General features: G+C 41.5%; 3 protein-coding genes across 6 annotated transcripts in view; 2 read left to right on the forward strand and 1 right to left on the reverse strand.

Annotated features, from left to right (window-relative positions):
* The first annotated feature begins 2,057 nt into the window (after window positions 1–2,057).
* On the forward strand, window positions 2,058–79,466 carry PPP2R5E (protein phosphatase 2 regulatory subunit B'epsilon). Of its 4 annotated transcripts, none has more exons than XM_055715724.1 (14): window positions 2,058–2,653; window positions 5,492–5,655; window positions 46,174–46,370; window positions 58,290–58,391; window positions 60,478–60,570; window positions 65,004–65,134; window positions 65,222–65,281; window positions 65,913–66,021; window positions 66,994–67,047; window positions 67,145–67,195; window positions 68,243–68,362; window positions 69,485–69,612; window positions 72,190–72,276; window positions 74,923–79,466. In XM_055715724.1, the coding sequence occupies exons 2-14, from the start codon at window positions 5,499–5,501 to the stop codon at window positions 75,020–75,022; spliced, it is 1,389 nt and encodes a 462-aa protein (XP_055571699.1). In that variant the 5' UTR covers window positions 2,058–2,653; window positions 5,492–5,498; the 3' UTR covers window positions 75,023–79,466. The 4 variants fall into 4 exon arrangements, with proteins under 4 accessions (XP_055571699.1, XP_055571697.1, XP_055571698.1 ...); XM_055715722.1 differs by having other exon boundaries at window positions 2,061–2,653; window positions 72,190–72,291; XM_055715723.1 differs by having other exon boundaries at window positions 2,061–2,653; window positions 5,495–5,655; window positions 72,190–72,291.
* A 19,643-nt stretch (window positions 79,467–99,109) lies between these two features.
* GPHB5 (glycoprotein hormone subunit beta 5) lies at window positions 99,110–101,919 on the forward strand. The gene is made up of 2 exons (XM_005437291.2): window positions 99,110–99,313; window positions 101,726–101,919. The coding sequence occupies exons 1-2, from the start codon at window positions 99,110–99,112 to the stop codon at window positions 101,912–101,914; spliced, it is 393 nt and encodes a 130-aa protein (XP_005437348.1). The 3' UTR covers window positions 101,915–101,919.
* A 5,338-nt stretch (window positions 101,920–107,257) lies between these two features.
* The window catches only part of RHOJ (ras homolog family member J), a 62,915-nt gene continuing 26,398 nt past the window's right edge, over window positions 107,258–143,774 (reverse strand). Inside the window, exons 2-5 of the mRNA XM_005437292.3 lie at window positions 124,093–124,151; window positions 118,510–118,674; window positions 117,091–117,186; window positions 107,258–115,904 (exon numbers count right to left, since the gene is read on the reverse strand). Coding sequence (XP_005437349.1) covers window positions 115,758–115,904; window positions 117,091–117,186; window positions 118,510–118,674; window positions 124,093–124,151 — 467 coding nt within the window. The 3' untranslated portion in view covers window positions 107,258–115,757. The remainder of the gene's footprint in view (window positions 115,905–117,090; window positions 117,187–118,509; window positions 118,675–124,092; window positions 124,152–143,774) is intronic.

Here is a 143,774-nt window from a genome sequence, read left to right on the forward strand (position 1 = left end):
GTATAAAACCTCCCTGACCTACATTCTTTGTTACCAACCCTTGCTTGCATTTCAATTAGCTTAGCTGGTTTGGTTTAAGTAAAATCAAAGTTTGAAATGTTTATGAATACGAACAAATCTCTCTCCTAAATTTAGTTACACAACTATCGTGTAACTGTGGTACAGTACAATCTTAGTTAAGTTTTGGTTTTTAGATAAAATTCTTCTGACAAATGCAATCAATTTACAAAGGATGACACATTCTACAGTCTTCTGACTTAAAATCACGTGCAATTTTATTTTAAAAGATGTCTTCACTGCTTGATTGTCCACCTGTCTGGCAATAAAAATGAAAGGATAGCATTAGGGCTGTTGTAGTAAGTAATTTCTCGAATAGCATTACTGCCTACTTGAGGGCGATATAACTGGCTTGGTAGGTTGGCAGAAATGGATGCAGGGGTAAAATAGGTCAGCAAAATTGTGAATAGATCATACTGACTCAAAAGTATTTGTATTGGCATGTGTAAACAGAAATGCAGTCTCTGACAGGCACAACAGCAGATGCTGGGGTTGTTGAGGCCTTAATTGTAGTACTGCGTCCAGTCTTGGGATGCTACAGTTCAAAAAAAAGACGCACATGATTTTAAGATGACATGGGGAGAAGAAATAAGCATCTTAAGGGGTTTAATACTGTGACACTCAAGGAAAGATTGAAATAGAACTGCTTAGTCTATAGGTAAGAAAGTTTAGGGGACACATATTTCTTAAGATATGCAAGAGGCATACTGAGAGGAGAGGCAAAACTGTTCACATCAATTACAGTCACATTTCAGTAGCAGCGAGTTCCAGGTTCCTCAACGTGAACCGGACCAGGGAGCTTACCTGCCTGAAAATTAGTGATTTTGAAAGTAGTTTCACAACAGCTTAAAGCCATCTAAATTGAGTCTGCCACAGTCCTGCACCTCTTCCGTTACGCCAACATCGGTACTCACACACCTGGAGGGTAAGCCGAGTCGAGAAGTAGAGTGGGACGCAAACTAGGGACACAAACTAGGTAGCTGTTGTAGGATTAGTATGTTCAGAGGGTTCAGGCACCCAGAACCTGCACAAACAGGGGGGGTGTGACTGACCCAACAAAGCAACCAGCTCTCAAACTGCCCTTGAGCTCATCTCCTAAAAAATGACAGCACCTCAGCGAGTTTTGGTCATACCGATGCAGGAGGGCTGCTGCTCGTGAGTCAGGGTTTTTTTCTGCCAGAAACACAGGGGAAACAGTGAATGGTATTTTTAAATATCGCAGTTGTATTAATACTGTCAGTTGCATTTTGGAAAAGAAAGCCCAAACCACCAAACACCAAGCCATCAGGTAAATAAATCTAAACAAATTCGATAATATTTAACAGTACTATCTACAAGCGCTTTTTCTGTGGGCCACTCTACACATAAATACACTTAAAAAAAAAAAAAGGCGCAAAATTATTCAGACAGCAATCACAGACTGGCTAAGAAACCCAAGGGTAAGTGCTGCAGAAGCCCTGTCGCGATATGGAGGCCACTGCCTCCCGGCTCTCGTTACCGTGCAACCCAAGGCAGCGGCGGGCCCCGCCGAGCGGCTCGGGCCCCGGCACAGCCCGGCCCCGGTCCCGGTCCCGCGGTGGCCGCAGGGAGGCCGCTCCCGCCCGCGGCCCGCCCCGGGAAGGGGGTCCGTGCTGCCCGCTCCGCTGCGGCGGGACAAGGGCTCTACCTCAGCGTTCGCAGGGTCTGACCCCGGCATCGCCGAGATGTTTTACCTCAGCCGACGGGCCTCGCTCTAGCGGCGGCCGGCGCTCGTCCGCCTCGCCCCCGGCCCGCGGAGGGACGAGAAGGGCGATGGCGAGGGCGATGGCGGTGGCCATGACGAGCCGCTCACCGCCGCTGCGCACCGCGCCGCCCCCGCCCCGGCCGCGCTCCCCCTTTCCCGGCTGTCCCGGCGGCGGCGGCGGGCGCCAATGAGGCGGCGCGGCCCGGCGGCAGGCTCCAGTGGGCGGGCGCGGGGGGCGGGCCGCGGGCCGGGGGGCGGTGGCAGCACGCTCGGTTGTGAGTGAGTGAGTGAGTGTGTGTGAGTGCCATGGCCGGAGCCCGCTGAGAGTGACAATAGGAGCGAGCCGGAGCGCGACCCCGACGCCCACCGGGATCCCCCCTCTCACCTGAGCCAGCCGCCGGCGGAAGAGGCCTTCCCTCCCCGCGCAGCACCGCCGCGCCGCCCGCCCGGCCTGCCCCCCCCCGGCCGCCCGCACCGCGCCCGCCGCTCCCCCCCGGCTCGGCCCGCACTCGGCTCCCCTCGCGCCCCCCCGCCTCCTCAGGGCCCCTCCGCAGGGCTCCGCCGGGAATGTGAGTGAGGCCGCAGCCATCGCAGGCAGGGGGCCGCGCCGAGTGCATGGGACTGAGCGGAGCCCGAGCAGCCGCCCGCTCCTGAACCCGCCGCCAACGCCGCCCTGCGCTGGGGAGGCCGCCAACGCCGCCGAGGCCTACAGGCTCCTGCGCCGCCGCCGCCGCCGCCGCCGCGGCAGGGACCGAGCCCGGCGCGTACCACACTCGGGCCGCCGCCGCCAGGCATCGGCCGCGCTCCGCCAAGCCCGGCTCACGCCGCCGCCGCCTCCATCCCGTCTCCGGCTTCTCTACCAGGAGGGTCAAGGTAACTCCATCCCTCCGTCCCCCCGCGCCGGCCCACGGGGGAGCGGCGAGGCGGCGGCGGCGCGGGGGGGGAGGCGCGGGCGGGCCGAGGGGGAGCCGGGCGGCGGCGGGGAGGTGCGGGGGGCTGCGGGGAGGACATGTTCCAGCTGCGGTGCTCCGCGGCTCCCGTCTGGAAATGACAGCCGAGAGCAGCGGGCGGGAGGCAGCTAATGACACCTCTGCTTCCCCGGGCGCGCAGGAGCCGCGGGCTCCCTTCCCCGCTGCTCTCCGTCGGCATTTGCACGTCCACTCGCCTCGCCGTGCATTGCCCCCCCCCCCCCGCCTCCCCCCGGGGACCAGCCGAGCTGATGTGCGTGGCTTCCTATTGACCGAAATACTTGGGGAATAAAATGCGATCCCCTGCTGAAAGGAGCAAGAAGCAGCGGCTGGGTTTGCAGCTTTCCCACTCGCACACAATAAATAATCTCGGGCTCCCCCCCCGCCCCCCCCCCCCCTCCCAGCTGAAACTGTATTTCACTGTGGTAGTGCATTCAGGGGAGCGAGCGTGCATTTGGAGAGATGAAAAACCAGATCAGTGTTTACTGTAAGGTTGTTAGGCTGGATGTAGTCTTGTTGAATTAGAATTAGATTTTAATAATTTATAAAGCAGGTTAGGGAAACTGTTACTAAATTTACAGCAGAGAAGTGTCGGTAAAGCTTCTTGCTGACACAATGATCCTGCAGTTTAAGTGATCTACTTTAGTCCCTGTCCATTTTTTTAATTTTATTTTATTTGTAATTTAATTTTGTGAGAGCATGCAAACATTTCTGCAGAAATGGTTACACTTCAATGATGCACGTGATGGAGAGGTGAATCTTTTTGATGAGATGAAATAGGGCCAACCAGTTCAGACTTTAAGAATACATTTTTGTTGATATTTCCAGAATTTGATTTATGTAACAGGTAACTTTGTGTTTATGTGTGTTTTGGCGGACTGTTGAAATCTTAGAAGTGGGTTGCTGAAGTACAGGCCATTCTATTTCAGTTTATCTGACTTTTTTATTTATTAATCTTGGCTGGGGCCTGAATACCCTGGTAATGGTGGTATTTTTTTTTTCTCCCCAGATGATAAACAAGACCAGTTTAAGGTGCAGGTTCATGTTGCTGATAGCGTATTATATTTAGAATGCATAACTCAGTAGTGAAAGAATACCTCAGGAGAAATCAAAAAGATAGAACAAGGCTTTTCCCTTATTGTAATGCCAGCTGCACAGTTCAGCTTCTGGGTGCTGCACATGCTTCCTCGAAGAAGCTGTGGAGTTTATACTCCCATTTTTGATAGATTTAGTACACGTATGTAATTTTGCATTAAATAGTTCTTATCTTTCGGAACTTGTTTACGCTGTTGCAATAAATCGTACTTTCTAAAGCTTTTCTTAAAAAGGACAAACCCAAATAGTGTCTGCTTCAAGGGATTTAATCATTGATGAAGCATATGAGTAACCAAATATTTTAATAAAATAAGTACTCGAAAGTGTTCTCTATATTGTGGAATCAACTTCTTTTAGCATACGAGTCACTTTGGTAATTGAAGTCAACAGACATTGAGGATGAGTAATGCTTTCCAAGGACATGTTCTAAGACCCTGATCCTGCAAATGCTTATGCCGATGCTTAACTTTGCACTTGTGTGTAGCCTTAGTGAAATCAACAGAGCTGCCCTTGTTAATAATCGTGCTATTAATGCAGATAGTTCTGTTGATTTCAGTAGGAGCGCACATGCTGGTGAAGTTAACTGTACAAAGAGCTGCTGGAAATATGTAGGCCTAGATTTCTCCTGTCTCGTTTCCCTTAAGTATTACTCATGTATTTCAGCCAAGATGCGATGGGCCTTTTTAACAGACAGGACGAGACTGGTAAATACAATAGCTGGATGGATTAATTCACTGTTGAAATGTTTCCTTTTGGTATTTCTTAGTAGCATGGAATCAGCTACAGGAGTTACTAAGGCAAATTTTATAGGAAGAAGCAATGCTTATTTCTTAGACCAGCTGATAGAGTTGGGAAACAAACTTTTGCTTGTGGAAACCTTTTTTGGCTCTCTGCCTCTCCCTGCAAACCTCGTCTGGTTTATGCCCTTAGAACAGTTATGGTTACCACACTGCTATTCTTACAGAAATGCCAGGACCTGGAATAACTATGTGTGAAAAGACTCACAAGAAAATAGCTGAATGTTTCTAAAATGGAGAATAAAGAAGTAATATGTAAAATTTGTCTGTTTTAGTGAAATTGTAAAGCATAGCAGTACTTTTTGTTATGCTTTCTTAAATCTCTAGAAAATCTTGTATGTAGGTATGGCAAATAAACTGAGTTTTTCTTCTGTCCTATTTTTTTTTTTCTTTCTATGCATATTGATGACTAATGGCAAAGAACCAGTTGTACCTTTTTGCGTACCCATTCTTTAGCGTGCATGGTCCCTTGCAGAATGAGTTGAAATTACTTTGTCCCAAAGAGCATATAGTTTAAGGCTACAATCCTGTGACAAGTCCACAGTTGTATGACGTTCTATTGACGTAATTATGTCAGCGTTAGGTCTGAATTTTTCCTGTTGCAGGATTTTTGGCAAATGGCAGACACAGATAAAAAAGGGAGTGAGAAGAATTGTTACACTGTTCCATAAGTTTATTCTGTACAATTTGTACATATGTTGGTGAGTTTGCTGTCTTAATCGTATATCCGGGTGAGTTGTCAGCAGGAGAGTGGTGCAGAAAGAAGATGATGATGATTTTTTGAAAAATTAGGTTAATCTTTGCCCATTTCATCCATTTGGAATATCTTTCTGACATTTGTTTTCCTTCAGTAGGGATATGTCCTCAGCACCAACTACTCCTCCATCAGTGGATAAAGTAGACGGATTTTCTCGGAAGTCCGTCAGAAAAGCCAGACAGAAGAGGTCACAAAGCTCCTCCCAGTTTAGGTCTCAGGGCAAGCCTATCGAGTTAACTCCCCTGCCTCTGCTAAAAGGTAAGATCAGGAATGATTTTTAATTACTAAAACAGTTTTACTCTACAGCCAGCTTGTAAACTCAAAGTATTCTGTTGCCAGGAACTGCAGGGAAATTTTGCTAGCAATGAGAAATGTTTCATGCCAGAAATGCATATAGTTAAGCTCTACAAAATAGTTTATCTGTGATTTGAAGGTGTGGTAGTTGTTTGCAATGCTCTTGAAAGTTTTAAATGCTGATGTTAACCTGTACTGTGACTTGGATTTTCAAGGCACCCAGGCTGCGTGTATTTCAGTTGGTGAATCCTCAACAGTTGACATAAATAACCAGTAATTTTGGTATGGGTAAATTGACTTGTGAGCAGAGGGAGACTGGTTTTTAGTATCTTTCTTTGTCGTGTGGGTCTGCAGCCTGTGACAGTGGTGCCCAGTGCAGCTCACGGGCATGTTTTCATTGCCCTCCAGCAAGGTATTAGTGGGGAGGTGGGACCCCCTCTCCTACCATTTGTGAATGGGTAGTTCCCAGCTCCTGGCTTCTGCTGGGTTTGGAAATTGAAAGGTCCAGTGAGCTGCAGCATCTCAAGAGGGTGGATGTGCTGCCAATCAGGTCTTAGGCAAGACACTACTGTTTTGAGAACCTGAGTATCCCAGCTCGCGTTGAGTTTCTTCTGGCAGTTTTAACCTCTAATTTGGGAAAGAAAATTATGATCCAGCATACTACTCTTGAAAGGATGCCAATATCTCTGTAATATCTTGAATGCTTCCCCTAAATCCCAGTTGTCACTGAATTTCAGTACAAATACAGGGCCAAAAGCACTTCTCAGAATTATGTCTGGTGAGGAAGGGGGGGATTGCCTTTCAGAAGTGTTTCTTTTACACTGAATTATCAAATGGTTTATTTGGTTTTGTGGATTTTTTTCATTGCTATTCTTTTCTGCTATAAGTAGTGAAAACAAGTGTGGTCGTTGCTGATAATTCTGCAAAATAGCAAGATTATGTGTGTCCCATTTTTGCTTTGTGGCAAGTATATTTCCCATATTCCCTCCTCTACCTGTTTGGAAAATATGTTAATCAGATTATTGAAAAAATTAATAAATATGTATTTGAACTTTGATTTAGTTCTTAACCCCACTTCTTCATAAGAAGAGAGAAATTGGAACCCCCCCCCCCCCCAACCCCCACAAAAACCCTCACCCCTTAATGTGTGTCTTTCAAATTAAAAGTAGGATTCTAGGATCAGTTCTAGTGGAGTAGTCATTAAAATATTTTGGGTTCCTTTCTGTGAGGTACTTGTAAGAATGCACAAATGGCCATACTGGATCAAAAGAAAGCTCCACCTAGCCCCACTGCATTGTGCCTGACAGTGATCAACCTAGAAGCATAGAGGAAAGTAGAAGAGTGGGAGGCCTGGAGCTGTGCTGTACCAGAATGCTCCCCACCTTCAGCATTTTTCGGTTTATGGTCTGTTGGTGCCAGCAGATTTGACTTTGTAGTCTGTAATGAGTATTATTTTACAATTTTTTTCTTGTTGTATTGCGACAGTATAATGAAGAAGCCAATGCTCCTTTAAAATAAGTTTAAAGCTCAGTGTACTTTTGCAGGTCATTTTTGATATGCAGGTTGTTTCCTTTAAAAATAGTAGTTGCTGCACTTCAGAAGGTGAATGGAGTTTATCCTTTGTCTTAAATGGCTAGATTACTGGAAAACATTGAGATTTGTATTTGTATAAATGAAGAAATTGATGTTATAATTTTTTCATTCTGTTGTGTAGTCCCATTTGGGGAATAAACTGGGTATGTGCACAAGCATAAAAACATTGTCTTTGTCTGAGGAACTGGTCTTGCAGAAACATAGGCTTGGGCAGGTGCTTTATTTGACTACTGTAGTTAGTCCTGTGGACTGAGATATAACACTATAATAAGATAAAACAAACAGATGGGGAGCAGAGAGTGTTGGTGAGACATTTATGATTAGTGTCATAATCAGTTACAGTGGTCCAGCTTCAAATGAAGAACCTGATCCTGTGAGTTAGTTTTCCCTCTTTGACAATGCGGATTCTCAGAGGCACAGGGATCTACCTGTGCAGATTTAATTTGCAGGATTTGAACCTAATAATCTACCTGAAACAGTAGTGGTATTGGTCCCTGCTGAAGGGACACTGGCAGTTAAAAATCATGTTACTGTTTGGAAATATTCTTGACCTACATTAATGTTTGTAACATTCAGGATTATTAAACCTGAAAGAAGTGAGGAAACAATTTTCTCCTGCGTTTTTCATACTTTTCGTGGCCAATTGCCTCAAAGTCCTAATTTTTTAAACTCAGGTTTACACTTCAAACAAGTGACTAGTCCTATTACCTCAGTCCAATAACCATATGATTTCCAATTTTATTCTTGTTGTTTGGGTCTTTCAAACCAAAACAGAGAAGAGGCTTCAGCAAAATAGCATTTTAAAGTCTCAGAAAAACGCAGTCAGTTTGGAGACCTACAGTTGCTAAGTTTATTTAAACTTCTTGTTTTGTGTAAATTTCAAGTTTAATTAAACCTCTTCAGGAATATTTCAGTACAGGAAATCTTTAGAGGACAGACCTCAAATTCAACCTTAGATGTTTTTCATATTCATGATTGAGGAGCTTTGCTGACAAAAACATACGTGGTATGTTCCCTTCTTCTTTTTAAAAAAAAAACCCAAATATATTGTATATTGTCATTTACAGGCTGCCTTCTCTCAAGCAGCACTTTTATGGACTTCAGTATCTTCTTTGATTGCAAGAATCATGTATGCAGAAAGCTAGATAAATGCTTAGTCCATTCTTTGCAAGTTTTTATATATGCCTGTCACCATAATGATTTGAGCACCTTCCAGTAGTGTATTAAGTGACGTGACTACACATCTGTCACATCTTATCTGCTCTCATTCCTTTCCCTAGGGGCAGAGTCATATATAGTGAAATGGCTTGTTTTGGTAGTGTTTTAATGCAGTCTGTTGCCTTCTGTGAACATACACGCCTGTATTGCAAAAACAGATAGATAAGTCAGCGTTGTTGTTCATCTGGTAATAAAAATGTTTCAGGAAAAAATAATAGAAGAGACAGTATGTTTTGATGATATGTACAAGTCTGAAGGATAAGCTGCTGTTTAGGAAATGTAATAAGAATCACCGGAATTTTCAGTATTGCTTATTCCAGAAAAAAAAATACAGAGAAATTAAGTTGTTACTGTTTTGTTTGTTTGTTTGTTTGTTAGGTTTTTGTTTGCTTGTTGTTTTTCTAGTTTTTTTTAATTTAAGTAACAGAAGTGTGTGTATTTTATCTTTTTGAAACAAACCTTCAATGTATTTAGAAACTAAGATGTGCCTTCAAAGGCTCTTTTGGGCTGCCTTTGGGCTTTCAAAAGCCACAAGCCAAAAAGCTGCTCTGTTTGCCTACAGTAAAGACTTAACTTTTTCTGAAAATGTAATTGTATTTTTATTTATTGCATTGTGACTAAATCTAATTTGGAGTTATCTTTTTTAATATGACTAATGTGCAATATAACATTTTAAAACCAGCCTTTTCTCCTTTGTTTCAAGTGTAGAGGAATGCAATGAGAAGTGCATATGGGAGTTGTGATACAATTGTCCTGCATTTTCAAGATGTGTATTCTTACATATTTTCAATCTCGCATGCATTTTTAAATGTTTGCATGCCTGGTGTATCTTGCAGTGCATTATGGCTTTAGATTTTGGCTTTACTTTTAAAGAGGTTATTGGTATCATCAAGGCTGGCAGGTCCTGTGGGGGACTGGTTTGTGGCAGAGCAGTCCTGGTGAAGGGCCCTTTCTGGGAAAGAGTACCTTTGCCTCTGTGCCTTAGTCAAACCCAGCCCAAGTTTGTTAACTGGGTTTGTGGCATGCCTCAAATCATGCTTCTTTTGTAGAGGAAGATAGTATTATGTGTGTATTGGATAGGTGTATTATTTATCGGAGGGTTATTTTACTTTCATTTCGTATAGGTACTCTTTTTGCTTAGAAGTCTCTGGAGGTACATTGGTTGGAGTGCAACGTTAGAGTTGGTTGGAAAAAAGTATATTGTAGCACTGGACACATGAAACCAGAGCAATTTCAGTATTACCTGTAAAAAGGGGGAGGGGGAGTTCATTTGTGTTTCTACCACACCTGTAATGTGTGTGGGACTGTCCAGAAGAAGACGACAGACATTCAGATGACTAAAAAGATCATACGCCTTATGAATACGTGTGTAGCATCTTGAGAAATTGGACAGAAACTTGCATGTAATTCTCAGTGTTCTTTCCATACCACTTGCCTTCATTAACCATACATGTTAGGTAAAGCAAACCATCCAAAAGTAAGACTGTGAAATTTTAAATCAGTGTATCCCATTTTTGTAATTTCAAGGTGTGCCTATTTTTTCCTATCATCCTCCCACATTTTCCAATGATCTAATGTAGTTACTGTAGTTTACTTTCAGGTTTTCTAAAACCATTGTCTATTTTTGATGAAAACAGCTCAAAGTCTGATTTTTATTTTTAGATAATTTTTCTTCCTTAAAATAGACACTCAGAACAGAAGTTCTCTGTCAACAGTACCAATTGCTTTGCTGCCTCAATATTATGAAATTTATTGAGCTTCTAATACATTTATCAGATAGTTTCCATGGCATTAAAGAGTTGCTGTAGTGGCAACAAAAGAGCATTGCATAGTCAAAAAGGGAAAATCTCTTTTCAGTTGCTGTTTGCTTTTGATCATTGTATTATTTCCCTATGGTTGATATTTTATTATAAGCTTTTTTTTATGAATCCTATCTAGAGGTCAAATGCTGAAGTTCCTAAACAGTAAAAAAGTCTTACTAACTCCAGAAGCCTCTTGACTAAGTGAGAACTGCAAGATGTGCACCTTCTTTTTCAAACACTATTACTTTTGATTTTTTAAAAATCTCCTTTATCATAAAAAGGTCTGGCTTTTTCAGACTTGCGGATACTGTCTTCAGAACTGTGCATACGGGAAATAGTTTGGATTTGGGTTGTATAAGAAGAAAGATGCAGCTTCTGTTTTCTGTTGACTTCCATGGGGGTTGGCTGCTTGTCTTCACTGGGCTACTCTCAGTTTGTGACATTTGAAATACTTTACAGGTGTCAATAAACTGTTAATAATATACCTAAGCTAAATATGTTATCCTAATTTATAAACAGGAATTGAGGGTCATAGTGGTTATGGCTTTTCAAAATAAAATTTTGCTTTATTTCCATAATTGGAAATAGATCCCAGGACTACCAATTCATTTTGTGAAAGAAATGCTGGAACTTATATTGTGCTGTACATACTTAATGGTGAATCAAGCATCAATCCTGGAACTACTTTTAGGAATTTTGTGCCCATTCTGGTTGAAATAAATCTGGACATAACGGGCCATCTCTCTGTAAGATTAGGGAATAGGGCCACAGCCCCAAAAAGGAGAAGGACATGGCCTATCTGTTATTTTTTCTTAAGATTTATGAGGTTCTTGTCATATGTAATTAATTTCTTCACTTTCTTTTGTGCTCTTGGCAACTGTTTTTTTAATATATACTTAACTTTCTATTTTTTTCAGCATCTGGTGGTTGTAGAATAATCCTTTCCAATAATCTTAAATGTTTCTGGTTGTTTCTAGAAGGTATTTGTTTGATGGTGTTTAGAAAGGGCCATCTACTAATTACAGTCTTTGTGATTTTTTCTCCACTTGTTATTGTCTCCTACATTTGGAAGTTTGTAGATTTGTAGTTTTGTAGAGAGAATGGGCATGTGTATGCTGACTACACATGGAAATGCTGACTTGTAGTTAAGATCATAGTAAAATAACACCTCCTTATCTTGACAGTGTATTAGTGAAACTGCAGTTGGTGAGAATGTCAGCTTGGCCCCGATCTTCTAATGTTTCCATTCAGTTGTCTTTATTTATTTCTAAGTCTCCTTAGGCCTGGTGATTTTCCTATAGCTGTGGTGGTGGTGGTTTTTTGTTTGTGGGGGGCGGGGTGTGTGTGTTTTTTTTTGTTTTGCTTTTTAACCTGAAGTCCTCAATGTAATTGTTTTACTCTTGGAATTTGTTAGTCTACCTCCTAGAAATGTTAAGTGATGATCATTCCCACCTCTTCCTTTTCTTTTCTCTTTTATTTATTTTTAAAGTGAAGTAACTTGTCATCACTGTGTAAAATGTATTTCTGTACTCTTCACACGTTGAGTCTAAAATCTTGATGATTTTCTGCAGGGATGTTTAGACTTTACCATCATCAGAAACTTTTGGTTTCAGTCTGTATTTGCACAGTGTGTCTCTGTAATATGTTTCCCAGTATTATTTATTTGTCTAATAATATCACAGTTTTCTTTTCTGTGTCCAAGTGTAACCCTGTGGGTCTGTAACAGAACCTCCTGTTTCTGTAATAAGCACCTCCTTTATATTCCTTTCCTAAAGTACTTTTGACAAATACAAGTTCTGGTTTATCCATGCAGTTATTTCTATATAGTATACATGATGGCCGCCTTTATAATTGATTACGATATGTAGCTTTACTGCTGTGAAAGGGACATATTCCATATCTCTGGAATTTCGTGTGTATTTATAAATTATAATCTGTGTTTGTTTATATTAAATGTGTGTAATATAATTTGTGTATGTAAAATAAGTTATATTTAATATCATATAAAATTTAGATTTTGAGCTTATTTAATTTTCTATTCTGTTTTTAAAATTCAGTACTTACAATGGAATGCTACTTCTGTTAATTGGTAAAGCTTTATAGTAGTAGACTATATAGTAGTAATAGACTATATAGTCCCTTCATGTTCATCTGTTCTAAGCTACTGCCTCCCTGAGAAAAGAGCATTTTCATTTATGCTTTCTGGGGAGTGGGAGGAAGACAGAAACCTATTTTTAGATTCAGGGTAACTTCCTTTCACCTACAGTTTTTTCAGTGAAGTTATTACTGTTTCTTTGGCTCAATCAGGCAAAAATCCTTAGAAGTAACAGCCGAGAGGGCTTGCTGAGTTCAGTGAGTTTTGGTAGGGTTAGGCATTTATGGATCAGTGGTGGGACTGTGTTATCTTGGTAACTGTCTAATTCATAATTATCAGCAAATGGGCAACCATTACTTCATCAAAGGTTAAGGAAAATATGTTAGAAAAATACCGGAGTTGTCTTTCAGAAGGGTATGACAGGGCTTTTCTTAGTTTGAAACCTCGCTGGTTTTAAGTGTCAGTCTTTATTGGCAGGTACAGTTACATGAGGGTTTTTTCTGGTGGCAAACCTTCTTCAAGAAGTTCCCAAGCATATACCACAGTGCACTACCTCTCATCTGTGCCAAGATGAGTGTCCGTGGGGACAACAGTGTAAACCAGATTGTTAAAAACATTTTGTCTCCTCCTAATTTTAGTGATGTTCCTGATCCTGTGTCCTCTCAAACAATTAATGTAGAACAACTGAAATGGTGAACTTTTAGGAAGGGTTGATGGCTTCTGTGTGTGGTTTGCTGCTTAAAGGAAAAAAAAAAAGTAAAAATTGCTGCAGCTACAGTCTGAGGATTTTTATCAAGCATTTTCAAAAGATAAGGTAGCTGTCCAGAGAACTGGTGTAGAATACTTTTGTGCCCACAGTTGTTGCACTTGATTGAAAAAATTGACTGTTTTGAACAAAGTCTTGAAGTCAGGCTACAGGGAAATCAGTTCTGATCAGGAGTAATAATGAATTGCAATGATGGAAGGTTTTTCTAGTAGATCGTGATGTGTGTATCACTTTGAAAATGCATATATTTAATAATAATTTTATTTTAAAACATTTTAACATGTTATGGTGTTTTTATTAATACATTTTTATAAAAAAAATTATTATTTTGCATTTATGCCCTTTATTTATTTTTATCGTTATTTTTTCATTTCCAGTCTGTATGACAGGTTCTTAACTGTGGTATTTTCCTTGCATGTAAAGTGCATGGGCCTTCCCCTGGCATCTGCAAGGGTCTGGGACAGAGAAGGAACACAATACAACAGAGCTGATGTACCTGGTTAAATGGGCAGAAGGCAAGAAAGTGAAAGGGATCATTTCTGGATAGCTTCCTAAAAGAAAAAGTAGAATAGCAGATTGCTGTAAAGTCTGTTGAACATCATTGGACATATTGCTAGCTCTTCTGTAACAGCATCTGCTTGCGTTCCCTGGTCTGAAGAGCTTGTTCTAATAACTTAATGTTGGACTTCAGAACTGATCAAGTTGTAATAGAGGTGGAGGCAAGCAGTTTGTTATTCTGGTTATAAAAGTTTGTGCATAATTAGTTGGGGTTTTTTTTCAAGATTTTTATGAAGTTAAAAAGATGTGTCTGCTGCAAAACGTCAGTTGCAGACTCAGCCTTCCTTACTTGATGGGTATTTTGCAGAAGCTAAAATAAATAATCAGTGGTATCTCAAGGATGATGAATAAATGCAGATAACTGTGTGTACCTCCTGGTAAAAGTATTAATTTTAGGACTTGAACCCCCACCTGGAGGTAATGGTTAAGCACTTGGATACAGTGATTTTTGTTCAGAAAAATCAGATAACCTTCATGAAGAGTAAGGTTAAGCTGAAATTACATGTTCTCTGGAGAAGTACTTTACTGACAGATTTTGATTAAAAGAATGAAATAAAGCATTTTATACTTTTCATTGTGAATGATGGCTAGGTATAAATGAGTTTGTGTAATGCGAGGGAAGTGTTTCTTTAGGGATTCTTTTATCATAAGGTTAGATGATCTTCATTAGAACTGTTATTTTTAATGGGTTTCTAAGGCTTTGAGGAGCATCAGAAACAATGTTTAGTGTCATTAAGAAGTAACTGTGGTTTGTGTTGGTTACAGTCTAGTTTTCTGTGGGATTCCTGGAAGATTTTTTGGGAAGTTTTAGGGATACGTTGTGTAAGATCTCTATTTTATCACCCTGCTTGTGCTGTCTACCTGATCTGAGCTGACCTTTTGTTGTTTAGGATTTCTGTGCTTCTTTGCAGTGTCATGAGTTTTAATTTTACGATTTATTCTTATGATGAGTGTCTTGTCGTCTTTTTTGTGTGTGCTTGTACCAAACTTGGATTTTCTGGTTTTAAAATGCAGGTGGCAGTAAATTTGTTGCTTTCAAGTTTTGAATCTCTTGTCATATGGGTTGTGTTGTAAAGGAAGATTACTGCAAGTTAAACCTCTCATATTACAAATTGATATTGGTGATAATCAGAAACAGAGGAGAGGATGATTCCAGATTCTAGAGGAATTAAGTATTCTAATTTTTCTTTTATGTTACCCAGTAGAATGTGACGTGAATGCATAACCTTCCGTTAGTTTTCTTTGCAAGTTTAGCTCATGTGCTTTCCACTTTCACAATCCGACAGCAGGGCATAGATGTTATATGCAGTCTCTTTATAAATAAGGAAGTCTTATGTATTAAGTGGTTTATGACTTCACACAGGGTTAACTGTTCAGAACTGCTTATGGAGAGTACTTTTTCCCATCTGTGTGGAAACAAAAGTGAGAATGATGGCGGTTACAGCTGAGACAGTACTTGAATCACTGTAGAGAACATAACTTATTTGTTGAATATTGTGAGTGTTACCAAGGGAGAGTAAATTTGGCAGCTCGTTATCTTTGCTGTTTTCAAATAACATTTTTGGGGTAGCTTTTTGAATAAGTTGAGGTGGTACTGTGTTACTAGTCATCTTGGTTCTCTTTCACTTTTCCTTTATTCCACCCGGCCCATACTTCTCCTTTCTTCTCCTTTGCTTGTTCTTTATCACCATCTTCCTTACTCCCTTTCTACTTTTTCCTATAACCTTTGACAGATACAGTTCACATATTTTTCCACAAGAGGGTGATAAAACTCACTCATACATGTGAAAACAAGCACACCAGGTGGGATGGATTGCAGAGGTTCTTGAAAATCTCGATGTAATAAAATCAGCTGTATTTATAAAGAAAAAAAAAAAGTCTGTTCACCTTCTTAAGCTCCATCCGTGTGTCACAGTGGTTGTTTGCGCTTCTGGAGACAAGACTAGACCTGTCAGGATGGAGATCCACCCCGTGAAGAGCATGCCAGCTCCATGCTGCTCTGTTGCAGTAATCACACCTTACTGCAAGACAGTCTTTCCTTTCTGTTATTCGTGCAGTAATTTTCCTTGTCCTTTCTCCTCCATGCAGTCTCCTGATTTTTTTTTTCTTTTTGTTTTTACCCCCTCCTGCTTATTATTAGAAGAAATGTAACCACTTTCCCCACCAATGCTAAGAAACATGAAATTTCTACTCATCTTTAAAAAGTGCAAAAAGGGTGAAAAGGCAAGGCAAAGAGAGAGAGAAAGTAGTCGCCACTGTCTATAATAGGTGATCTTAACTAGAAGTCTGTGCCTGCTTTTGGTGAAACCTAGGCCTTAACAGGTGTTTTACTCAAGATTAAACAATGCTCTAGTTTCTTTTTTTAGGACTAGTAAGGATGGTGGAGAGAAGAGCTGAGAATTGTCTGTCTTAAGTGATGGAGATTGTGGCTGAAGTTCGGGCACCTAGTTTTGGCTATTGGAAAAGCAGTGCAATTGTCTCAGGGTATGTTGGATAGCAAAGGTAGGAGAGCAGACCTACTAGGTATGCAGCAGAGGGCTGGGATGCAGGGCTTTTTAGATGCACCTTGAGGAAGAGGCAGTGTATCAAGGTGGTTGTTAGCCTGTATTTTGGACGCCATAATCTCAAAAAAAAAAACCAAAACGTCCATTGCTGGAGTTGCTTTAGAATATCATCTGAGCTGCCAGATTAAATCTTGATAGCCACAAGTAAAAAGAACTGCAGTGAGTCCTTTAATATGAAAGAAACGAGCAAATGGGATCTATATTGTGGGTTAGGCATAAGCTAGGCAGTGAAAAGGTTCCTGGAAAAATTCTAAACACTTCATTGCGATGAGTCAAAAGGAATTGTAGCAAGAAAGGAGAAAGGAACAAAACGCTTGAGGTTTTGTGTACCCCATCCTCCCATTAACTGTGAAATTTCAGGTCACAGAGTGAAATTTCTCACTCTTCCTTAATTTCAGGAAGACCAAACAAATGCCCCAAATAATAAATACAAAAGATGCAGTCTTTCAGGAAACCACGGAGTCAGTGAACTCATCAGAGTATCTCAGTTTTTGCCTCTTTCCAGTAGTAGGAAATCACAAAGGGAGGAGAAAGGTGTTGGATTTCCGTTTATCTTCCTGTTCTTTCAGTGTCCTGTTGTCCCTGAACTACCACATCCATAATGCCCACAGTCAAATTCAATAAACAGCATTTGGAGCACCTTGCTTGATGGGCAAGAAGGGCCCAGTTTAAGATTTGGTTCAGGTATCCCTAAATCTCAAGTGGGACAGATCTTCTAGCCCTAGGGATGAGGGGGACATCCCACCCCAAAGCAGCCATCCTACAAAAGAAAAAAAAAAATCCCCATGAAACCTAAATCATTCCTAGAAATTCTGTATGTGCTTCTGAGCTGGTTCTGTCAGACTATAAGGGAATTGGAGAGATTCTAAATGATATTAACATTGTAAAAGTAGTTTTCTTAAGTTTTCAGGATGTTCTCCTAATGAAAGAATGCCATAATATCTAGAAACAGAAGCAAGCGGCTAGAAGCAGGTTTTGAAGTATCTCTAAGCAAGTTTCTTTTATTTTATTTCCTGCTTGATCATTAAGTCATTCCTGTTGCAGAAACTTTCCTAATCAAGGATTTTTCAGAGAAGAGGATTGACATGTTCTCCAGAATAGATTCTGAGGTGACCTTATTCGACCCGAGTGCATCGTTGGTCTCCCGTTGTTTTGCATTTGCACGGTTGGTTCTGGCATGAACAGGCATTGCACTACAGCAAAATTTCATTTGAGAGCCAGCATCTTCAAAGTTACTTCACTTGTGGTGAAATGTGCCAAAACTTCATGGTCAATAAAAAGCGAATGGTTTGGAAATGAACATATTTTCACGTTTATTTGTTTTTGGATAAGTATTACATTTCTGGATTAAAAAACTCTTGATATTTCAAACATAATGGGAAAGCTCTACAACAACACATAATATAAAATAATAAAGCACAGACTGTTTTTTTCATTACAGTTGATCTTTTTCGATAAATAAAGCATTCAGTACTTGATAGTATTTTTACCTGTGTAGTTTTAAATATCTCGAGCAACAGGACCTATCTCGTGTCCATAGCTGCAGCAAAGATAGTTGAGTAGGGTGCCCACCCACGTCTGCTTCCTTTAGGGAGAGGAGTCGAGTGAGTGAAAGGGAAATAATTCAGCCTTGCCCCCCATTCTTAGATTCCATGGCTAGATAGACAGTGCCTCCCCCTCTTTTGAGCTCATGCCGCAGTTGTGGTTAATGTAGTTTTACTGCATTGTTGTTTCCCAGGTTTCTTGTCCATATTGAATATCTATATTTGGGATTATTTATCCCAGATGTATTAGTTGGTGTTTTTCCAAGCTGAATTTCACTTTATTTTCTGGTCATGTAAGAAATTTGCTTAGGTTCCTTTGTATTATTTCTGACTTTGCTGCTGCTCAAAGTTCCCCATTTAATATCCTCAGAAGATGTTATCTATATGCTATTTTAATCATATAGATCATTAAGGAAGTTATTAGTGTCTGGACTAAATTGACTCTTATCTCACTGGCATTTCTTTCCAGTTGGATACTTTGAGATTTGTATCTTTTTATTTCTAGACTTTTCAGCAGTACTGTTTTTCTCAGCCTCTCCTATCCAAAAAAATTGGAGGCAGTGGTAGACTTAGTACTTTCGGGTAAAACAGAAGTGTGGTTCATGTAGAATAAACTTTGTAAATCCAATCACAATTGAAATTGAAGCTGTATTATACTCATTGCGTATATATCTTCACATTGATTTCGGTATGCTGTCTTTGTACTTTGATTTGTACGGTAGTAGTTCTTAAATGATAAATTATTAAGTAAATATTTTCCTAGTGGAATGTGCTTTCTATTTTTGTATGTCATCTTGAGAACAGAATGTGATTCCTTTCTGTAGGGTCAGCTATTTGAAATACTTGCCTGTGTTTATTCTAACTGCATAATCTATAATCCTCAATATGTCTTTAATCCACTTTATCTCCTACAGAACTACATCTTTGGGATAGGGAAGAATATAGTGTGATAGAATCTAAAGGTGTAAAGTTAGGGAAGATGAAATTAATTTGAGGTCAGTATTGATAGATTTTTGGCAAATAACAGAAGAAATGACGAGTTAATACAATTAATTGCTACTTATTTTCATTCCTAAGGAATGAACAAATAATAAGTAGCAAAGAAATTTTGCAGTATTTCATATCTGGAAATATGATAAAAGTAAAGATGGAATTTACCAACTGGCTAGTCTGAAACATCTCCTACAGTGTTAAGGAAAAGGAATTGATTTATTTTATTTTGATTCTTTGTGGTTATTGTGTGAAGTCGAATTGAACTTAAAAATATTTACCTTTGAATGCACAACTAAGGTAGAAACCAAGAGTGTGTGTTTCTTAGCACTGACCATTTGAGATTGAGTGGATGCATTAACCTGAAACAAATCTAGCTGTGGGTTCAAGGAGGGATGTGTGTGTGCCTGCACATGCGTGCTTAGAAATCCGGTCTTCGAAGGAAGAGTGCGTCCTGGTACTGATTTGTAGTGGTTCTGACAATTTGGTGTGCTGGTTTTATTAAGGATTGCACAAAAAGCTTCTGTTGTGGTTGCTTCCTTAGAATAATGGAGGATGAAAAACTTCTGAAAGATTTGCCTGTAGCCTATATTAATTACTAGGCAAAATGTGACCCTTTAACAAAACTGTTGGTGCTGTTGGGGGCTGTCTGTATTGATGGACTTGATAAATTGCATTTTTCAAGTAGAATAGGAGAATAGGGAAGACCAGTCATCAATAATCAGCTGTCAAAATTTCCGAAGATTCCCCCCCCCCCAATTAACCCCAAACAAACTTTATTTAAAACCACTGCTTTCATATGTAAATTTCAGGTAAGAGTGTTTTATTAGGTGAATATTGAAGTGTTAGATGCAAATACAGCTGAAGGTCTTTTCCCAAGTGTTGCTGGTTTTTTTTTTTTTTTTTTTTGTATGTTTTGGCAACTGACAGCAATTGAAGATCGTTAAAGAAAACACGTTGTCAAAGGTCAGATTTCTGTGTTTGTCTAATACTAAGATATTAGGTACCATTTGTCACCTAGTGACAAGTAGTCTGATTTTACAAGGTGTTTGGGTTTGGAGGATGAGGATAATGATTATATTAGTCTGATTTTACAAGGTGTTTGGGTTTGGAGGATGAGGATAATGATTATATTAAATAGCAAATTTGCACAGCACAGTTTTTTTTGTTAGTGAAGCCATACTACATAGCAGGCCTGGGTTCAAACATCACCAGAGCTTCTGTATTTTTTTATTATTTTGTTTTTAAGTAGTTGGTGTTAAATATTCCTGGGCTTGTATTTTAGAAGATGAAAATTGGCAATGTTAGGTAAATCTGGCACATTGGCCCTGATGTTTGTTGTTCTTACAAATGGTTAGGAGCATGTGAGCACTGAATCCCCCACATTCTTACAATACTAAAAAAGGAGGAAAAAGCTAGTGTGGCATTTCAGCATTCTGTATTTGTAAAACTTCTGAGAATCCTGCAAGGAGATGCAAATCACAGGAAAGCTCATTAACTCCATGAGTAGAGATTTCCTTTATAGATAAAACCAAAAAAAGTTAGCATGTAAAGCAGCATGGTCCTTGTCTGCTACTTGCCCTGAAAAATGATTTCATCTAATCCATTCCCTGGAAGGGCAGCAAGTGAATCTCAACACTGAAATGTCTGTTTTGCACCTGCATATGCCATTGCGATAGCATCCATATGACTGGAGGGAGGGTGGGCAGGCCTGCATTTTACTTTTTCCAGGGAGGAAATAAGTGCGAATTTCCATTTTTTCCTTTTGGACGACAAGAAGTTTTCTACAAGCTTCACTGCTTAAATTCATACTGTGCTTTCTGTGCTGCCATACCATTTTCAGTAAAAGAGCAGTTGCATGGAGACAAAGAGGCTGCTGATTTAAGTCTCAATAGAGAAGTCTGTTAGCCTTCAGCTGTGGGAGGATACTAAATGCAGCTAAGAGGCTGGCAGATGCTACCTGGACCAAAACTACTTGAAAATATTAAGCAGCTGTTTAGTAGGTTTGCCTAAAAACAATTTAATGACTGGAAGAGTTGCTGGGAAAAAAATAACAGAGGAGTTTTGGTTTAAAAACGTACTTATTGTCTGGATATGTTTTGCTGTTCGTGGTGAATAAAAAAACCCCAGAGTTCAGCTACAAATATTTTGCTAGTGTTGATGTGAGGTGGGGGGAATCCAACCCCAAGCCCTTCTTTCTCTTCCCACCCCCCATCTTACAATTTTTTTTGGTAAATTATGTTTGTTTATGCAACATTTTGGCTTTCATTTTCAAAGGGAGTAATACTGTTTCTGATTATGTAAGTTAAGCTGAAAGCTGTGGAGTGTTGTCTTCTGAAGTTTTCAGAATACTCAGTGTATCAGTTGCTGTTACTGGTTTTCTAAGCTGTAACACTGTGGAAATTTACCTGAAGGTTTCTTTTGTGCTGCAGCCTTTGAGAGCACCCTAAGGAGGCCAGAAGTGAGGTGGTGGGGACTGGGACTGAGTTTCTATGGGGTGCAGGCAGAGCTCCATGTGTGACCCAAGAGGGGAAGTTTTCTTCATCTACACTCTCCGCATCCCTGCACTGGCCTCCTCTGCAGGTTGGATAGTCCTGGGTGCTGCCCTGGTTTCTCGCCTCGTTGCTGAGCCGGCGTGTAAACACTCTTCAGCTGTGTAATTTCAGACGTGTGAGATGCTGTGTGGGATGCATGAAATGAGCCACCCCAGCGTTTTTTGTTTTTCCTCTTGGCGGATGGAGAGGGGAGATAAGTTGTGTGAAGCTGTTGTGCTGTGTGACTAAACAGAAGAGGCCTAAGGAAGCCATTGCTCAGGACAGGGGTAGTTAATTTAAGCAGGGAGTATGAACTTCTAATTAATTTATAAGTGTAGTTCCCTTTATGACCTGTTCCATAGGGAGAGTTGATTACAGGATCTCTTGTGTTGGGTCATTAAATAGTTAACATCAATGGAGATATTTATGTTTCAGAAGCTGAGATTTGCCCACATGTGGATATAAGCATTTCCAGTAGAACACATTTGTAACTACCTGGAAAAAAGTCAAAAGAGATGATTAATGTTTTGTATGGAATAGGTTTAATTTTGTGTGCCTCAAATTTTTAGCAGGTGCTGCAGAAACTGTAGAAAAAAAGTATCTTTTCAGCGTGTCCCACCTATGCTTCACATTGAGTGATTCACAAAGTAATAATCAAATGAACAAGAATCTCTCAACTGAGTCTAAATGGAAAATGTGGCTTTCCATGGTGTAATTATTCCAGAAATGATCATTTCATTGTAGGCAAGTTTAACTAAAATCTGAGATTTCTGCAAAATTATTTGAAAGAAAGAATACGGTTCTGTTTTTAAAGCAAGGCAAAGAAACAGTAAGAGCTTTGAGTCTTGTGTGTATCTGTCTTGATTACTAGTTCTGCTTCTGATAGAAAGGGGTTTTCAATTTTCATAAATGTGTTCTTGTCGTTTGCTTACTATTTTGTTACTACAGTAATGTGGCTGAAAGTTCTGTACGCACAGTTTCATAAATTTTCAATTTTTTTTGGTAGAATTTCTAGAAGCTTATTTCAGCAGTACACTTTTGCCCATGTGAAATGGTTGCTTTAGAATTTTTCCAGTGGTCACTTGCTGTTCATCAGGGGTGGGTTTTGTGCCGTGGCTTAGACTTTTGCTTTGTGCGTGAACACCAGCCCAAATTTGGCAGAGTTCTGAGACAGTGGAATATTATTTTGTGTGTAACAGCTAGATAGGCTTATCATAATTAAGAATGATCAGGTGTTTTAGCATCTGTTATTAACCGGAGTGTACATGTGTCATCCTCAGAGAGCAAATGAGGATGATTTGTTTCCTCTTAGGTGTGACAGAGGCATCAGTGTCACTTCTGTTTGTAGCACTGCTAAGATCAATACTAGGATGCATCATGTGATCTGGGACTTGGCATACTTGAAGAAGCTATAGGAGAATGAGAGAGATGTAGATCCATTAAATGATCAAAGACCCAAAGAAAATGCCTTATGCCATACAATTAAAAAAGTATCTGTTTGAATAGTTTATCAAAAAGCTTGAGAGCAGATATGGTCATAGTGTCTTATGGTGAGAAAATACTGGTCTAAGACAAGAAGAGCTAATGCTGTCAGCTAAAGCCATAAATTAGGCATGTGTTTTTAATAATGAGGAAAAATATCTGCTGGCAGGAGCTGGTTAAAGTGATATTAGAGTGTCTGTTTACGTGTTTCCATCTAAAAGTTACATTTTAGTTGAATGCGAGTTACTGGACTTAATTAATGGGGGGGTGCTTCCTTAGGAAATCTTAGGGACTATCTGCTCTGTGAGCCCTTTCCATCTTGCAGTTTCCTAAATTAGCAGCTGTAAGACCCCCCCGCTTTACCCATTTTAAAAGCTTTGAAAGTTTGTAGGAAAAGTGGTAAGGGATTTGGGTAAAAAGCGCGGCTTTCAGAAATTAGACTAGTTGGATATTTCCTTGGAGGAATTAAGACTTTGTTGTTTCCTCTGCTCTGTATATCTTGGGCGATGCTGTGCTAGTTGCTCAGAGCTGCTTGCTCTTTTGCTGCTCAGCCTGAAACACTGGGTTGTGATGTACAGAATGGATGACGACTTGAAATGCAAGTGAACTTGGTGGGAACTAGTCCTGAATACTACACAGCACTAAGTAAACATTCAGAAAAATCAGGATGTCTCAAATTGGGAATAGAAAATTAATGGTTGTTTTTAATCTGAATCTTTTTATTTCTCAGTGTTCTTTTAAATTAATACCTTGTGAGTAATACAGCATAAAAGTGACTGTCTTTAAAAATGTTATTTTTGTTTGGATTGAGAAAAACGAGATAAAATGGAATACAATGTTATACAAATTCTTTAAGATTCACTGCTTTTATTACAGCCACGTAACTAAAGGATTGCTTTAATTTATGTTAATAGAAGCAAATCTGATAGAATTATTTTTGCTTTTCTTTTAAAAAAATCATAGACTGTCACAAACATTTTTTAAAAGTCTTGATTAAAGGTAATAATGCAGCTTAGTGAAATTCAGGTAGGATCCAGAGTGGAGCAGTGTTGCTTCATTCATTCATTTTGAGCATGAAATCCCTTCCTTCCTAGCCAGATTTTTGTTTTTTAAAGTAATTATTCTGTTTTTTTAATTCATTATAATAATTCATTATTTCATTATGAAAAATAATTTTTTCTTCTGAAGAGTAGTGTGCTGGGTTTTTTCTAATTATTTTTTTACTCAGATCTGTAGTTCATTTTGTTGCTTCTTTAGATCTGTTTCTTCTCATTAGCACATTTTAGCAAGCCTCACCACATTAAAGTAAGGCTGTAGATATAACATAATTTTAAACTGCTTAAGCGTTTCTATTTTTTCACTGCCTTCTGCCTGTCCTGAGTGCAACCCTTTGCATACCCTTTATCCCCTCTTGCATTACTGCTGGGGAGAACGCTGATACCGTGTGCGTTTGTGATACCATGTGCATTTGTGATCTTTGTTGTCAACTGAAAACAGTTCAGTGGCAAATGTCTTGTGTTTGCTTGCTGTTCCCTTCTTTGGGTCAAAACCTCAGGGAATAGTGAACAATTTCTCCCAATACTGTGAAGTGATCTTCTACAGCACAAAAAGTTAATCTGTGTAGACTTTCAGTATGTTTATTCCACTAAATTTGTGGTGTAAAATGCAGTAATTTATTGTGTGTGATGTGTTACATGTCCTTATGCTAACTTTTGCCCTTCTTAGGCATTCACCTTCCCATTTCCAAACAAATGTCTTAAAAAAGAGTCAGGTAGATCACTGAAGGTAGAAGGGAAGGGCTGCCCTTACAGAAATGAGTGAAATCTCAGAGATGCCGATGATGTGATTTTTTAAAAGAAAAAGAAGGATGTTATCATGGCTGTTTCATACAGACTCCTTAAAACTCAGTTTTTGATTATTTTTTTTTTTAAATTAATTTGAGGAAATGAAACACAATATGCAGATGAATCCAAAATTTGTGGAGTTTTGATATATACTTAAATACAGGCAGTGAATTGCTGAAATGAAAGCTTTTCAGCATCGCTTGTTGAAAAATGTTTATGCTCCCTTTTTCTGAAAATAAAGGGTTGTAATTTGAACCTGCCTTTTTAAAAGAGGAGTTCCCTCCAATGTTGTTTCTAGGTTGAGTTTGAAGAAGGAAGTAATTTGTAAACTGTTGAAATACAGTTCGGTGTCAAAGCAACTGAAGAATAAAATTACTCTAAATAGTTGCTCTTATTTTGAAAGTGTGTCAGAGTGGAGGAGCTTTCTTTATGCATAGTTGCTATTGGCTGCACAACCCCCTTGTTTCTGCAGCTAATGATAGATAGGAATATTAATAATGTAATTCATGCCTGGTCATATTTTGCTGCTTAATCATCTTGTTTGGCACTCTCCCGGTCATGTTCTGTGTGGCCGTAATTCAGGAATGAAAGCTCACTCGGGCACTGGTATTACAGTCCAGTAATCAAAGAGGCTGGGATTATGCAGATAATGAAAGGACTGGTCAGCGTGTGTTTACCCACGAAAACTGGAGTGAAGTTAGAGACAGTAAACAGCTGGGGAGCTGCCTTCCGAGCCGGACGATGGCTGTCGCTCCTACGTCACAGCTGCTCTGAAGATCCTGGGTGGGTAGGCAGAACCAAGAGCTCGCAGGTTCAGAAACGTGTCAGCAGTATTACTTGTAGTTTCCGCCTTGAAAAACTTCACCTCTTACAAGTTTGTTGCCTTTCGTATGCTGCTGCTGTCAAAAGTAGTATTTCAAAGGAGGTTGCTAGCATTTTGTTAGAAAATAGTTGTTTTATAAGCAGTTTCCTGAACATCAACATAGACTAGAAAGATAGAGAGAGGGGCTATAGCATGGCTCTGAATGCAAATAAAATAGGAAGCTTGTTGTTGTAGTCCTTAATTTTTTTGTTAACAACTACACTTTTTAAAATCTAAACCTAACATTTTCTTGGAGGCTGGCACTGAACCTTGGGAACTGCTTGTGATTCAAAGCGTTGCTATCTTCGTCTGGGTAACTTCTAAAAAACCTTTGGAATAGAAGGGAATTGCTTGGCTTGATACTACGGTGGTTGTAGTTGAGGGGGCACTGTAATGAATGAAATGATGGGAGGATAAAAGGAAGTATCTAAAATGAAAGGGGAAAATAAGTCTGATTGGGGGTTTGGTTGGGTTTTTTTGTTTGTTGGGTGTTTTTTTTTTGTTTGTTTGTTTTTAAGACTTAAGGAGTCCTTTCTCTCTCTTGGTTTTTAAATGGTATTTAATCTTTAGGTAGTGTAGATTCTTCTAAGACACCTATGATTTTTTGTGAAGTGGTTCCCATGCTCTTGTCAATGCATGAATAACAAATAATAGAATGGGTGGGGAGGAAGTTGATTGTAATTTGACTTAAAAGCATGAATGTTTTGACCTCAACGATTGGCAGTTTGAAAAGAATGATTTGCTGTGCTGTTGTGTTGTGAGGTTGAGTTGTTTAGTGTTAATCACCATCCAGTTATGAATATAATTCACTTGTTAGACAAGTGAATTAGGCTATAAGCTAGTGTTGGACTTCTAAACGTACCTTCAGTAAGCACTGGGGTTAAAAGGAGGGATGTTCTTTTGAGTGCTACATTGATGGAAAGAACAATATTCATCTTGTGGATGTAATGAAGGTAAGGTTCTTCAAGTTGGAGAGGACTGAAAAAAATTTTAAAAAATATTTTTGTTATAGTTTCTTATATACTTAAAAGATGGATTTCCTGAGATACTATTTTGAGTGACTGCTCATTGTGAAATTTTCATGCATAAAGGATAAGGTGTTGGGTTTTTTTTTGGTGGGGTTTTGTTGTTGATTTTGTTGTTTGCTTTTTGTAATTGTTTATGTTTTAAGTTCTAAGGTTAGGATGCTTTTTGGTTTGGTTTATAACCTGAGATGGCTTTATTTAGTAGCTGTAAACTTTCATTGTCAGGTTTAATTTAAAAATATTCTATCTATGCATACTGTAGCAAAGCAGTGGACTTGGAGGACGGGTGACCCTTACTTTTTTACATGATACTTTTATGTGTCTTATATTTACAGAGCTTTATGAGACATGAGAGTGGAAATTAGATCAACTTATAACCTGATCCTATCTTCAGAATACTTCTAACCTTGAGAGCCCTAAAATCTGAGGAAGTGTAGGTTCAGTCTCCACGGTGTAACCGTTTTTCCCAGCATTTCCGAATTAACACCGCGTTTTATGTTATTCAGAAACAAGTCTAATTTGATTATATTAGCACTTTGCCTGATTAAGGGTTGCTGAATCAGGCTCATTGTTTGAGAGGTAGGCATGTAAAGGGAGATGTGTGTTAATGTCTGTGTTAACTGGCTAGTGTGTTACATGGTAACATTAGCAAGGCAGGGGTGACCTCTGCAAGGATGTCAAGAGAGACTGAGTTTGTATTTTAATTTGAAAGAGAGATTGCAGTATATTTTACTTTTTGCACATTTTTGCCAAAGTTAACACAAGTTTTGAAGAATAAAGGTAAAATTTGCTTTAAAAAACAAGTTAGAATTTGAATTTTCCAAGTTTTTAAGTGGAAGTCGTAAATCTGGAAGCTTTTGTACCAGTCTTATGTTTTAAATATTTCTATAGGAAAAAAATACTGTGTTTCTGTTTGATTTAAGGAAGGACAGCAGCGTTGCTTATTAGGTGTAATAAAAAAGAAGCTTAATTTCAAAATACCAGTCCAGTGGGAATTTTGTACACCTCTTGTTTGCCTGTGTATTCTACCCCTTGGACACTCAGAAAACATTAGGAGTTTCAGTTATTATAATTCAGACATTTCATCTGGCCATCATTTTTTTGGTGTTTTTTTTTTCTTTTCTTTTCCCCCTAAACATTTTCATGTAGTTCTAAAATTTTTCTTCCTACAGATTTCGATGAGTTCATTACTTCTATTAAGAAAAAAAAAAAAAGCTTACTTTTTGTTTTTAAGGTGGGGGAAGCCCAGAAACTTAAAATGACCTATGATTGTTACCTTAGACCTACCCAAAAGTAAAGAGATAATGGCAACTTGCTAAGTTGTGACAAGAAGAGACTGGATGATCAGGGAAGGGGGAAGACCAAGGGAAGTTGTTGCTCAGTCACAGAGTCAGGAAGCAGAGAGGAACTGGCCAGACCTGTTGTGTAAGAGGAGCTGGGCTGCAATCAGGTGCAGTGCAGTGGAGGGGAATTAGCTTCTTGATACTGGAACCAGGCCCAGTAGGGAGGGATGGAGAGGTCTGCTTGGGCTGAGTTATTCTGCAAGTGAGAGAGAGGGAAGTGTTAACTGCGGGCAAAGTGTTTGCAGTATCTGAGCTTGCTCTAATATCTAAACCATTTTCCCCTCAACTTTTTTAACTGAGCGCTTGTAACATTGGAAAAAGAAGAGGAAAATTCAAGCATTACTTAATATGATCTTAGTTAGGGATTGTGAGGATTTGTAGAAATGATAATAAAATTTTATTCCTCAACAGGTGAAGTAGGTTATAATACAATAATATAATTTTCTTTGCCTTACAATTATTTTAATAAAAAATACTGATGCATAAACTTGCATCTATCTACACGCTGGTTGAATTTGTTTTTTCTTCAGGTGATCTGAGCTATTGAAGGGAGGGGGTAAATACTTGCACCATTAGTACCCTGAGGTGGTGCCAATGCCTGAAGGAAGGATTATCTCATAGTGGGAAGAGTAGCGCCCAAAGCAGAAGAACCTGCCATTTTTCTCTTCATTGCACAAGCAGCCTTTTTTTTAATTTCCCCTACCTTCCTGTATCCTGATGGAAACCTTGCATTAGGCCAAGGAAACCTGCGTGCCCAGGTAAGGCTGCGTGCATGAGAGAGGACAAACCGGGCTGCTATTTGCACCTTTTCTGAGTGAGGACAGACAATGCAGGAGAGCTTATCCATCTCTGGTAGGCCTGGTTGAGTGCAAGAGATGACACTGACATGGCAGAAAAGCCCCATGGGCAGTAGGGACCTGCGAGTCCAAGCCGAGAAGGAAGCGTGCTGGGTGGACGTATGCCATGGGAAGTCAGTGCTGTCCTCTTCTGTGGCTGAGCCCAGCCCAGGGCATTTGGGGTGATGGGAGCTGAGTACCACCAGAGATCCCTTGTGTCTCTAGGCTTGATGCAGATTATTGTAACTCACGCTGACTCGCCTGACCTGCCACATCTGCCTCGGAGATGGGAGGAGATGAGCCTCCTGTAAAATGGTCAACAACCCTCAGGCCTTGGTCTGTGCAAAAACTGCTTTGGCTATGCCTGAACAGAACATCCTATGGAGAATCTTGAGTCTGTAACTGGGAATAACCATGTCCTGTCCCATCGCAGTTTTTTCCACAGCTAGAAACTGCTCTAAATTTTTCCAACATTTTGGACCAACAAGCATGAGGTTTGGGAGTTAGAGAAAGAGGAGGGATGCTCTTGAGCTGGATTCTAGGGCCCAGGTTGCGTGGTGCTCCTGTGGTGGGCTCTGCTTGTGCTACGGGGGCTTGCTCCCTCTGCTCACTCCTCGCTGCCTCCGGGCACTGCACGTCCCTCACTGACCTGTCACGGGAAGCAAGGATTCTTCATTGGTTTTGTGGCACCATACATTTGAACCCAAATAGATGTGCAATCCTTTTCAGTGACACAATGAACTTGAGTTCTTGCTGTATTGCTTGAGTCCTCAGTCAGGCTCAAAGTTGTACGCAGCTATATGGAACTGTTTCTTTAAAAACAAAAATAACCCCAACCAACTCAAACAAAACTAATGTGAGAGTAAGAAGTAGGGATGTGCAGGGCTGATGTTGGTGGTGATTTGCAGGGCAAGGATTTTGTACATGTTTATTCTTTTTAGCAGAATCACATTTAAAGCAGATTTGTTTTGCCTTCATTTCAAGTGAAAAGAAGTTCCTTTCTCAGCAAAACAAACCATCATAGAAGCATTCAGTTTCTCATTTGCAGAATAAATCATTTCAAGTTCTCTTGGGTCCACATGGAAAAAGTACTCCACCGTTTTACCGGATGCTATGTTCTCCAAAACATGCCATTTTTTAAAATGGCTGTTTCTTAATGATCCACAGCTGAAGGCCCTTCCCTTTACTTTTGGCAGCCTGTGCTGTCTTTATCGGGTGGAACAGGATCTCTCTTTCGTCCTAGGAAACAGTATTAATCCTGCCAGCATTTAACTGAATCCAGGATTACTAATCTGTTGAAAAGCTCTGCTTTTAGTTTTTACAGATGATGTTCAGGACATCTGATAGTCGCATTCATGTTGTCAAAAATGCTTGCTGTGTTTGTCTGTGGAAACCTCAGATTTTCTAGAAGGGTTTCATTGTATTAATATTAAATGATTGCAGTCTTCATTAGTAAAGGATGAGTCAAGTTCTCTTAATAAAATGGTAATTCTTCTCATTTAAGTTCTATGTTTCTGAAGTAATGGCTTTTAAATACTCAGCATTTAAATTTGCCTTTCTAGTGGAATAGTAAAGTATTACAACGACCGTGAAGTAATTTAGGATGAATTTAAATAATTCAGTTATTTACTTTTCCCAGTGTTTTCCTAGTAAAAGCTGCCTAACTGGTCTGTCTTGTCTCATGATTGGTTTTTCCTGTTTGTACCAATTTAGTTGATAACTATGCAGAAGCTGAATAGTTGGGAGGAAATTCCCAGATGCGTCAACTTAACTTTTCATTAGCAAAGTGATTAAGAAGCAAGCGGGGCTCGCTGAGTTGCTTGAAACATAATTTTGTAGCTGTGAAGCCAGCTGTTTTACATCATGTACATAAGAAGGTCTGTGTGGAAAAACACCTGTTTTAGAATGGGTTGCTTGTGAGTGTGTATTATCATTGCTTCCTTCACTCTTTAAAAATGTAACTTTACATGGGTTTTCTGTCATTTCTTCTGAGTAGATCCTGGCGAGTTTACAGATTGGTTTAGGTAATATGTGGGGGGAAAAAAACCAGCCCAACAAGCTGATGACTAGGTAAAGTACAGTTGATCTCTGGTGCTACAGTTATCTCCTATTTTATGTGGTGCTTCCTTACAAGATTTAGAACTTTAAATGCAGAAAACTCTTGTGTGGGAAGGTTATTACTTCAAAAAAAGTGCATGAGTGAAGTTGCTATAGACTTTTAGAGGCTAAAATGTGGTTAATCTGTATTAAACTCTGGTCTTCATCTTGCATGGGAACAAATTTACTGGAAGCTTCCTCATCTGAATTAATGCAAGTATGAGACATACAGATTCCTCAATGCAGCAGCTCAGAAAGAGTTACTCAACTGGGTTACTTTTCCAGTTGTGACTAAGGGGCCAATTAGCAGCATCCGGAATGAGATGGCATCGCCTAGGTAAAAATAGATGGCATTTGGAGAAGCTGGGGGCTGTTTTGGAGGTCTTTGGCTGCAGACTGAGAAAAGCAAGACAAAGAGGCAAGCTTCTGAAGAGGAGTATTACAGACATGATTGTACAAAACTCCATGAGCAGGCAAAGGTAGGAGCAGCCCTGAGAAATGGCAAGAAGCAAATTGGATGCTCAAATTGAAGGGCCCCTGCTGCTGAAGGAATGCCTGAGCTGAGTTCTTGGCTGCCTTCTGACAAGACAGATAATGCTAGCATTGATACTGAAGTGAAACAAGCTGTAACATCCTCTGAAAACGACAGGAATCAGGGGGAGTGGGTGTAAAGCTTGCTAGATTGTTAGGTCTTAGGTTAAGGATTGATACTTTAATGCCTCTCAGAGGAAGGAGTAAGGCACACAGAAGTGCTGCTTCAGCTTGTTTGCTTGAAGGTGATTAGTTGATTACTGCCTGTGTCTCTGAGACCAAGTACCCTGGAGAACTTGATGGCATGGGGTTGTATTTTGCTTTCTAGTCTTTACAGTTATAACTTAGTCCTATGACCACAAGAGTTTTGATGGTCCTTTTCTGTCATTTCTAGGATACTGAAGCCACTGGATTAGTATAGTTTAAAACTCTTTTGTTTTTTGCTGACCTACTTTTACTGCATATTAGCTATTGGATTGGGAAAGGGCCATCTGTATACGTGCCTGCTGATACAGCCTGAATGTGAAGTAAAGAGAATGTAGAATGCTGTCTGCCTTCTCTTGATAAACTTCAGTCTAGTGGAGGTAATTACTTAAAATACTAATTTTTATTGTAAATGGCATGCTCTGCTTGTCATTTAATAACGTATTAGTGAGTTTGATATTTCATGGAAAAAAGTAAAGGCGGCAGGAAGAATGTGCCTCAAGTCCTCTTTTTAAATACACAAAGGATGTGTAAGTGTACTAGTAAGCCTGCTACATTTTCTAGCTTGCCCATGCTTTTTAGAAAGTATGATCTGTGTATTCATATGGTCAGATACAAAGCACGTTTGCTGTGCTATACATGCTTTCTTGATCAGTGATCTGTACCTGCAAAGACTCTAAAAAAATGCCTTTTAAAAGTTATGCTCATTCTCCAGTAGTGTATTTGGATTACCTCACTTACGATGAGGAGCTTTCAGGCTTACCCACGTGTGTATAAACCTGCAAAATATGCACTTCTCCTGCTGAGTTTTTCTCCATTAATTTTTCATGGAATATATAACTGGTGAGCTTGCTTTCCTTTTTTTGATTAGTAAGCAATAAGCTTTCTTCTGCCGATTAGAGCAAAGGTGTAATTGCAATTTTAATGAACCAATGTAACATTCCCATTGGCTTCAATTTGGCCAGGATGCCAACTGAAGATTAAGTTTGCAACCACAGTACAGCTGAGGATAAATATTGTTGGTAATCTAATTTCAGTTTATCATCTTCAATAGAGAAGCACCTTAACTAATGAGTAGTTTGGAAGAGGTAGAGAGGGTAGCAGTTGATCATGAAGAGTATTATTTGGTAACCACAGAGGAAATGTTTTAATTGTATTTAATGCCTGAACTGTTATGCCTGGCTAATACTTGTAACAGTCTAAACTAAGAAAGTTTTGAAAACTGACTTCATGCACAGCAGAGCGATCTTTAGTTACGTTAGTTTTGTGACATAACCGTGTCTGTCTAGTTTTCAGTTTTCTCAAACTAGTTTATGAACCTTAAGAACTTAATGCAAAACTCATTTGTAATGGGTCAAATATTTGTTTTTATAGGTAATATGCTGTTGTACATTGATAGTCATGTTGGAGGGGGGCTAAGTAATCTCTAGAGAAATTCACTTCAGGTGCCAAGGCTCAGTGATCTGAGCTTGAACCAAGGTTTGCCTGTCCAGTAGCAGATGGCATTTCTGAGGGACAAAACCCCCTATGATTGATATGCATGCATGTAGGTAAATATATTCTGCCAAAATAAAACTGCATTTTTTTTTTAATTTAGTGTTTTTGGAAGAGGTCAGTCAAAGAAACGTAAAAAAAAATTAAATGTCCATGCACATTATGGTAAAGCAAGGCTACAGTCAGGGTAGTTCTTTAGACAATTACAAATATTCAGAAATTAGGCTTTTATTTCTTGAACCTTGTGTTGGGGAGATAAAATGTTTACCCCATTTAGGATTCAAGCATTAAAAAACCTCATTGTTTAAAAGGTAGAAAAGTAGCCTAATACTCTATATCAGTCAGGTTTCCATATTTTAGAAAAAACACCTGCTTTAGTTACAACAGAGTGGTGTACTCTAAAGGTGAATGATAATTACTAGTAAATGAAATTTGGTTTAAAACTGAGCTGTGCTGTTCTGTGATGGAGGAGATCCTATTTTTAAAGGAATAGCTGGTATTTTTACATGGACGTATGTAATGATAATGCAAATATAATCAAATATCCAGCATAACACAGACTAACTTGACAGGTTACAGGGGAGTATTATATAAATGTCATGTTTTTCCCTTTTACTTATGAATTGTTCCAGATCCTGAATAATCTGAAAATTAAGATTAAATGGTCTAGAATGGGGATGTATTTCTGTGGGAATGAGGGAGAACTCTACAGTAATTGCAAAATAAAAATAAAATAGACTATTTATTTTCTGTCATTTAGACAGGTCTACTGGGCTTGGCAATATGAGAAAGGGTGTTCCCTTAAAGCTTGACTAATTTGAGGTACTGTCATAAGGTATTGAATAACACAGTCTGAGCCTTACAGATGACCATATCTCAGGGCAGCTGGTTGAGCATAAGCAGTAGAAGGCCTTATGCAAGGAACATATCTTAAAGGAGGGAATGATGTGGTAACCTCGTTTCTTGACAAAGAAACCACGTGGATTGCTTGTGGATGGAAAGTCCTCACGTAGCGTCTTTTGAATAATGCTTTCTAGTTTCTAAGTTGGCAAGGAGATGTTATCTCAGTGTGTAGATCAGGGTTGTACCTTCAGGTTTGCCTGGGTTTTTTCATGGGTGGAGTGTAGTAGGGGTTATGTTCTTCTGCTCAGGAAATGCAGATGAGTAGTGGATGCTGTGGCTGGTGTTCCTGAGGGATATGCTGCTGCAGATGCATCATCCTCTGCAACCCCAGCTTGTTTTTGGCATAACAGTGAATCCGGCTTGAGGTGTTGATTCTGATCTGAGGGCTGAAACTAGTATTTAGAAGACTAAATGAATAATGAAGGCCAAAATCCAGTAATTTTGTTCATCTGTCATACTGGGTCTTCTGCAGTAAAGAGAAAACGTGTGTAAGAAATTGAGCTTTCGGGCGGGGGGTGGGGGCACCTGTGTGTGTGGGGACTTTAGAATGCACCATCAGCTTGTTTCTGCGCCTTTTATCATAACTGTTGGGTATGTTTATTAAAATTTGTCTCTTTCTTACACAAACATAACATCTTACACGTGTGTGGTTCCGTAAAATTCTTACTCCATTACATACATGGCTCCCTCTGCGGAGAGAATGAGAAAGCAAACACATGATGGACAGTTGGATTGCGTAGTGCCTTACTGGAAAATGTGGGAGACTATTGTGGTGAATTAGCATAGAGTAGAATATGTTCTTGACTAAATTTATCCTACCAAATGAGAAGGGAATGGAAGTTATGCTTTCAGGGTTCAATTAAACTTTTCTTAGTGTATAAACAGAGTTATAGAAACCTGTATTTTATATGTATGTATATTATTTAAGTTAATAAATATAAATATTTTTAAATATAAGCCTGAGCTCTTAATGGGTTTTGTTACATAGAATAGCTCTCACTTAATTACTTCTTTCACTGGAGAATAAAGTACTCCTGTGACTTCTGGGATAAATTAATGGGTCAGTATCAAGCAGAGTAGCAATCGTGGCACTTGTTCTGAGCCCATTTGAATGGGAGTTATGTTTTGGGTTTCCCATGCTCTTGGTTCTTTTTTTTTTTTTTTTTGTGGGTGTCTTAAGTGTTTCTGAGTAAATTTCATAGAGCAACTCTGTAGTTCGAGCAAAATTAATACTGCATATTTTTATTTAGACAGATGGCAGTTTCAGAGCACTTACTAAACAAGGTATAATTTCTGCACTCTTACAGGAAGCATCTACAGATATATAATTTTATCATGATTTCATTATGTACTTAATGCACCAAATCAATAAATTCCAATGGAAATCCTGAATTGCATTGTGACTGTGGTTAGAATGGAAGGTAACTGTAAGATTGCTGTGACATATTTGTGTTGTTATATTTAATGATCATTATAGAGCAAAAGCTTCTCATGTCATGCAGAAAAAAATTGTGATCTGATAAGAATCTTATCAAAAGGAAGACAATAATCCTCTTAAGGATTCTTCTGGCTTAGGTCAGCAGGCCATGGTGGTTTTTTTGCAAAGGTGTTACTTAGTAGCCTGGAACTTGAAACATTTTTTCAGGTTTTTAGATTTTTTTTTTTTGACATCCAAGGAACCTGGAAACAATGAGATGCTCATTATAAATTGCTAGTCTTGCCATTTTCTGATTTGCCATTAATTTACAACACACACAAAAAATTGCACACGATGTAACAAGATAAAGTTGTAGCTACAGTGTAATCCATCATTCTCTCTAAAATTAACAGAAACAAAGTACAAGATAAAAGTGATATGAGCAGAGCATGACGAAGTTGAAATAATGAGCTGAGTGTCTATTGATGTTTGGAATTCCAGTGCTCTATTAGGAATTCAGGAATGGATGGAGGATGGCAGGGTCTGGAGACTAGCTGGGCAGTTAAAAATATACTGGAAAACAGCTTGAAAGACGTGATTTTAAAGGAAGACAGCAGTAGGGTGACCCAGTGGAGCACTACGTTACTCCTGTGTAGCTTAGCTCTATGTCTGTAATTTGAGAAATCACTTGGAAAAGGAGATGGCTTTGTTTACATGGTGTTTTCTGTCTCTGTTCTTTGATGTGTTTCAGGGTAGAGGAGCTGAGTAAGTAGGTAAGTTAGGCTTGTTATGGATTTGCATTTGCTCTACCTGTAGCTTTTACTATTCAAATGCCTACAGGAAAACCTGACTAATCTGGTGTACAGCTCCTTCTGGTAAGAGCTGAAAGGAACCAGTGGAAGGTTCAGCACTGGAGGCATTACCAGCTAGAATTGAGAAAAGGAGTAAGTAATAATAGTTACTAATCCTGGAGTCTCAAAAACTCTACAAACACTTTTCATGTAGAGTCAGTCTTGTGTTTGTCATGGAGCATGATGTTAAAATTCAGAGATTTTTAAGTTTGTGTATATTTTGTTTCTTAGACTAAGGGTGTTCTAATACAGCTCTGGGAGCACCAAAGCATGAGCTGATTGTCCTGGGGTTTGGTATTCTCTCTCAGCGTAGTATTGGGTTGTTTTTTTACACACCTAGCTAAATTAATGGATCGCTGCCTAAAAATAAAGCAAAAGAAAACACCAACCAACAAACAAACATTAAAACCCCCAAAGCAACCACAAGTCCTGTAAGTGGATGTATGCTTATGTTTATACAAATGTAGAAAGTAGAAGATGATGATTTGTTTTTAAGAACATTTAAAATCTGTCTTTTTTCTTTTTTTTTTTCCTCTTCCTCTTGTAGAAGACTTCGAAAGGTTAGAATTATGTCTTTCATATCTAATGGTAGAAGGTTAGGCAGAAGGTGTGTGGCAAAGGTATCCTGATAATTCCTTCACTACCTCGGGTCAGTATTCTCAGGTAGCAGGACCAACATGGACAGCAGCTCTTTGGTGACTGTTCAGCAAGCTGGCGACTTTCGCTTTTCTGAGTGAAGGTTAGCTTGTACTTTGAAAGTGCAATCCAGTAATAACCTACTTTAAAACAACTAGCATGAACTTCTGAGCCAGTAGAAAAGAAACTTGAGTCAGTCCAGGAAAATTTGCCACAATAATTCTTAGTGTTTCAGCAAAGTATTTTTGTCTTATTTAGGGATTTTATGCCACGTATTTATGTGTATTTTTGCGAGCCTTTTTGCTTCCATTAAAAAAAATACTGCTAAACATTGTTCCTGAAATATCAATAAAAATTTTGGGGGGAGGGGGAGAAAGCAACATACAAAACCTGTGATCAGCTTGGGAGTGAAAAAAAGTGTTAATTTGATGTCTGGGCAAACTCACCATAAATAAAGGTGTCACAGAGTGTCAGGAACCTCCAGATATGTAGGTGCTTAATCAAATCTAGCCCCTTTTTTGATGTTTGGAGCTTTGAGCCCCTATTTTTTCCAAGTATTCTGCTACTTTTATTGTGTTACCTATTCACCAAATAATTTTTTCCTCTCTGTCTTTTCCAAGTCTCTTGCTCATGGTCTACCTCATTCGCTTTCCTCTCTTGGTCTTTTAATACTTTTTTATGTTGTAGCTCTGCCACCTTTGGCTTCCTACTCTGTCCCCTTGTTATAATATTCACAGCTGCTTTGCTGTTCTTCCATGTCTTCTGAAATCTTCTGGTATGTTCGTCCACTTGCTTTTCTCCCATCAGTTTTTCTCTAAAATTTGTGTCATTCGAATCCTTTTCCATACTTTGTCTGCTATCATCTTTGATAAGGGTAACTTTTGGCTTGAATGTATTTGTAGGCAGAATGGGTAAGCTGACTGTCTTGGGTTACTCCTTTAGTCTAAATTCTTCCTGTTCATTGAAGAATGAGGGGTTGAAAAGTGTTGTCGACTTACCTAAGGCAGAAGGCATTGCTACCTGATTATGAAAAGACATGGTTACTATTAAGTGGTGATTATTAGTGCTATCGTGAGGGACACTGTATACAGCTGTCCTGGTTGCAGCTGGGATAGAGTTAATTTTCTTCTTAGCAGTTAGTACAGTGCTGTGTTTTGGCTCTGATGTGAGAACAATGTTGGTAGCATACTGATGTTGTTAGTTGTTGCTGGGTGGTGTTTATGCTAAATCAAGGACTTTTCAGTTTCCTCGGTGCTGCCAGCCAGAGGGCTGGGGGGGGGCAGGGAATTGGAGGGGACACAGCCAGGACAGGTGACCCAAGCTAGTCAGAGAGGTATTCCATACCATATGGAGTCATGCTGAGTATATAAACTGGGGGAAGAAGAAGGAAGGGGCGGATATCTGGCATTATGGCGTTTGTCTTCCCGAGTAACCGTTACGTGTGATGGAGCCCTGCGCTCCTGGGGGTTGCCAAACACCTGCCTGCCCGAGGGAAGTGGTGAATGAATTCCTTGCTTTGCTTTGCTTGCCTGTGCAGCTTTTGCTTTACATATTAAATTGTTCTTATCTCAACGCTGGAGTTTTACATCCCTTTCTGATCCTCCTTCCCGCCCCTCTGGGTGAGGGGGAGTGAGCAAGCGGCTGCGTGGGGCTTGGTTGCCGGCTGGGGTTAAACCATGACAACAACCAAGTATCTTGCAAGCCTCTATTTTTGAGAGACCTGGAACAGCCATTGGTATACCCAAATACCCTGGTGGTCTTGTCTTCCATTAGTTGCTCATGTATTTTCACTATCCATTATGTATTTCTTTGGCTGCTTATTATTATCTGAGATGTTTGATATAACTCTGTTTCATAATGGATTCATCATGTTAGGTTAGCGATGAGTGAGAGTACCCAGACTTGTAAAACCTAGGGCACTCTAGAAGCTCTTTGCTCGGTTGAGAGTGACACATCATTGGTGCTGATTTGCACTAATACAGTCCTTTTGCAACAGGTGTGGATGTAATAGTATTTTGCGGTGGCTCATCAGCAGCTTTGACAACCAAGCTTGTGGTCATGGTCTGCTCCCAAGTTGAAAGATGTTCACAGCGCAGACACCACTGGGCAGTGGTGGGGTGAACAAGTGTTGGTCACAGATTGCCAAAGCGTAGCCTAAAGGAATCTTCTCACTGAAACCTTGACTGCCGTGGCTCTGGGTTGAGCCGTATGGGTGAAAGTGAGGGGGCTTGCACTGTTGCCTGCGCCATGTCTGCTGTGGCAGTAGGCAAAAAAGTTTATTGAAGTTTCATGAACTTCAGAAGTCTGTTTCTTAAAAATATGCTTTATTGAAGTTCTTTTTATTGTCAATTTGGTTTTAATTCTTGGTCTTGCGATGAAGGAAAGGGCAACCCTTCCTCTATGGGTTCTCTATTAAGGGACTGAAGCTCGTAAGATTTTTACATACATGTGTAAAGGCAGAATTTTGATTAATACATTTAAAAGTCTGTCCACACTATACAATTTTGTTGTGTCTTAAGAGTATATCTATTAAGCAGTATCCCCTGTTGCTTGTAATGCTACTCCATATGCCTCAAAGCACTCAAATCAAGTGGTAGATCTACACTGCTTTCAAACTACTCATCCCAGTAAATGGTGTTTGTTGAAGACCTCTGTGAAGTGATCGGGGAGTATCAGCAAGCAGCAGAGGGATTTGCAGTATCCATGACCCCTGTGAAGCTACCCAGGAGACTTCCACTTGGTGAGAACTCGTTCAGTTTGATCAGGGAGAAATTTATGGTCAGGGGAATAGTTTCAATTTTGTGACTGATTATCTGAAAAGCCCCTGATTACCAGGAAAAGTGGTGGAGTGTGTCCGGTGTTGCACTTCTAATCATGCATTTTTGAATGTGCTGGAAACAGTATGTTAATGTTGTGCTTTGCTTTTTGTGCATGTTCGCTCATAAAAGTCGGTTTGAGTTTGTCCCACTGTGTTTATTGCTGTGTGGATAATGTTGGTACTGGTTAGACTTTATATGTTTGGTGCCTAACTGCTGCCCTGCCTCTGTAATTATTAAGTATAGAGAATGGGTTGGGAAAGCAGCTTTGAAAAAAGCACCTATTATAAATGAACGATCACTGACTTAACAAAGCATTCAAAATATTGACAGCCAGTCAGGAAAATTGAATTAATGCAATCAGGATAGTGATTACTTTTCTCCAGAAGTGTGTGTAAGAAAGAGAGGGCAAACAGTTGTACTTTTTGGCATGTTAAGAACAATTATCTGCTGTGAAAAGTGGCTTATAGAAATGTGGCTCGTTATGTGCTGGGGTATATGTATGATAGGACCTTGTGTTGCTGAAAGCTTTGGGCTGGGTGTTACTGGACCTTCTGCTGAAGTGAACTTCTCAAAGAAGACCAGAAGGCTTTCAAAATCAAATTTGCAAGTTTTATTTGACTAAAAACTTGAATGTTAGCTTCTTACAAAACAGAATCTTCATAGTGACTTACGGGGGGGAAAGATGTAGACATAAAGATGTTTATGCACTGCTGCCTACTTTCTGCAGGTAGGTCCTTGGTTCAGTAGTTGGTTATGCTTAACTTGGTGGCTTGGTGAGTGGCAGCAAAGCAGAAGTGGTTTGTTTGGGTTTTTTAGAGCTATTATGTCACAAAGTCGTTTTACTTAATGTCCTGGGTTTGGCTGGGATAGAGTTAATTTATTTTTCAGTAGCTGGTACAGTGCTGTGGTTTGGGTTTAGTATGAGAATAATGTTGATCACACACTGATGTTTTAGTTGTTGCTAAGTCATGCTTACCTTAAGTCTAGGACTTTTCAGTTTCCCATGCTCTGCCAGTGAGCAGGGGCACGAGAAGCTGGGAGGGAGCAGAGCCAGGACAGCTGACCCGAACCAACCAAAGGGATATTCCATACCATGGACCATCACGCTGAGTATTTAAGTATTCAAACTGGAGGAGTTGGCTGTGACCTTGGGGTCACTGCTCAGGGACTGGCTGAGTGGCGAGCAGTTGTATTGTGACCACGTGTCTGGTGGTTTTTTCCCCCCTTTTGTATTTTATTCCTCTCTCCCTCTCTCTCTTTTTCATTGTTGTTATTATATTTAATTTTATTTCAGTTGTTAAATTGTTCTTATCTCAGCCTGTGAGTTTTAGATTTTTCCCAGTTCTCTTCCCCATCCTCCTGGGGGTGGGGGCAGTGAGTGAGTGGCTCTCTGGTGCTTAGTTGCTGGCTGGGGTCAAACCATGATACTTAACTATGAAAATAATAGTCCTAGGTTTATTAAATAACTGGAAGATATAGAAACTGAAGAAAAAGGGGATTTGTTTTGCCATTCAGTTGATTGGGAAAGAATATGGGAAACAATCTCAGTGGTTGGAGGTGAGTGAATACATTCTCAGATTTTGGGAAATTGTAAGGAAGTTCTAAAAATTTGTGGTAGTAAAAAACTTACTATTAATCTGTCTATCCCCCATTCTGGACATACTTCATTTTTAGTATGTTTTTTGTTTTTTATGTTTAATGTGTTCTTTGCTTTTACTGTCATACAAGAAGATGATGCTAGTTCTTTATGCAAAAGTAATCTTCAAGCTAATTAATAACAGTAATCTATATACACTGGAAGCAATAGTTATTCCAAGGCCATTTTGATTTTAGCTATTAATAAATGTTCTGGTAGTACACATGTGGGTGCAGGGTTGCATGTGTGAGCATATCTTGGTTTTGCTTAATATTTTATGTGTAATCTGTGTCATTTGTCTTGTTTTATTGTAATTCTAGGCCCTATGCTGTCTTGTGTCTGCAATCCGCTGACTTTTCCTTACAGCTGCCATGCTGGTTTAAGGAGTTCAGTCCCTCCCCCATTTTCACTTCTTCACTTCCCGGCATCATACCCTTCATTGCAAAACTACAGGCTGAAGTGGATCAGGAACTGAGCCAGGTGCTCAGCATCTCCCCCTTCTTGGCTTTTCACTAAGCACTTGGGGGAGAACCCTAGCTCAGTTTTCTGGATGCTATTTTGCAGCTCTGATGCATAGTTTCAGTTTTCTATAATCCAAAATCATATACTTGTAAATTAATTAAAATATGAATGCAGTGTAAACATGAATATTTTTATATATGTTAGAGACTTGCAGTAAAAGTTTGCTGTCAGATTTTTATGTCTGTTTGATAAAAGGACGCAAAAGGCAGAGGCTGCAGACAGGACTGGTGAGAAAGGATGGGCTGGTTGGATTAAGATTATTTTTGAATAAGGCTGTTAAGAGAGAAACTGAATTACTTTGGCCATTTTAGAATTGGTATGTCAGTCCTTGTAGTAACATTTGTTGGTCCATGTCTAAAATAAATTACAGTATTTTTTGTCAGTTTTTCTGATAACTTTATAAAACACTTGATTTTGTTAAAGGCTCAGATTCTATCTTCATTATCATTGTTCAGATATATTAGTACTTGCTTTCACTAAACCAATTTCTTTTTTGCATTTTTGAATACCAGGTGTATTTCAGAAGCTTTGTACAGTTTTAAATGGCTAAAGAGAAAACTGACAAGCCTGAAGGTTAGCTTGTAGCAGAGACCTTCTGAAAATGAGAATTCTCACAGTCATCCAGACAGAAGTTTATCTTTCTTTAAATTTTTATTTTAATAAATGTATGCTCTCCTGTGCATTGGTCATAAATCACACACACCACCTAGTAGTGTCATTTTGATTTTGTTATAGATTAATATTGAAGTACTATAGGTTTTTACACAGATGTATTAGAGCAGTTGCTCAATTATCAGTTCTTCCAACTGAAAGTAGACACGATGGTAATATCGCAGGTTATTAAGTTTTGCAGCCTGAATGTTTGGCTGTGCGTCAGAACAAGAGTAAACTGTTGCAGAATTCATTGAAAGCTCTGAGTATCCGTCTGCTGAGAAGAAAATGATTTGCTGTTTTTCATCAACTAACTGCGAACATCTGTAAGGAACAGTGTGTTTCATTTCAAGTCATTGCATTAAGGAGTTCAGCTCTGCTGTGGAGCTCAATACGTCCATACCCCAAGTACTAGTGTGCTCCTTGCTCTTGAATAGTGGCATGAAGATGGCTGGGGAAGTCCATTCTTAGTGACCTTTCAGTAAGGTTTGTACAGCTGTGAAAGAGGCATTAGAGGATAAAGGAAAACTCCAAAAAAAACCAAACCCCAAACCAAAACCAATCAAAAAAACCACGACCCAGACTAGCTAATGGCATGGCCTCTGTGGCAAGGTTGGGAACATGAAATACTGATTTTACTGATCTCTGCTGCCCTTTTCTTGTGCTATACTTATTAAGATCCCCTAAAATTTACTCTTACATACTTTTCCCACATTACCAAGTAGAAAAAACTTAGGCATTAAGTGTTTCCCTGATTCCAAGTCACCTGGAATTCCCAAGGACGGTGAGAAATATTAAGTGAAACTTCTTACAATTTTATTTTGTAGTATGAGTGGCAACTTCCTTAATAAAGAAAACCAGATATGACCAGAACAGTTGGTTTGTGGAGTTTTATTTTGTGGGGCTTTGGGGGATTTTGCTGTTTGTTTGTGGGTTTTTTTGATTGGGTGGTGGTGGGTTTTGTTGGTTGGTTTGTTTGTTTGTTTTTAGTTTGCCCCTGTAGTTTGTGTGGCTTATTGACATAGTAAGGCTGGCATGAATTTTTTGTAGTGTTTTAGAGTGTTTTTTCTTGAGAAAAACTTAATTACATTTTTTTGTTTTGTTCCCACACCTCCAGATACTTAACTGGAGAAAACCAAACTTCTGTCAGTTATTTTAATGCTTTAGTTGTTTGTTAATTTTTATTTAATACTGACCCTACCTTAACATGAAGTGTGATCTGGAGTCATGTGAGTCTGGTTATAACTTGTGCTGAATTGTATCTGAATGGATTCCCATCTGTGTGCAGCCTGTATTTTTCTTTGACTATGATGCCCTTGTTTGTCAAAGTAAACGTGTGTGAGCCATGTAGAACAATGCAACCCAAACCCCATTATGTTCATATAACGTTGCAGATTTTATTGATACCATTTACATATTTTCATGTTCTGTGGTGAGTGATGGCATAAGAAAGAATGGAAGTTAGAGTTAAAAATAATACTCTTGAAAAGTAACTGGTTGCACTTTTGTCACCCCCCCACCCCCACCCCCCCGCACACCCAGCTTGTATTTAAATCTGTCTTTTGGAATAAATTGTTAATTGATTAATTGTTGCCTGCTTGCTAATAACAGTAAACTCTGAAGTCCGTTCTCCTTTTTTGTATTATTTGAAAGCAGGTAGTCAAGAAAGCATCCACAAGTACTTTGCTTCCCCAGGCTCTTTATCTCCTGTAAGGCTGTAACCTTAGAAGGGTTGCTAATAAAAGTGGTCTTTTTTGTAATGGGTGCAGGCTAATGAGTTTCTTTGACCCCTTGGCTTATCATAGGTTTCAGCAGTGCCTGCTGTGAGGCATTTGAAACGTGTTCGAGGCCAGTGGAATGGCTTTAGGGTGACCTGGTTTGGGGACCTTTGGTTTTCCAGAGGTGTTTGGGGGAGATTCTTCTCCTGTGTAGCTCTTCTTGATAGGGTTCTGCAGGACCATGTTTGTTGCATCTTCAGTACCACAGATAAGTGTAGCCTTTGGGAACGTGGGGTGAACGATTCCAGTGATAAGAAACATGGTATCATAACTAACTGCTTCCCCCTGCTTAATTTCCTTTGGACACCGCTGTTGTAGAGCTTACCCAAGCCTAATAAATATGAGATCGGTGTGTGCTGCCTAGTATCATCAATTAGACTTTTACCAAGATCTTGGTTGTACTTTGCATGATGCAGTTTGCTAACCTATTGAATCCTGCCACTACTGCAGTGATGTGAGCAGAAAAAAAGGTTGAATAAACTGTTGTGCTTTATCATGCCAGGTCAGAAAGCATGTAGCATCTGCAATCCGTATTTATTCTTTTCAGTGTTGAAGCAATGCACTGAATTGATGTGAAGTGCCTTGGGGTCCTTGCATTTCTATCAGTACTTTTTAAATATGCGGTTGTGTGCTATGACCTTGTACTATTTCATAGGTCTTTTGAACTTGAACCTAGTAACTGTTGTGTACATGGTTTTAATTTAAACAAATTCATGGTACTTTGTCCTTAAAACTACTATACAATTTCTGACAGCTTCCAGGGTTTACCAAGTATTCCTTAGCTCAACAACAGAAAGTTCCGTCTAAGGTTGTTTTTTTACTAGTATGTCCAAGTTTTAAGAAATAAACATCAATCCTTTAGTATTAACATTTTCTAGTTGAAATGTATTTATGTGTTGTATTGTGGTTTGGAAGGTCGTCTGCTGGATTCCAGTGCTGACGGACCATTTGTGCCTTTAAAGAAAGAAAAACCAGAAGGTAGATCAAAGGAACTGAAGTACCCGCTAGTCTGACAGGGTACTTTCAGAGTAAAAATGCATATTACATTTCTGCAGCTTTCTGCTCTTGTTAGCCTCTTGTGTATGTGAACATCAGATGAACTAAGCTTTCTGTGTACTCTTTTGACGCACTTGGTAAACCAACAAACCACTAAGAAGTTGACGTTAATTTTAGTGTTTTATTGTCTTTTATCTGCTGAGAATTAAGAAAACAGTGCAAAAGCAGTAAGTAGTACATTCTGCTCACTGTGTTGGTCAAGCACATACTATTATTTTGTGTGAAAATGTTCCTATTAACGCATGTTATGTGTTCATAGTACAGCAAAAAATCCTCACTGTGTTTCAGTAAAATTGATTTTGCTTTGGAAAGGGTCCACATGGGGGTAATGATTGAATCTGAAAACTTGTTTGCAGAATTATAGTCTTACTGTGTACTCATATACATATTCATGTACATTCATATAGGGTTATAAATGACGCAGTGTTTTTAGAAATACAAATTACTCAAGCTTGATGTGTTTGACAGTTCTTTCATCCTTCTTTGGAGTGTAAGTTAACGATGGTGAATGTCAGCCGCCAGTGTATGTAGTGGTATATCGTAGAATTAAGTCTTGAATGTTGTGTTCGCCTTCTCCACTTCAGCCTGGACTTTTCTGGTGAACTTAATTTTCTTAATAGCAGGTGATTAAATCACTTTCGCACTATGTTGTTCAAGGTCTCAAACATACAATAGTAATACAGTTCCTATAAATGGTTCGTTTGTTAATCTGAGCTCTGTTTTACAAAATTCTATGAATGCTGCTTTCCTTTGAAATTTATGTTCAAAAAGAAATCCTGTTTTGTATAATAAGATGCCAGACTCACCAAGATTTCCTTTCTTGTTTCATAGACGTTCCATCTTCAGAGCAGCCTGAACTGTTCCTAAAGAAACTTCAACAGTGCTGTGTCATTTTTGACTTCATGGACACGCTTTCAGACCTTAAAATGAAAGAATACAAGCGCTCCACTCTTAATGAACTGGTGGACTACATTACAATAAGCAGAGGCTGTTTGACAGAGCAGACTTACCCTGAAGTAGTTAGAATGGTGAGTTTCTTCTTTCTCGTGGTCTCTTTAAATCCACTTGCAATTCCAGATGTGTGTTGTGGGCGAAATTGAACCCTGGAGTAGGTGGATTAAATAAGGCCTTTGGTTTATATTTTGTACTAGACATCACTAGAGGATAATTCTCCAAAGACAAAAATATTAATTCTTATATATTCTTAATTAAAGTCAGGTAGATGATGGTTATTACAGTGTAACAAGTTTATGAAAGGAAACCTGGATTGTTTCCTGATGTAGAAAGCCAGCAGCCATAAAATCAGTGTCCCTCACATTTCCCCTCCCTCACCCCCACGCCCCGTATAAATAATGGAATAATTTTTGCAAGTTCCTTACCTTTCTTTGAAATTCATCCAAGCTCTTGAGTGTATACTTTAGGTGGAGATAGCCTAAGGTATGCACAGGTAATGATTTTTAAATAATAAATGCTAAAAATGTTGTATAGGATCAGTGTGAAAACGTCCTGGGTTTATTATGTGGATTCATAGCAGCTGCTGTTAGAGTGAGCAAGATTACTCAACAACAAAGCCATACCTTGTATATACAAATTGTCAAATAGTGTTTTCAATATAAAAATGGAAACAGTACCAGATGCTAGCTATGTGGTGAAGAATGATCATTGTGATTGGCAAAATCAATCACTGCTTTAAAATGTTTATTCTGTACTACCATACAGGACCCTTTAACCTGTTACCTGGATGAGAAGGCAATTAGTTAAATATAGATTTGGTGATGTTGGTTTTCTAATGGTACTGTGTGAGCATGGAATCCACTGGCTATGTGCTGTAAGAAGGAAAACATGAATAGATTTTACATTACATTATATGTGCTCCTCATTTCTTTGCTGGCACACAGATGCATGCTGTGTTGCTTGTCTGTAATACTTAAAAATAGCTGTAAATTGTGACAGAATCATCAAGCAGTTAATAGTGGAAAAACAGAATTAAGGGTGTATAGAAAAATGTTAATATGGCTTCTTTGTGTGTTTGCATTGTTAAAAAGCCGATAATTATGTGATCAGATTCTTCCCCTTCTTCCTTACCCTCCCCTTCTCTCTTTTCTACTGGACCAATCTACTGAATGAACTGTGTGTTTTTCAGTCTGTTATGTTATTTGTTCAGCATGTGGTTGCCATTCAAATACCAGTCTGAAGACAGAATTACTGGTTGTTTGCTCAGTTCTTCTGCTGGTGCCGCACTGTAGTATTTAAATGGTTTGCAAATGTTAGTTTAATCTTACTTGTACCCCTTTTGATGAACAAATTATATCATACCCTTTGTATAGACAGGACACTGATGCGCAGGTAACTTCAATAAAATTAGGTACTTCTCCTGTGTGTAGGAGATGCTTCCAAACTTACCTCCTGGGAGAATTTGGTATTTGGTTTTTTTTTTAATGCGTTTCTGTTATTGAGGTTGTGTTCTCGCTTTGACTTCGATTATAGTTGTTTACTGCAGCAACATTTGTAAAATAAAGACTCTGCAAGTTAGTGTTGTCTTAGGTTGGGCCCCAAGAAACCAGAATTTCATGTGTAACTGCTCATGAAGTTCAGTTTGAATCATAAATGATAACTATGACTCAGGCTGAACTTGCACTGTAGAAGAGATGCAAAACCTGTTTGCTAGCATGTCCTACTGCCCCTGCAGTCACATTGATTCACAAAACAGTTTTTATCTTAAGGAAATGATGCGTTGCCTACATAGCTTGAAAGGCATGGCTTTAAATAATGTTTTTAAATATGGTCTGTAACACTGATATGGAGGAGTCACTGGAAGTAAAGATACAGTGTAAATTTTTCCAGTGGACTTCACAGATGCTTGCTAATGGAGCTTCAGGAATTCCAGTTTCAGCTTAGCTCATTTTTGGATATGGAAAGCTGTTCTATCTTCTTTCCTCCAGTGTTCCCCTGATCCTTTCATTGCATCATGCATGCCCTTCTTCATCATGTCTTGCATTTGGGCTCCAGTGCTGACCTCAAGCTATGTTTTCTCTTCAGTGCCCCAGGGTATTTAAGCAGGGGAGGACTGAGAATATTCTCAAGTCCTGTTTACGGCTACCCAGTGGCCCTTGACTGCCCAGACTTGGATTTTTTACAAATAAAAAGGTGCCTAAGTGATTAGGGAGGTGGACATGTTTTTTTCCTAAAGAATTTCCTGGACAGTTGTAATATTTAAATTCTGTAAGAAACTCTAGCCTGCAACAGACACTTGTGGCTATATGAAAGAGTAAGCTGTTGGGCAGCTGGAGCGCCCCAACTGTGCTTGTCCCAGCCAGCAGCGTTCTTGGTGCATGTGCTTTTGGAAAAACACTTTGGTGGTTTTATTCCATGTGAGCAGGATGCTGTACTCTGGTATTGAATTTATGTGAATGAATCTATGGCAAATGCATGAGTGATTTCTGTCGATCATCCCAACGAATGCTAATGCAGCGTTTCTACTAAAGCACATCATCAAGGCTTTTGTGGGTTGCGTGTATTTTGTATTTTACAGATAGGCTATCTGGTGCAAATACCATTTTCCCTCCAGTTCTTTGCCTATAAAAGTAAGACTTCTCCCATCACTTTGGTACAGTTATACGGGTCCTAGAGGGAAAGGCAGGACTTCCAATATTATATAAAACAAAGTTTTCAGCACATACTGCCTGGTAAAGAGACAGCATTAGTCACTTTGTGCTGAAGCACTGATTGGTGTAACTTGCCCTTTGCAAAAAGTGCATGTGTTTGTTTCCAGCAGAATTGTGCTTGTAATCGTATACTGAGACAGACATAACTGCACACAGTTGACTTCATGAGTGCAACTGCCGCCTTTATCTGCTTTTGAGGGTCTTCATCTAGGTCTCCAACTGTGTTCACAAAGGAACTGTCACATTGGCAATCTCACACCTGTCATGATAGTGAAGAAGACAGATCTATGTCCTGAACAAATCAATGTCCCTGTTGACGTGCCTGCCACAATTGTCACGGGAGTGTTTTGATTGAAAGACCAGTATCTTAAAGCTGATCAAAATGGAGCACATGTGTTCTTTGTCCCTTTGAAAGGCCTCCTCCCTGTTATATTTAATGTTTATGAATCCAGGAATTAATATTTCCTGTTTAGCCCTTTGGGCTATTTGGAGGTGAAGGGAAGTATTGTAAATAGAGGAAAAAGAAAGAAGTGTTTTGTGAGTTTTGGCATCATTTCGGAGCAGAAAAAAAGGCGCACCAGTATGAAGCTGATACTTAAAAAATTACTAATATTTACAAAGAAGAATTAATGGCCAAAGTCTTTTCTTGCCTTAAATCAAAGTTTCTAAAACGTCCAAAAAAGTAGTATCTGTGGAAGAGCCTTTTATTGTTTTAAAGTTTTAGAACATACGTTTATATTAGCATTCTCTGTTCATTGGCTTTACAGATACTAAGATAGAAAAGGTTGCCTGTAAAATTCTTCAGAAACTCTGAGATTTTTAATTACTTCTAGAATGTGGAGGTGTTATGACTTAAGGGTTTCAAAAACAGTCGTTTGTGATAGCCAGCATAACAGCTCCTGGAGATTTTTACTTCCAGTAATCCTAAATTCATGCCATTAAAACCTTCATCCCCAATTTGTAGTATCACGTATTTCCATCTTGCTCTCTTGAATTTATGATGTAATGTTTATGTATATAGCTAAATGTGGGATCACTTGGCTCTTCGTCAGCCTGTGTGCATGTCCACTTTTTTAAGCCACCGTCTTTAGCTTGGTATATGCAGAAGCGGTTGGCATGTTACTGGTTATTTAAAAAGAAAAAAATAATTAAATTTACTAATGGCCACCAAAGCAAGTTGCAGTGGCATTGTCACTGTCATCAATATCGGTTGATGGGAAGAACGGTTGGGATTTGTGTTAATGGCCATAAGCTGGACAGATTTATTCAGGAAGGTATTGCTCAGCGTGCTTCCCCTGCAGTTTGATGTGTTGTTCAGAAGGGCATATGACATTTTTTAAAATTAGGCTGGTCTTAGGAAAAAAGGCCCTTGCCAATTAGTCCACACTCTGCTAAGAAGGAAATGCCAGTAATACGACTTTATGAGCCAATAATTGGACACTTAATCTAAAATTTGTTCCTGTCTGAGCAAAATGTGGAGGCTTAAACTAATGATGCTGATTTTGTTGGTAGCTTAAACGATGGTAGTTGAATGAAATGAATGTTTGTTATTATCTGTGGTATCCTAAAGGGTGTATGTAGTTTCTGGGTATTAAGACACAGATTGAGGAAACTGATTTCTTTCATTTAAAAAAATTGGATGGGGAAAAATTGACAAGCTGTTAAACTGAGAAATCTGAATGAATCTCTCTGTTGGTGAGCAACACTTCAGCTCTCCTGCTTGCTGCTTCAAGAATTGTAAACCCACCCCCTAAACTTTACTGTGATGTCTATGCAGCATGTGTGAATGGTTGCCAGCCCCTAAGAGATTGCTAATGAAACTTTTTTGAGATACACCTTTTAGAATGGAATAGTGTTTGTTCTCCTCTTAAGTGCAGAAATGCCTTGTGCTTCATGTTACCAACTTTGTCTTTTCTGTAGTGATGTATCAAGTAAAATAAGACTGTAATCTCTATAGCCAAAGTGAAACCATATTAGATGTCTTGCAGCTCAGAAGCTATGTTGAGCAACACAATGAAAGAAACTTGGTTAAATTAATAACCAAATAAATACCAAGAATTGCATTTTAAAGTTGGGGTTTTTTTTTTAATTAATTTCTCTACTGATATAAATCTAGAGGGATTACATTCCTTTTACTGGAGGTTTGTCTCAACAGATGTGAGGGCAGAGTCTGATCAGGAGTTTGTGACAGACCTTAAACATAAAGAATATCTTGTTAAGCCATGATTTTTTTAGTATGTTAAGGAACCTATTTTTAGGAAGTGTTCTAGCTGTTAGACTTCATAGGCATTATGAGTTTCTTTATTTTCTATAGCTTTAGCTATAACATATGACTAAGTATGACACCCTGCTCGCTAAATGTTCATCTTGTTTAGGGTTTTCTCTGTTTAAATGTTCTTGGATAGAGATTTTAATGCAAGTCTACTTACATTCAGTCTTACCTTTTTGATGTAACTAAAACCCTGTGCATATGTTCCTGTTGGTTCTTGCATTATATTTAAAAATATAATACTGAATGTCATTCTGAGTTTAAGGGAAATAAATAATATACTCTTATAAGAATTGATAAATAATGCCTCTTCGATAACTTCAGGATTTCTGTAAAATATTGGGAATTAATCTTAAACTCAACTTGAATCAGTAGAAGTTGAACAGATTGTTTGAAACCATCCCAAGTGCTGAAAGGAAGATGCAATGTCCTCTGATGCCCCCAAAATGGACTTTGATTAAAAATTGCCATGTAGATGTAGCCATGATGGAGCAAGCATGCTATCAGAGTTAAAAAAAAAAAAGGTAAAAATCACATCAGATTTTAAATTCTGTTCTTGTTTCTTTACTGTGAGGGTTATCAATTCTGTAGAAGCAAGAAAAGAATCTGACTTCAGTTTCTTTTACGCATTATTTCCAAATTGCTGTTAGATGCTTTTTATTATTCATGTTCTTTATACACCTAGTTTGCACAAAACCCACAATGCTTATTAAAAGAAGAGGCTCTGATGTTCTGTACTCCTCTCAAAATATCAGTTGGAGGCAGCTCCTCTTGCAGTAGTTGCTCCTAATAATTTTTCCCGACAGTATGTAATTACATTTACCCGTATCCATTATTCCTCCTGTTGGTTACATAGGCCTCTCATTCGTCAGACTCTTATCTGCATAATGGTACAGTGACTAGGTCTAGAGCAAAGAAATAAACTGGAAGAATAGTTTTGTTCCAAGAAGTACTTGTTTCGAACTGCAGCTATTTTATTTCTTTATTTCTTTCTTTATTTACTTTATCTCAAAGGAATGTGCACCCCAACCCCTCATTTTGGCTGTGTCATCCTTAATACTTTTCAGGCATTGTATCTGTAGTTAAGCACAATGTGAATCTTCTGGGGGATAGTTTTCTTGGGTTTTGAATTTTTGTTGTGTTCTTCACTTTGGAGTCTGAGACAGTATGAGTTTTGTAATGCTGTCTAGAGTTCAAGTTTATGTATTGGCAGGCTTTCACTTGATCTGATGCCTGCTCTACAGACGAGGGGTTTTTTCTGCTGGTACTGTGCTTTGAATTTGTCCAAGATACTTGACTTACTGCTATGATGCTTTTAGATTGTATTGTATAGTATCAACCGGGCACACATTAAATTAATAACTGTTCCATTGGATCATCTCAAATCATAGTTACATATGGAGGTAGCAGTGAGTAGGGTCATTAGTAGTAGGGTGCACGGTTATGCTTGAGGTCTAGGTGACCTAGAGTGGAATTTCAGAGCTCCAGTTTCCAGCAGCGAGAAGTCTACCCGGGGCTGCCTGGGGATGGGGCTGTGCTAGCACTTCTGAGATGGTGAATGTGCTCTTGAAGTGGATCTCCCATTTTTTCCTCACTCCACTTCGATGCTTGTGATGGAGGAGTCTCGGGGTTTGTAAATTTTCTTCCTTTTGGATAAATGTCTACTCCAGGAGTGTACCTAAGCTTTCCAACTTGCTAATGGGCTTCAATGCAAGAGATCACTAGAAAGAAACTCTTCCCTCCAAACGTACATGGTGTGGTCATTGCACCAGAGCACCAGCTCTTCTGTTCTACAGACTTGCTCCTATGAGCATAGCCAAAGGATCTTGGTGTTGCTGCTTGCTCATCTGTATGGATGGAAGCTGCTACTGCTGCTGAAGTGGGAAATTGTAAGCTAACAAGTTTAGGAGCCCTGATCCAGAGCTAAATTCTTGCAGATTGAATTTTTAGACTTAAAGGTCAAGAAAAGATGAGAGGAACGTTTTTTCCCCCCACCGTGTGATCTGGATTGTTGACTGTGTTCGCAGTGCAACAGAGTCCATTTGAATGTAGCCAAGTCAAAATTAATGCTGCTGGGCAAAAAGAAGGCATCTAATATTAAGCTCTGAAAGGCTGTATTCAGGCAAGCAGTGGTGCAGAAAAGGACCTAAGCATTGTGGATTACTGTTGTGAGTATCTTAATATGAGTTTCTGGTACAATGCACCGTTCAAAGAAGTGAATGTTGAAAAAATAAAACAGGAACATGCAGGAAACAAGAGGGAGATGGTCTGACTTTTTATACGTACCCCAGTGCACCTGCTGTGTACAGGTGGGAGCTCAAGGGAAGGAAGCAAAAATAATCACAGGATTAAAAACAAAGAAAGAAACCAACAACTGCCTGGGTTCAAAAGCTCTTTCTTGCCATTTCCCAGCACAGAAGTTGGGGAAGTGTCATGTCTATATATAAATACATACATACTGCATATGCAAACATATATACAGAAGTAAAGAGATCTGGTGGTTTATCGAGAATCAACAGGGAATCAGGCAGATTCAACTTTGAAATCAGCAGCAGTGTGGTGTAGTTTAATAGTAGTAAAACTTCAGGAAAAGAATGCTGGTGGAATCATTTATGATTTTTACATAAAATTAGATACTACTTTTTGCAAGATGTACTTCAGTCAAACTTCTGAGAATGATTCAATGGTTTATAGAGAGAGAATATAGCTGAGTGACCGCAGTAGTACATCAGGCTCTAAAATATATAAATGCATAAACAATATCAAAAAGATAAACGTATGCAGATGTATTTCAGAAGGACAAGATTAGAGTCCATTAAGGGCCATTGTCTCCCAGTTGGCATGGCTTCACGTTATGGCTTAATTACATTTTATTGTTACTGGATGTTGTTAATATGCACAGTAGTTTAAACACGGTGTGTGCAGAGATACTTGGTTTCAATTCCATATGTACCTGGGGTTTATTTGGGTGGTTCCAGCTACTGGTAATACAACAGGTATTCCCTGTGGGCTAATTGGGTATTCACTTCCCCTGGTTTTGTATAGCTAATGTGTTAAGCTTCCCTGTGTGCATGTTTGTTTTCACTTCAGGCTCCATTCAGGAAAACTATTACTGATAACAATCTCTTGTTTCAAACAGCACAGAGTAGGAGCACTGAGCTGAAATTGAATTTGTGAAGTGTTTCTGTTACTGCGTTGTCATTTTTATAGCAGTCCAGTGAGGGACAAAGGGAGGGCTTCTCAGAACATTTATTGCTGACTTCAGACTTAAGGTTTTAGTACTTTCTTCTCTAAAAATTACTTCAGATATAAATGTGATGATAAAATCAAGGTTTTCTTGAAGCTTGTTACTTTTAACAGCATATTCATGGTTTTGGGTTCTGCATTGCCAGGTACTGGTCATCAGCTCTGTTCAGAACTTGCAGCTCATTCTTTGCGGGGGTATCAGAGCAGCCTTCCCGATCTTCTTGTTTGTTTTTAACAAATTGACATTGACTTGTAATTGCCTGGAAAAGTTTTTGCTTGCTTCTGGTCGAAGTTGTGCCTGACTGACACACTGACATGGAGCTTAGAGGTTTCTGGGCATCTCCAATTTAAAAATCTATCATTTTGGCATTCCCAACTTGATCTTGGAAATTTTAGATTCGGTGCCAATGGGTAGATTTTACTGGTTTTGTTAAACTGACTTCTGGTTGCTTGAATGTTCAGATTCTGCACAGAGGGGGAGCAGTGATGTCCTTTTCTACGCTTGGTTTGGCGTGTGCTTCTGGAAGGGACAGTCACGGAGGACAGCATGCAGATGTCTCTGAGGACATAATAGGAGAGATCTGTCAAGACACAACTTTCTAGAATATTAGAGTTCAAATTTGCTTTGCAAAAATATCATCTGGGTTTGAAGGCGTTCCTAATCAGTGGGAGATGGAAATCCGTATTGACCAGCAGTCGTTTGTGGTGGCTGTGGGAGAAGAATCATCAGGGGCTGTATGCACAGGCTGGCAGGGCTGGCCTTTGGCTTGATGATCCAACAGAGGTCAGAAGAGAAATGATGCAGCTATCCAGCTGAAGGAATTTTGGCATGCTGCTGGAGCCCAGGGATAAATATTAAGTAGCTACCTTATGCCTATCCAAGAGAAATTATTCCTTCCAGATTTGTAGCCAATTCCTGCCTTTGTGTGGTGGCTGTCGAAGTCTCTGATGTACAGCTGGGCAGTTCATGCATGGAAGAACTTGTTGCCTTCGGTTCTCCCTTAGAGGCTTATAAACATTAGCCACCCAGAGGCTACTGATTTAGATAAGCATGCTATAAATTGACACTGCATGTAAATGAGCTATCATGCTGTGTTGTGGTGATTAATGTAACTGTAATGGCACACATCTTTTAAAATTATGATAACCTGGGGAAAACACTTAAAGATAACCTGTTTTGCTTGTGCTTTTCAGGAGAGTATCTGTTTTGGCTCCATATAGCTTATCTTTACTCCTAATGTAAAAAAGAAAATTAAAGAGAGCAAACTGTATACTAGGACCATATTGTAACTTACATTGCATTTTACTCCTGCGTGTCAATTTTCTTTTGCAAAAAACTTGCTTCTGAGTTGCCTTGAGACTGGCCTTTTCTTAATAGGCACTCACCAGAAATCATACTGGTTTTATTACAAGCTCAAGACTCAGGTGTCAGTGCTGGCGCTTAACTAATTGTTGCTGAACCCTTCATACTTCTGTCATGCTGTTAAGGCTTTGCCACTAACTGCTCGAGGCTTGGTTTGACTGCATTTAAACCTTACAGGAATTTGTCTTGGTTTAACTTTTCACTCGGAAAGTATGTACTTTTCCTTGCAGGTTTTGTTTGTACCATAATTGAATATTTGTTTAATTTTCTAAACACAACAGCTAATGAATACTTACATTTTCTCCAATCTGTTGGTACAAATTTCATTAATTTATGTATGGCTAAATTTGCAGCAAAAGTTCTTTGTGGTTTCAAATTAAGTTTAAAGCAGAAAAAAAAAATAGCTGCTAAGTGCCTTTGGTTTTGCTAGTTCCCTGTTTTGGTCCAAATCATGAGAAAACTTGGATTTTTAAATGTGAAGCATTAACCAAACATGCTTCAGTAGGGATTGCAGAATCCCAGATGTTCAGCTCCAAGGCACCAACAGGTACATTTCCACCTTTTTATGTGGGAATCCTTTGGGCTGTCTACCCTCATTTGCCCTGTGCTCTTAACATAGAAACAACTCTGTCCTGCTGATTCTCATCACTTTCCTCCTGTCCCTGCTTTTTCGTATCAGGGATAGAAGACGGAGGAGCTCAAGAATCGTTGGGGAAAGACAAACTATAACGTGTGTATTCCTGGAGTAGCTATTTGAGTTTTTCTCATGAGACTAGAAAAGTCTTCCACGGAGGGGCTCTTGAGAGAAATGAATGAGTCAGGGGAAGAGGATGGAGGAGGGAGAAAAAATATATTCTAATAACTGCTGGTAATCACTTGGCAGGTATGCATACAGGGCAAGCAGGGTTCAGGATCTTATCAGCACAGGCTGTAATAAGTGCTGCATCTGTTAAGGCTGAAAGTCGTGCGACCTGAGAACGTGAGTTTTGCAAGTACAGAGGTGGCTTCTGTGAAGTGTTGTACTGTAACTGCAGTGAAATACACCCTCTTGTGGCAAGAAGGAAAAAGTCCGAGCAGAAACCTGTGTGACCTCTTTTTTTCCTATATTTGCTTGTTTAACCATACTTATTCTTATTTGGTCTTTCCCTCATGATCAGTGAATATTCCTCACTGGGAGTGCCACGTGCTTTCCTACAGTCTTCTGTTTCATCTTTCTGTTTATGGAGTACCTGAATCTGTTCTGTTTGTCTTGCAAATTCTAAACCTTCACTTTGCCTTTTCCCACCTGTTTTATCAGTTTGGATTTTATTTAAACTCTTGGCTTTAAAGTGCCCTTTCTTACTAAGTTGCCTACATAGTGAAAACAGGCCTTACAAACTAGCTTTACATCATTTACAGGAGTAAAAGGCTGGAAAAATAAATAAGGATGTTGAAGAACATGCTAGTTTTGTTTATTAATAGCTTAGTTTGTCTGAACTGCAATGAGGAGATCCTGTATAGACGGGATTAGGAGATAACATGCTGCTTTCCCCAGCTGTTTGATTAACTGGCTTAAGGATGGATCAAACGCAGTAGCAGAGTGGAAAGAAGGCACAACATCACCTTCAAAGTGCAGGAAAGGCCCTACAACATGTTTGTAGTTTGTCAGATTTGCTGCATAATAAGCTGTGTGTTCCATTCAGCACTGTAATTAACCCAGGAAAGCATTCCAATTCAGTCTTTGCTGACAGCATGAACTTCACAAAACCAAGCAGTGTCACCAAAGTACCTCTAAATAAGATTAAGCAAAGTAAACCAACCATGAAATAAAATGTAGGCTAAGTGTTGTGCAAATGCTATTTGTTGCTTTCATTTAGTACCAGGTTCTGTACTTGGCATGAGGTGACCAGGCATATAAATGTGTGAATAGCACTGGCAAATTCTTCACAAGTGCTGACAGATGAGACCTTAAGCAGATATCATTAATGTTTTTATGTGCAAAGGAAAATAACCAAGTGTTTTATGAAAACACTTCTAAATGCATGTTGATGGTGTTTCCCGTAACTCCTGAACAGTCGTGGCTCTCAGCCCATTGATGCCTAGTAGGACTGGGAATTAGATGTTGGTGGGCTTCTCTGGAACATGGTGGACAGAAGTAGTGGCAGACTGGCTAATGCTGAGATATCAGTGGAAAGAAGAAAAAAACAAAAACAAAACCTGGAGAAGGGAAAGCTGAGGCTGGTGGCTGGTCTGTAAAGTGACAGGTTCCTTAGACCTGTACTGTTGCTGAAGGACTTTGTCAGACAGCAGGCAAAAGAAATACTGCTTATGCGATGGATGGTAGGGTAGGGATAGACATAGAGAGCCCTGAAAACTAGCAACTATCTGAAAAATAGATCTCATCATTCTTTCTTTCGCTTTTCAGGTATCTTGCAATATCTTCAGAACTCTCCCACCTAGTGACAGCAATGAATTTGATCCTGAAGAAGATGAGCCCACCTTGGAGGCATCATGGCCACATTTACAGGTTTTTGATAATTTATTTCAGAAAAAAAATGCTTATCATTGCATACTTTATCTAATAATTTTCTCAGCTTTTTTTAAAAACCTGTGAATCAGAACTAGCCTGTGAGACACTGACGCTTACTAATAGTGTTCATGACTATAATAGACCTACAAACACAGGAGCATACTTCGTGGAATTTGCAAAATGTTGAAGCTTTCTTTCAAAGTCGCATTGATGGTGTCCCTCATATTCTTGTTTTCCTTCATTGATTTAAAAATTATTTTGCTTTCAAATTGCTCTGATGCAGAAGTGTTCTTCAGCAACTTCAACAAGAGCATTGCGGGGATGATAACGGCTAGCGCTTTTGCTTTACCGTGGGTAGTTAATTTGCATAGAAAAGTACACAGGTGTTGGCAGCTGATCAGAAAAATGAATGACAGGGTACATCCCCAAGTCTTCCTTCCGCTTCCTGGGTCAGGGTTTGCTTTCAGGTGTTTGTAGAGGGATGCATGCTCACTGCTGTGCTATCATCCGTTCCTCTGTACCTCAAGTGTCAACACAAGGTGTTTGGAACAAAGAACATCGACTAATTTTGGAGGAAGCATTGTTGATACTAATGCAATAAATTCCCTTATAGAAAATACAGATGCAGGTCCTGTCTGTGTTAGTCAGGGCAATGGCTTACAGCACTAGTAAATTTAGAAGTTTGCCTGAGTAACAGTTTGTGGGTCTCGGATTTTCTGTAAGCAGAGGAGCACGACTGACCTCAGCTTGAAATGAAGATTTTAGTGGACAGTTGCGTGCACAATCCTTGCATGTGAGCAGTTTGCTTCACTCTTTTGTGCTCTCAAATTCAGAATCTGTTGAAATGTAGGTTTCATCCCTCATTTATATTTAAATTTCACAAAAAATAAGAATCTTAAAAGCTTCAAGCCAGCTCTGAACAGCTCTGCCTGCCTGGAAACAGCACAGGCATACATGTCAGTTATCCTATGTTCGTTGACGCTAGTGCTGTAGTTTTAGAAGTTATTACTTACATGGAAATGATGGAATTTCTTAGGCAGTGGATAATTTACCATTGTCAGGAAGAAATGCACCAAAGTATTTGTCAGAAGGTGATGGAATTGATTTCCTGATAAGTTAGTTATGTAAGCTGTCACTTTTTCCATGTCATATTTCTAAACTTCTCTCGCTCTTTTTGATTTCCTGTTGCTGCTTCTTAGAAGTCAGAGAGCACTGACTTAAAGCAGCAGTAGCAGTATTGGAGCATGTTGGCGTTTGCATGGAAAGGTTTAAAATTATTTTAAAATGTAGTTTAGCTTCCTTTCTCCTTTTCGGTATCAATAATCATGCTCACTGAAGTCAGAAAGGAAACAGTTTTCAATGGCTGCTGTTCTTGAAAAGGTTCAGCAAAGAGAATTGCTCATCTGATCAGAGTTGCTGTCTTACGAGGCCACAACAGTCCCTGTTTCACTTTGCTTCCTTTTTGCCTGGTTTTTATTCTCTTCTTTTTCTCTGCTAAATGAAAAGTCTGTTGCTGTCCTGCTGAGTATTTCAGGCAGAGATGGAATTTCTTGAAAGTAAGCAGGTTTTCTCTAGCTCTGAGCTAGTCTTCATAGTAAGTCAGGAACTTCTGAATAAATTCCAGTTTGTATTCTTGTTCTGTGTTTCATGTTGTAGTACAACGCTACTCTAAGCACTTCCTAATTTAATTTAAGTATTTCTTCACCAACCCTTTCAGAATAGTAATGTCTGTATTTGATGTGACTTCAGCAGTTCAGAGGGCAGTTTAAATGTGCTTTCCAATTACTCTAGGAAGCTTTACAAGATGATAACAAGCATTACAAGGTGGCAGTGCTTGTTCTTGGTGATGAAATGTCTTTCATTGGAGTTAAATAAGCAAAGCTAACTTTAAAAGGTCATGTAATTAATTCTGACTAAGATAGCAATTTGATAAAGGAGAAAATATTCTTCATTTTTTTAACCTTTTGCTCTGTAGGAAAATAAGTATATTATTTTCTAGCGAAAGAATTTAAGGAAATACTTAAAAATATAAAGAGTAATTAAGTCATAAACTAAGCCATGGATATTTCTTATTCTTTTGCAGCTTGTATATGAGTTTTTCATACGATTTTTGGAAAGCCAAGAATTTCAGCCCAGCATTGCCAAAAAGTACATAGATCAGAAATTTGTATTGCAGGTAAGCTGATCCATTTTCTTTAAGGTTTCATTTTGCTTTTGAAAAAAGTGTCTTTAAAAAGGTTTTGTTTAGAATTTGAAAGTGTAACTTTGTTTAGCCTTTTTGTGTTGCAAATAAGCATATACAATGAAAGTTTTCAGTCTGTGGAGGTAGGGGAAATGTGTCTGTGCGTTTGTATGTCAGTCTCTGTTGCTATAGATATGTATAAAATAGTTGGTTTGTCTCCTGTTTTGATACCTGAATCAAAACATTTGACTTACTGGTTATGAGAGGGAGCCGAAACAGTAACTGTGGAAAAATGAAAGGTTTACTATTGAGTAGTTTAAAAATGCTGCTATCTAGATAGGCTACTTAAGCACCAGTTTTAATGTGTCTTAACATCGTTAAAATATTTCTGTTGGAATAGGAGAATATTTCTCCCTTCTGACTCTGCTGGAGAGCTGGCAACAGGGGCAGAAGTTCATTGACAAACCTGTTCCCAGTACAGTACTGAAAGCAGTGATGCTAGCAGTGGTCAGGGAGGAAGTACATCAAAAGGCCATGTAAAGTTCAGCCTCTGTTAAAAGCAGGGAAGAAGAAGTAGCATCAAAAATAAACGACATTGGCAAAGAATGTGTAGCTTTCATTTTCCTGGCCATCTTTATGGGTAAATGGAATAGATGGCCGCTGTCAGTTGGTCAGCTGGTGGCCAGGTATTTGACACCTATGTAATCTTCCTCCTCCTTGTGTACAAGCTAGGCTTCTGGTGTGCTTTGTTATTTCACTTGAAACTCCAGTAGCTGGTCTTCTTTACTGAGGAAGTTTCATCCAGGCCTTGACAGACACCAGAACAGAGATGGCTGAAGGAAAATGTTTTCTGGGATAAGCCAGGAAACTCCACAGCTACAACTTTTGTCTTCAGCTTTTGGGAATAGACCTATCTTGTGTTTTCTGTTTCCACCGTGAATTTTTGTCTAGCCACAGCATCAGAAAGAGCTTCCTGTTTAATGCTGTCCATAGCTTGCTTTTGAAATCGGGGAAATTTAGAAAGAATCCTACTTAGTTAGAAAAGGGAATTTCCTTGCGGGCTGAGACTTCAATGAAAGCCAAAAAGTGGCAGAAGAAACTCAGCGTTTCTGAAGATGTTTCTCACCCCTTTGTCATAGAGCTTTTATTTTCCCCTGTAGTGCTCAGGCCATAGAAGCAGCGCTTTTGCTGCCCATGTGTATTATTTGTATGAAGAATACCTGAAAAATGTAGTGAAGAGAGCAATTTCTGTCCTTAAATTAAAGGATTCAAAGAAGGGACTTCAGTTTCTTTCTTAATATCACAGGACTTTCTTCACCCTACAAAAGCAATAGGATATATTTATGTCTTTACTTCTCCCACCTTCTAAATACAAGAGCGTTTTCATCTGGGCCAAACCTGTATGGTGCAGTTTCCTTTTTGTTCGTCTAAATACTGATTTGAACAAGTAGGTGCGCCAATCTGATTGTCCAGCACCTGGTAGAAATGTAAGAATATGCATGGGGGGGTAATTGCTCTTGACAGGTTTTTCCGGACTGGTTTTATTTTCTTCAGATATAGCAGATTGCATTAAAGGAATGCTTTTGTTCTACTTCAAAATTGAGAGAAAATAATTCCTAGATGCTCCTGTTACGTGCAGCTGAACTGAACTTGGTCATGACTGGTGGCATCCCACCCATGCCCTTCCAAGGCATTCAAACCTTTACAGTTTGGCCCAGGAGAATGGGTCTAAACCAAGGTTTATTTATTTTTTTTTTTAAAATCCTGTTAGTCTTTATTAAGTCTACTAAATAAAAGAACGGTATCTGCTGAAGGAGGAAAATCAGAGTTTTTAAAACTTACGTATCTGAAAATGTATGATACAACAATTAGGGTTCAAAAGAATTCTAAGAATTCGTAAGTTCTGGCCACATGGTTAGGTGATGCATTTTAATATATTTTGCTATACACAGTGGGTCAATTTTAAATTCACGTTTTTCTATAAAAAGTTCTTTAGCCTATAGGAACTGAGGTGTTCTGCTGCTTACTGTGTTTGTTGTGTGGCTAGAGTAACTTGTAAGAATCTGCAACTACAGATTGCTTACATGGGGAACTGATTTGTGACTTAGCATTAAGGATGTTTGGTGTTTCACGACACTGATAACACAGGCGTGACAGTCTTTGAAATCATCTTTCTGTCTAAATTAATTTTTATAAAAAGATTGAGGAACTAATGAAGTGTTGCTTGGCAGTAAGGATGCCTATATGAAAAAATGTTACAGTTATTTTAATGGACATTTTTCAAGCTTTTTCTTGTTTGCTTGCTTTTTGCCTTTTTTTTTTTTTTTTTTTTTTGATACAGATGTGTTTCTGGCTTTAAGCTGTATGTTTTGATAAAATTTCTGTACTTAACAGTGTAACTGTTCATTTCTAAAGCCTGCTTGTGCAGCCTGAAATGGTAGGCAGTGGTTGCTAAGAGACATACCATTCAAATACATCCACAAGTGTCTATGTTATGGAGGCTGCTATTTTGGAAAATTTATTTCCCTTTTCTATGTGAGTTTAGTGTCAGAATAGTCACATAAATTGTGGAACTCTTGCAGCTTATCCATAAAAATAAGACTTCATTGTTGAAACCTGACAACAAATTGGACATATCAAAATAATTCTCTCGGTCTCTTAAATGGGAGACTGAGTCTTAGTTCAGCAACGTTTCCACAGAGGATCTGTATAAGAGAACTGGAAATATAAATACTTTGCTCCTAAAAGCAATCCAGTAAGAAAATTAAAAACATAAGTGTTTCCAGCTGTTTGCTGTCTTTGGGTGAAATTTGCTATTTGGGGAAGGATGAGGTGACTATTTATTTATTTAACTGTAGACCTAATTGAACAAAGCAATGTGTTTATAACCTCTGGAGGGCAGCTGACAAACCTCATCGGTGCCTCATGAAATTCCCACCAGATTCTTACTGCAAGGAAAAGATAGTGGGAGCTCATTACAAGCCACAGAAACATCCAAAATAATGAAGAATGTGTGCATCAGTCCTAAACCTGCATGTTAGAAAGCAAAATCCCAGACAGTTTAACAACTTTAATCATATTTTTCTGTCTTTTTCTTTTTCGCCTCCTCAAAGTTGTGTAGCAGGGATCAGGTGGTATACATACACTGACGTAGCTACTTATAATAGGTATTTTTAATTTATCTATTTGTGAATCCGAGATAATTTTGTTTTCTACCATTCATGCAATAATTTTCTGACAGTATCTTAGACGTTTGTAAGACCTGTTTGGCAAACTGTCTTCGTTTCTTTTGCAAGACTGGTACTGGTTTACAGTTAATTTCTTTTTCATACAAGAGAGATACTGGTCACTTATGATTACTATGTTGAACTTCCCCATTTTCTGTGTATTTGAGGGGGTGGAGATTTTGGGGTTTGGGTTTTCTTGTTTGTTTGGTATGCTTGGTTTTTAAATGAAGTTAACCTTCTTACTCCAAATGTCTGCCAGAACAGGCAGTGTTGTGGTGTCAAAAAAGATGAAGAAGGAGGGGTCAGGGGAAGCTCTTATTTTTGTGTAGAGGATTCAAGGGGAATAGAACACAGGTCTGCAGGTGATACTTCTGGTGCTCATTTCATGCCTTAATTCTTAGAGGCAACTTCAGGTGTCAAGTGTTTCAGGATGGATTTTGTACAAGGCACCAGCTGGTGTTCTCTTTTGACTGAATACCACGTAATCATTTTGCTGTTTTAAAATCTTAAACAGTTACTTAGTAAAGGTGAGGTTTCTCCTGTTGTTTTGTTGGGGTTTTTGCTTTGTTTTGTGGTTGTTTGTTTGTTTGTTTTTTCTGAACTGGATATTGAAGTTACCATTTTGTTCGACCTGGAGGATTAATTCCCCCTGATACTTTCATTTGTGGTGGTTGGTGGAGATCCTGTAACAGCAAAGCCAGTGCGTAGACTTCACCATTGAGTCTTTCCACAGCGTGAAGGCCATGCAATCCCTAGGAAGGCTTAAGAGCTCATTAATATAAATTACAAGTGAAAGATGTGACCTTCACACAATGTTGTTGGAACAAAATATTAGAGCAAATGATGATATTTTCGTTCTGCAGAGTGAAGGAATGCTGGATGGTAAGAGGCAAACTTATTTTGTAGATATGACAGCATCTAGGAGTTTATTGATTTCATTTTGGGGAGAAGGATTTTTATTAGTTGTTTGAAGATTTCCAAAGTTTTGTTATGTCAGAAGTGGAAATTAATAAACTGATTTTCGTGATGATGTGCTGGGGTTACAGCAGATTTTTTTAATACTGTATTTCTACACCTTGGGTAACGCAGATATGTTCTTACATGCATGTGCTTTCGTGAATTTTAACTTTTATATGGAAGTCTGTGTGTTATACCTGTTAAATATCTACTATTTCAGTTCTGTTTTTCCTTTAAACACAGCTGTTGGAGCTGTTTGACAGTGAGGACCCTCGAGAACGAGACTACCTAAAAACAGTCTTGCACAGAATTTATGGCAAGTTTCTGGGTCTTAGAGCATTTATCCGAAAACAGATTAATAATATTTTTCTACGGTAAGTTGTGGAAGAAGGTACTTTTTGCTTATGAACATTTTAGGAAACTGATCTATTACTTATATTTAACTTCTCTTATTTTTTTAGATTTGTTTATGAAACTGAACACTTCAATGGCGTAGCTGAACTGTTGGAAATTTTAGGAAGGTAAATGAGTCTTTATTTATTACCTATCTCAAACTTCCTTTCTGGACATGTCAGAATAGTGTTGGATTCGGAAAAAGTATTACTATAAGCCCTGATTCTGAAAGCAGATGTGTACACATGCTCATTTTAAGTTCACATGCAAGTCTGTCACATCTTTGCCAAGAGTATATAACTGGATGCAAATTACAGCCAAAAGTTTTGGACTGATTTTGTGTGTGTGTGTGTGTTAGATTTTGTGCACTTCATCTTTACATGCTGCAGAATTTTATGTTTGTTAGCACACTAACAGTGTGAATATTTTGAGTAAGTTAAATTCTGGTAAGTTAATTACTCAAGAACACCTTGCTTACATGAATGTACAGACCACATAGACAGTCTTATCTGGCAACAGGTTTGTGCAGCTGTTCTTATGATTATTCCTAAGTCAGAGCTGAATTACTACCTAGATATATACTACACTGCTAATATAAAGCAGGAGAAAAGTCAGCACCTGTTTACAAATGGTACGAGCCTGCTCTTTGTAAACAGGTACTGACTGTCAAATTATTTTAATGTAGAAAGTGCTTGTTCAGACCTCAAGAATGTTTTCTGTGATGATAACACTAACAAATATTTCTCTTCTAATTTCTAGTATTATCAATGGTTTTGCTTTACCTCTTAAGGCAGAGCATAAACAGTTTCTGGTGAAGGTGCTGATCCCTTTACATACTGTCAGGAGTTTATCCCTCTTCCATGCACAGGTAGAAATTGTGAAAATATTTTCTGCTGAGTTAGAATGATATAAGGTTCCTTTAGAAATTTAATTGTGTAGCACATAAAAGGTGGGGGGAAATTTTCAAAATGTAGAAAACATGCAATAGATTTTTTAAAATATGATTTCTATGATATATGTCTTGCTTCTGTTCTGATTAGATAATTAGAAGTGTGACATACATCTGTAATATTTTGGGGTTTTTGTTCAGTAGTTAAATTCTCTCTTTTGGTTTTCCTCTCTGCTATTTTTTCATTCTCACAAGTCTGCCTTTCCCATTCCCTCTCCCAGGAGGATGTTTGGGTTTCCTTAGTCTTGTGCTGTCAAGGCTCTTCTTCACCCTGGCAACTTTCCAAATACTAATGCCCACATTTTTGCATAATCCTTAACATTCTCCCTTGCAGATTCCTTAATACTGCATTTACGCTCTCATACATCTTTCTATACATTCAGCTTTCATGACATAATTTTTCCTCTGATAAGTGATACCTGTTGCCTTTTTCTCTGATTTTCAGATAGTGCAGGCTTTTTTATGCTGATAAAACTGTGCTTTCTGAATATGTTATTCCAGGTTTTAGCTGTGTCAGCTCATCTTGCAAGAGTTTTCATTATTTTGTTGATCTGTAAAATGTGTAAAAAGACGCAGTTTCAGAGAGTAACAGAAGCTTCAAAACATTGGTTGTATGACTCAATCTAGAATTGCAAGTTGCTCTGATTTTTGTTGTATATGCTACTTTGTACCCTAATTTTTTTAAGAATGTGTTCTGTTGGGTTTTTTAACTGAACTTTGAGTGGATTTGCACAGTGCAAACTATGCATCTCAGTTTAAAATTGGATGCCATTTGAGAAAGCTGTATAGCATCTTACCTTGAGTCTCTCTTTAAAAAAAAATAATGTTTCTTTGTGATTTCTTCATAGAAACATTCTAACTTTATTTTCTTAAATCTTTACTGCTTCACAGCTGGCGTATTGCATAGTACAGTTTCTGGAGAAAGACCCCTCACTCACAGAACCAGTAAATATTTCTTTAATACTTTTTTTTGTGTATCATAAATGGCTTGCCCTTTTGAGAGAAAAGTAAAAAATCTAAATTTTTTTGCCTTCTAATTTAGGTTATTAGAGGTTTAATGAAATTCTGGCCAAAAACCTGCAGTCAGAAAGAGGTGAGTGATACGCTACTGTTAACAAAACATAAGAGTTATTTCGTTCTATGATAAAATAGGCAGGGAATCTTTAGCTATTCCCAGGTACATAGCACATGCTGTGGTGGATCTTGGTATTAATTCTTCTAAGTGATTCTCCATACTTCAGTTCTGTTTCTTTGGATGTTTTTGACTATGAAGAGAAAAGCTTGATAACTGTGGTTTCTATTCACAAAATCTGCAGAGAATTTTTTTGTTTCAGAAAGGAGGATAGTTGAGGATAAATGGGAAAACTGTTAGATTTGGAATAGTTTATACGTAAGGCCAGTATTTTTCCAGGGAGGATGAAAGATATTTTATTGTCTGGCATTTACCTGCTAAACATGTAAAAGATGCAGTTAGACCTTTGCATTTTAATTTCAAACTTGATGCAAATCTGAGTTTCCCTAATGAGATTTTGTGGCACAGCAAACCCAGTATTTTGAATATTGCTTCCAAAAATGAAGTAAAATTAAGAGACTCTCCGTAGTTAATAAAGTATTAAGCCTTGGCCAAATGCATAGAATCACAGAATAGTTTGGGTTGGAAGGGACCTTAAAAGTCTCCTAGTTCCACCCCCCTGCCATGGGCAGGGACCCCTTCCACCAGCCCAGGTTGCTCCAAGCCCTGTCCAACCTGGCCCTGAACAGTCCCAGGGATGGGGCATCCACAGCTGCTCTGGGCAGCCTGTGCCAGTGCCCCACCACCCACCCTCACAGTAAAGCATTTCTTCCAGACAATTCTTTGTATGAGGCTAGGTTTTCAGCATGGATATACTGGTGCAATTCTGAGTTTTGTTGTAAAGGAGTACTTTAAATACAGCACTTGCACATGCTCATCTTCCTTCTTTTGAGAGACTGAATCCGGAAGCTGCTAAAGGTAGAACTGATAGCATTTTTTGAGAGGTGGTCTTGCTGAGCTAATAAGGCTTCCATTTTTTCCCTGAAGTGGTATTGGAGGGTTAGCAGCATTGTGCTGATTAAGATTATTCAGAGGTTTTATATTTAATGCTTCCTTCCTTGTCTTTAGGTCATGTTCCTAGGAGAGCTGGAGGAAATCTTGGATGTAATTGAACCATCACAATTTGTCAAAATCCAGGAACCCTTGTTTAAACAAATTGCCAAGTGTGTCTCTAGCCCTCATTTTCAGGTCAGTGGTAAAGGTTATTGCTTGTATAGGAATGTGTAATCTCAATTTCAGACATAATGCTGCCCCAGATGTAAATAGTATTTTATGTTATGTGGTTTAAATTACTTGTCTTCTGGATTTCTATGGAAGAGGGTATGTTGCAGTGGAAGTTTTAGTTTTGAGGTCCATGAATAACTTGTTAGATGTGCCAGGGGTGACAGCACAGCACTTACTGTTCTGAGCCACGTAAGGCCTTAAACTGTATCCAAACAGACTTGAGCCCTTCTGACTGTAGGTTACAGGTACTCATCATATGGCCTTTGGACCGATAGACCACGTATGATGTATTTGTTCCCTTTTTTTTAGGGCAGTATTGTGCAGCATTCTTGTTTTCCTGCTTACTTCCCTCTGTATTAGAGGTGATAGAACCCATAGCCTGTTTTCTTCACATTGTGTATGGGAAGAAGGGGAACAAACAGGATTTAAATTGAATCGTATGTCAAGAGGAGATAGGATTCGTGGCCTGTAGCGTCTTTTATGTTAAGCTAGGTGATGCATCTTAGCACAAAGGCAGATGTGACTGTTTTTCGCTCTTCCTTGGACTACATTTGTTTTCAGCATAATTTAGATCAGTGTTTTCCCTTCTGACCACCCCCCACCCCTCCCCCAGCTCCTCCCCAAGGTGATTATTATCACTGATACCTTCCCCACACTTAAGATCTCTCCTCACTTATTCAACCCAGCTACTGGGCCTTTCCCTGTCTCCTTCCTCTGGTATCCCAGCACAGCTCTTTTCCTTCCGATTGCAGTCACAGCAGTGAGGGAAGGGGGTGATGAGAAGTCTGGCTGCTCTCTCTTCTTCTCCACAGCTGCAGCGTTAATGCAGTGTCTGCACCTGGTCATCACTGAGTAACAACATATTGCTCAGGGAAAGAGAGAGTGGATGCTGTGGGATCTGAATTATGGAATAAAAACTTAATTCCATTAATGCTTCTTATACTACTGATTAGAGTTTTAATTCTAAAGTAAATGATACCTGTTAATTGATCTTTGTGAAATTTCTGTGATTTGTTTTTCCTTCAGAAAATTACAGAATTATAGGTATCTGAATTCCTGTTAATATTTTATTCTTTTGACTCAAAGGTGGCCGAAAGAGCACTGTATTATTGGAATAACGAATACATCATGAGTTTGATAGAAGAGAATTCAAATGTTATACTTCCCATCATGTTTTCCAGTCTTTATAGGATTTCTAAAGAACACTGGAATCCGTAAGTTTTTGCCATTACACTTTATCTTACCATTTGACATACCACTGATAAACTTAGGGAATGTCAGCTGAATGGAAGAGATCCAGACCCAAAGCTGGTATGAGCAGGTGCAACTCTGTTAATGCCAATGTAAATTAGTCTGTATTTGAGCTTGTCTCAAAATGTTTTTAATTATCTGGTATGTTTACAAAAATCACTACCTTATGGGGTAAAAATAGACCTTCTCACAAGTTGGAAAAAAGGGAAATTAGATGTTACATTGTTATTGAAGAAAAAGTGTTGCTCATCAAGTGTTTTGCCTACATGGTTTTTATAAACTGGTTAATGTCTTAAGCCAGATTGTAAATTGTCTAGAAGAATATTGCTTGGCATTAATAAAGCTTTGTGGCTGTATCATGGATGAGACCGATGCTTCTGGTACTGGCATTTTTCTAAATGTTTATGAATCATAGATATCATATTCTTACACTAGGTTGCTTTTTCTAAATTTATTTAAATACAGCTGTTCTCTATTATGCACAGTAATTGACCAGTTGCTTCATATTGATATCTTGTTAATTTGACATTTTTATTTTTAAACTGAATGATCTAGTAGAAAGTGTTTTAATGAAAAATATTATTGCAGTTAGATGCCATGTAATCTATAGTTTAGTTGAAAAGGTTTTCTAAGTCAAGATGATTACCGTTTAGTAAACCCAGTATTTTTAATGAGCTGCATTACATTCAGGTCCCAGTTGCTTTAAGACCTTACTGTAAAGTATTCGTAAAATATTTTGTCTTTTTAGACGTTAGTCTTTTTGTTCTGTACCTACTAAACCCTCAAGTTTGTATGCTTACATGACGAAGCTAATGCGATTGGAAAGCTGTAACCAATGCGGGTGACAAAAAGACACTTTCCGTGGCGTAGTAGAATCACAGAATGAATGGGTTGGGTTGGAACAGACCTTGAAGATTATCTATTTCCAGCACCCCTGCCCCTAGATCAGATCCAGCCTGGCTTTGAACACTTTCAGGGATGGGGCATCCACAAATTCTCTGGGCAACCTGTTCCAGTGTCTTACCACCCTCGTAGTGAATTTCTTCCTAATATCTAATCTAAATCTGCCCTCTTCCAGTTTAAAGCCATTCCCCCTTGTCCTATCCTTACAGGCCCTTGTAGAAAGCCCCCTCGCCAGGGTACCGCATTACCGTTCTCCAACCTGCCCATGTTCCTGCCCAAATTTATAAGCACATTTTTAAATGTAGGCAACAAAGAAGGAAGTTTGTTGGAAGAGGTGAATGACAGACAGAGGTGTGTGGGAAATGGCACATGGTTTGTCTGATACATACGTTAGCTCCAAAGGTTTCTGACACCTGAAATGCTGATTCACTGCCTTGCGGCTAAAGAGCTGTTTCTTAGCAGCCCCGTGTGTGAGCATGATGACCATCATAGTGGATCAAGAACTGGGATCTCTCGATTGATAATCTGTTCCAAATTCTTTGGAAGTTGTTTAGATTGATTTCTTTGCCTTCTCCCTTTTCAGTTGCTTTGTAGTTTCTTTATCTTCAACTCTGCCAGGAAGGAATTTTGACCCTTAGATAATCAGGCTATTGGCAGGCCCATCTTACTTTGGAAATTCTAGTATATTTTACGTTAGTTGTCCAGTCAGATAGTGTAAAAGAGTAAGCTGATGCTACCTTTTTTGAACCTTTGTGGGACAGAATGCATTTGAAGCCTTTTTGAAATTATTATTATTATTAGTATTATTATTCTACATAATTTCTTCCTGTAATGAACAGATCACGCCTGTCCTGTTTTATGCAATTAAGCAACTTAAATTCAAATAAACAGTGGTGTGTACTGGCTCTCGGGAAAGGTCAGGAACAGCGATAAGCAGAGTAGGCAGGCATTATATATATATAGGCATTATATATATATTATATTATGTGTATGTATATAAATATATAAATTTATATATATAAAATGCATAAGTTTTCATTCTTTAATATGTATGTACACACACACACCGTTTTACACAGATACTGCACCACTCATCTGAAGGATTTACGGGTTTTTAAGAATTTTTTTACTGTACCAAAGTAAAAATGAATATGAAATATATATGAGTACAAGGAAATCACTCTTGACATACAGCTTTGTATTTTGCATAGATGCACTGAATATTCAGCTTCATAGAAAAATTATAAGGAAATATGAATCACTCCTATTTTGTGTTTAAATTCTATTCTTCCTGCCAGCATAGATGATTTGAATCCCTGGAGTTGCATTCAGAATTGCTCCACAGCATGAGGGAAGAGTCGTCTATAGTTATATGTAATAGCTTTCTGTTGTTACCTTTTACCCTGGAGTTTTGGTTTGCTCCATTTAAGTAGTCAGTAGAGACATGAAGGCTGATTCTCACCTTTAAATATGTTAATCAAAAGTAGTTTCACTGAAATCAAAGAATTTACATTATCATACTTGCAAGAGCAGAACCGGTTGCAGAAATGCTGGTAAGAGAAGACACGTTTATTTCATGTTTGTTTTACCTGAAACTAATAAACTCCTTTCTTTTTTCTTTTTTTAATGTTTCACAGGGCTATTGTGGCTTTAGTCTACAATGTGTTGAAGGCATTTATGGAAATGAACAGCACCATGTTTGACGAGCTGACAGCCACTTACAAGTCAGATCGTCAGCGGTAACTTTTTAAAGCTTTTTTTGTCAGCTGTGCATAAGGCCTGCTGTTTAGTTTTTCCCTTACACTCAGATGCGGTTGCATAGATGCAATGCCTCATTTTTCCCCTTGCATGCTCTTTAGCTTTCCTTTGCAAGATATAAGATAATATCATGCACAGGTTGTTCTTTTACCCCTTATGAAATACAGTATCCATTGCATTGCTGGGAATCTGTATTCCTCATGGAATTTCTTTTGACTCTGCATTCCAAAAGACTTAAATGTATCGAGATCTTCAATAGTAAAAGAAAACCAAGGTTTTAAAGATTAACACTTTACTTAAAGGCTTCAAAAAAGTTACACTGAGGTTTGGAAAGAGACATGAGGGAAAACCCTAAGATTTGATTTTCCAAACTACTGTTCGTAGGCTAGATGTAACCTCAAAGCAAAGAGACATCTCTCAACTCTTTCATATCTTATTCAGAGGTCTTGCTGTGTCTGTCTTCTAGCATGCCGGCTCCATTAGATACACCGCTCATACGAACATTAGTTCCACCCTAGTAAAATGCTTTTTGTCTTTTCTTGTATTTTCCTTAATTTTCATTTCCCAATTATAGTGCAGCATCTTTTCTCAAAAGTTACAGCTTATCCAAAGTGTTAGGTGAAAACAGTGAGGAAACTTGAGGAAGTCTGAGGAACAGTTTGCAATTTCATTTAAGTCATACCTTTTCTGTGACTCAGGGTTCCCTCAGGCAGAGCAAAGGGCACTGTATGTGCTCAGACTTTGTTAGGTTCTATGGCCTGTGAAGTCTCCTGGAGGCCACGTTTTTTAAATTGTGTGGCCAGAGTCACACTGTCCTTGTGTTCAGCTTCGCTGTTGTAAGAAACAAAGTTTAATACACACAATAAATAATCTACATTTAATAAGTTAGTTCATTAATACAGTATTTTACTTTTAGAGGCTTGGATGCACCTTGCCAGATCAGTTCTGAACAGGTGTTGATAAATAAGGCTTAATCTGCTAGTGCAGTTGAGGCAACACTGTGTGGTTTTCTAGCAGAAAAGGCAGAGAATCTTAGGGATGGTCATCTAACCCAGCCATTTGCTGAGGAGCTCAGTGACTTGAACCAATTTGTGACTGCGCTTTGCCTCTTAAGGCGAGGAACTCTGCTCTTAACAGGACCAGGCACCGTAGTGGTATGTCCCGTGTCTGGATAAGGGGTAGGGTTTATTGACCGAAATGCACAAAGAATTTTTCTTGAATCTACTGATGTTGTATCTCACATCAAGGCTGGTGCTAACCATTTCACCATTTTTATTTACATGTTTTAAAACATGTAAATACCTTAATGTATAAACTGGGATTTTTACCTTAACGATTACAGAAAATCTTTGGCATCTTAATGAAATCATATTTCAAAAGGGCAGCTTTGAGACCACTTAAAGCTTGAGGAGAAATATGTTAAATGTTAATGACTGATAGGTCAAATAGGTAAGTTGGCTGAGGTGATCATCCTCTAATAGTCTTTTAGGTAAGCAGGCATATATTTCTTAATGATTAGAAGACAAATACGGTAAGTAGCCTGAAAATGTCAGGCTATTTCACGTTCTTGTATTTAATTTTAAATACTTTAGAATCTAGTGACGGTGGGCCCTTTTTTCCTCCTTCTTCTTTACTGTTTGTCAGGGATTTATCTGAAAGCTTTTTGTATTTTTATACATTTAAAATACTCTTGGGAAATCAAAGTTTCAAATAAATGAACCGGATGTTGGCATTTGGACTGAATCAAGATGTGTAGGGATGTTTCTAAGCTGCTGAAATATTTTTCAAGAATTCTTTTCTGTGACTGGCAGAGAATCTGTATTTCTATAACTGTTAGATTTCCATTTCATCTGAAACTAAAAGGTAAGGTAATAGGAATTGAAACCATTTTGTACCTTGCAGTGGTCAAGGAAGTTTATTCAAAGCAAGCTATGACAGAGACAGGAAGTTCAGAAAGCAAATAACGCAGATAAAGTAAATGTTAGGTTAGCTGTTCAATTTTATCAAATCAGCCATTAAAGTCTGTTATTAAAGGAGATGCTATGTAGATCTTGTAGGAATTTGCTAAGGAAAATGAGTAAGTCACTGAACAAAAGGCACGTCTTGTAGCTTGAACTTCCCCTTGGCTGGTACCTAAGCTGTATGAAAGTGACCAGCCAATGTAAGTCAGAACAGTGGTTCTAAAAGAATAAGGGAATGGTTGTTCTAGAAAGTGCCTGTTATATGTATGATTAAAAAAATACCTTCCTTAAATAAATAAATCTGAAAATAATTAAATGTAAGTTGGTCCTGAAATGTAATTTTTTATAATCATGATATATTTGTTCCATAGTAGATGTCCACTGCCATTTTTTTCCTCTGCATTACAAATGAGTGTCTATGAACACTGTCACTTTGTTCAGTTTGGTTTATATTGTTTCCGTACTGTTTCGTTTAGTGATACTGATGGTAGGTATCAAAAATGAAAAAAAAAGAAAGAAAGAAAAATTAGGAAAATTGAAGTTGTGTTCAACAAAATTAGTGCTGCTAATTAATGTCAACTTTATATTTTTTAACATAAATATTCTATAGTCTTCTGTCCTGCTAACTTTTTGTCTTATTTCATCTATCAGTGAGAAGAAGAAAGAGAAAGAGCGTGAAGAACTGTGGAAAAAACTGGAGGATTTGGAATTAAAGAGAGGTCTTAGACGTGATGGAATAATTCCAACTTAACACAAAAACAAAACAGCATTATTAACCTGTGGAGTCACACATTTATGTAGTAGAAGATGGAGCAACAGTTTTCTGTATTGTGCAACTTTACAGTAGATTTCACATTTGTTTCATTATTACAACAGCACTGTATATACCTGTCTCTAAGTAAAGGAAAAAAAATAAGGACTTTAATCCAAAGTTTGGACAGCAGATGGACTTCTCAGAACTTTGCAAACATAGTCATTGTTTTGACCCTTCTTTAAAACCAGTCTTCAAAGATCTGTTGATGAAAATTGCGATGTGGAATTCCATTGTGAGGACCTGTTCCTTATTTATCGTTAGCAGAGAGTATAATACAACTTTCAAATGTGAACAATCTTAAAATTTAGCTTGTCTTTCTGCTAAACTGTTAAGTGTATTTATAGTAAAAGAGAAAAAAGACTGTCATTTCCTTATGAGTTTGTGTAACATCCTCCTTCTCTGGATAACTTTACTGTAATTTGACTTTTCTTCCTTTTGCACATCTTCATAAGTTGAATGTCCATTCAGATCAGGGCCCTGAAAAACACAGGTCCTGAATAAAAGTTTTGTTTACTGGTGTGAGCATTTTTTTTTTAGTACCAGGCTGTCTCTGGTGCTTCCTTAATTTGAACATTAGGAGTTAAAAAAAAACAAGTAGGTGATAAACATAGTAGTAAAGGGAGCTTTGGATTCATGCACCTATTTATTGCAAATCCAAATTTGTGTCCACAATCCTTTAAAAATGGGCAGTGGTAACACCCTGGACTTCAGTACCTAACCAGTATTAGTGATGCGGCATTGGACACACATACGGAACTTGTTTTAGAAATACTAATTGCTAAATTATTACAGTATGTTTTTATTCGACCATTTCGAAAGAATAGACAAGTGCTAAACAGTGCAAGGATGAAACTGATCTCCAGTGGTTATGGATCTAATTGGAAATCGAGTTGAGATAGCAGTTTGGACTGTTTGGAGTTGTTGCCTTACTTTTTAATATGTATTTATAAAGTGTTCCAGCAAAAGAGGATGTAGCCTCTAAGAAACATACTGTAGTGTTTTTGTGGTTCTAGTACTATTACTCATCACAGTACCAGCCCTATGGTCTTAGCTGGAAAGGATTCTGGATAATATACTTCTGCATTCTCATCTGGATGCTCATTCCTAACTACTGTATTTGTTACCAAAAGAGGTTCTACAAATGCTACTGAAAAAAATTCTGGAAATCCTAATGTTCTGAGTATTAATAATAAAGTTTAAAATGCTTTTATATCAAAGGTGCATTGTGACCAAATTGTTTAAAACAAAAGAAAAAAAAACAAACACAAAAACAACGAAAGAGGGCTGTATTATAAGTATACATTATTGGCTATCTGCTTTGTATTTGAAAGTGGAATCTTACATCTTTGGTAGGTAAAATGCTGATAAGACTTATGTACAGTATATATTTAGCTAATGCAGTTGCATTATTATATACCGAAAGGTATGTGTTTCAGGATTTTTCTCCAGGATGCTTTTGAACTGTTATAGACGTATGACAACAGTGAATTGATAATCCTAAACCATCAATCCAGCAGTATTTACAGTATAAAACTGAATTGGTGTTCATGAGTCTTTGTGATAGTTGCAAACATGAATTTATGACCTGTTGCCATTGATAGAAATACAGTATAAATACAAGCTTGTATATTTTTATTCCTACCATTTAAATATACAGTAGGACTTGAAGTTTTCTTGTTTTCAGGTGTGGAAAAGAGGTAAAAAAGAATTCCCTCCTAGACTACTGACTGTTTCAGGATTATCAGGTCACAGTTTGTATTCCTGGGTCTGCGCACACAAATGTTGTGAACAACGATTTTGTAAAAACTTGGCACTGTTAATTCTGAAAAAAACAAACGTGGAACTAGTCTTATGCAACACCAAACACAACATGGTTTAGTGGGATTAATATGAGCTTCTTTTAAGAACATTGACTGGGACGCAATGTAAATTAGGCAGTTACTGTCATAGTTGAAACATTTTATTTTAAAGTGCTGAAGCAAAGGTGCAAGCTGAAATACTGAAGATTAAATAAATTTATAACAAATCATATCCCTTAGCCCATTGATTTTGACAGTCTTTCATTTCTGTTACCAAAAAATACTTGCTAGTGTGATTTCTGTGTGAAATGATCTTGCTTTACGAGAGGGTGGACTTAAATTCATGCTCAAAGACTATGTTCAATTGTGAAAAACTGAGATAGAATGCAATGCAGGAAGAAAAGATTAATATTTTCCACCTGGTGGAGTAAAACACAACAATATGAAATTAGAAAAAGCACCTTGTCCTGTACTTAGAGTTTAGGTGAGTGTTGTTTGTTCATAACTATTTTTGGTTTTGACATGATATTCTGGTGTTGATCATACAAAACTGATGAGAACCTGATGGGTTGCAATATTTTGTTAACCTCTGATGTTACCTCTGATGTGGGGATAGTGGGGAGTATCTAAAGTTTATAGATGATTTATCACTTCCGAGAAGGAATGTTTCTTTTTAAGTGAACGAGACGATGTGATATTAGTCACTTGACTCTAAAAGGCTGATACGACACTAGGTTGCACGGTGCAATGTACATGAAGAAGCACTTGCCACAGTGATACGACCGTACCCCCGGGATCCACTGTTTGCCGCGATCCAAATGCGATGCCCTGGCGCTCTGCAGAGCTCCCACTGGTACCCACTGGAGTTGTAGGCAAAGGCGGCGGCAGCATATGGGCCCAAGTGTGATCAGTGCGTCTATTTAATTATGCTTTCATTTGCTTTTTGAGTTCCAGAAACTACCTTATTTGTGTAAATGTTTTTGTTAAGTGCTCGTACAGCAGTTGTTGGGTGGTCGCTCGTATCCTGTGCCATATTGGTTTCAGGAGAAAGGGTTGCTCTCTGGTAAAAGGAAAGAGCTGCATTTTCAATACTAGGGCATTGCATCAGGTTGTGGGGATAGAACGACTGTAGAAGTTCCTCTCATATACTTTAAATTGGGCACACATTGCTTTCTTCATCTTGCAAGTCTCCCTTATTGTTTTCCTTTCATTGCTTTTTGAGTGTTTTTTGTCTCTCTTCCAAAGGTTGGAATGCTTTAAATAAAAGTATTCTAATGCCATTGGAGTGTTCGCTAGCGGGGTTACAGTAAATTTAATCTTGGTTTTGTTAGCATAAATAAAAGGATTTGATTTATTTTTTTATCTCCTCCTATATATGGAAAAATCAAGGGTGTTAGAGCCAAGAATTGCTTGAGTAAGAAATGCAGCAGCTGTACTTAAATGTGCGTAAGTACAGCCTCAGGCTCTCATGCTCCTTATGGAAAGGAAAATGCATTAGGAGCTTAAAAAACCTCTTTATTGTTTTGTGAGGAAGGGGAAAGACTAGATTCTTCTCTTCCCAAGTAAAACTGAAATAATCTGCTTTTATTTCTGTCTTGGAAAACAAAGATGGCCTTTTCTCTTAATTGTGTAACAATACCATCCCAAAGCAGTTGCCCTAAAACAAGACGAAGGTGACAATGCTCAAGGTTGAGGAATGTTTTTGTTTACATGTGGCTTTTTTCATTTTTGGCTCACCTGCTTCCCTTAGCAGCTCTGGAGTGAGCCACAAATTAGTTTTTCTAGTTGGTATGTGCAGCAGATTTTGTATAGCCCAGTATTCTGTTTTGAAGTCTATGAAGCCGTATCTTGAAACAAAATGGAATTAATTTTGATTGAAAACTTTTATCCAAGTGTTGCTTCGCATCCACAGAAGCATACGCATTTTATCATGACCTCTCTGAATACAAATTTTTGTTATTTGGATCACTTACTGTAAATATGTTGTATTCATAACCTCATGTAACAATGAGGAGTTTTCAAATATAAATAGTACTGATACATTTCTTGTTGTTGTCCTATTTTTGATTGTAGTATAGCGAATGACCTGTCATGCTTTTTGTTTCAAGGCTAGCATTAGGTTCATAGATCTTAATATTTTAGCATTTCATTGTTTAAGCAGGAGAGGGCAGCAAAAGTTCATTTTTCCCCATAGGAATGCTCTGGTCCATTACTGTTTTTAAATTTAGATGCATTTAACTATCTGTGGGTAGGGGGGAAGATGAAACATTTTTTATATATATTAAAAGGTGCATATGAAAATATATAGACTGGTCCAACCAGACTGTGAAAATGTCTTCTACTCTACACCGAAGTAATAATAAAAGAAGAATACCTTCCACCTCTGGATAAAGTACAAGCAGGTCTTAAGCTCTTGGATTCAGATGTCATTCTTTGGAAATAGTTTACTTTCTTAAAAATGGTATCAAAGAAACTCGAACTCAATGGTGCTCCCAGCTATAAATGTGTAATCTTCCTCTTTTGCACATGCTCAAGAGGCTCTGTACTGCGGGCGCATCTAAATAAAGAAGCAATGAAGTGTTTTCCAGGTGCTTGGCTTTTTATTCCACCTCCCCCCATCTAAACTGCGGTGAACTTCAGCGATAAGTTACCCCCTCGCATGTATTGAATATAAGAGCAGGTATCTGAGGAAAAACAAACCCAAACAATGAGGTGGTAATACAAGTTGCTGCCAGAATTACTGTAGAAATGCTCAGTTTTCATTTAAATTTATTTTTTTTAAAGGTCCTCTATGCTGATGAGCATCCTTGTACTGCACACAGCCCAGCCTGTGAGGGAGGCAAAGAGCGGTGGATACAGAAAAGAGGCATTAGAGCCACACGGGGTTCTTCATAAACCCTTTGAGCCTTAAACTTTGCAGCTGGTGAAGGAACTTGCTCTTTTACAGCATCATTCTGCTGTTTCGGTCCTTGTGCTGCCCTGCCCTGCAGTTTGGAAGCGAAGAGAAAGGCTCGAGGCTGTTAAGTACGTGGGGGAGACCTGGAGAGACCACGGATAGAGCCTGGTAAGGGGCAGTGCTGCTCAGCGGGTTTAGTAGAAGCGCAGTAGATATGGATGCTGCAGTAAGGTTGGGTTGACTTAATCTGCTACTGGTTTTAAAATACAGTTTCCTACATGAATTATTCCAGGAACCTAATTCTTAAGAATTCCTTCCGTTTTTGATTTTTTTCCAAATTAATCTTCCAACAGTTGGATCTCATGTGCCTTTGTTAGAAGAGCTCATTATCACAGATCTCTTTAAATACTTGTTATACAATATTCACATCACTTTACAACTTTGTGTCTCTTTAGGCAAGTATTTTCTAAAACAATTTTTTTTAAAAAAAGATGAGAACATGCAGTAAGTAAGTTGGCCTTCAGGGAAGGATTTGTTTTCAGTACTTGCAAGTTAGAAAACAAGCTTTAAAGGATTGGCATTGAAAACTTGGTTTCCTACTTTTGGTATTGATAATTGCTTTGCTAATTTTTTGGTTTTGTCTTCACTTCTCAGGAATATTTTGTTTTCTCCTATAACAGCAGAGTGCCTAGTTTATCTTACATTAGGTTTGGACCCTGTGTCACAAGTCGGTGGCCTACAAAAGCAGTTTCATGTGCAGGTAAAGGCTGTTCCCAAGTCTGTGTTCAATTATTGCTTCCCTGTATGGTGAAGCAGTAGCTTGGGTCTTAGAAATTGAGACAAAGTCTTGCATTGTAAGTTCACAACTATCTGTGGTTTTAAAGATTAAGTGCTAAAACCAAAGTGAATATCCTGAATTTGTTAGTAAATACCTTGAAAGAAAGCACACTAACCCCCTGCTGAGTGGTGACTGCAGCTTTTCCTGGGGGTCTCCAGCACATAAAAACTGTCATACTGAAACTTTTATCTTTTACTGTTTTTCTGGTTTTGTTCCCTGCCCTCCTCTTCATTTTGTCTATTCAGTGCTTCACCCCCCCACCCCCGAGGACACTGAAGGTGTGACAGGTTAGGGATCACTCAGGAAGGATGGAAAGCTTGCGATACGTTTAAAGAAGTACATGTTTTGTATTGCTGGGCAGTGGCTCATGCCTTTGATACGCACTGGAAAACGTCTGGGAACCGGCATTATCCTTGAATCTGGGAAAGTCTTCCAAAAAGGCACTAAGAAAGGGATATTCTGTATAGGTTCTGCATCTTGTTTTCAAAATTCTTTGTCACCACCTGGGGTAAGTTTTTGCTTGTGTACAAAGCCTCTGCACTTCGACCGAGAAAGCAGCAACCCAAGAAGCAATATTGACAGAGCCCCTGGCTAGCGGCGCGGGGCAAACAGAGAGCCGGAGGAAGGGCGATTCCCCCGACAGCAAGGAAAGCCAGACCCCGCATTTGTGAAAGGCTGCGCAGACCTCCAGCAGCACAAGGCAGAGGTTACCTGGAAGCAGGGTTTGACTGAAGCAGGCTCAGGTCCGTTTTGAACCTTCACCTTCTGGTGAAGTGGACATGGTTCAGCGGTGTCAAACAGCAGCTCGATTTTGAGCATCTTGTAATATTAATTCCGCAAAGTGCGCCGAGTAGCGCTACAGTTCACGCTGATCTGTCGTCCCTAAGACAATGCGATGACTGCCATGCTTTCCTACTATCCCTTCGGCTACGTAATAGTGTGTGTAAGTGGAAAATGGCTGTGTAAGTAGCTGCCTCAAACCTAGACGGCATCTGCATTATGCAGCCTTCCACTTCAGCTGTCCTGGAGGCAGCAGGCTGGAGTGCGCAGCTGACAGATCTCGGAGTAAACTGAAACTTGGCAAAACGCACTCCTGGTTTCTGGAGCAAGGAAACGTGGCATTCAGACAGCGGTAATTAGTTTATTAGCCCACAGACTGTTTCACAGGCACAAAGAGATATTATTGCTATTTGCTGTTGATGACGCTCATCAGACAGTAATTGTCACGGGTAGTGATTATGCACTAGATTTCAAACGTGGATTCTGGCCGGACAAAGATTCCTCTCAAGGATAAAAGGGAAGGTTTCCCGCTGTACGCGCTCCCTTCTGCCGGAGCTGGGTGAGGCCAGCCTCAAGGCTTGCAATGGGCTGAATCTGAGCAAAATTTGTCATTCTCTTCAAAATCGCCATAAAGGGGGACAGGATCGGTGACAATGGGCCAGTGGGTATTTTAGCCTTATCTAAGCAAATGCCTTTCCATGCCGTTAACTAAAGAACTGGGACTTTTTTGGAGAGGTTCCATGGAGCCTTGTTCTCCAGACATCGCAACATAACTCTGCTTTAGCGGAAACTGTCTCAATGCTTTTTTTCAGTTGCAATTCTATTTCTATAATGACCTCCAATCTATTGAATCACCCTAAAATTTCCAGTCTGATTCATTAAGAAATCCCCGCCCTGCTTCAGATCCCATTGCTATCTATTTGATTATTCAGAGTTTGTTGGTAAAGTGCTTTGAAAATTTTGAAATTTAGAGAATTACTCCAATATTTATAAATGCTTCTGCTGTAAATGTAACAGAACAGCTAAAGATATAGGAGATAAGGACTTTGATATGACATGCTAATGTAAGATCACCCAGGGAATAATTTTTTTCCTTCCCTTTTTCTTTTCCCACTGGACCTATTTCTGTTTTTTCCTGCTGCAGAGCTAATTCTGCTGCTGGTCAATTTGAATATATGCAACACAGAAGCCAAATGAAAGAAAAAAGGAGCTGCTTTCAAGAGCTGTGCTTCCAGTCTGTGTGAGTCCCCCTTCCAGCGCAACCTTCGTTCCTCCTCCCTCGAGCCTTCCTCCATGCATGGAAATCAATGTCCAGTTGTGCCTCAAGGCTCCTAGAGATGTAATGCCTTAATTTAGGGGTATCTCTGACCAATATCTAGAAAAATGAGATCCTCAGAGGCTGCATAAGCCTTTTTGATTCTTCTGCTAATTACAGTCTAGACAGGCCAAGCATATGCAAGGATTGTAGGTTTTTGTCAGAATTTAGGAGAACAGAGGTGGCTGCTTATCCCGTGGCATTTTAGCCCAGCAACTTTCAACTTCTTCAATTTCTTTTTTCTCTGAATTTTCATCTGTTTTTGTTGCAGTGAGTCTGTGTGCGTAACTTTCTGTCCAGCCCAAATTCCCTTTAGTAACAAAGATCAAGGAGTTCAGGAGCGGTGCAGATACCGACTCTTGGCTTCCCTGTCTCTCCTACCCGGCTCCCTGGGTCTGGCTTGCAGGAGCCAAGCCTGAGGCACCGGCTGCTCTGACACGTGGGTGAACTTAACTGGGACAGAAGCTGCAGAGGAGAGAACTGCCAGCAGTCAGGTGCACGTGGCGTGAGAACACAGAATTTATTTTCTTAGTAAACTTTACCATAAAGGGATATTAGGCTCCTTGCCTGGATTATAAGAAGCGCTACTCCAACAGCCACCCCCTGGTTTGTACCAAGTGCTTCAGACCTGACCAAACCAAGAAGGAACCCTACCATTCAGATGCAGGAACCCACTATCTTGCAGCAGGTATCAGGTTTATACAGAGTCTACCCTTTAGTTTATGAATTCAGTGATGAGGAAGAGATTAACTAAATTAGTTAGACTGTTAAGACAACGCCCTCCCCCTTTTTTTTCTCCCCTTTTAATCAAGAATAATTTATATCCCTGTTAAATCCACCATCATTAAACTGCTTGCTTTTTTCCTATTCTAAATTAGCAAACCAGTTTCAAATCGTTGGCAATGAAATGTATGCAATATATAACTTAATGAAACAGTATCCAACCTATTATTGGGATTTGAAAGCTAATAATTAAATGTAAATGCTTGGATTCATTGTCTAGGAAAACAGAACCTGTCATGCTGGGGTTTTTGTGTTTTCTGGCTTTTTTTTTTTTTCTTTTTTTTTGATCAGGTTTCAATTAGTCACTGACGTCGAATGTCCTGTTTTGGTTGCATTGTTATTGCAGCAGGGAGAGTGAGCATGAAATCCAGATCCTGCAGTAATAAATAAAAACTAAATTTCCAATGCTTTTAAGCTGTTGCTTCTGCATAAGGTTGATTTCGTGGGATGACTGACTGACAACCCTCATTCATTATGGTAGGATAGTTGCAAGGCAGAACTGGGATAAGTATTATATCTCAGTGCTTTATTGAACAGAACAGAAACAGAAAAATCAGATGGAAGGGGAGCATTTACCTTACAACAATCTTTTTCAGTAGCCAGGATATGCAAAATGCAGGTAAGGCTTAGAGGCAGTGATTTCAAGCTTGCTGTGGAAATACTAGCAGTTAAAATTGTGTGACCTTACTTCCTTACTGGCTTGTCTCCACCTGTGCTGCCTGACTTGGCAGCAGTCGAAGTCCCTAAAACACAGCTTTGAAATGTATTTTCCTTTACTGTAACCTTGAATTGTTTTCCATGTGTTTGAATTCTGTCATTCCTACCCATTATCCTGATCAGTTTGTTCATGCTAATACATTTTTCCAAGTAGCATCTTACTGTCTGGAAACATCTCTTTGCAGAGGTGGAGTGGTTATTTTTTTGCCTGCAAAAAGAGGAGTGAGCAGGTGAGAGGAGGAGAAGGGTTTCTGGCATCCCCGTGGCAGTGGATGGGGCTGTGAACGATGCAGGGAGGATGCTCTGTACAGGTATGGTCTGTCCCTGCGCCAAGTCCTGGGGAGAGAGGGCCGTGGGGTAACCTTCACCCACTCCCTCTGGGCTCCCCAGTCCTTAGATTTTCCATTCCTGCAACACACCTCCCTGAGCGCCTCGGTGGCTGGACACCTCCCAGTCCCTCCTTGCCCCAGCCTGGCACGTGCCCTGTCATTCAGTTTTCCTTTTCTTCCTCTTACCAGACACCATCTCTCAACCTCTCTTAAACTCTTCCCTGTCCCTCAAGAGGCAACACTTCTTGTTGCCAAATCCACTGCCACCCCAAACTGCATGCCTCTGACCTGGAGCTCATGTAGACTCCAGCTGGTTTTTTTGAGCCTTCTCCTCCTGCCCTCCAGGCTTATACCCTCATTGCCTGTCCTCCTGTGGGATCCCCTGGTGGGGCAAGTCGTGCCTCTCACCTGGCTCTTCTAGAAGAAAGACATTCTCTCCTCTGCTAACATGAGGATGTGAAAGACCTGAACATAGCAAGTCAATAAGCAAAATCAGTCAGATGCTTAGAGGGGAGGATATGTAGAAACCGTGTGTGTGTTAGTCTAGAACAGAGTTTGTCCCTCTGCAGAAGGGGATTATGTTTTAATCTCAGAAATAAACTCCATGTGTTTCTATCCATGGTTAAGGTTGTTTTTTAAAAAAGAATATTTTATTATTTTTACCTTGGGTGCACTCATACCTACTTGCTTGAATGATGGAGATCTTCCCTCTTCTAAGAAAAGAAACATGGTGAGACAGATTAAGTACAGCTCTTCTGTAAACTGCAGGACTTTTCCTGCCAGAGTCAGTGATGGAAGTCCTGCTGCTGTCACCAAAAGCAAAATAAAGATCTGTGAGGAGATTGGACAAATCTGCTGTGTCTATATGGGAAACTGGTCGGTACTAACAGGAGCGATGTGGACTCATTTCCTCTTCCTGCAGTAAATTTATCCTATTAATATCATCTGCTATTGTGTGTGTATTAGCTGGGTGACCTCTAGAAAGCTTTTAGGGTTATAAGCTTCAGAGAGAATATGTGATCCTGGTTTGCTTCCTGCCTGTCTTACAGCGAAGCACCCATCAGCTCCAGAGAAAAGTGGAATGAATTTATGCTGCGTTATTTGTGAACGGTACGTGAGCATACAGTTAAACACTTAAGCACATACAATAGAACCCAACCCCTTCATGTGAAGTAGAGACCATTTTTCTAAGGCTGTCTAGACACAATGTCTGTGCACAAAAGGATTTGGTTATGAACAGGGCGGCATTGTTAAAAGATTATATTCTGCTACTGGGGAAATTGAAAAGATTTTTTTTTTTTTACTTTCAAGAGCAGGGAACTACCCTTTCCTGGTGCAGTTGCCATTTTATGGCAGTGTTACTAATTCTGTCTTTTCTCCTCTGAGAATCTCCCTTATTATTACTTACCTAAAAATGCTGTCTTGAGAAAAAAACTGCTTATCTAGTCTCTGATGTGAGAAAAAACTGGAAATTCAGCAGTGTAACTTCACTTTCTTGGTCTGGAGAATACCAAATGCATACAGGAGAGGTATTTTGTCCCGACTGGAGTGAACATCAGCATGATGCTGAGAATCTGTCTGTTTTGGCGTCCTGTAATGGCAGCAGACTGACGTTTTGTAGGCAATGGAAGAAGGCGGCTTGCACCAAGTGCGCTGCCCTGACCCACCCCTGCAGAGGAGAAGGGACACTGGGGAGAAAAATGTCTGTTTGGAATGAAGCTTTGTAATTGGAAGTGCTACAATGAGGTGAAAACAAAGACCAGGCAAAAACCTGTTCCAACATTTATCTGCCTTCAGGGATGATCAGATGTTTAAGGTATTAGGGAAACAAGTAATTTTTGAGCATGTCAAACCTGTCTGTGTCCAGGAAAATGCTTTACTCCTGTTGTCTCGGTGTACCGGGATAGGGTTGTCGTAGCCACGTCAGTCAAAGGCTGAGTCTGGATCTCTCGCTCTGGCTGCCTGTGGTGATCTGCTGGTTGGACACCAGAGTTTTGTCTCACCGTCTGGCACTTCCTTGGGTACGGATGAGCATTTCGCTGATGTGCGGTTAGGGCATCTGGCTGTATCCCTGCATTAGCCGTGGCCCGAATGAAGTGTCATGCCATGTGATGGGAATCTGGAGGGAAGGGCGCCCTGAGAAGTTAATTGTCCTTGCATGCAGCTCTTTTAAGCTGGTCTCTGTGTGGGGTTTAGGGAAGTTGGGGTCCTTCTCTTCAATGCTGAAGATAGGGTAACAGAAGGAGCGGGGAGCTGTATGTAGTGCCTCCAGTCATTTCATACTTCCATGTCACGGGAATGAAGGAACTTCAAACCATGGTCCAGCAGGTTTGGCAAAGGAGAGATTCAGACTAAAACCATCTCTGGATGAAATGCCATGAGCCTTCCTTAGGGCATGTATGGAGATTCAGTGCCCAACGGCTTCAGTGATAAAATCTCCTTGCCAATGACAACAAGACCAAACCCCAAAGCAGGGTCCCTTGGACCATGGTTTGAAGTTCCTTCATTCCGCTGACATGGAGAATCCTTCTCATTCCAGAGTTGCCCTTGGGTCAGGCAAGGAGACTGAGCAAACCAAATCTTTGTTCCTCAGCCCAGAGTCGTTGCCTGTTACCCGCGTATTAGGAGGAGGTTTGGGGAACCTTTGCATGGACACAGCCCTGTACGTGCAGTCAAACAACTGAAATGGGGGAAAAGAACAGGTTAGCCAATTTTAAACAATTTGTCAACACTGTGGCTCCCAGGATTTCAAAAAAATGAGGTGATTTCTCCGTCGAAAAAGGCTATGAAACTGTGATGTACAGAAGCTGTCATTGTCACCAGTCTCATTAGAGACACGTTGGTAGTTCCACCAGGGTTCTCCATGCTGTGCAGGGTATCACCCGAAGCAGGAAAGCTGGTAACTGTTGGACTGTGGCCCTTGGGTTTGCACTAGTACCTGTGCCTTTCCTGCACCCTGGGAAGGGTTTTTCTAAAAGGGGTATGGACCAGCACAGTTTTCCCAAAGTGTCAGTGGAGGTTTGGCCATTGCTAACTCTTGTAAATTTAACCTATAGGTGCCTTGCGCTTGGGTGATGCTAAAGGGCCATAGGTTCAGAAATTCAGTTCCACACAGCTGGAGCCTGCAGGACATCTGATCCCTTCATAGAGTCATCACTGACACTAATGAAAAAGGCAAACTAACTTTAATTTTCTAGCCTTATGTTTAGGGTCAAACTCAACATTGTATTATCTTTCCAGCTTAATCTGTGAGTAATTTGTAATGTGTTTTCCTTATAAAGCAACATCTGTATGTTGTATTCTTTACATATCGAAGGGGTCAGAGTCTTTTAGTATTTCAAGTTGAGTGGAAATCCCTGGGGTACAGTTTGGCACACTGCTCTGAAAACATACCTTTTAGTTGTTTCACTGCTGGGTTTTAACTTAAATGACTGATGGAGGATTTAAACAGCTGGGTTTCAGCATCTGTTTGCCACATGCCAGCGGCAGGCAAAGCAAGAAATTATTATACTGAGCCATGATTTACATATTTGACCTTTGAGGATAAGAGGATATAGCAGACATTGTCAGAATCAAATATCATATGAAGCCCTGTGAAGTATGAAACTTGTCTTGTTAGACTGTCAGAACTTTATAAATTAATGTCTGATTTGAAAGTGTCTTCAAATGACCAAACCATTTTGTTTTTATCAGGATTTATCTGTCTAATCTAATCAAAGTAGACATAGCTTAAAGAGACTGCTGAAGGTAAAGCATGCTTGAGGTAAAGCAGAGGTGTGTAGTAATAGCACCATGAAATTGAATTTGTGGTGTTCTTTCAATTAATCTATATTGATTAATCCTTATGCAGAAGACTACAGACTGACCTGGACTTTCAGCTCAAGTATGAAATCGTTGCTACTGTGATATCAGAATTGGTAAGTTATAAATTATAAAGAGTGATGTCTTCCCAAAGGCAGAAGGCTGTTCCCCTGGAGGCAGAGCTGTGTTTCAGAAAGCCCTGCAGGTCTTGATGTAATTTCTGTGGTCGGGGCGTTTTTCCCTCCTGTGCTGGAGTGGGCATTTCACAGGTCATGAAGTGTGTGACAGCACAAATGATTTGCTATGCCATAGTGTGCCTGCTGTTTGCTTCGTTTGTAAGGGTGGTTTAGAGATGGAGGATGACTGGTAGAGGATATTCAGGATTGTTTAATGATAGTTGTAAATAAGGGGTGCTATACGCACCCTCAGCATGGCCTCGATGCTCTTCTTTCACAAAGAACAGGCTTAGCACTCTCCAGCTGTGTTACAGTGGAGTCAAAACGGAGACCCCTGCAGAAAGGACACGGGCACGACTGCAATGAGACAATTACAGAGTGACGTGGCCATGGCAGCGATGCTCATAGGGGAAAGATGGAGCTTTGTCATCTCTCACTCTTCTCATCTTCCTCCCTGAGTAATTCTTCAGTTGCTGACAAGTTGGTGACTCAAGATAGACAACAGCAAACTGGCAACCCTGTGGTCACCTAAGCTGTCTCTGTACAGTTGTAGGGTTTGTTTCTCAGTGGCCTGCTGGAACCTGTTTTTCTTTATGACCTTGCGTCTCCCTGAGCCCTGCTGGTCCTGTGACATGGGATGACTGCACCCATGAAGAGCTTGTTAAAATCACTGGGACCAGGGTGATGAACTTCAACTGGAAATAGTCTGAGGACTCAAAGTGTTGACTGAGATCCACATTTCCCCAGAGGGTAAAAAGAGTTCAGGCTGAAAGATTCGGTCCTGTCTGCTGCTGACACTTCTTGCCTGTTACTGTCTGGGTCTATGCTGTGCTGAAGTTTGGTTTGGCCAAGTGCCTCTCTGGGGTTTGGGACTCTCGTCATATTAGTTTTCCTGGCTGGATTTTGGTTAGTTCAATAGTTCAATGAGTTTATTCTAACAGGATTCAAAGGAAGAGACAGTAGCTTTGTTTCAGGAGACTTCATTTCTAGCTTTGTCTAATTTGTAAACTTCACTCATCACCAAAGCAATGTTGGAAACAGAGCATTAGCACTGGTGGTGATGCATGTCAAAATGAGGTGTCTTTTTTCCAGTGCACTGGACATGAGCAATAGAGAAATTAATGAATTAAGATAATGTATCTTTGAACTTATGTAGCTTTGATTAGGGAGCTTCATCTTCAAATTCTGAGCCTAGAGGAGAGGATTAATGGAGCTGTGTCATTGCCCACTAGTCTGTCATAAAAGCCTAAAGTGTCCTTTCAAAAGACCATTAAAGGAAAGCTATGGAATGCAGAAGTGATTTGAGTTAAATTGGTTATTGTCAGTCACATATAGTTTACATAGCATCTATATTTATTGGAGAATCTTTTTCATGTTGCAATGAACTCAGAGCACATCTCCAGGCAATTACCTGCTGTACAATTAGAGAGCCTGGTTCTCACCCACATCAGTGTTTAGCCAACTCCACCGGATTTGAGTTCTTGAGTTACACTGGGCTGAATGTGATCAGCAGCATCACCATAAATGAACAGTTTAACAGGCAAGAAGTTGTGGCCACAGCTGAGGATGGTGTAAGGGTACACACGCTTTCACAAGCAGCTGTGAAAACAGAAGCACGTTACCAGTAGTGTGCAATATCCACAGTCAGATATTTTGTACAGGTTTGATAAAGGCAAAACCAAAGTGCAAGAGTCAAGTGCTGTGGTGTTTGAAGCTTGCATTCCAGATACTTAAAAATTTGTAAAGTGAAACACAGTGCTATCATCTCAGAGTAAATGTCTAATGTTCTGTCTCTTACAGCATTTCTGTCCGGGTTGTCTAAAAAAAGTATATTGCATATCAGTCTACCAGTCTATTCACCTTAATTCTTCTTATTTCTGTCAACCCCCTTGACTGTTTATAGCAAATTGGACAGAGTGATAGTGCTTGGTTTTTTTCAGGTGTTATGAGTATTGTGGATACACATCCCTGTTACCACCCTCCTGAGCAAAAGCTGCTGTACTGCTGCAACCCCTACGAGACATCAGGGAACCCATACATCAGTTTGGAGACAGGCAACCACAGGAGCACTCAGGTTGCATCTCAGTGATCACAGAATAACCCCTTTTTTGTTTAAAATGATGTAAGATCAGTTAACGTTTTTCCTCCCACTGCATTGTAACAACATATTGGTAATTGTTTCTATCAAGGGTTGCTCTGCCCGTTTGGGTATCTGCCCTCAGCACTGGTCCCGCAGGTGTTGCTCAGGCAGTGTTCCTGCTTGAGTTTCTCCTGAGACAAGAGTGAAGTGTTAGAGAGGGATGCTAATCTGGGAAGCTGTCATTTAGAGAGTGCCGTGTATTTTCACACCCAACCACGTATTGCCTTGCCTTGTAGATGTCAGAAGGGCTCAAAACTTGGCAGGAGCCAGAGAGTTACTCAAGAACTTCATGCCAAGCAAAAGTCTGTGTTCCCTTGAAAAGTTTGCACATCTCTGTATTGAGGATGAGTTTTGTGTTAATTAGACCCATTTTAATATTATTTCAGGGCATGCTAGTCAACTATAGTCAAATGTAAATTTATGTGGTGGCTGTTGTTTTTAGACCCTAGTTTTGGCCCCCCTCGGAGGTCCCCCACCTCCCACCCCCTTTTTTTGTGACACACTTTCCCCAAATATTTTTTCCCACATTCTGATCATAAAATGTATTTGGTATTGTCAAACCAAGGAAAGCAATCCACTTTTCCCCTAATTAGCGGTATTTTATTCTTTATTACTAGGAGCTATGTTTGACAGATACACCTTTCCAGAGCAAAGACATGGTAGCCTTAAAAAAGGAGTCTCCTTGCTTTCCTAAGGATCGTCACTAAAGAGGCCCACAGCCTCAGCTTGGGGTTGTGCCTTTGCTCTCTTCATTCATTCTAGATATGTGTTTTTCTTTTTTTTTCTGGATATCACTGTATGTATACCAACTCCTAAATCTCCTAAATCTTCAGGGAGCTCCCCAGGAATGTCCCTGTTGCAGGTAAATTTTTCCCAGCAGTCAGTTTTTGAGAAACGTTTCTTAAGCAGTTCTTCACCTTTGCAACACGTGATTTACTGACACTGTAGAGTGCGACCCCTGAATCAGTATTTACACACCTAAACTGGGACAGATAGCTGCTGTATCACTTTTTTTATTTTAAACTGTGGCTATCCTTGCCCTGTTGGGCCAGGATGTATTTTGTTGAAAGCTGTCCTTTTCTTGACCATGGAGATTCTTAATTTCCTATTTGCCTTTACATTTTTCCTTTTGAGTTTTTCTTCCAGAACATTTTGCTCAGATTTTAAGGTGTAAGAAATTAATTTTTCTGACGTACCACATATATAAACATGTAAAGCAGGAATTTTAGTAAATGTATCTGAACTATAACGCAGACTGATTGTCCATATTGTATAAAATCAGGTTATCATTAAGAGTCTGAACTGAACCTTCAGTTCTGCTATGGATTTATCTTTATTGGAATTACCTTGTTTTGGGTGCAATACCTGTATGTTAGAGATCCTATCAGGTTTTAGAAGCTCTAGCTCTTCTTCTGGCTGCAGGATGTTCACTATTTCTCTTCTAGGTTGAATTCTTCACAGCTACAGGGCTTTTTCAGCAGTATAGCGTTATCTCACCAGGCTAGATATGCCTTGAGGAAATCGTGGATTACCCTTTTTTCTTACTGTTAAGCCTCATCCCTAGACTTAATTTTCCAGATCTGGATGGCAGAGGAGGATATGAATAGTGTTTGACAGTTTCCTTGTGACAGCAATGCCAATGAGGAGGTGTCTGTGCGGGAGCAGCTGTGGTGTCGCTGCGGTCAGTGCAGTGCTATTTCACAGCAATTCACATCTCCTGTGCTAGGTTTTGCAGGTCTGTGCACTGGGCCATTCTGCCATTCGTAACACAGGTACCCCCCAGAAACAGCAAGGAGTAATTATCTCTTCTGTAAGACGGGTCGTTCCCCTAAGTACCAAGCATGGCGTGATTTACTTCTGCAGCAGCCTTGAAACCTCTTCCCTGACTTCATTCTTCTCACCCTAATGCTCATTCAGCCCGTGCCAGCTTGTGTTAAGCTCAGGAAGAGAAATAAGCAGAAAGTCTTTTAAGGTGGGAGGAGTGGCTTTGCGTGCCTGAGACTTTCTGCCAGGACTGGCGTCCCATTGTTTGTAGGGAGAGTCCACGTGTATCTAATCCCTGTGTGAGAATACGTTTCCTGAGCGCTGCATTGTGCTTTCTGTGCTTAGAGTTGGCAGTGTTTCTGTCAGAGTGTTTCTATGAGCTTTACTCGCTTCCTTTGATTTTAATTTACAGATCAGCCATACCCTCTCAAGGTTAAACCTGCTTTGTCTGTCCCTTTGCAAACCAGTTCTTCACAAATTTTAGAAATATAGCAAATGACAGAAAGTCATGCTCCAAGACAAATACACAGCAGCTGTGGGAATGGATTAAAGAATCTTAATGTACTTGTTTGTAAGGCTGTTTTTGGGACACAAAGGTTGTCTTCCTTTCAAAACTGCCAGCAAAGAGTAAACAGCCTATTGAGACAAAGTCTGACGTTAGCTTTTATAGAGAAAAGTGATTCTGGTGCTATGAGTTCAAATTACATCCAGCATACGTAGCTTCATCTCCTCCCTGATGGCTTTATAACTCGCTGTGTTCTAACCTGAATCCTACTTGGTGCCTCTCTTGGGTGCCTACTGCTGTGAACTTGGCCAACAAACCCATACCACCTCATCCATTTCTCCTTCTCTCTTTTGAACTTACAACCACCCTTCCCAGCTTGTCTTGTGTGCAGTGCATTAAGTATCTCCTGTCCAGTCACTGCCTTTGCTTGCCTGAGTGGGTACCGGTTTCCTCCTGGCCTGCCAGCTGCCTGCATGGCTCACTGCAGTACCTGCCTATGCGCAGCTGCTCAGCTTTGTTATTGCCCTTGGTCTGTCTCATTTGGTAGCACGTCTCAGCTCCTTTCTCATGACCTATTCAATTCAAACTTCTAGTGCATTAACCCCCCATTCCTTACCCTACCTCCTTGCCTACTTCTAGAGCCTTCCTCTTCCAACCCGTGTTTGCACAGTCACGTTACCTCAGCTATCCAGGGTCCTCTCCCCCTCCATGCTCTCTGCCGATTTTTTACTTGCAGGGGCATCTCAAGAAAAGCATTTGTAAGACCTCCACAAATTGCTTTTCAGTTCTTTCTCCAGACTCAGCGATGTTGTTGATGTCCACAAGAAGTGGGTGAACTGAGCTGACATGAAATTGTTTTTCACATTTTATTCATTCCCCCACAACACTTTGTGGGAACTTTTACTTCTGCTAGAAAGACCTAGAAATCTGGGGCAAACCCAGTAATGCTAGGTTGGAAAAAATTTTTTTTTAAATCTATATTTTCAGTATGAAACCAGATGTGTGGCACCTAATATTAAAAGCAATAATTTTTCATTGAAAAACACAGTGGGTTGGTTGTGTTTTTTTTAAATTTTAAAATAGTGCAGATAATTTTTGTTAACCTGCTCCAAATGCTAACAAAATGCTAACATGATCACTGTCAGTACTGCTTCGCTTATGTATGAGCTCTCACCTTTCCCCCCTACTATTTGTTTCTCTCTCTTTCTGAGTTGTAAATTAATCAGGGTACAGACAGGTTGCTCATGGTCCCAGGAGTATCTTGAGACCTGTCAAAATATAAGTAGTCCTTATAGATGGTTAATACTAGGAAAAATACATAAGGGCAAGTATGAAGTTGAGAAGCTCATCACTGAAGGACAAGGAAGGAATTAAAAATTCCCTGCATGGCTGAGGATTTGGGTGTTCATGTTAGTTAAGCTGTTTGGTTAATTTTAATTTGGGAGTTTTATGTGGTGTTGAAGTCAACAGCACCTGGTATTGCTCTGTTTCCCATGCATGGGAGAGGAGATAGGACCAACAAAACTGCCTGGGAAAAACCAACATTCATGTTATTCATGAGACATGATGCAAATCCTTCAGAAATAGGTATCTGTCCCAAGAATAGATAGGTTTTTCAAAAAAGAAAGTAAGAGAGAGTCTACCATTTGTCTTTCATTTTACTTCCTGAGGTTATTCAGCACAAATGGAGACAAGAGAACAGAACCTTGGTTGGCTGCAGTCAGTGAATCCAAACTGAATTACACAAGCTGAAAGTCCAGCACCTGGTTTTCTAATCCATAGGAGAGGGATCTGTCAAAGCTGGTTGATCTGCCATCTGGCATGTATCTCCTGTACCTGTCTTTCATCTTGGGCTGATTTTTGCTGGCACATTTCCAAAATCAAATGAAGGGAACTTATGACGAATATTTTCACTTTTACTTGCCTCCTTTGCAAGTCAGGAACTTTTAAACTATACATTTTTTTAAAAGCCTTTAAAGGTATCTTTTCTAGCTTCATTTTTGGTCAGTGAAATTAGCAAAAATGTTTTAGGTTTTTTTTTGTGGAAAGTTGCTGATATTTTTAGATCAGTAGCAAGATTTTGGCTGCTCCTCTTGACCTCCCTGTAATCTGTTTTGGCTTTGAATCTCCTGCTTTTCCCTATTGGATTCAATGGGAGAAAAGTGTCAAGGATGTGTCTGGTGATCGCGTCTATGGAGACATTACAATACCTCCGTTAAGTATTCCTCCTCCAGCACCACGCCTGACAAGTCTTTACTGGGAGCTGGAGTCTTTGCTGCTAACAAGACTGTGAATAATAATGAGCAAGAATACTGGGAAAGATCTTTAACATCCCGTCCCTCCCAACTTCAGAACAGTTTTCAAATTTTAGTAAAAATTTTGTTCCTTTCTGCTTTGTTCTTCCCTTCATCTTGAAAAATATAAAATCTGTGGGTTTGGTTATTTGGTTGGTTTTTTTCGGTTTAGTTTTCTGCTAAGTACATTCATTTTCTGAAGTGGCTGTTTCCCATGTCACGATGGCGATAGCACTTAACGGCTGCTGCTTGTCTGTGCTTCAGGAGGTGTTTGTGAAGGCCTGGGGTCACACCTCGTGGCTGGAGGATTTCTGCGCTTGGGTGCCTCCTGGTCTCGCTGCAGAAGGCGCACGCTGCGGGCTCCAGGGCAGAGCCTTTGGATGGCAGCTGAAGCCCGAGCCCTGGTAGGGACCTCCTGTACTGCTGCATTAGACATATGTGGTTAAGAGGAATGACTGTGGGGAGGGAAAAGGCGAAAGGAGGAGAAAAGTTACGATTAGAGTTGGATTCAGCTGTGTTCGTGTACAGACCAGCTTACCCTGTAAGCTTAGGTAAAGGTCTGATGCGATGTGATCTCTACAGGGGGGGCAGTGGCTCTTGGTTATGCAAAATGTCCTGTGCCGTTATGTGAGGTTTGCTTGACTGTGGACAGCCGGCTCCTTCTTTCACTTCTTCCAATCACCGTTCCCTAATTTACACAGAAAAGGCAAATCTTGAGGGTGAATAACCAGCCCGCTACGTGCCAGCTGGTGCGCGTAACCAGTGCAACAGACTGACCAGGGAAATAGCCGGGCAGCGCAGCAGCGAGAACAACAGCCAAGCAGTGGCTGCTCCACGCCAGAGCGGAGTGCAGCCCAGTGCTCCGTGTGCTCCCGGGAGGTGTTAGTGTGGATATGAGCCCTGCTGCTGCTGCTGCACCAAACGTAGGCTACTGACCTTGGAAACGAAACAAGGACCTTGAGTCGTGGGTTATTCACCCTGGAAAAGGGAGAGCACCTATGTCATACACCTCATTGCGTCCTGAATGCTTTAATATCACATTTCCTTAAAATCTCTTTGCTGGTTTCCATAGCTCATACTACAGAAGGCCTGAATACAACCCACCAGAAGTATATATTTGGTAATTGTAATGTAAATTAACAACTCACAGTAATCACTGTTTCATATTTGATGAGATGCATTTTGTGGACATCGACAGATGTTGTTGTGTTTTGTTTGTTGTTGTTTTTTTCTTGTTTTGTTTTTGTCTAAAGCATTGTAGGATTATTTAAATCAAAGTTTCCTCTTTGCATTTAAATGCAAAGTTTTCCTGTTTGCAGGGCTGGGTTGTATTGCTGTGGCACCTTCTACAGCATCACCCCGAGGGGTTTGTGATGACTGACACTTGCCCTGCGTTTTCAGGATGTGCCCGGGTATTGGAGCAGTCAGCGCTGGGAAGCTGCTGACCAGCCACGAGCTGGTGGAAGCGAAGGGAGGTGACTTTCCTGAGGTCATTGTGTAAGCTTATGGTGGCGCTTCTCTCACGTGCTCGTCTTTTACAATCTTGCTGACCAGCTTGTTTTTCATAGTGCCAAGGTTCCTTGGATTCTCTCTGTCCTATGGGTAGCTGAAAATTGTGTTGCATGGCAAAGGCAAGGGACATGATTTCCAAATTGCCTTTGTGCAGTGGTGCTTACCTGTGTGACAGCTGCCTGACTTGTCAAGAGAACATTTGCTCTTCTTGAAAACTCTCCACTCTTTCCCCCCATCCCTTGCCCTTGCTTATAGAGAGTAATCTGGTAAAAAAAAGGTCTTATGCAGCTGACAAAAATTTGGGTGTTTGTTCATGCAAATATTTGAAAAGTCTCCCTTCAGGGTGTTTATTCAGGGCTTGTTAATTAAGGGGTAACAATGATTTCAAAGCCAGCCTCCAGTCTCTTCACAAAGGTGTTGCAATTCTGCTATGGAAGAGAAGATCCATTTTGCCCCAGTGCATGCTCATTATTTCACTCACCGAGATACTCTCTTTGTTTCAGTGCTGATGTTATGAAGCAATACCCTTTAAGCTAATCGCTGTTGGAAAGGAGAAGCTTGCTTTACAGTCAATGACTTTGATGCCTTGGGTAGTTCAAGTAAGGATCTGCCTCTGTCTTGCCTTGATTGACAAGAGCCTTTCTATAAATTGAGCAATTAAGCAACCCAGTAGCAGCTGCTAGGGAGATCTACTGAGCACAAAGCTGAGAAAGATTCCTGTGCAGATCTCCTGCTGCTCACTCTGACGTCCTGAAACACCACCTGCAATTTAAAACTCCAAAAGGAGATCTGACTCCAAGAAGTTAGGTGAGTGTGCTTCTGTGTTTGTTCCATGTCATGGCTCTGGCTCATGAATAAACCAGTAGGTTTTGCTAAATTGGCGAACAATAAGAGTTCAATTTATTCTGAAGTTTGTCTTTTTTGTTCTCAATTTTGTTCTCAAAAGTCTGCTTTTAAAAATAAGGAATTTTAACACATTTTTACCCTGCTGCATGCTATAAATAAACATATATACCTTATATATAAATGTACACTTGTTAAATCACATGTAAGACTGTAGTATGGGCATGGTGACGTATATGAAGCAAGCTTCATGTGCTGATCTAAAACTCTGATTTAGCAAAGTTAAAGTATTTGCTTTAACAGGAGCCTAGAGACTCGAACATCAGTCAAGCAAAAGGCAGGCCAAGCTCATTTAACTGAAATCTATCCAGCTGCGAGCACAGGCCAATGCACACGGGTCTGTGTGCCCCACGCAGTAGCTGACTTTCTCAAAATTAAATGTGAAGTCTGGGGTTTCTAGGTGGACATTTTAAAATGCAATGCAAGTATGTGAAGTATAAGTAGTATCTTGTGGCTTAGAGCTACTTTCAAGCTCTCATTTTTTTTTTGGCAAGAGAAAGTTTTCCAGGGAGGCTGGTTGCTCTCTTTGCTGAGACAGAGAGGCAGCAAGTTCAGAGGGACCTGGCTGATGCTGGGCTGCTCAGAAGGTGTGAGGAGTTCAAGCCTCTGCTGGTCCTTGGCCATGTCCCCCTTGTCTAACCAGCTCTCTTCACCACCTTAGCAGCCTTGGTTGGCTCTGAGCTGGCTGGTGGGGCAGTGTGTGCAGGAGGGATAACTAGTCTCTCTGGCTGCAGCCCTGCCAGTGGACCAGCCCAGGATATTGGAAATGACAACTCCAGTAACACTTTTGGAGGTGCTGAGATTATAGCACAAATTCAGGGATGCTTGGCACCTAACTTAGGCTAAAAGGTAAGTGGGATAAATCCAGAATTAAGTGCCCAGGTCAAAATGCTGGTGTTATGTGCAGACCTAACCCTGCTGAATGCATGGAGCTGCATCTGTGCTGCCTTCCCCCCGTGCAGCAAAGCAGGGAACCTCCCACAGATGTACATGACAGACAGTCAGAGCCCTGCCAGAGCCAGCACCACCAGGGACTTCAGCTAACAATGTGTGTGTGCACTGGGAGAACACCACAGGCCTGCATGGCTGCTGGCTTGGTGCAAGCTGAAGGCATGGGATGGTATGGAAGACGTGTGCTGCAAAGTAAACTCACAGTATGGAGATTTCACTGGGTCTGAGGCACCGGCTGGTGGTTTTATCTCTTCCAGGCAAACCCCACGGCTCTGCAGGGAAGGCCTGCATGCTGCTGCTTTCTCTTACAGATGTTTTCACTAAGACTTTCCACTTCTGGGAGTAGGCCACTGCTCATTCGTAGATCTACTCATCTCTCAGCCTGAATGAGGATGGGGAACAGCATGTCTGAGGGGAAGAGGGGCTGTCCCAGGTCGAGCTGAGCTGGTGCACTTGCTCTTCTTGCCTCCTGGACCATGCTGGCTCTCCCAGCCCGCTGCTTCTCTCTCTTCTGCCTTAGCATGAAGCTCCACTGGGTGATCCTGGGCACCCTGCTTCTCCTGCTGCTGGCCAGCTCTGGTGGTGCGGCCGAGACCCCCGCCATTGACCTGCGGACCTTCATCGGCTGCGCTGTGCGTGAGTTCACCTTCCTGGCCAAGAAACCTGGCTGCAGGGGGCTGCGAGTGACGACGGACGCGTGCTGGGGACGCTGCGAGACCTGGGAGGTGAGGCTGTGCCAGGGCTAGGGGCGGCTGGCTGGCACCGACGGCCCTGGGGGTGCTGCCCCCACCAAGAAAAGCCCTGAAAAGAACCCCCCCACCCCCACTGCCAGCAGTGTCTGCTGTCAGGTGTTCCCTGCCCCTTCCACTGCCTCAAAGGGGGACGCGCATCAGGTGATGATACTAATGAAGTGCTTATGTAATGTTCTTATGATGCAATTTGAAAGCTTCTTGCAGTTAAGGAGAGAGGCCTTTATTACTTTACTGGAAAAAATTCCTTTGAGATTAAGACGGAGCTCCCGATTGATAGGTAATATATTTTGTTCCAAAAAGCAAATCCTGAAGATAATGTATGTTTCTAATTGGGTCCTGTTTTAAGTCATAGGCCTGTATAAATATAAAGTAGTTATGTTCTGGGGACATACAGGGGGAGAAAGAAAGAGGGTAAGTACATCTACACACACCTCAGAGAACAAGTTTCTGAGTGCCTTCACCATTCTGTCACTGGAAGGCTCGAAGGGCCGGTCCCAGCTTAGTTCCTTCAGGGAAACCTTGGGCAGCTCGAGAGTTTTGTCCACATGAAGACCAGGACTCTGTGTAAGTGACCAGAGTAGGGGCCAGGCTCTGTGTGCCAGCTCTGACTGCCCTCTTTCACTGCTCGGTGGCACGAGGGGAAAGGCTACTGGTGGCCAGATTTCCCCGGTGGGATAAAGTTCCTTCAAGGGACCCCTTGTCACCTGGATCCCCCTATTCCCAAGCTCCTCTGGCAGCGCAGACCTGGCAGACTCTCTTAGCGTACTGCAATACCGCTGGGAAGCAGTCAAGCTGAATGCATCTGGCTGTAGGCTCAAGAGCTTCTAGAAAGCACCATGATGTACTTGGGGGGTGGGGGGGGGCTGTGGTAAAGGGGGAGGCTGTCTGTATATCTTCTTGCTGAAACATTGTGCATCTGGTTTTTTCCATGTGTATTGGGTCTGGCTGAGCCCCGTAGCAGCCCTCCTGGTGCTGTGCTCACACTGGCAGCTGGAAAGGTGGTGGTAACACACGGGTGTTTTGCCCGCTGCTGAGCGGTGCTGGCACAGCACCAAGGCTGGCCCTCCAGCCTTCCCTGCGCCTCACTGGCAGGCTGGGGGTGGGCAAGGGCTTGGGAGTGGACACAGCCAGGACAGCTGACCCCAAGTGACCAGAGACATCGTTCCATACCATATGGCATCTGCTCAGATCTAAGTGCTAAGAGAGAGGAGGAGGACAGGGGGGCATTCGTTATGTATGATGTTTATCTTCTGGAGCAACCACTACATGTACCAAAGCCCTGCTTCCCAGGAAGTGGCCAAGCATCGCCTGCTGCTGGGAAGTAGGGAACAACATCTTCTGTCTTCCTTTGCTTCCGTGCACATGACTTTTCCTATTGCCTCATTAAACTGCCTTTATCTTGACCCACAATATTTTTTTTCCATCTTATTTTCTCCCCCTGTGTTCTGCTGAGGAGGGGAGTGATAGAGTGGCTTGGTGGGTACCTGGTGTCCAGTCAAGGTCAACTCACTACACATGCAGCATTCTTGTTTCCCAGAGCAGGTTCTTGACACAGCACAGAGGGAAAGAAAGAAAGGAAGAAAGTCTCCTGTTTGTGTTACCTTATGCCGTTTCCCATCTGTGCAAGGGAGAGGATGACAGTGGACTCCCATTCCTGTTTGTGCTGACCCTTCTCAGAGTCTTTGGAAAATGGGTGCCTCTGTCAAAGAAAACCTCACTTTTCAGCAAAAGCAATGCTGCTGTAACACCACGTGTGAGTGTGGGTTTCAGGGCCTTCAGGCTCTCATCATCTTCTGATGGCTGGGGTCTCTGGCCAAGCTCTTTTTGCCACGAGAACTGCAGACTTCTCTGCTGGCTGCGGTGCTGAGTGCACCCCCCGTGGTGTACGTCTGTTGGGCTTTGTGGGACATGCAGCCTGATGGAGAAGACTGGTCCGGCTGAGAAACAAATCGGCTGTCTGGCACCTGGATGCACCTCTGCCCTTAGGCAGCTTGTGCACATGGGAGGGTTTCCAGCAGAATGCATTTTCTTTGATGGAAAATCAGTCCTTTTGGAAGAAAGCAGCTGCGTTTGGCAAACATGCATTTGGTTGAAACACTAATATTCTGCTGAAAACCTGCATTTTGGATAGGCTTTTTTCTTCCTTCAAGCAGCTTTAATTGGAGCTTTATGCTCTAAACAAACAGAAACACACCCATACACCCGCTCCCCTCCAGGGCAGGGCTCCAAAAGGCAAGTGGTGAAGGATGCAACCTAAAACTTATTTCTGTGGCCCCTTCCACCTGATCCAGTGGCTCCCCTATTTACACTAAATCCCCTTGATGAGGCTGGGACTCCAGATCTTTGTCTTGCTTCTTGCCTGAGGCCATTATTTCTCCCTGTCAGAAACCGGTGCTGGAACCGCCTTACATCGAGTCTTACCACCGTGTCTGCACCTACAACGAGACCAAGATGATGACGGTGAAGCTGCCCAGGTGTGCTCCTGATGTGGATCCCTTCTACACCTACCCCGTGGCCATCCGCTGCGACTGCGACATCTGCTCCACCGCCACGACTGAATGTGAGACTGCCTGAGCTCCCCTTCCCCAGGCCAGGTGAGGAGGGGCCACATTCTTCCCTGGCTTCATACCCCTGCTACCTCCAGCGGTACTGGGGGTGTAACTTAGTCCAGAATTTGATCTCATCCAGTAATGCTCCTAATCATCGACTTTTCTGGACAGAGGAGGCTTTAATCCCCTCTCCTCATATTGTTCAAAGCGTTATTGCTGTAGAAATGTAGTACACAGCCTTACAATAGCAAATCCTGTGGGTAAAAAAAAAAAAGATGCAATTTCCCTTCCTTACAAATTTTTCACACTGTGTGACCTTTCTTCATGCACAAAGTGCACAAGGACTAAACAGTCACCGCTGGGTGGAAACAGGCTACAAAAGCTAATTACTGCCTCTGTAACAGCCTCTTTACTCATGTTGGGGCTCAGCTCCTTCCCGGTAATATAAATGCAATTATCAATGTTCCTGCCACCTCGTCACGCCCGCCCACCCCCCCCACCCCCCTCCTTACTACTTCTTACCCTAAGGTCTGTCAGGAATAACAGTCAAAGAGAAGGCCTTAAGGCCAATGAAATGGAAATGGGTATCCAAATTGCTGCCTTGAAATAAGGGTGAATGCATACTCAGCCCTGACTCAGCAAAGTATTTTACTTAAGATCACGATTAAGTGTTTTGCTTAATATCAGTGGACTTCTACAGTTAAGCACATATTTTGGTGATTTGCTTAATTGGAGCTATTCTGTTGTAAAAAATCTTGCCTCACCAGAGACAGTTCCTCGAAAAAGAGAAACACATAAATCTGTAGAACCTGCTTTTGTCCAGGGATGGGAGGGGAACTGACTTCATGTAGAATCAGCAAGACTCTGCAGAGCCCAAGGAGTCTCTCCTGACAATTCCCAGAGTTAGAGGGACCAAGCCAAAAGACTATGATTGTGGTTTGGTTTCAGCGAGTCCCTGGCTGAGGTGGTGGGAAAGAGGAGGCTACGAAGCATGTTCCCACACTTCCCTGTGCTGCTGAGCACCATGGAGACCTGCTTCTCCAAGGATGCACAGAGGGCTGGGGGGCAGCTAGGCTTACTCGCAGGAAAGATCTGGAGTGGTCACTAACGTGACCAGTGTGGGTGAGACAAGCCCCAAGACAGGAAAGAGAGCAGAGATGCCAAAGGATGGTTCACTCCTCCTCAGACCCACCATTTAGAAACTAGGGGACACCTGGGAGCTGCTGCAATAGCCCCCCATGACCACAGCCACATAAGTGCCTTTGTCCTCTGTTCCCACCTGCAGGAGGACAGATCTATGTTCATCCCTCATTTCTCCCCTGAATAAAATGGCAAAGTAGGTGAAAGTAGGAAGATTTGGCAGGTGGGAGAGGCTCACAGGAGCTTACAAAGCAAAGACACCTTCTCAGATAGCCATTAGGAGAGAATTGCTGCTGAGAGTAATATCTGCACCTGCCCTTCCACAGTTAAGTGTCTTGTCTTCTGGATGCAGTTGCCTTCGCTTCCAGGGAGGCATGCTAGAAACTTCCCCAAGTGTCCTGTCCTCACTGAGGGAGATTTAATTTAACCTGTAATTTATTAGCTGCTATAATTTTTTTTTTTTGTCTGTGGAATTGTAAAAGCTGCACTGTAGTTGAGTGGGAAGGAGGCAATTTTATCACTCTGCCTTCTGTAATTCTGAATAGAGACTGCCGTGTCAAACAGCAGCGGGAGCAGTTTTCTGCTGATGGAGTGTTTAACTGCCCTTTAAAAAGTCCTTGTGTTTTGTTTCAGGTTGCATCTCACAATCCTTCTGATCTTGTTACTGTTCTAATTGGCATCACAACCACTATGGGAAATGTGCAAATTATCTTGTGTCCTTAATAAATCTCAAAATTGTAGTATGAAAGCAATGGAAAGCAATGTGTCACTCTTTATTTATGCATAGAGATTTCTCAAGTAGAATATGTATAAGCTCCTACAAGCTCTTTGCCAGAGCTGTGAACACCTGCAAAACATCTCCTTGATCCTGATGTGAAGTCGTTTCCTTTGCTGGATTTCTCTCACGGAGCCTGGCTGTGCTATCGTCTCAGGATTAGAAGCAGGGTTAGACAGCGGCAAACTTCCTTCCTTTGCAGCCCCAGGAAATACGGGCTGTACCCCGACACGGCAGAAACCTCAGCAAGTGTTCGGAAGAAAACACCTCAGGGTGTGAAAGAGGGTTTTGACTGATGCAGTAACAGCCAGATGGGGGGGAAGCGGGGGGGAGGGGGGGAGAGGAAGAGGGGGAAGGATGTATTGACTGAAACCAAGTGAAAAATTCTAGATGGTCTTTTAAGGAGAGCAAGAGTGAATGGAGATCCTGGTGTGGGTGACAAAAGTAGAGCCAGTGCCAGAGCCCACCATCTGACTGGTGCACATCCCTCTTCATCCAGCTCTGCAGGGTTCCCACGAGTCGGCACACAACAGTGACTTTCAAGGAGCCAACTTCATTCCTGCCATTGGTAATTGCAAAGCTGGGGCTCTTTCCCAGAAGTTATTACACTACTAGGTCTTCATTCTGTTAAATTCCCACCAGTTTTAATACCTGTGACCAGGTCTTTCAGCTTTCACATCCTTTATGCTGCAGCTGGGATGGCATATCCTGCTTAGAATTTGCAGGCAGTTGACATATCCCACACATTTCAGAGCATAAGAAGCTCCTTCCCAGGCCACCTTCATCTCCTTGGGAGTATTGTAATGTTCTTAAAAGCTACAGATTTAAACCTCACCATCTCACCTGTCTAAAGCAGTTAAACAACCTTCTGTCCTTCGTGTGTAAGTTTGCAAGGATTTTGTTACAGAGGCTGTCACATCTCGGATATTATGTCTCCCATGAAAACCCCTACTGTGGTTTTTTTTTCATGTGTGTTGTTGTTTTGTTTGTTTGTTTTTTGTTTTTGTAGCACATTGATTGTCCCCTTCACCTGAACACTGACCACCAGCACCAGACAAAAATCCTCAGAGAGTGCAATGTGGACCTCTTAAAAGTGTCATTAGCCACTGCACGTTTAACCTGGCATGGCTTTCATTGCCTTAAAGCAAGGCAAGGACATTTTGCTCTACATGTATGAGGGGAACTTGACTTCCCTGGGAGAATTGTACTTGCAAATCAGGGAGTGAGGGAGAAGCTCCTTCGCGAAGCCTCTGTGCTGAACCATTCCCAGGTGTGCAGTCTCAGCTTGAAATACCTGCTGCAGTGAAACACTCTGGGGGAGAAGGGAGATGGCTGCACCTGCCTGCTCAAGAAGGAGAAGGTGCAGATACGGAAAAAGCATCACTATGCAACGTGGGGAATGGGCTTGGCTCTGTCATAAACATGCCAGGTGAGGAGGGGCGAACCAATACATTTCTTTGTGCCTCAGTTTCCCTTCTGGACACTGGGAGTGATGATACAACTGATTTTTTTTCTCCCAGTGTGTTTTGGAGCATATAGGCTACAAGGTCCCCTGTGCTGGGTCATAGCCCTACATCCTGCACAGCGCTCAGTTTCTGAGGTTTGTTGTCACTCTGCTAACCTGAACAGTAGTCACAGTCATGAGGTGCTTTCATTTTTTCACAATATTTCCCTGTTATATCATGGTTATAAGAGTTCAGTGGGTCTTGAAGTTCATCTCCCCTCATTCTGGTGCTGTAGTTGGTTGCCCAGCCAGACTGACCATATAGACTGAAATCGGTGTATTTTACCCCGTCTCCAAACCTGGGTTACAGTGAGAGGAGGGCAGGAAGCTGCCCCGGATGCAGGTTTCCTGCACTGGCTGCATTTCTCTTTGGGGGACGGGATGGGCAGCTCCCTCCTGCTCTCATTGTGCTCACATGAAAACAGAGGAACCGCTGCCCTGGGTCACAGCAAAGGGCTGTCTCGCCCAATATCCTGCCGCTGACAGTAGCCAGCAGTGGATCCTCAAGGAAATGTGAAAGCATCAGTGCTGTACAGAGGTATCGCCCAGCTATACCCACCCGGCTTTAGCAGGCAGTAGTGTAGGAAGTTTCTGCTCTGGAGGATGCCTTTGGCATCTTGTTGTTAACCCCAGGTCCTCCAGGCTGCTTCTGTCCAGAAAAAGTCTGGCAATGGGAAGGTTGGTGACTAATACTAGCTGTGCCCTCTTGAATGGTCCTGGCTCCTCTGGGGAGGTATCCGTTATGGCAGCCAGGGATTTGGGCTGCAGTGCCTTTTCATTAGGAGTGGAGTAGACCCTACCACCCTTTGCCTTTGCTCTGTGAGTGAGCAAAGGATGGTTGAGCCTGCTGAGGTTCACAGGCTGCAGGAACACAGAAAGAACCTTTCTCTGGCAAAACTTGCTTTAACCCAATCAGTCTTAAGGACATTGTTCAGGAAGGGTGGGATTTATAGTCTTCATTTGAAGACCAGCCTGGCTGTTCAATGGGATTGCTTTTGGTCTTGAAAGCAACGGTAATGAAAAGCTGGATAACAAAAGCACTGCCTTTTTTTTTTTTTTTTAATTTAAAATCTCATTTTTTTTTAATCAAGATCCACATTTCTGCACGGAATCCCTGGAAGACTGGAGCTAGTCATATTCTTGATTCCAGTCCAGCATTTAAGGGCTCTTTCCTCATGTAACTTCTTCAGCCCTTTAAGCATTTCACTTTCTCTCCTGATTCTCCTTGCCCTGTCTGCTGGACTCAAGGTTGCACAACTCATCATCTTCCTTGCCATCAGTAAGAGTTTGTTGGAGTTCTTTTTTATCCATGTGTTAGGTTTGTCAGGGAGTAACAAATTCCCCTCAAAACTCCTAGAACTCAGGATAACGCTTTTCCCAGCTGCTTTACCAAGAGAGCTCCAGTGCCTGCTAGGCTACTGCACACTCTGTTATGTCCCAAACACTTCACGCAAGGGAGGAAAAAATCCTCTTGTGATGCTGTGATATTGCAGTGGAGACCACAGACAGTAGTGCCCAAACCCCTTATTAAAATAATGAAAAAGAAAGTCTATTTGAAAGAGCAACCAACCAACACCTTAACATTGGTGGGGGAAGGGAGACTAAATACCTCCAGGCCAGTCACTGCGGGGTACCCTGGGACCAGAGGGAGCTGAAGGCTGAGTGCCAGCAGGGAGCCAGCCCTACAGGTCCCACATCTCCACCTTCCCAAGTGTCCAGACTGCAGAGGATTTGATTAAGCAGCCGTTTCCCAAGAGGAACATGCCTGAGGTGAGCAAACCTCTGCAGTGTCATCTCCTGTTAGACTCTCTGCAGCGGACACTGTAAGGTGTAGGTGGTTCCAGAACCATCCAAAAGCAGCCTTATATGTTAGTATCTGGTTTTCCTACTTGGAATGTCCTGCAAGGTATATGTAATTAGCATCTGGGAAAATAAGCACAGCACCAGACTTTCTCAAAATGATGCTGTCAAAATACTTAGCATTACATTTATTTTGTTAAAATAAACTATGTACAATAGACGATATTAATGTGCAGTTACAATATACAATAATTACATGTTTAAGAGAGGATAAGCAAAAGAGTACAGAATCATGTGCTGTAAATAGGAAACTAATACTGTCTACATGATTTTTAAACTATGCAAAACATAATTGCTGGAAAAGTGAATTTCCTTGGTTTGAAGTTTTATTGCTTTGACATGAATTCTGAAGTTTTGGTTAATCTTTGAAAAAAGATATACCACTCAAAAGTCAGACAATGTTTTAGTATTCATCCTTTGGTTTTATCAGCCCTATACTCCAGCAATATTGCACACAGCAACCTTTAAGAGAGGAAAATTCAGTTGCTCACATCAAGTAAAGTGAATGACTTTTTTTTTCTTAACTTGCTAAGAACTGACCGATGATGTGTTAGGTCCTGATTTGTGCTGAGGTCATTACCTGTGCTTCACAAACCCAGTTAGAATAACTTGTGCTGTTACTTTTAAGTATTACTGCAATACTACACCAAAAGAAAGGAAAGAAATGTTCTTGTCTTTGTGTTCTCAGGGAAGGAGATAATTTCTTTACAGTGAAATGCTGGTGTTTGACCATCATAACAGGTTAAACTGGATTCAGTTATCCTTGCACTTGAGGACAGTTCAGTTCCACCTCCCTGCTCCTCTCTGCAGCTTTCTTTGAAGCCCTCCCAGTCTCAAGGTGCTGCTGAGCCCCAGGTATGCTGGTGTGACTCCACCGAGGCACCTCCAGCCCCTGCTGCTCCCCTCACGCCGTACGTGCTGGGGCAGCATGGACACCACGCTGCGCCTCGCTCTGCAGCGTGTCCCACCCGGCAGCCTGGGCTCACTACCTTAGGTCACATCTGCTCAGGAGTGAAGAAGACTTTACCAGTGTCTTTCCCCTCTGACATAAATTTATGTTATTGCTTATTAATGAATTAATATTTACAAGTCTGGGGAAAGTTTGGGCTCACTTAGCCCGTACTGACAAGGCAGTTCGTTGCCTGCCGGTTCTGTAATGCAGTTAGAGCAGCTGCCTATTTTGGGGAAAAGTGTTGGGAGAGGAGGTATGACAGTCATACTGTGGATATGGCTTACACCCAAACTACTTTGACAGGTATCAGACAAAAATTTCTACGTGTTATCAGCACAAATAATTGTTGTGTTGTAAGATCTGGAAACTGTAGACTGGTGACAACTGTTTACTCTGAATTCATTAACCTCCAATCAAAGTAAAAAAGTCACCAGATTTGATATTAGGGAGAGCTCAATTGGATCTTTGGCAAAACCAAATGCAAAATTAAACCTGGCATCCCGAATGGGATGAGAGGAAATTGAGTGGCATCCATGAGTACAGTGTCAAACTCAGTAATGATAGCCATTTGTTTTGGATATTACACTGTTAATGTAATTATTTTCAACTTCAGCCTCAGGAGTGGCTGAAATGAGGAATTACAAATCTAGTCTCCAGAGCTCAAGCTAAAGATCAGAGCAGCGCAGTCTCCAGATGCCTGACTTCTTTTGAGAGTCCACAACCAGCAGCCAAAAGGTGTAAAAGGTCCTTGGACCTTGCTCAGTGTATCTGTGTGCTCAAAGCTTGATCAGCCACAACAAAGGGCAGAAAAGGAGGAAACGTACAGACTCTGAAACACTTTCCACTGCGGTCATGTGTGAACCCCGTTGAAATTTTCCATTGTCTTCATGAGAACTGAACTGAAGCCAACACACAGCATCTTTGAAAATCCCATCCTAAAATTATAGTTAGAAGCAGCAGCCAAACACTTCACCACAGTCTGCACATTCTGGAAAGGGGTGGAGATCATGCTCAAAATTATTTTTTTAAACTCTTTTCAAAGTTTAAGAGATTTTTCACCATTGACAGCAAGTCATATGATTTTTGCTTGTTGCTCGTGATATATGTGTTTGCGAGCTCATTTTCCTCTTACAATAAGGTTCTGACTCTTTTTGCCGTTCTGGTGGGTTCCTGGAACTGCCCAGGAAAAACAGATGTTCACATGTTTCTGAAAGCTTTAACTGAGACAAAGAAAAGAGGATTTGAAGAAATTTTTCATCCTACTTATGGACATCTAAACATCTTAAAATGAAATTTCTGTTTTAGGATCAAACTGCCCAATTGTGGCTCTGGCCCCTGATTTTGCACCTCTCCTCCAAAGTAGAAGCGCAGATGCTGTTCTTTTGCATTCATTACTCCTAAATCAGTGGTTTTGTCCCAACTTTTTGATGCAAATTTTTGATTTTCTATTTGTGTTTTGTTTTGATAGGTGAAGACAGCTGAGATCACAAGCCACCACCAAAATCAGTGGGAGGCTTTTTCCTGCTTTCAGAGGGTCTTTATTCACTAAGAGGAAAACAAACATTTATAGTAGAGATTTGTCGTCTTTTTTATGTAGAACTTAAATGTACCTAGAAGTTATCTGACGTAGGTCGCTCCATGCTCACCTCCTGTCACAGCAGATGCTCCTCCAGTCCTATAGAGTTATGAACCAAGGAAATGTTCTGTTGTTTCCAGATTTTCTTTTTTATGCGGGATAAAACATGTTACAAATCCTCCTCAGGGAGAAAGGCATGCGCAGCCTGATCCCTGCAACCTACCTGTTTATTGAACAAATGGTCTCTGTGCCAACATGAACATATGTTGATTGTTTTGCTGGAGAAGACAAATGTGCTTTTAAACAAGCCTGGCTTGAGACAGATTGATGCCATTGTAATTTATTTTTAATCCGGATGAAGCTTCAGTATGGTGAATGAAGAGGTATTTGCTGTACCACTTGGGGGAAAAAAAGCTACAGAAAAGGTCACGGACTGTAAGCAAGCTATGTAAGCAAATGGGCATCTTTCATGTCTGGATTAGAGGAACATTTTCATAAGGACACGGCAGCTTGCATGGTGAAAATACATCTGCTAGACATATATCATTGCTGTAATTAGCCACTGTATTGCTTGCTGTGCAAGAGGTTGGGTGTGATGAGCAGAGACAGCAACAGAAATTGTTTGCAAGAACTTCTGCAACTTTTCTAAGCTCCTGTAAAGGGTTCTCAAAGTAAGTCTCTGGAGTCTTGGGACAATTTCTTGGATGGGCTCTTGACAGCTAGCTGTCAATGGGAAGTGAAGCTCATGTGTCCTTGACAGCTGCCAGTAGTGAAATGTTTGTACCCTGTTGCTCTCAGTTTGCTACAGTGATTTTCCCACCCTTGGGGTGGGTTTTTAGGCACTTGCCTAGAGTTGCATTGCAGTGACTGTTTCTGGGGAAGTCCTACTTGGTCTGTGTAGCAGCCTGCCCAAGGCTCATCTCCTTTCCCAACTAATTTCTTGGTTCTTCTCTACCATGCTTCCTTAGCAATGGCAGATACCAGACAGATCATGGTCCCGAGCGTGACAAAGGCACCAGGTGATTTATACAGCATGTGGGGAATGGCAAATCATTGCTTTTTGGAGGACACAGGCCACCAATACTAGAGCAACTAGAAGAGATTTTGTTGTACGTTAACTAAAAGGACTGGTTACCAATGGGCATATTCAGCCTCCCTCATTTACATGAGTAGTATCGCAGGGATTGAATAAGACACGAGGAAGTTGGAGACAGTCCCTTGTGAAGGAAGCAGTGTGAGGAAGACTGCCAAAATCTGCCCCCTTAATACAACTATTTGGACTAACTTTATTGCATATTAAGATGCAGCACTATATTTAGTTCTGAAGCAGTGCTTTGAAAGAGAAAGAAGGTAAGAAATATCAATGACAGCTGCCGAAATGATTGTTTTGATTGTCATGCTGGACTTGGTGTGAATTCCATGGCTCCCATCAGCAAGATTTGTGTCAGGACCAGCACATGTGGAAGTGGAGGGAAAGACTCACATCATGCCTGATTCAAGGCAATGCAAGGCAAGAACTTGTAGTTGGTTGTTCTTCATAAGCTACATATTACTGTAACAGTAGATATTTGCAGGGCAGAAAGAGAAGGTCTGGGCCTGTGTGGCACATAGAACAACCAGGAGGTTGTTTCCCACCTTAAGAATCATTTCCCACCACTCCTGGAGGACAGAAGCACATGGGACTTCCACGCAGCTGAACAAACGCTCCTGGATGGACCTGTGTGGGGTTAAAGCCTTGTTTCTGCATTCTCCCCAAGTTTTCTGGGCTCTGGGAGGCACAGGACAAACTGTGGAAGTCTTCGTGGGACCTCCTTTAGGTTATGCTGGAAGTGGTGATACAGCACAGCATTGTCCCAGCGCCCCTGGCCTTGTGTTTTAGCAGTGCTGTGAAGGGCAGAGGCATCAAAAGGTTGTTTTAATGTGATAAAAACTTTCTAATGTCTTGATCTATCTCTCCAATACCTAAAGTCGCTAGTGTCTCCTTGCAGGAGCTTGCATGAAAGCCCTTTGGGAACTCTAAAACTACAACTTCAGGTTAACAAACAACTCCTGGTAGAACATTAAGGTTCCAGAAGAGGCCAAAGGAGATGGGTTTTACAGGATCTAGCAGATTTCTTGTAAGTTGTGAGTGCTTTTGAAATGGTAACAGACTATTAGCAAAAGCAGGTCTGTCGGGAAAGGTTTTGACATCGGCTGCATTAAGAGGCCATTGTTAAAATAGATTCCAGGGGTGGTTTATAGCCTTTATAACTCTCCTGTGTTCCTTTGAAGGTGAAATTGGGAGCCGAATTCTAGCTCATCCTACAGTGAGAATACCCATCTCCTTTCACCTGACAATCATATATTGATTTTCTCTTCTTGTTACTAATGGTGTTTGAAAATAACTTGAAGTTTCTATCTGTTGCCTTATGCCGCTGCTTGCACTATGTCTGGTGCTTTGATATTTCTGAAAATGAGCTTTGCTGCCTGTTCACACACCATCTGTTGGCTTTTAGAACAGGTATTAAGTATGACTTGCCAGATAGTCAGTAAGTCTCCTTACATCTGCCTGCAATCCCTTTCTAGAGCCTGGTGGCCTGTGCTACTCCTGCCTCCCCAAAATAATAGTGCAACAGGGCAGATCCTTGAGTAAGTGCCACATTGCATGGGTAAGTGTGTGTACATAACCTAACACTGCATTAACCATGGCTATTTTTAAAACACTTATTTTTGTTGGAAGAGAAAATTGAAAATAAATGGAGTGCGGAGGGTGTTTCTCAGTGGATTGTAACCAGCCTCCTTCCCCATAATACCAAATTTTGGTCACAATCCTAGAATCACTGAATAGTTTGGGTTGGAAGGGACCGTAAAGATCACCTAGTTCCAACCCCCCTGCCATGTGCAGGGACACCTTCCACTAGACGAGGTTGTTCAAAACCCTGTCCAACCTGGCCTTGAATCAGCTTGAAAAACTTGAAATTTTACTGCCTCACAAACTTGATGTGCTTGGTTTTGTAAGTGCAAAGAGAACCCTGGTTGGTCTTAACATTTTTTGTATGCATATTAATACTTTCCTATCTGCCTTCACTGCTATGCAATGATTTGTGCAGGGTGCTGCAGTTTAATATGTCGAGTCTAGCATTTTAGCTTCTACATCACCGTATGTATTTAGTGAATTTTCCTCAGACCACTGCAGTTATGTTATTGCTACGACTTCCTATTTGATTTTTGATTTTATATGCCTATCCTATACCATCCCATTAGTATTAATAGACATCCCGATACTTGGTGGCATGCAAAAATAGCATTTGATTATTTGTGGCTTTCCCTGGTGCATGCTGGGAATGCTATATTGCCCTTTTCCAGTGTGCTCATTATTTTGTGATCAGCTCAGCTGTCAGTCTGGATTTCTATTTCCTCTGTATTTTGTGAAGCTCCAAGAATATCTGGCAGCTCCAACCTGAGTGTTTGCATTGCGCTTCAGCTGAAACAGACTTCACTTACTTTAACCAGAGGCTTGTATGTAGGCTAACGCCCTACAGCAACCTGCATGAGCTAAACCAGTGTAATCATCCTATTTTATTTCCACTGAAGTAAATAGCAGCACAGGGAAGCTCTAATTTTCTCTGAAATCCGTTGAAAGCTTTTCTTACATGGTTTCAGTGGACATCTAGTCATGTTGTAAGCCAACGAACGTTACCCAAATATTTATTTATTTAATCGATTCCTAGTTTTCCTCATACTCCCCTACTATCTCTTTATACTTGCTAGTTCAGCTGATTGCCAGTGTCCCAGCTGTGCAAATACTCACTGCTCTGCCTGGGAACGGCAACGCAGCCTCTATGCCATGACGTGAACTCCTTCACCGGGCTTCAGCGCTCTCCTCGCTCTGAGCTGTGCTGTATCAGCCAGTCCATTTGAAGCAAAGGTCTGGGACTTCATAAACCCAAATATAAAACATGCACAAAGAATGGCAGCAGTGAGGAAATCTTTCTTTTATCTGTCTTGGATCTAGCACAGCTTTGTTTTCATCCACGCTTGCGTGCAGCTGGGCAGGGCTGGTGAGTGAGAGCTGGGTGGGTAACAGCAACAGAGTTTGCCTCAAATTCGATGGCTTTTTCAGAGGGAATGGTTGATTTCTACCTGGAAAAGTTTTGGGGTTTCAGAGCTGGTTTCTGTAGGTGTCCATGGTAAATTGAATTTGTGCTGAAGGAGGAGCTCGGATCCTGAAAGCCTTAGTGACTGCAGGTTTGGGCACTGCGTCGTGCTTGTTCCCTTCTCTGTGCCAAGGCTGCCGTTCCTATAGCCCTGCTGAAGTCGCTGCTTGCTCTGGGTACTATTGGCTCTGTAATTCACCACTAATTATGAGTCTTCCTGGTTGCATGTGTGTGTACTCAGCCAGGCTTCTGGAGAGGAGTGGGCTGGCAGCCCCCTGGCAGGGGTGTGGGGGGACACAGGGCACATGCCCCTGGGCTGGGAGGGTGCACTGCTGTTACTTCCTTACTTCCAGGGCTTCGGAAACACCAACTGCAGGCACTGCTTTTGTGAGGAGTTACATCAGAAGTCTTTAAATCTGTATTTGCTGGCACTTGATTCTCTGCTTGAGGAATGAAATCCATACCAAGGTAGTCTCATGGCATCGCCAGCGTACCCGAAGGCAAATGCAAGGAACAAGGCGCCCTGCGAGTTCATCTCTGGGCGCCTGTGTTGCTGTGATGTGCAAAAGCAGAGGCTCCCTGGAGAGGCTCTAGTGGAAAGGCACACATTTTCTTCAACACAGAGCGAGCTAACAGGCAGCTTTCCTTCCCTTCCCTTCCCTTCCCTTGAGGGCTTGGACATCCCATCTCCGCGCTGCCGGCTGCAGCCCATCATCTGTGACTTGTATGAAAGTTCCTTCCTGAGGAGTGCAGCCACGCTGCAACTTAAACAGCGCTCACAGCAATGAAGCTGGAAAAATGGGAGCAAAGACGTAATGAATGGGAGGGAGGCTACAATAAATCAATGTTTACAGCTCCACTTTGATGAGGGTTTTTACATGAGATACTCCATTTAAAAAAAAAAAAATCTTACGGCAGCTAGATCATCTTCAAGCAGCTGAAGTCAGTGCGACCTTTGGTTTTTTTTTTTCTTTGCTATTTTTGTCTGCTGGGTGAGATGTAGAAATCCAGCTGATCTATAAGGTAAGTTTTCAGTTGCCATGGCAATGTGTCTCGTTCATGTTCTCAGTTTGGATGGGAGATTGTTCCACGTGGCTATTTCATGTCTAGGGCAATATTCTTTGGTAGCAGAACTTCTTTGTATTAATGCTACAACTCTTCTTCCTTTCCCAGCTTATGGAAACATGGCTCAGCCTGAACATTGCCCTGTAAAAATACAGTTATTTGCATTTTTTTGTTGTAAGAACATTCCTTAAGTCTGGAGGTAAACGTTGATCCATCTTGATAGCTTGGGTACAGCAACATTCTGAAACTGTGAAGTTTCACCATTAAGTGAAAACAAACTGGAATCATTCCACCTTTGCTTCTATGTGGTTTGAACAAACTAAAGTACATCCTGAACTAGCGAGTCTTATAGAGGAAAAGTAATTTAAAAGTACATCCTACCTATAGTGTATATCTTACATATTAGATTTCTACAGGTCTCCATGTGCTTTCAGTCAATTCAGATTCAATTCCTAAGTACTGAAAATTCCTAATTTTGATCAATTACTGCTTAAGGCCACAAATAGAGTTTCTCTTGTTTCTTCTACCACCTTTAGTTCTTTGTTTTTCCACGCTGCCTTCACCTTATTCCTAAGGTGAAGAGTCAAGAATGAGCAGGCATCCTGGTTTCTGTTGGCTCGGTGCAGTCTGCAGTGGTGGGGACAGGCTGCACACAACTCTGGAGGGTTAGGAAAGCACATAGACACCGGTTGGCCTAGTGTGATACAGCTTGGAGGTTTCACAGAACGGAGGGCTCCTATATTTGGGTAAGAAGGACCCCTTTCTGGTCATGTTCCCCATTTCAGTTGCGTGTGACCTTCATTGCCTTTCTAACCTGCTTGGTTTCATGGAACTTGTCTCGCTTTTCTTTCCAAGTGACTTCACACAAGGGTGCAGCAGCTGTGGCACTTTGCACAACGCTTCTTCTTCTTCTTGGGGTGGAAAATGGTCAGGATTGCCTCGTCGAAGACAGTCTTAAGGCCTTTCTGCGTGAGGGCTGAGCACTCCAGATAGCACTGTGCTCCAATCTGAAAGAGAAGGCAGAAAATGTGAGTACCTGCTGTTGGGAGAGACAGAGGAACCCTGCCACAGTATCTTCTATGTGCATACATGTCCTGCCACAGAGGGAAGCCCAGGGCTTTAGAAAGGGGGTCAGATCATTGCTCTGTTTTGTACCTGGCTGCCTATGGGATTAAGGGACCAGCTCAGGTGGTCATTGCAAATGAGAGGGCAGGGATGAACATCAACATGGTATCTCATCACAGGGGTCAATGGGGAGGAGCAGAAGTTCCCTGCATGGCCCTCCAGAGAGAGGGAGGCTGCATCCATGTTTGAGTGCTGGACCAGGAGCTTGGCCTCCTATCTGTGCAGCTGGGGGGGCTTTCAAGGACGTGCTGGGTTGTTAGCTGAGCTTGGCTCTTCTGCTCTGACCTGTCACTCTCGTGTCCTGCCTCCTGCAACGACAGGGAGCTGCTACCTTGGGGAGGGCTTCCAGCTGGTTTCTGGGAACCGGGAAGCATCATCTCGTGGGGGTGCTGGTATGACACAAACCCACACAGTAGTCTGGGAAAGCAGCCTCAGCTCATTCAGCAACCTTGTGGCTTATTCAGCTTTTTCTGCTAATGGATGTTCTCGTTGGCCTTTGAGGGTCAGGGCTTGTAACAACACCTGCAGCATATAAGGTGGAAAAAGCTGGGGTCCAGATGGCTGCATTTCAGGAGCTGAGGAGGGCTTTTATCCCCCTACCTTCTCAGGAGAAAGGTGCAATAGCATAGAAACCTTGGGAGCTCCGTCTCTGCTGCTTGAAGCGCAATGGGTAAGTGAGAATCAAGTCATCTGTGCTTTTGTAAGGGATAGGGATGGGTTTGGCAGGAGGCAACTGCAGAAAGAGGTTTACCACATGCACCTCCTGGCAGAAGCCTGAACAAGAAACACTTGACTTAGCTAAATTAGGCAGTAAAATTGTTTTCCTGCCCATTTACTACCGGCTGCCTGGTGTACCTTGCTGTGCTACTTAGAGCTTGGTTGGGTAATGCAGCAGAACAGCAGCCTCAGGACTCACAATCTGTATCTGGTTCCAGCCCCTCTGAACAGAGGCTGGAATCTCCGGCTGGGATCAATCAACATGCCCCGGAGGAGCTCACCTGGACTGAAACAACCCCAAAGCAAAGCTGTGATCAATCGATTTCATGGGACCTCAGAAAAAGCTATTACCTCCTTTGCTAGCTTCACTCCATGCTCGTAGGTGAGTGGTTTCTCCTTCATGTAAAGCAGCCGAGCCAAAGTTTTGGGATCATCCCGGAGATCAATCTAGTAGAAAACACACAAGCCCTGTGCTCAGTACTGCCTTGCTGTAATTCTTGAGATGGATATTCATAGCTTTACAAACCCACAGTCATGTCCTTGCATAAGGGCATTTGTCCTCCTCACCTCAGATGGTACTTCAGAAATTAATTGCACATGTATTTGCCTTTTTCTTGTTGTTTTTGTTGTTTTGTTTCTCTGTTTAACAGGAATTAGTTCTCATTGGCAGGTTACCGGGCCACAGCTCAGGTAGCTGCGGTGCGGTAAAGATGCAGTTCTCAATGGCTCTCACAGTGAGTCTTGGAAAGTGTCAGTGGAAGCCTGAGCCCCGCTGGAAGGGGGGGCTGCTGTGAGCCTGCACTGCATCACCTGAAAAACACCCAACAGGCCAGGTAGATGCAGCCCAGTCTGACTGACTTGGAACAAATTCCTTTATTTCCATGGAAAACATCAAAGTGAAGCATCTTGGCATTTCAAACCCACCCGTTTTTCAGAATGTGTGATCCAGAAGGTAATAATTTTGTTTTAAAATGGGTGATTTATATTATTCTATTGTGGAAAACAAAGCCAGTGTTCAGACAACTGGACTTCCATATGGCACGAAAATTTTGGTTTTGACAAGAATTTTTCTCTAACTTGCCTTAGGTTACTGCCCAGTGTTCAGACATTTTCCAGACAGTAGTATCCCTACTTCTCACAGTCTGTAGCCACTCCGTCTCTTGGAAGCAAACCCACACTTAAGGCATTTTTATTTGATTGATAGGATCATGGATTTTAAGGCCAAAATAAAGTGGTTTGATTGTTTAGTCTAACATCCACTATAACACAAGCAGGACAGTGAGTCACTAATTGCAATGTTGATGTAAAAGCACAAAGGGAGGCTATTTCCTTCCCACGTCTCTGTGTAAGTAATTGGGTTAATTGTTCTTATTCTTAAAAATTAGTTTGAAGTTTAGCTTCTGCTTCTGACCACAGGCTTTGACAGAGTTTTTTCCCCTCACTAAAGGCCTGTCAGAAATCTTTTTTTCCCTGTAGGTATTTATGCCTTGTTGCCACAAATCTATATTAATATTCTATTAATATAGAATTGAATAAAAAGATGGGATGAGTTTTGCCAGTTGTGATTAGCATGATGGGACATCTGCATGTTGATTTCCATTCCCAGTCCCTGAGTTTTCCTCTAATGGGAAAGTCTGGCTACGTTTCACATAAGTTAAATAGGAAACCTTTCCACAAGAGCTCAGCCCCCTGCCACCCCTGGGACGGAGTGGGAGCCCCCTTGCTCTGAAGACCCCCACAATGGCTGGCAGTACCCCAGAGAAGCTTTACCTGTGTTCCTATGAGGACGTAAGGCACGTTGGGCATGCAGACCTTCAGCTCGGGCACCCACTCCTCCTGGACGTTGTGGTACGATGCGGGGTTCACCACTGAGAAGCAGATCAAGAACACGTCCGTGTTGGGGTAGGACAGGGGTCTCAGCTGGTTGTAGTCCTCCTGCCAGGGGGAAACGGCAAGCGTGTTATGGGGTGGGCATAGCTGCAGGTGGGGCCATCACCTTGGCTCTCGATTAGCTGCTCAGCACTGTCCCTCCATGCTCAGCACACTTGTAACCTCTGGGCAGGTGCTGAGGAGGGAATCACCCTTTGTGGGCTAGAGGTGCTGTTTCGTCAGCACCTTTACCCAAAAGAGCTAACACATCTACGCGTTTTGTTTGTGTGTGCATTATCTGTAGTGCTGCTGGTGCAGAGGGTAACGCTGAACAGCGGCTGTCCCTGGTGGAACAGCACAAATTGATCTTGAGGCTGTGTGTACCGGCCTCAGCCCTCTGGCAATGTGGTACCATCCTGGGAAGTATCTGACTGTCACTCCTAGCTGGTGTTTGCTGATGACACACATCTCTAGGGGCTTTGCTGTTAATAGCATGGGCTTTCTATCCCCCCCTCCCCCGGGCATTATAGACATGACCGTATGCAACAAATAGGGTCTGTGGGCTATTTGGTGCTATGGCAGTCATGTGTGGCACGCAGCGATGTGTCAGTCAGCAGAAAACACTCATCGTAAGAACAAAACAGATCAAATCTGGCCTGCAGGGGCCAGGTAAATCACGGGGGATGATACAGTGTTCCCACAGGCCCCGGGCTGGGGAAGGAAAAACATTTTCTCTATGGGCTAGTTGTGAAGAGGGTGAATTTTCAAACAGCTCAAAGCGCAGCTGTGTTATGTCGTGAGCTGGCTTTGATAGCTGAGTTTCAAGGAAGAATTTAGGTCTGTTTTCAGCCTTCAGATGCTGGGAGTGAGCAGAGGTTTTGCAAGCCGTGTGAAAGGGACAGACTGGCTCTTTCTGACAGTGAGAGCGTATGTAGCTGTGTCTGGTGGGTGCTTTTCAATGAAATCTGTTAGAAAATGTCAGTGCAATGAAACAGATGCTTTTACAGGGAATACACCTGTTCTAAAGGCTTTCTTTGAGGGTCCAGAATTAAAAAAGGAGAAAGGAACACAAAGTTGGAGTGTAGAAAATGATAATACATGTCAAGCCTGACTGAGACCTAGGTCTTTACTTTATCGTTTCTGCATTCTAGGCAAGCCTCAAATCTCTGCAGTATGGTCACTTTTGGTTATAATGGTATAAAAATTCAATTGTTGCAGTTTTGCTTTTCAGATAGTGAAAAAATTAATAACTCAATGAAAAGGAGAAAAAAAAAATATCCAGGTGCTATTGCTCAGACTTCAGAACATTTATTTGAGGTAGGGCAAAATGCACCTTGGGGGCAGGAGCAATGCAAGCTGCTGTCTGTCCTGCAGGTGAATATAATGCAATACTGTACCACTGTGTGCCCAGATTAGATGGTGTCTTAATTCAGCCTTGCTTCTGTCTTGCTTTTGTTGGGTCAACAAATGAGAGGGCTTAATTAGGAGTCGAGGCTGATAAATGTTTCTGAAGTCTTTTGTTCACTGAGTAAGTAGTGATAAGATGACCCAGACTACTACTGAATAGACACTAGTTTCTGAAAAATACTAATGGATTGTGCAAAACCAATCTGCTCCAACCTTTTCTAAACAAAACCCTTAATTATTTATTCTGAAAGGAAGTATGAGGCCAAATTTAGCTCTGTCTCATTAAAAAGAAGTTTAAAGAAACATCCTAAATCACAAACAAAATGTTTTGTTTGTCTAACTGACTGTTCCTTGTCCCAAACCCACTTCATCAAGAAGAGTAAATTCCCAGTTCCCACCTCCAGCCCCACAGCCACAGTATTTGGGGCAAAGCCAGAGTATTTGTCAACTGACCTATGTCTTTCCAGTGATGTGAGAAATATTGATCTGAAGAAGGATTTACAAGACAAGCGGAGGTGTTTGGATGTCTCAGCCCCCAAGAGAGTGAAATCTCCGTGTTGAGAGAATGGCAGAAATAAGCCCCTCAGAGATGTTTGTGGGAACATCAGTGATACAGGCCATGAAGAAGCACAGTCGGTGGGAGGAGATTTGTACAAGGCTCTGGGGATGACACCGAGCTCCCAGCAGATGGGTTAATAAAGACAAAGTGGATGCCAAGGTGATGGGATCAACAGAGCAATTACATTATAGAGACAGGTGAGTTTGATATGGATGCTCTGGGTTAGGAAGGACTGGTCTGATTATGCGACATTATTTTAAGCCAGAACATAAAATCTGAGGTTAAGTATGTTTATGCCACCGTCAACACGGGCTGATGCTAAGTGCTTGGCAAAGGCCTTTTCTGTGGTTTTCATTTAATTGCTGCAAATCAGCCGCCTAGAACAGCCACGTGGTGGCAGCAAGCCCTCGAGGAATTGTGATTTAGGATTTTTTTGGGAAAAAAATTGGCTAAATACAACCAGTTTCAATATTCCAGATGTGCATATTTAGAGGGGCTGGAACTTACTGTACCATTAAAATTACAAACTAAAACCCACAAGCGTTCTGCTTGGCTGTGACAGCTACAGGAGTGTGCATTTCATTTTATTTCGCTTGTTCCTTTGGAATCCCTAGAAAATCCTTTTTCGGGAGGAGTGTTTCTGATTTGAGTTAGCAGCGCAGAGCCTTATATAAACCGTAAGGAAGAGCAGCCACACATCACATAGCAGAGGTCTGGTCTCCTGTCAGGGCACATGGGAGCGTGCATGGACGTGTTGAAGCACAAGCACAAATGTCATGGATAAAGGTTGATCTGGGCTTCTGTATATGCCAGTGTGTGCAGGCTGGCAGGAGCCTCCAAACCCTATCAGACAAGGACCCTGTCTGGGTTCATACCTGCTGTCCAGGAGAAGGCTATAAAACCTTGCAGTGCACTGTTATGGGACGTGGTGCATCAGGATCATCTCTCACTCAGAGATAGTCGAAGTCAAGCAGATAAATACTGTAAAAAAGAGACTGGACATGTGCATGGGTATGGGGCGTATCCAGAGGTGCCGCAGCTATTGAGAGTGGTGTTTGGGAGGGGACATGAGTTCTCATGCCCTTGGACCATAGCTGATCACTAGTTTCCCTAGCTTGTGCTTGAATTTTGCTGCCTGTTATTTAGGGAGCGCAAGGCTTCCCAATTACATTGCTTGGCCACTGGTTTCGCATGGAAATGCCAGCACAGACCTGGTCTGGATGAGTTACCTGCCTGTGACCTGCCTGAGCTGCGCTGCCATCAGCCTTGCAGTGTTCAGGCCCAGAAAGTACAGCAAAACTCTCTTTTTTTATGTTGCTGCCATGCTGATCTCACATACGTTCCCTGCCATGTCAGCCTCTTAAAGCCCTCCACACCTGAGTCCAGCCTGAGGAAAAAAGACCCCTGGTTTTTTCCTCCTAGGACTGTTTGTGCCAGGGATGCAAAAAAACAGATACCCCAGATCTGGGGTCCCTGCCAGCTCTCCCTTTAGGCTGACAGAGGGTCCTGCTGCAGGAGTACATTTTCCAATTGTTATTTCATTAGCGTATGTTTTATAGCATCATAATGTCAAGCGCTATTTTTAGCGATGACTTCACACCAACGCCTTTGGGAAGCCACACAACACAAGGAGAGGGAGGGAGGAAACAACCCAGATGATCTGCCGTTATAGCTTGAGCATGTGGGAAGCATCATCCTTTCAGCCTCCATGGAGATACAATCTAGTCATCCAGAAGTGATTCACGCTCTGAGTTTTGACTGGATGGCCACGTCCTCTGGACCAAGGTCTGAAAGGGAGATCAGCCTGACAAGTTCAAAACGGTGCTTGGAAGCAGGTGGTGCACTGGCTAGTTTGAAGCAGGAGATGGCAAAGTGACTGTAGAGGAATGGATGGAGGGGTGAAGTTTGTCAAAGAGACAGATTTGTGTTCCTTCTGGCTCAGGAGGACAAATGAGAGGATGTGTTGCTGAGGAAATGGGTGGCAGGTGGCAGCCCTACAAAACAAGTAGAAATATTAAGGCGCTGGGTAAAATCTGACTGAAACTGAATCTAACTCCAGTCTCACTCGCCTAGGCTCCCAGTGCTGCTGGATCAGGACAGATGTACTCCAGGCTCTGTGCTTGTGAGCACAGAATGGAAGACTGAACATACGTTGAACATGGAACAAGGACTTGGGTCTTATTTTGGGACTGGCTGTTGGATCATCTGTTTGCACCATACGGATAGAAATGATGGATGAACTGTTAGTGCCGCTGAGCTAGCTATGAAGTGACCGTTGCTGCCAACAAACCTGTGATAGGAATAAAATGAAAAAAGGTGAAACTCAAAGCATAAAAGCCCCAGTCCTGCTGAGTGCAGGTTTTTTTGGAAATGACAGTCTGTCCTGATGAGGTTTTTGACCTCGCTGCATAGTGCTGTAAGGTATATTCTGTAATAAATGGCCTTCTGCAGACAGAAGGGTCTCCTGCATTGTTTTTGCATTTCATAGCAATCAGTCACGGCCAAAGAAAGCACAGCCATGGAGTGCTCCTGAAAGCAAAGCCCTGCACCCAGGACTGTTAGGACTTAGAGAGTGAAGCAGGGTCCCAAACCTGCTTTCCTCTCCTGCTGCCTCCAGTGCCAGCTGTGACCGGGGGAGCTGGTGGATGTGGGTTCCAACCTTCCCAGACTGGGAAGGAACATGAAACCTGCTCCTTCCCCTCTCAGCAGGTGATTTTCTGCAAGGTTTCTGTACAGATTTTGATCCTTTATTCTGTCATTTGCTGGCATTTAGAGGTAGGAGAGGGGAATTTCAATGTGAAAATGTGTTGCTCCCTGTACCCTGTTCTGCCCTTCTGCTGGCAGAGCAAGGCAATGAGAAAAGCTTTCTCCTCCTCTCCAGGTGGTGAAACCAGACCACAGACCAGAACTCTTCTGCAAACTTTTAGTGCAAGCCCGTTGTATCAGACCGTGGACAGTGGAAACAGTAAAAGCATTCTGTATGTAAGTAAGCATGGGGTACAGACTCTCCTGTAATGGACACCCTTCTTCTAGGAGAAGGATGCTGGGGTGGATGCCAGTCTGTCTGGGTTACCATTTAAAAAGCCAATAGATGGTGACTAGTAGGCTGGTGCTGTATTGTATTAGTTTTCTCATCCTGGAAACAGGAATTCTCTGTGTCTTCAATGCCACCATGTGGTAAATTAAGAAAACACTGACTTTATAGAAAATGTTATATTTGCAGTAGGAGGTATGTATATGGGAGGCTGAATATCCTGATCAGGCTTTAGTTTTTTGCTTAGACAAAATTCAGCCCTAGGGATGAGTGCATTTGTGTTTGTTTTATTTCTGAACCAGAATTAAATCTCTGTGTAGAGAAAAAAAGGAGAAGGTCAGTAGTTCAACTATTACAACTCACAACAGATTGTTAATATTTGTTAAAAATCCCCCGCGAACAGCACAAACAACAAACCCCAGTATACGGTAGTAACAAACCAACCACGGGAAAGGAAAATTATAGATGTTTTGCAGTAAGTTACCTGCCCTGCAGTGTCGTAAAGTCCCAGCAAGTGTTGTTGTCCTCCCACAGTCACAGTTACTGGAAGAGAGAAACAAAAGATGCTGTTTATGCACAAGCCAGTGGCCTCATTTTTTTTGGTGTTTTAATCCTAAAATGCCAATAGACCTTTGTGCTAGACACATTAACATGTGTCTTAAAATGTGCATCCTAAACCAAGCCATCTATTCAACTGAAACTGAAGGCAACCTAAGGTCACAACAAAAGCAAGTCCTTTATGCCAAGCTCTTATTTTTTTATAGACAGCCAAGAGTGATGAAGTGCACACACTGCTGCTATCACGGATCCAGAGATCGGAGGACATTTGCTTCTGTCTCTGCAGCCACCAGCTGAACCCCATGATGTGCTAGGACTTGAAAGCACAGAATTCCTGCTTCCTCACCATGAGCATTGGGGTAGGTTTGTCATGGATCATTGAGAGCTTTTTTTTAAAATTATTTTATTTCTTCCAGGCTGTGAAATGATGAAGCATTCAGCAGTGGCTGGTGTTTGGTGGGTCTCAGTGGAGGCACACTGCCTTTTGGGCAACGTGTCCTGTCCTGTATCATGCAACTGCAGGTCAAGCAACAGTGCTTAATATGTGCAGCTCTGTGGTTGACGTTTCAAAGGACAGGGAGTGAGAGGAGTACTAGTATTTGCAAAGATGTTGAACAGATTCTGTTGCAAATGGAGGAAAACATGGCTTAGTTCATTGATTGCACTCAGAATGTTTACTGCTTTAGTAGAATTCAGTTTGAACTTCATTTTGAGCCCATCAACATTGATGAAGATGTTTTCCATTGCCTTTGGATGAACCCCATTATTAGCTGGTCCCTGTAATCAGTGTTATTTCGTATAAAGGGTACGATCTGTGTTAATGACATTTAGTTAACCAGTTAATCTGCTTAAGTCATTACTATTCAACTGGAAAGAAAGGTGGGGGGAATCCAGTTCCACCCATTAGTCAACAGGAAGACTTTAAACATTCATCGGGAAGATTACTCAAAATAATCGTATTCTTGCAGCCTGTGGACTATTACTTTTTTTAAGCACAAGGGCAAACAGATGGAATGAACATAGAGCTATGGCTGGGGTAGGGGGGGCTAAGACTGGTGCCCATCGGCTGATCACAACTTGCAATTAATGAGGGCTGGGCAAGATTAATAGTTACTTTTGTCAAAGAGGAGGCTTGAAAACATCATACAGGTTCTTGCTGATTTTTTTAAAAGTGATAATACTTTTGCAGGAGAAAAACATCTAGCAGTTTATAGAAGTTAATAGCTCCTGCACTGGGGAGCAATGTCCTGTTTGATATCTCTTAGACTTGAAGTCTCTGTCAGCGTGGTTGGACAGACTGATTATTCAGCAGCTTTACTTGCTTGCAAAGTGACACGGTGATTTTGCTAGCATCTATACAGAACAAAACTGACACCCTGAAAGTACAAAGGCTCAGCGAGGACCAGATTTGCTGATGAGAGCAGAACAGGCTGTGTTCACCTGCTGCTGGGGCTGCCTTGTGATGTACAGGGGAAAGGGGAGACGGGAAACGGGCCAAGAGCCATCCTCCCACTCCTCAGTTCAGAAGGTGGCTGGTACATAGTGCAGCATCCTGGGGAACTCCAGATGGGGCTAGCTGTTGAACATGAATGTCCATGGGTGGGAGACCCCAGGGAAGGGGTACCGAGGTGGGTAGATGGGTACCAACACAGGCAGGAGACAGTCCAGATGACCCATCCCCTTCCTTCAACCTGACTTGAATAAAACAATTTCAACTAAACTTTCCCAGAACCCTGCTTTTTAACTTTTTGTGGTGCAGGGAGTCTCAAAATATCCCAGTAGAAGTATGAGCTGTGTAAGTCTACTGACAAGACACTTGCTTTTCTTAGCTCCCTTCTCAGAAGCAGTAGGGGCCACAGGTGGTCCTGCACAGCTTACCAGAAGCAGCTGGGAGGTGTGGGGTTTTTTTCCAGTTACGGCCTTGGCCAGCCTTCAATCTGTCCTTGTGCCAAGAAGTGCAGGAGCCAGACCTGTTCCGCTGATTTTACTTTGCTCAAGGACCAACTGTGGGAAGATGCGCCCTTCAGCTGAAGGCAATTTTCCAGCTGCGGTGTGTTAGCCACATGGTGCTCAGCTGGCCAAGGTGGTGTTTAGGGCTGCACGTGAACATCAGTCGCACTGTCAGTCCTTGACTGAACTTGTATGGGATCTGCAGAGCACCTCCAAAGCGGGTTGCCCGTAGGACAGCTGTGTGGCCATGGGGTGCATGGAGGTGCAGGTGATCTAATGTGTCTGATGAATCTGAAGAGACATTTGCCATGCGTCTGTACTGGCATAGTTATCCAGCTTTTACGTGTCGTGCTGGCTAACTCTGAGTGCAGGCAAACTGAGCTGGGTCCTGCTTACAAAGATCAGCTCAGGTCTTCAGTGTTTAAAAAACGTACAAGTTGCACTAAGATTTTCCCTGTCCAGCCTTGGGCTGCTGTGAAATTTTGCTGGCCCATCTCTTGGTGGCACCTGACAGAGCTAGTCTGGCAAAAAGCCCTGGTGCAGACACAAATTGCTGCCTTGTTCCAGTAGTTAATATGGTTTGGAGATAAGCTGTTGGGGTAGAGGTCCAGCCCGTCTGCAGTACACTATGCTCTGCCAGAAGGATATGCTGCAGCTGCTCCTAAACTGTTGTCTGTGCTCTGGAGTCCATGAAGTCACGGCGGGTATTTTGCAATAGGTCTGTGAAGCCACACATTGAATAGTTGGTGATAGTTTCTACAGTTCAGTTTGGCTTCTTGGTGATCCCTGGGAAATACTGAGGGGGTATAAAGAGGCTGGTGGTGTTCCACCATTACTCTTTACATACACAAGGGCTAAGAAATGCAAGGGCTTTTGGAAAAATACACCCTGACTCTACCCAGCTTGCACGTTACATTTTAATACTTATAGCATCCTACCTGTTACAGGTTCTGCTGTGACTTTCTGGGCGGTGCCACTCAAATATTTTTCCTTTTTCTCTTTTTTTCTTTTCTCTTTTCTTCCACTTTGACTTTTTCTTTTCCCCATCAACCTTTAATTTGCCTTTCTTCTTGTCAAATATTCTAATCTGTCTCATCATCAGAAGCTATCCTTCCTGTGCACATCACCTCTCTAAGTTTACAGCTACCATCCCAGCAAAACCGTTTTCTTGGGTAAACTTCAGCAACAGGCAAACTGCTGTCTCTGGATTCCTGGCTTTGCATGCAGTGGGGACCAGATGTCTCACACTGACAACGCAAATAATCACTGGCTTTTGAAACAGCCGTGTCTAGATTAATACATTGGTGCTGAAATTTCCACCACGCTTTCATGCAGGCAAAACAGATGTCAAAATAAATGGGTTTTGCCTATGAAAACATCATGGTATTTTTATACTAAGGGTGTATCAGTCTGCCTCCATCAGGCAAAGAGCTGTTCAACATGTCCTCTTGGTAGGTTTTTATGAGCTAAGATTGCTCTGCTAGATTTGTAGGCCTTACTTTTGGCTTTATCTCGGTTTACTTTTACTTACCCTGCTACTATCTTTTCCTGTTCTCTCAGTGGCCGAGGCTATGGGAAGCCAACATGGAATTCCCTCCCAGTCACTGGGGCAATGTAGGTTCCTTTACGGGCTTGTGAACTCAGCTTTATGAGCAGTCTTGGATAACAAGATAAATGTGAACTCTCCTTACTGTTTAGTGGCTATATTGATAGATTGATGAAGCACTGAAATGGCATGGCCTTTAACACCAAGTGCAGTGGGGGCGGCAATAAAATGTGGCTGAATACTTGCACAGTCCTGGTTCTCCTTTAGCTCCAGTCAGAGCTGCATCAGACGATGCAACAGGGCAGATGTTTTCTCCCCTTCACTGGTGGTTTTAACCAAGTGCACGATGTATAAAACAGCAACGCTTTTAAAATGTTAGCTAGATTATAAATTAGTTGGGTATTGCTAGTTTGCATAAGGATTTTAGATCACCACTAGGGCTTTGTCACAGTCCTTGTGCCTGGTAATGAGGCTCAACACAGAGCTCTGAAACATGTTGTCCCGCTTGAAGACCACAGTAAAAAGGCAAGGTGCTAGGTGGAGTTATTGTGTGGGCTGGGTCTGGTGTGTGGACCATGAACTGGTCTGAGCTGGGAGCTCTGTTTTTAAATAAGTGGTTACTTCCTGTTCCTGGGGACAATACAACAATTTTTGTTGATGTTCTTGTTGCCCAGATTGCCCCAGATCCACCTGTCAATGGCCAGTCTTTGCCAAAACCTTCCCCCCCCTGTGTTTTATTTGCTCACAGCAAAGCCCTGGCAACCTTGTGGGACTGAAACGTACCCCTGGAAGAGCCCTTCAGCCACACAACAGCGATGTTCATGGTCTGCGCTAACAGAAAGGGGACACAAACTGGCTGCTGCCCTCCCAGAATTTCTTGTGTTTGATTAATAGTGCAAAGCAACATGCATCTCTAGTCTGACACCGAACTAGGATGCAATAGCTCAGACACGCTTAGCTGTGGTACCGGAGAGCGGACATGCACAGCATGGGGAATTTTTCAGTGCCTGTGAAGAAGTGCTTGCAGAAACAAATGACTTTGAAATCACTAGCCAGAATGTACACAATAGCTTAGGCTATGTCTAACGTGATACCACATGGGAGAAGTCATCTATTTATTCTAGTGCCTTCCTGCCAACAAATTAAGGTTCAGCTGCTTTGAAGACTGATGCCAAGAGCCTGACAACAAGTAGGGGTGGTAGGACCTGCCTGGATGGAAAAGCTTTCTCATTTTTTTGGACAAATTAGTCTGTGTCAAACCTCACACTTTCACAAGGGCCACCTTCTGCCCTTGTCAGCAAGCTCTGAGTATTAAGTTTGTGCTTTTGTCTGTTCATCATGATTATGTGTACTAGATGCATGCTACTTAACACAGACTAATGGCCACCAGTATAAGATAAGAACAACAGCAATTCCAGGTGATCTGCTGGCAGAAAAAGTGCCCAAGTCTGTTTCTTTTCCAAATAGGAAGGTGGGTAAAATCAGAAAATGGACAAAAGAACAGGTTTTGGTCAGCTGCAGTAGAGTTTAGATGGAAGATTTGGGTTCTTACTGCTTTAAGTGATGGGTAGACACTTGACCAATATTTTCATTTCTAGATGGAAATGAAACGTGTGCCTCATAGATCTCCTTTCACTTTCAAAGGTGCTTGTTCATGCAGGCCTCACTCCAGGAGGAGCAGTACTGTTTTAAACTCTTGGCTTCAGCTTGTGCCCAGTTTCACAGTGCTACTTCACACCAAACTTCTTGGCTCCTGCATATTTGGCAGGTGAAGCTCTACGTGAAACGGTAACTGGGTCTGATCAGTGTTTTACTACAGATCAGATACTAAGGAGGGAGGATAGCAGTGAGAAATGAACTGAGACATGTTTTTGTCTTTAAAATACATATGCACACACATATACAAACACATCTTTTATGTATACACAATACACACATTTATTTATTTTTCCAGTTTCTGGTTGAACAAAATTTTCAGTTGTAGAATGACATAGTTTGCTTTGGCTTGGGGCATCCTAATCAAGGACCTGAATTCACAAAGTAACATAGATCTTATTGGCAAAATAGTGGGTGAACCGCTTCATGCTCAGTGGCAGGGACTGGAGCCACAGGTCATCTTGGAGGACTAGAGCAGCTCCCAGGGAGGTGAGAACTGAGTGTCCTCCTCACCCTCACAGTAAAAGGAGAAGATGATACACCCTCTTCCCTGTGAGTATGCCCTGAATCTGCTGCAACACCAGCCTATACAATCAGAAAATCAGAACATTTTCAGCAATGCCAGAACCATTCGTTCCCAGTTTCTTCTGTGTTCTTTACCGGAATTACTGTCAAGTTAATTATATAAAGAACAGAAACCACCTGCAGTTATGATGGGTTTTTTTTGTGCTTTCCTCAGCACAGATTTGAGGTGTAAGTTGAACTGCTTAGAAGGGGGCTCCAGTCAATGATTTCCCTGGGAAGTTCGACTCTCTCTCTGACAATCATCTTTGCAAGGCATGATTCAAGTCCAGACTATATCTTTAAAAGCAAATGCATTATCTGTAGACTGCAGCAAATGCCGGGGTGTCTCAGGGACCTCCATTCCTTCCTCTGGCACTTTCAGAGTGATTTTTGTGAAGCGATCAATATACTGACTGCAGTGTGTTCTCAAGCAGCTGATATCCCTGGGGATACTGACAATGTTTGCTTGCTGGGTAATATTTTCCTTCCTTCCTGAATGTAGTTTCATGAAAGATTTTGTAATGAACTGGGAATCTCCCTCCCCTTCACAGATGTCTTCTGCTCTCTGGGGCTTACCCCAGGCAGGACAGGAGTGTTTTTGTAGGAGTTTGTTTGAAGAACGATTTTAAAAATCTTGTTTATAAATGGTCTTCTTTTTGTACTGCAGAGCTCCTAAAAAGGGGTCTCTGTAGCTGGAATGTGAGGATCCCTGTTGCATTTCAACTAGGGACTGAAACTCAAACATGCCTCAAAGACATTTGGATCTCTCATTTCCTTTGGTTCCCATAATGGTTGGGCATCTAATCGAACTGAAGCTACATATCCCAGGCTTTAAGAAACAGCAGCTTTGAATATTCATCAGGAGAACAAAGTAAAGGTGGGCAGTGCATTTCTGTAGCACCTGCTAAGTGCTTCAGGTGCATTTCTGAATCTTATTTTGGGTCATATTTGTGTTCAGAAATATCTTTCTTTGGCTGATCCAGGTGAAGAAAATACGGATAGGGCTGCCAGAAATTAATCTCTCACATGCTGGTTTGATTTTGGTTGTGTCAGTGCCTGGGGAACTTATTTTAGCTGCTGTGGACCAATCTTCAGAAGTTACGCTGCTACAGCTGAAGCTGGGAAGACTCAGGACATCTGCAGATGAAAGCCCTGGGGATGCTACGGTCTGGCAGCCACCAGAGGAAGCCAGTCAAGAAAAGAGTAAGCAAGACCTTAATGACATGTCCCCATCTTTCAGGCCAGGAATGACAATCAGCTTGGCTGAGCTCTAATGGCTATTTACCACTTGAGCTAGAAGGCTGTCCTAGCAGCGTTTCTCCTTGGAAATACTCGGGAACATTTTGCTTTGACTGAACGCACTGCTACAACACCGTGTGTCCAGCACAGCTTGGGCGACAAGAGCTGGTGTTACACAGGACCCTTGACTCACCCAGTGCCCCATGACTCAAGCCTGGGCCATTTGTCACTTCCACGCGGAAGGGTCATCTCCAGGAAGTGGAGTCACACGTTGCTCACGGCGTGTTCCCCCATCTCCTCCTTCATGGCAAACTCTGATGACAGCCGAAGTGATTCTCTGCCTCAGACTTATCCTGCAGCTTAACTACATTCTTTCTGAAAGGAAAATCCAAAGCATGCTATTTTGCCCTGTAATTGGCCTAAGTACTGCGCTTTAGATGTAAATTGTACTAAATATGCCTTTAACTGCTCCTGTATTCACCTACCACTAGTTTGCACAGGCCCCGGAGAGTCAGTATGTATCAAAAGAAGGGCTCTGAGTAAGCCTCACCTTTTCTGTCACCTCATCAATGGCTGAGATCAATGTTCTGCTGAGCAAATACTCTTGCCCATCTGATATTTACAATATCTGAAAAACATTTCCAGTCTGGTCCCCGCGGTGGGAGCACAGAGAGGCCTCTGGGGCTGGGATTCAGCTGATTTCACTCAGTGTAGCTCTTGGTCTAATGAGGTGGTGAGGAATTCGTTGCTTTGTCTTTAGGCCACAGGCATTTAGTGATTTTAAAGCCAGATAGGATTCATAGCATCATTTATTCTGCTCTAAATAGCTCATCTAGTGTCTTCCTACAAGGCATCTTGTTCTTATATCATTCCTGTAGCTCTTTTCCAAATTCTTTTCAAGCAGTCGCTATGACCAGCCAGTGTGGTCTAGCAATGGTTTCATTATCAATCTAGCCAGAGGTAACATGGCTTTCCTATTTCTACCTGTCATCCCTCAATGGCTGATCTAAAGCTCACGTTGGTTGATTATTCCCGTTATTTAATGAGTCTGGCAGTACTTCATGCTTTCCTTCAGGCCAAGGTCAAGTCATTCTTGGTTTTTGTGTTTGTAAGCTTCTTTATTTCTTTTTAACTCTGTGGTTGTATGGAAAATCTGGAGACTGTAACGCAAATGCCCACTTGAAGGCATCTCAAGAAAGGCCAGGCAAACAGTCACACTCCTGCAATGCTCTCATGGCATGGAAGTCAATGTTGAAGACTTTTGGAAGTCTGGGATTGACTATGCAGAGACAAGCTTTTTCGGCAGGATGTTTCAGTACTTCTGGAAGCATCAGAGAAGTGATATATAAACAGTTCCCAATGTTTCCTTTCCAGACATCCCTCCACTGCCTCTAGTGATTGCTCTTCACCTTGGACTCCTGTTTCTTGTGTGTGGCAAGGGGTGATCCCTCCCCTCTGCCTCATCCATACAGGTTTGAGGATCCCAGTGGAACTGGTGGGAAAATGCCCAACCCTGAGTCGCGTTACCACTGCGCTGGGGAAGCAGGCTGACACCGAACAACAGCTCTGTTGTCCCATTCTGCAACAGGAATAGATTCATCTAGACATTGTCATCCTACAGGAAGATTCATGACCTGCACTATGTGCTTTTTAGCATCTTGAGAGGAAAAAGGCTGCAGCCCTCCACTGATGGCTAGTTGCTATGCAGAGACATTTTTATTCAAGCAGATGATACGAAATGCTGTTAGTCTTTCAAAATGTGTTGAGAAGTCAGACTTCAGCACTGGCCAGCTTACATGACAAAGAACACAAAAGCAGTGGAGGTCAATTAGGAAGACTGAGCAGAATGAATCTGGTCCAGAAACAGATGACAGAGAATGGAAATTCCCAAAGCTTTCAGAACAAGCAACACTAACATGAGCCAGCTTCTTCCCAGTTTAGGACATTACTTATAGACAGCATGAATGAAGTTGATTTATTGCAATCATTGACCTCATTGTTTGTAAAATCAGCACTGGAGGATTTACCCGGCATCTCAGTGAGTTATTGCTGTGCTAATCAATCCTTGAGCAAATTCAACTTTGCTGATAGCAGAGTCCAAGAAACCTTGGGGTCTCTGCAAGAAAGGCTGTGCCCAGTTTCTCCAGTAATACAGTCCTGAGGGAGCTCTTGGGACCTCAACATTGTGCAAAGCTGTGCTAGATGGAAAAGGCTAACGTGATTATAGCACTTGGGGAATTGAAGAACAATTGGCATTGTGCTTAAGAGAGCATTTTGTTAGATTTCATTCTGTCTTAAATAGAGGGCTGTGCACTGCAGCAGGCTGGGAGGTGCTTCCTGAGGATTTCGGCTCCCCGCGCACCAGCAGCTGTCCCCATGGAAGGCAGTTCTGCTCCTCAGTTAGAAGCTAATAACAACTGCCTAGGTAAATGCGCTATATTTGCGGGGCAAATAGACTCTGATATGTGTCTTTCAATGATAATCTGACTGAGGGTCTTTTTAATCTCTAGTGAAAGTAATAGCACTAAATCCATTCAAATGCTACACAGAGGAAAAAATGTAGCATTAAGTAATATAAATAGATAGAACCTGAACATATTATTAAAAATATTATGGTTTTTCCTAAATATTTAAGAATATTAGATATCTTCTTAATCCTGAGTGACAGCGAAGTGCCCTTCCTGAGACCATGTGATTGTCTGTGGTATTGAGATGAATGAAAGAACAAAACTTTGGCTGTGACTGTTGTGTAAGCCCATGCAAAAACCGAAAGGCAGCACGTAGATAATTTTCTATATTTTTAGCTCTACTCAATATTTTTGAGGCTTCCATCACCATAGCACAGTATCTAGGAATGTCTGTTTTCTGGTACTGGGTTTATGACTCGAATCAAGAGCAAAGGTGGCAGAGCTTTGAGATTATTAAAGAGTGACTGATAATTGGAGTAATCTTATTAGTATTTTAACTAGATGTGCTGTCCTGACCTACAAAAGACCAGGTACTATGGCATTTTCAGTTTATTTTAACTGACTCTTTAAATTAACTGTTTACTGAAACCTAATTGTGAAGAACGTATTAGCAGTCTCCTAACAGTGATGCCGAGATCATAGTGAGCAGAGCAAGGAGTGTGAGTTTTACTCCAAGGAGATCAAGTGAGAATAAAGGGAGCCTTTGACCATTTGCCTGGCTCCTCTCTCCTGCCTGTGTAAGGCAAAAGTCGTTCTTCCAGCTCTGCTGAGTGCTGGGGAAAAGACTATCTCCAAAGTTATGTCAAGCATCTGGTTATCCGGGAAACATGAGTCTTGGTAAATAACATCAGAATAAATGCAAGATCAGTAGCAAAATGAGACAAATTTCACTGAAATGTGCCCAGGCAATACACAGGGTGTTTCCAGAGCATGGGAGGACAGGGCTGCCTGTGTGGCTGGGGGAAAGCAAGCTCTCCACTGTTATTCTGGTACTGCTCGAGGATCAGAGCTAGGGTGTGTTTGTTTGTTTGTTTGTTTTCTTTTTCTGGGAAGGGAGCAGAAAGCAGTGTGGAGAGACAGTACTGTCTGACAGCATTGGCTCTTTGCTGTGACAGTCTCTTCCTAAAACCTGTGGCAATCTGCCTTGGTCTGGGTTAGGTGGCAGTGGGAGCAGGTAGTGCTGATGGAAGGGCACAAAATTGCTGCTATGCAGTGAATGGGTTGTCCTTGCTGTGGGCTGGATCTTCAGGTGATGGAGTAGCTGTAACACAGGCACATGTACTGGCAGAAGACCCTGTGCTCTTAACTCGACAGAGGTCCCAGATTCTTGGTGAGAAACAGACTTCAGCAAAAGCATTTTAGTCTTCAGTGGCTACAACTTTAGTGCATTGAATTCGCTGAGGACTTTGAAGCTGAAAATTTAGGAGCTTTCATTTCTTGCGTTCCTGAAGAGTTCCTAGCTAAGAGTGGCTGAGGCCAGATAGTCTGTGCTGGCCATACTGGTTCTCAGTATCACCCCACATTAATCGGTGTTGGTAACTGTGGTAGAACAGCCAAAAGGAATGAGGGGTATGGAATGAAGATGGACCTGTCCTGGATGCTGGATCAGAGTGGGAGAGAGACGTTACCCAGCAGCATCATTAGCACTACAGCTTGCAGCGCACTATGGCACATCCCCCTGCTGCTGGACGTGATTCAGGGGAGAAATGGCTTCTGTGGTCACCAGCATCTTCAACAAAAAGTACAGATGCCAAAGCTAGAAAGGAAGAAAAATTATGATACAGAAGGGAACAGAAGTGTGTTGTCCGTAAGAACCTGATGTTAGGGGAAAAATGATTGATGTGCTGGAATATAAACCAGGAAGCAGCCACTAGCTTGGCTGCTGTGTAAAGAGCCTGGCTCTCCTATTCCTTACATTCAGGTGCCAGGCAAGCTGACCGGGAGCTAATGTAAAGATGAGGCTAGTGATGGGCCAAGGTGTTTTGGGTGCTGCATTTGGGCACAGACCCATGGTGTGTGTGTGTGTTCCAGGTGTTGCTGTGTGCCTTTGAGCAAGGCATCTGCGGTCAGACCTGCTCTCCGGCTCGGAGAGCAGAGCGGTGCCTCGGGCGTATTCCAGAATTATGGTAGGGTAGCTTAAAATAGCATCTGATCCTCTGATCTGCGAACCGCTGGGGCAGGGGCGTATTTGGCACACTGAACTGAATCCAGCTGTCTCCAGTGTAATGCATTGCACAACAAGCTAAGGTAAGCGCGAGAGGTCAGGAGCGTTAGGTTTGCCCAAACTCCAGCACTGCTGTAGCTGACATTTTACATACTGTCAACCCGGGTTTGGGCAGGGGAAAGATTAAATGATGTTTTGAGGCCCTTTCCAACACCAGCCTCCCTGATGCTTCGTCTGTTCCTTGTTTAAGTTTCACCTGAACTCTGGCTTTCCCTGTGCATGTTCCCTGGTGAGGCACTGCTTGAAAAGGCTTGAAAACAAAGTACCTGCTCCTGAAGCCAAGGGGGACCACGACAGAAACTCGGCTTGGCATTTCCCAGAAACAGCATCAGGCCCAGGGTACTTAGCACCAGGACCAAACTTCAGCTGCTATTTACCCTGCAGCTTGCAGAGATTAGCCAAACATTTGTGCAGCAGCTCTAAATGTGTATGACTTAGGAAGCAGAAGTGTTAAACACCATAAACAAAAATCTTGGAAATATTTAAACTTTCTGATAAGAAAAGCTGAAGTTAGGAATTCACTTTTTTTTTTTTTTTTTTTTCTTGGCTACCACAAAGGTTTTAAATGCTGTTAATGCTTTCTTTACACCCTGCTGAGAAGCCTTCCACTTTCCTCTCTGGCGTGGCAGCCGCTGCAGACAATGAAGTGATTGTAATGTTGGAAAAGCAACAGAAGCAGATGGATGAAATGCCTGGTCTGAAGCCTCCGCGTGTTTGTGTTTGCACACGTGAAAGGGAGAGGTGAGTGCAGACCTGAGCAGAGGATCCCCTTACCGTTGCCCTTTGCTCAAGCACAATTGCACTCATGTGAAGTGGAGCGTGAGCCAGCCCCATGATTGCAGAAGGGTACTTCCTACCACCAGGGACAATCTGGTGTTAAAAAAATTTTCAGGTTGTGCAGGAGAGCAAGGGGCTGCAGCCCAGCCCTGGATGTACAGAAGAAGTGCTGAAGTGCCTCCTTGAGCTGAGGCTAGAAGATTTTTTTCCTTTGGACAGAAAAAATAAATCCAAATTCCTGTACAGAGCTGAACAGGAATTTTCGGCTAGAAAATGTATTTCTACAGAATCAGAAGTTTCCATGGGAAGATGTTGCTTTCAACAGAATAGTTCAGATGTTTCCACTAGAAGAAATGAAGCGAAATGATGTGAAATAACTGACCATGATCTGAACTGTTCCCTTTGTTCGAAAGGCGTGAACCGGTTAACAAAAAGCTGTTTCCCTGCCACAGAGGTAACACACGCTGTGAGCGGTGACCCCGAGGGGGGTCCAGCCACACAGACCCAGGACACCAGGGAGCCACCATGGTGGCTTGATGGGCCATGAGCAACGCAGCCTGGATGGGGAGCAAAACACAAATAGCCAGGTCTGGGCTGTCAGCTGCCATTGAGTACTTTTCATGATGGTGAAAATGAGGTTTAACGTAGAGTCCAAAATTTTCAGGTTGTTGCAGATGCATTAAACCTAAGGTTGGCATGGATAGGTGGGACCATCATATTGATTTAAAAGTTTTGAAGTGCAACTGTTGAGTTTTTCCAGCAGATCAGTTTATTTACTTTCTTATTTGCATAAAGTTTGCTCTTATGAAAATTTTATATTTTTATTTATATTATACATTAAGATTAATTATAATTTATATTAACCTTTCATTCTCATGTACAATGAAAATTAATTCTGAAATACGTAGCTATTCCAAACAACAAGAATTTGTGATGGGTTTTTGCTCTAACTAAAACTTTTAAAACTTCTAACTCTAAGTTTAAGATTAATTACTTTAACTTTTCTGTTAATTATTCCGTGCTTGAGTACAATTTTTGAATCAAATGAAAGGTTCTAATTCAGCTGAATTTCCAAGAATGCCTTGCACTCCCTGTTAGCTATAACTCCATTTAGACTGTATTTACTCTTGAAAAGATTTATTAAGTTTCATTCACCTTTTCTTCCACCTTATGAACATCAGAGGCAGCTCTGCTGAGCTCAGAGGAATTATTTTTGGTTGGGAGAAACATCAATCATAATGTCTTGTAGCTGGAAAAACAGTGAACTAATTTTGAACCAAGCAGCGTATATTTTTATGTAAATTGCTGTTAAAATGTTTTGATCTTAAAAAGCAATGGTGACTAGTTGCAGAACAGCAGAAATTTATGATAAAATGATTATTTTTATAACATTTCCTTTCTTTCCTTAAGCGAGACAGGAAAACAGTCAGCAAAATATAGGATAGCAGCAGGTACCTGAATTAAAAAATCAAAATATCAGCCAATATGACAATGGGCATCTCTGCAAATTATTCTTTCATCTGGTAGAAATATTATTTATTTTCCACCTAGTTTTATTTAAGGCTGTGTTTGCTTAATGACTGACTGAAATACGCAGCTCTTAAAAGAGGCATTCTAAGAGACCATTTTAAACATCACGGCTGGTAATTTTTTCTATTTCACACTGCTCTCCCGAGAGCCGAGCAGTTCACTCCCCCTTGCTTTCTGGAGCTATTAGAAAATGTTGACACACTTCTTCAGCTACATGAAAGTGCCACTAATGGGGATCACATCTGACTTCAGAGGAAAGGGACTTTGAAGACAAATCACAGAACACTGCAAATAAAGGAGAAGTGAATCGAGGTAGAAAATCCACAGCTACTTCCTGCAAATGATCACCAAGCAGGGTGTGAATTGCACCTTTGGTTTCAGTTGCTGGTTAGCATGGTGAGTGGATTTCAAGCAGCATATTTTACACAATGAGATACATGAAAAGCCTTGGGTTTAGGGAAGACATTGTTCTCCGTTTCTATTTTTACAATGGCAACACTCTGGATTATGACTCCATTGTATGAGGCCAGTGCAAACAGGCGGACAGAGGCTGGCCTGGCCCTGCAGAGCAAACGCACCAACAATGGAGGCGGAGAAGGAAAATTTCCTGTTTCGCAGCGAGGGAAACAAAGTGCACAGGGGGGACGTGGCTCTTGGGGCCACACCGGGAACCAGGGCCAGCTGGGTTTTAAAACCCCAAGCCTTAGTCTGTGGCTTCATCTCAGAATGGAGGGGTCTTTGGGTTGGGCCATCCTTGCAGGCAGCACATCCCCTGGGTGATGCTCAGAGCTCAGCCATGGTGTCCTGCTCATCCCTGTGGGACAGTTCCAGGTCCTTTGCTCTTGCAGGTGCAGGGAGCAGCAGAGAACAGGGCCCGTTGTCCATGTGCACTTTTGGAAGGCAAGAGTGCCTGCAATATTTTGTTTGAGCTGATTTCCCTGACAACGAGATTAGAGCAGCTAAACATCACTGCCGCTGGAAACTGATTTCGAATATCAGCAGGGCAAGTGCTTGCCTTGGCTGCAGCTGCCTGCCAGGGATTGTTTCTCTTTAGTGGCTGGGATGTTGCTGAGTTTTCAGGCATGCTGTAATTTTCCATTGATTTTTAATGAAACAGTTCTGATGCTTGTAAAAAAAGGAGCCTCGGGGTCTTGTGCTGACTTTGTCCAGAGCCAAACTCATCAGATAACATTTTTCCCGGTTCCTGCCCTGTCAGAGTAATGTATCTGATGGACACCCAGAAATTCATTCAGAAATGACAGATCCACAAAGTAATCAAGCTGCCAGTTTAAGTAAAACAGATATTAACTCAGACACCTCTAAGCTCAGCTGAAGCCAACGCTTCTACACGGAGAAAAGCCAAGTTGTGGAAAACATTTTTTTTCTTACACATTTTTGGCAGTTTAAAAGGGTTTTGAGTGTTTTTGTGCATTCTTATAGCAACAAATTTAGAAAACTCTAAGAAACCCTCAACTGTCTGCTTTGATGCCACAAAAATGGAGCGAACAAAATAGCATGCAGCGTTTCAAACCAAGTCCGGCAAAAAACCAGTGGCTGTTTGAAGGGCAGCAGCAAACCAGGCTGGCTTATGGCTGAGCATGTGCAAACCCGTGTGGTCATGTCCCTACAGCAGCAGATGAGCACTGTATTACCTGGCCCTAAATGTCCTCATGGTAAGAGCAGGCAAAAAAAAAAAAAAGGCAGGTAAGAACAAGCTGTGAGATTCTTGGGTAGGTTTAGCCATTTTGTGCTTTCGCTCATGCTGGTGGGTATGAGCAAGCTCTGGGGCCAAGCAGAGCTGCAAGGATAGGAGCTCGCAGCTGCATGGCTTATAGTGGTGCCAGGGATCTCCTGTACCAACCCCGGTTGATTTCAGAGGCTTTTGCTGCTGCCGCAGGCTGGCATTATTAAGGTTATCTCTTTGGCTGCTTTCAAAGCCATCTGTATAAGGAAAGCTGCCACCGAGCTGCATCAGGAGGGAAATGCAAGGGGAGATTGAGTCTGGTTTTAAACCCTCTCCAATGCTGCCTGCATGAGGTGGAGGAAGCACCCTGTACGTCTGGGATGTGTAAATCTGTCTGCCCAGCTGCCTGGTAGCGCTCTGATGCAATGGGGAGCTCTGCTTTGCAATTAGCGGCTGCATCACATGCTCAATTATGGCTTGTGGTGAAACAAAGTAGAAGGAAAAAGGAAGCAAGCGTGGACCACAGAGCTGTGTCCAAAAGCCCAAAGACACTGCTAAAAGATAAAAAATAGCTTAATTTTTGTTTTAATTGCTGGTATTTTTTAGTGCTTTGAGCAAAGCACCTTTTCTCTTTCCCTTCTATCTGTGTTTCTCTGTTTTTCTGGGGTTTTTTTTGGTTTTGTTTGTTTGTTTGTTTGTTTGTTTGTTTGTTTGTTTTTTCAGCCCAGTGTTTGTCACAAGGAGTCAGGGTAAAAGATTTTTGCTCTACGATACACAAAAGGTAGAATAAAGTCAGTTGCTTTCACCTAGTGCACTTTAGCTGTCTGCCTTTTTCTTTGATCTCAGGTTTGTCCAGAGCTCCTACATGAAGGAAATAGGACAGAACCAATGCATAAAATAGTGTCTACACGTTGGCTGTAGATTTTACGCAACCAGGCAGGGAGCAGATACAAGGAAAGGGTTGTGCAATCTCGACTGCATGGGAACTGGGAGCGGGAGGGAGAGGAAAGCTGCTGGGTGCATTTAATCCAGCCTCAGCCTCGCAGCCCCTCTGCTCCCTGGGCTGCTGCCCCTCCGCCAGCTCCCACGGCAGCCCCGCATCAGCTGGAGCCCTTCTGTGGGTCAGGGAAATGACCTCTGCCAGGACCTCCACCGACCCCGTGCTGCCAGGCTGCCAGCACTGCACAGAGCCCTTTGAACCCTTTGAAGAGGCCACCATGCAGCGCAGACGGGAAAGCCCCGTGTGTGCACGCAGCATTCACGTTCGTGCAACGTGCTCCTTTGCCAAATGACATTTTCCACAGATGCTGGCTGAGATCAGTCTGCACCTGCACGTGTGTGTGTGTAACTGAGGTTGTGATTACCGCATTTGTTTGAACAACTGTGGTTTCAGCGATATTTTTTTTTCCCATATGCTTACAGCTCCCATTTCTAACAATTTGATCTCCTGCATATACCAAATCTGTGCTGCAATTACTGTTCTTTCCTACTGTCCAAACCTGACTTGTTCATCTCTTTCCACTCTGGTGTGCAGCCACTTTGTCTGTTGTTTGTTTTCCAAGTATTTATCATCATAGCCAAAAAGTAATCTGTAATAACTGGGAGCTATACCTACATTATCACGGCTTTCTCTGGCTTGACACATATGCTTTTATACCGGAGCGACAGGGCTGGATTTCGTTTTGCTGTGGTTCTTAGAGGGATGCTAGAGCGAATGAGCAGTTCTTTCAGTGAACACAAATATGGCAAAATGGAAATGCTTCCCGGTGTTCCTGGAGAAGACCATTTGGAGACAGAAGTCTGGGAGTGACTTCCTGGGTCGTTTCATCCTTGGCATCAACGGAAATTGGAGATAGAGGTGGTTGTTGTAAATGTAAAGTAATTAATTGACTGTTGAAATATGTAAAGATTAGGGATCCTTTGTAAATCAGAACCAGGATGTGGAGGAGGACGGAAAAGTGGGAACACAGGTAGGATTGCAGCCCTTTCACATTGCAGAATTGCCCCCTGCTAGTTGGCAGAATTGCACCACATGGCATTGCTTTAAAGCCAGCAGATGAAGCATGGATCACAAGCAGCGGTGGAAATCCCTCTGCCTGAACCCGATGGAGGCAGTAGCTACGTGGCAGAGGTACGTGACCCAGCAGCCTGGCATGGCTAGCTGAGATGCACGGCACTATTTCTGGCAATTTAACTGCATGGTCAGCGATGAGTTCTGCTCTGATGCAAACTGGCACACTCCACTGCTGAGGCTCATATGGCAAACACTGCCACATGGTGTATATTCTTAAAAAGCTTCCCTCTTAACTTGTCATACTTCTGTCTTTGCTAGCTGTTTTTAATCCTGTCTCTAGTCCACACACAGTAAGATATCTGCAAAGCAGTGCTGCCTGTGCCACCGGGAAGGAGAACACCTTGCCCTAGATACTGAAATATCGGTACACCTCCTGCCATCCTAGAGTTATGCAGCAGTCCAGCCTGGAGAGCAGGAGCCTGCTGCTACTCGGTGTGTCTGGACAGGCGGGTCAGGTCTTCTGGTCCTGGTTTCTACACACTCTATTTTTAGGAAACTCCTGCTGTGCTGTCTTTCCCCCTGCCTAATGTCAAAAGGTAACCCACCTCTAATCTGGTTATTAGAAGATGATCCAGCTCCACAGGTCAGTGAATAGTCAAAAGCATCATTTGATAGTTGAACTTTGCTGCTGGCTCCTGACTGTGGCTGGTGTTTGCAGGGAATCCAAAGCAGCTGCGTGGAGAGGAGCTGTGATGTGTCTGCGCGGAAGGCAACCGAGGGCCAGAGGCCAATTGTTTCTCTGAGTCGGTGGCATTTTTTTCTTCCAGGAATTCTGCTGCATCACGACTTAAAGGGCATCTTTCTTTTGGCCAGGGAAAGAGGCTGACCTTGATTCCACCACTGCTTTGGGGTCCTCGCTCCAAGAGACTGATCTTATGGGTACAGAGGAGGAAGGGGACAACACTTCCCCTGGGTTTATTCCCAGTTCAAAACATTATTAGGAAAGGCCTGATACATCCCTTCTGAGGAGGTTTCTCTTCAAATGCTGATGTCTCATTTCCCCCCATCAAATTCCCCACGGGGTCATCACTGACATTAATCTTGCTCTGGTGCTTCACGCCGCCCTGGCCTGCCCCCCTCCCTGATGGGGAGAGGCTTCCTGCGTCTGAGTCAGCCTGGCGGCGGGGCTGGAGCGAGCAGATGGAAACAAATGGGCTCTGCTCACGCATCGCATCCTCCCCGCGTGCACTGACACGGAGCCAAGCTCTGCCTGCTCCGCCACACCACCCTTATCTATGCGGTGCACGTTCACGCCCCAGCAGCCCCACCGGCTTCAACTGCTGCTGCTCAGCGCTGGCTTGCAGCACTGAGGCTTGTGTTTAGGGAAAGGTGGGCTAACTTCCAGCTCGGGCATCTGTAGGACTCATACTACGGTGCTTAGGAAATACCCAGAAAATATCAGCTCATTAGACACGCTCGGTAATGGAGGTACATCAACAATGAGTCAGATTTGCTGTTTGTCATTGCAGCTCACGGCTGAAGCTCTCTGAATGACTGTGTGGCTTCCTTGGCTGCCTTGTGTACAACAGGGAGAAGAAACCAGGGAGGAGGTAACGTGCTGATGGCTTGGGCTAACGCGGGCCACTGCAAGCATCTGCTGAAGTCCCTCCAACCAACGAGGTGCCTGGAGCACCAAAACTAACGCAGCAAATGAATGCTGAAAAAAAATATCTTTCCCTGTGTCTTATGCTGGCTTTTTAGAACATGTTCTTTTAAAAGAATGGCCATTTCCTAGGAAATTTCCTTTAAAATGAAGGTCTGTAAAATGGAGCGTTGTATTTGAAAGATGAGACAAAGGAGGGGTTTTAGGTGTTTCTTTAGAGAATACTGAATTGAATGAAATTATAAGGGAAAAAATGCCTCGTTTTAATCAGTTCGGTTGAGAGCTGTGGCGAG

This window comes from Falco cherrug, chromosome 7, assembly GCF_023634085.1.
Source record: "Falco cherrug isolate bFalChe1 chromosome 7, bFalChe1.pri, whole genome shotgun sequence".
Taxonomy (NCBI): domain Eukaryota; kingdom Metazoa; phylum Chordata; class Aves; order Falconiformes; family Falconidae; genus Falco; species Falco cherrug.

Coding starts and splice junctions, on each gene's coding strand:
- PPP2R5E (XM_055715722.1), top strand. CDS start 5,499: ATGTCCTCAGCACCAACTACTCCTCCATCAGTGGATAAAGTAGACGGA. Junction 60,571..65,003: donor ATCAGAAATTTGTATTGCAG/GTAAGCTGATCC, acceptor CTTTAAACACAG/CTGTTGGAGCTGTTTGACAG. Junction 68,363..69,484: donor TCTCTAGCCCTCATTTTCAG/GTCAGTGGTAAA, acceptor TTTGACTCAAAG/GTGGCCGAAAGAGCACTGTA.
- GPHB5 (XM_005437291.2), top strand. CDS start 99,110: ATGAAGCTCCACTGGGTGATCCTGGGCACCCTGCTTCTCCTGCTGCTG. Junction 99,314..101,725: donor GACGCTGCGAGACCTGGGAG/GTGAGGCTGTGC, acceptor TCTCCCTGTCAG/AAACCGGTGCTGGAACCGCC.